The sequence below is a fragment of the Lampetra fluviatilis genome, chromosome 57 (genome assembly GCF_964198595.1).
Source record: "Lampetra fluviatilis chromosome 57, kcLamFluv1.1, whole genome shotgun sequence".
Classification (NCBI taxonomy): Eukaryota; Metazoa; Chordata; class Hyperoartia; order Petromyzontiformes; family Petromyzontidae; genus Lampetra; species Lampetra fluviatilis.
This window is the reverse complement of record NC_136331.1, coordinates 7,499,150-7,634,902: the sequence shown is the minus strand read 5'-3', so window position 1 is coordinate 7,634,902 and position 135,753 is coordinate 7,499,150. Positions and strand designations below refer to the sequence as shown.

The 135,753-nt window shown below is 49.1% G+C and overlaps 2 protein-coding genes and 1 pseudogene across 8 annotated transcripts; 1 reads left to right on the top strand and 2 right to left on the bottom strand.

The window, feature by feature from the left end:
* Positions 1 to 15,077: 15,077 nt before the first annotated feature.
* On the bottom strand, positions 15,078 to 27,325 carry TNFAIP3 (TNF alpha induced protein 3). 4 transcript variants are annotated; one of them, XM_078880397.1, is made up of 10 exons: positions 27,052 to 27,325; positions 25,968 to 26,082; positions 22,916 to 23,263; positions 21,379 to 21,572; positions 20,244 to 20,391; positions 19,771 to 19,941; positions 19,078 to 19,255; positions 17,980 to 18,938; positions 17,097 to 17,311; positions 15,078 to 16,156 (listed from the first exon to the last, which is right to left on the bottom strand). In XM_078880397.1, exons 2-10 carry the CDS (start codon positions 25,993 to 25,995, stop codon positions 15,866 to 15,868), a joined length of 2,532 nt encoding a protein of 843 aa, XP_078736523.1. In that variant the 5' UTR covers positions 25,996 to 26,082; positions 27,052 to 27,325; the 3' UTR covers positions 15,078 to 15,865. The 4 variants fall into 4 exon arrangements, with proteins under 4 accessions (XP_078736523.1, XP_078736524.1, XP_078736525.1 ...); XM_078880398.1 differs by lacking the exon at positions 25,968 to 26,082 and having other exon boundaries at positions 22,916 to 23,260; XM_078880399.1 differs by lacking the exon at positions 25,968 to 26,082 and having other exon boundaries at positions 22,916 to 23,257.
* Positions 27,326 to 36,206: 8,881 nt separating this feature from the next.
* On the bottom strand, positions 36,207 to 122,144 carry LOC144950307 (type 2 lactosamine alpha-2,3-sialyltransferase-like). Of its 4 annotated transcripts, XM_078880402.1 has the most exons (12): positions 121,745 to 122,144; positions 102,692 to 102,748; positions 73,936 to 74,057; positions 60,534 to 60,594; positions 55,453 to 55,536; positions 52,192 to 52,325; positions 47,755 to 47,821; positions 46,859 to 46,954; positions 43,792 to 43,978; positions 41,753 to 41,890; positions 41,118 to 41,267; positions 36,207 to 40,554 (listed from the first exon to the last, which is right to left on the bottom strand). In XM_078880402.1, exons 3-12 carry the CDS (start codon positions 74,039 to 74,041, stop codon positions 40,459 to 40,461), a joined length of 1,119 nt encoding a protein of 372 aa, XP_078736528.1. In that variant the 5' UTR covers positions 74,042 to 74,057; positions 102,692 to 102,748; positions 121,745 to 122,144; the 3' UTR covers positions 36,207 to 40,458. The 4 variants fall into 4 exon arrangements, with proteins under 4 accessions (XP_078736528.1, XP_078736526.1, XP_078736527.1 ...); XM_078880400.1 differs by lacking the exon at positions 102,692 to 102,748; XM_078880401.1 differs by lacking the exon at positions 121,745 to 122,144 and having other exon boundaries at positions 102,692 to 103,040.
* On the top strand, positions 109,713 to 110,202 carry LOC144950408 (DCN1-like protein 5 pseudogene; annotated as a pseudogene).
* Positions 122,145 to 135,753: the final 13,609 nt, after the last annotated feature.

Genomic DNA, 135,753 nt, shown 5'->3' with positions numbered 1-135,753 from the left:
TTCTACAAGTCGTGGGGGGCGGGGGGTGCTCGCTACTCGCCCGATGAACGTTCTTCCGTCGACTTGGGCTCCACGTTTACACGTGAACCTCATGGCGGAACCGTGATGCAGTCATTTTTTTGTCTGTCGATGGTCGGCGATGCGGCAATCGGCTCATCTCGACGAGCTGAACACGATGCACGACTCAGAGTTGAATTTTTCGATAACGGATTTTTCTGTCATGCTGATGTTTGGCGTTTCGACATCGCAGAGTAGCACCACCGATTTCGGATTGATTGGTGCCCCAGTCACGGAGTGAAGTACACCCCTGGAATAAAAAAGAGTCCCAGAAATAAAATATTTAATTGCCTCGGCCATTTAGTGTTATTTAGTACCCCGGGGTACCGCCATAAGGGGCCGTCCATAAATGACGTCACGCACCTAAGGTGGGTGGGGTCAGACATTTGTGACGAGGGGGGGGGGTTGAGAAATGTGACGTCACGTCAAAATGCGCAACTTTAAATTCTGTTTTTTCAGTTTCATTTATTTGGTGTAGCCCTGTGAGCCATTCGGCTCTTGAATCGGGTGCAACCGCAACAAACAAAAAACAAAAACATGAACAAGAAAACATCTTAAAGTGACTATGCGCAAACAGAACAATCCAGGAAAAAACTGCAAAGTCTTCCAGAAAAAAAAGCGGCGTATATCAACGATAAATCTAGACAAGACGTTCTACTTAATTAAATAGACTTTTTAATAAATGTTTTCTCCTGATACAGCAGAGTGCATCGCCACATTAAATACGCACTACGATGACAATCGTTTAAAGCGATTTGAAGCATGTTTTTTATTTGGAGGGGGGCAGAGCTTTGTGACATCATACTTGAGGGGGGGGGGGTCTGACTTTTTGTGACGCCGTGTGACGAAGCGGGGTGGGGGGTAAAAAATCGTCCAAAATTGCGTGACGTCATTTATGGACGGCCCCTAAGGATCAGTTGATGGGAGGGGGGACACAAAGCCCCCACCCCGAGTCACGTGTCATTCGGCAGGGACTTCTCCTGGAATGTGTGGCCGTTAAATTCCTTTCCTTTTCATTGAGATTGAGATTGGCACTTGGGCCCCCGGCAATGCATTTGTTGTGTGGATTGTGCCATGGGCTGACAAGGACGAACTTTCCTTCCCACAAAAGCGATGTGCCGGTAAATAAAACATTCTTGTATTTTTTTTCTTCAGAATTTATGTTTTTTTTATACTGCAAGAATCCGATGAGCTGCGAATCTTTTTTTTTCCAAGATGTCCGGTAGTTTTACAGTGTGAATACTTTACTGTGCATACGAGTTTATACTTCGCTGTGTACTTTACTGTGAATATTAAGATGACAATAACAGGTAATGCTATTTTAGTGCACACAAACGACAGGCGGTATAAGAACAATGGGCTCGCATGATGTGCAGGCATAATGCACGTTGACTACAATATAAACAACCCCACCGGTTATTGATAATCCATTGTTATTCATATGCATTCATTAACCCCCCCCCCACACACACACTTCGCACAAGAAGAACTCACACGTAAAGTCATCACATCTACCCCTCGAAGGAACGAGGATTTCTCCGCAAATCTGGCTGTCGCCTGATGATGCCGGTTGTAATTACTGGCGAAACGTCGTACTCAGACTGTAAATGTTGTGGATTTACCCTCCAACACACACCGATGTTGCTGTACTAGTGACGAATTGGCACGTTCTGTTTACGTGGAAAACCTTACTCATTGGCTGTGTCGGGTGGTGGTGGGTTTAACGACACACATACATTGACGCAATTTAACCCCCCTAAAAAACCTGTATTATGGAGGAAGTTTTTTTGTGTTGTCTCTGGGAGACATCACAGGCATGGAGAAATCTGCGGCTGTTGTCTTCTCGACAGACCTGTTCTTCACCTGAGGACGGCTGCTTGCGTTGTAGCCGAAACGTCGTGAGAATTGTATTTTATTATGTTTTAATTTTATTGTTTCCATTCTACGTGACTTTACCGAAAGAACCAAGAAGATGTTGTTGAAGTGTTAAGGCGCACACACACACACACAGACACTCACACTCCACGTGCACGCTCTACCGATTTGGAGTGTGCGTCCTGCCTTCGCGATGCGAACGCACACGTCAAGCAGAATTCCTCCCACCTGGCGCCGTCCATCAAAGAGGCAGGAAAAAACCTCCCGAGGTGTCACGAACAACCACGAGAGGGGGGGGGGGGGTGGTGACTTGACCTCTCCTAGGGCTTCGTTCACTGCAAAGAAAGAAACACACACACGCAGACACCGTTACAAACGTTTAATTGCCACTTTGCTTTGTTCAAACGGCGACGTCATTCACGAGCGTCATGTCGTCTTCTTCTTGGTCTTCCTCTTCCACGCGGGGGGTGTTCCGCCGTCATTGCCAACCTTCTCCACGCCTGCCCTGTCCTGGGTCTACCGTGTCCGATTACACTACATCGCCCCCCCCCCCCCCCACCACGTCTACCTCTTGATCGCTTTCCTTCCAATCGCATCGATTGCCACCTCCTGAGCCACATCATCTTCGCCTCGTCTCTCAGCATGACCGAACCACACCATGCTTCTCTCTCTCGCCCTCTCTCTCTCTGGATCACCTTCTCCGTGATTTCTGCCACCTCGAGTCTGCCTCTCACGTCTTCATTTCTCACCCTTCGTCCTTCCTTGTTGAACCCCGACACCCGCCGCGACATGATAATCTCACGGGCGTTCCTTATTTCGAAAAGAATTACCGCGATGAGCGTGGTCGGAATTTCATTATTGCTTTAGCTAAAAAGTGCCGTGTTTGTGATGGTGGAGAATGGGGAAGGCGGCGGTATTTGTTTGTTTTGTTCGTAAATAAGGGGCTGTCCATAAATGACGTCACGCGATTTTGGACGATTTTTAACCCCCCCCCTCCCTCGTCACACGGCGTCACAAAAAGTCAGACCCCCCCCTCAAATATTACGTCACAAAGCTCTGCCCCCCCCAAAAAAAAAATATAAAACATGCTTCAAATCGCTTTAAACTATTGTCATTGTAGTGCGAATTTAATGTGGCGCTGCACTCTGATGTTGGAGAAAACATTTATTAAAAAGTCTAATTAAGTATAACGTGTTGTCTATATTTATTTAAAGTTGCGCATTTTGATGTGACGTCACATTTCTCAACCCCCCCCCCCCCTCGTCACACATCGTCACAAATGTCTGACGCCCCCCCCCCACCCTAGCTGCGTGACGTCATTTATGGACGGCCCCCAAGGCATCCATCCACCTCCCCAACGGAGAGTTGATGCAAACGATTTTAAACTCCGACAAAACTTCCCCGTCTGAAAATTCTGATGGCTCCGACGGGAAATGCGCATTGTGTTGTGCAGCAGCAGCAGCAGCAGCGGGAGGGAGGATCGCTTCGTTCACTGATGAGTTGACCCCTTACGCGGAGCCGTGATTTCGCAGTCACCTCTGAGCGCTCTCGCTAATTGTCTCTGTGGGCCCCCTTGGCGAGGCTCGTCGTGGTTTTGCTTAACGGCGGTGAAGTTGAATGTCTGATTCAGTTTGGTTTTTTTTATTGATGGCACCGCGTGTCTATTAGTTATTCCACTTCACACGCTGCAGCTTCGCATTCGGCGATGATATTTTTATAACTCGTCATTTGTCGGCCATCTCTGTCCTCAACAAAGATTAGACAAAGATTAAGGTTCCCCGTATAGCCTTAACAGAATGTAGGGGCAAGTGCTGTTAGCGAGCACCTATGAAGGCCGTCACGGCGTACAAGGGCGGTGTTTGACCAACACCACGCCGCCCGGCCGCCTTTGTTTCCCTCGTGGCGATGTTTTTTACGCACCGCACCGGGTACTCATTTGAGGCTGAGTCGACCTAGGGGAGACCCAGGACCGGTTCAGATCATCGTCACTGGTGTTGGCCGTGAGCGGGAATCGAACTCTGGCCGCCTGGTTCGTAGATCAGAGCGGCGCTAACCGCTGTGCCACCGCTTCCCACCCTATCTGAACACTGCCCCCCCCGGGGGGGGGTGGGGAGGGAATAGGCTACGGCATAAATACCGTGCAGGAGAAAACATTTATTCTGTGAAGATGCATGTCAGCGTCACGCTGCGGCGACAAGACACACCGATACACAACGTGACGCACGCGTACCTTGCACACGCACCTTGCACGTGTACCTTGCACGTGTACCTTGCACACGCACCTTACACACGCACCTTGCACACGCACCGTGCACACGCACCTTGCACACGCACCTTGCACGTGTACCTTGCACACGCACCTTGCACACGCACCTTACACGCACCTTGCACACGCACCTTGCACACGCACCTTACACGCACCTTGCACACGCACCTTGCACGTGTACCTTGCACACGCACCTTGCACGCGTACCTTGCACACGCACCTTGCACACGTACCTTGCACACGCACCTTACACGCTAGGCTTTGGCCAGATGTGTGGACGCGTGTGATCTCTCGTGAGTGGGTGGGGGTGGGGTGCGGCGCGGTGGTCTGTGACCTGAGAGTCACAATCCAGGGCACAACAACCCCACACCAGACCGCGCGTGTGTTCCTACCAACAACTCCACAAGGCAGGTTGGGGGTTGAAGGGAAAAGTGTTACAAGACGGTGGTGGGGCCGGTGCTGTCGGATGGGACCGAGGGCTGCTGGGGCACAAGGCAGAGGGAGGGACAAGCTACGTGAGTCACAGAGATGAGGATGTTGCTGTGGATGTTGGGTTTAACAAATACAGGGTGCGAAATGAAGACGTGAGAGAAAGACTCGAGGTGGTTAAAAATCACAGAGAAGATGAGAGAGAGAGAGAGAAAAGGCTCTGGTGAGGTTCGGTCATGCGGAGAGACTACAGGGAAATGATGCGGGTCAGAAGGTGGCGAGTGATGTAGGTGGAAGGAGAGAGATCAGGAGGAAGCCAGAAGAAGAAGACGTGGGGGGGGGGGGGGGGTGCGATGTGGTACGAGCAGACACCGTGGATCGAGGAGCAGAAAGAGAGACAGGGCAGGGCAGCGTGGAGAAGGTTTCCAAGGACTGGGGGACACCCCCACGTGAGTGGCGTAAACGCGTGGAAGAATTAGAAAGAGGTGGTGGTGGTGGTGGAGGTGGTGGTGGTGGAGAGGTGCGGGACGTCCTGCTGCCCAGCCGTAGTGGCTGCTGGAGTCGAGGAGAGGAACTCATCATCGTCTCCAAGGCCTCACCCACCTCTCTCTCTCTCGGGTCTGACAAAGGCCATCGGAAAGTCAACCCGAAGCTTCGTCACAAACGAACGAACAAAAACAACAACCCACAACACTCGCATTCGCCATGAACGGTGTTGCGTGTGACCTTAAAAAGAAGAGGCGTGTAATAGGCGACGTTTCGGGCAATGGCCCTTTTTCACAGCACACATAGCAGCCAAAGAGGTAGCGTAGACAAAATAACAAGCAGACAGTGCCTCCGATATAAATACAACCCTCCACACAAAAACAAGTCGTTTTTGTTACAGGTCCCATAAGCCAGGTGGCCTTTGGACAGTGCAATATTTCGGCAGCGTTAGTTTCACACTCGATATGTTGAGAATTGCAGAGTTTGGGCAATTTGTTGAGCCATCGATGCCCCGAGCTTTTCAAGACCCCAGCCTCCTTTGCAAACACCCTCGAACCAAATTTTGATTTAAAGCTTTCGTGACTACAGGGATTCATATTATTGGTTCTTTCGGTAAAGTCACGTAGAAGGGAAATAATAAAATAATAAAAATATAAAACAATAAAAATTATCACGACGTTTCGACTGCAACACAAGCAATCAGGTGTGGATTTCACACCTGATGATGATTGTTTGTGTTGCAGTCGAAACGTCGTGAGAATTTTAATTGTTTTATATTTGTATTATTTTATTTTTTCTCTTCTACGTGACTTTACCGAAAAAAAACAAGAATATATACCCTCGAACCAGTTCACACCGCTCAACAATAATAATTATAAACGCTTTCCCAAACAAACACTAAGCATGGATATGATTTTTATTTTGCTCGTACCGTCATAAAAAGTAATTGGACACTTCGTGGTCACCCCGTTTTGAACCTGCAACGTATTACCCGCGTCACTGCAGTTACCTTTGGTCCGGGCCACGTGAAAGCGGCACAGAAGTGACGCGCCAATTAAGGTGAGTGGGGAGGCCACCTTTTGCATTATTTATCTGGGGATTGCCGAACGGCTTTGCTGGAACTGGTGGAGTGGTGGCACGGCGCTGAGCGCGCCACACGCTGTGGACCCAAGTTCGTATTGATTCTGTGTAGGCAGATGAGATCCCACGGGACCAGGGATAAATAGAGAGTCTCATTTGCAAGGGCCACCTTCGGGTCATCAAAAATAACATCGAAACCCGTGGAGAGAGAGAGAGAGATACAAAGAGGAGCCATAGATACACGTGTTGATAGTTTGAATTTGGATTTGCTTAACCAGGTGAGACCTCAAGGGACGATGGGGGGGGGGGGCATTAGTCTGCCAGTAGGGGGGCGGTGATTTCGTTTGTGGTGCGAATTCTCCAATTTGATGACTGCCTTGGGCACGCGATGCCCACGTCTGCCAATGACTTGAGGCTTTGATCGTGAACGTGCCGCTGTAAAGCAGACGGAGGCGCAGAGGTGTGCGGCGAGCACGCCCCGCGCGGTATTAACCAGGGCGGCCGCTGGGAAATCACGAAGGGCCGAACCGCGCCGACAGTCGCCGCGTTCGTTTGTGTGCGCGTCCATCAGCGGTCAGCGGCGTAGCAACTCGTCGGGGGTGCAGGCGGTGCAACTGCACACCCCCCCCTCCCAACGCAGAGACGGGATAATTTGGCTATGTGTTGTCTCAGTGTGGTCTAAGAGTGTTGTTTTTCGTTACTGTTGTTTTTGTACTGCCTTTGCCAAGCTTGGGATTTGATGTACTTTTGCAATTCGAACACATGAGCTTCATTTGTTTATTTTACGGGCGCCACGGTGGTGTGATGCTGCCGCATTAGGGTCAGCTCCATTAGCTACACAGGAGGGGGGTGATACTGCTACGTAGTCCACAGTGGCGAGATGTTAACTACCTCGCCTGGTATACAGGGCGTGGGTTCGATCCCTACTCTCCTGCCTGTATATTTGGAATTTGCACGTCTCTCTCCTCATGGTCCGTGTGGATTTTCTCCTCGTCCACCGGCTCTAACCGCTACGTTCAGTAACATGAGTTTCGATTAGTTGGAGTATTTGGCTGCTACAAATGTCCACATGTTAAGCCACTTCGTTGAGCTATCATCTGTGATGGCCAGGTCGATTCCTGGAGCTTAAATAAAGATTCCGAACAACGGGTAAGGGGCCGTCCATAAATGACGTCACGCAACAAGGGGGGGGGGGGCGTCAAACATTTGTGACGATGTGTGACGAGGGGGGGTGGGGGGTGAGAAATGTGACGTCACATCAAAATGCGCAACTTTAAATAAATATAGACAACACGTTCTACTTAATTAAATATAATTTTTAATAAATGTTTTCTCATACAACATCAGAGTCCAGCAACGTCACATCAAATACGCACTACAATGACAATAGTTTAAAGCATGTTTTGAAGCATGTTTTATTTTCAAAACTGAAAATATGGTTTTGGGGGGGGGGAGGCAGAGCTTTGTGACGTCATATTTGAGGGGGGGGGGTCTGACTTTTTGTGACGCCGTGTAACGAGGGGGGGGGGAGGAAATCGTCCAAAATCGCGTGACGTCATTTATGGACAGTCACCCAACAACTCTGCGCCTCTGCTGTGGGTCATTGTCGCGTCTCGAGCGCCACCCGGTGGCGGAAATAGACGCGGGGAGCACGAAGCTCTCCTCAATGGCATACCGGGCGACGCTTCGAGCAATGGTCATTCTTTATAGGGCCCGTCATTGCCCTTCGTCACTGAAGGGCCATTTGCCCGAAACGTCGCCCATTACATATTATTACAAATATATTGTTCTTGATGAACGCGTTGAGTTTTTTTTATATTTTGGTGTCGTTAACTCGTACTGACGGCGCAAATGTGGGGAGTGGGTGGCGGCAGGGGGGGGCGTGACGGGTGACGTCACCGCGCCGGCGTGCGTGGTGACGTCACCGACGCGCACTTTGCCTGCCCGCTCGAGCCAACAGTCAGCCAGCAAAACTTTGCTTCCAATACACACAGCTTGGCACCACTGCCAGCGGCAGCAGCATCATCACCGAGCAATGCATTTCGCTTTGGACATTTGCCGCGCGAATATAATTATCATCGGAATTCGCGTGGCACAGCGTGGGAATACAATATTTTGTTGCTCGGAAGATTATTTTTTTGTAAGCGCGTTTTTTGGTTTGTTCTCACAACTGATACTTCTGTCATTACTTCCCGTGGCCACCAGTCCCTTCGCACTCACAACTGATGCCCCTGTCATTACCTCCCGTAGCCACCAGTCCCTTCACACTCACAACTGACTCCCCTGTCATTACCTCCCGTAGCCACCAGTCCCTTCGCACTCACAACTGACTCCCCTGTCATTACCTCCCGTAGCCACCAGTCCCTTCGCACTCACAGCTGACTCCCCTGTCATTACCTCCCGTGGCCACCAGTCCCTTCACACTCACAACTGACTCCCCTGTCATTACCTCCCGTGGCCACCAGTCCCTTCGCACTCACAACTGATGCCCCTGTCATTACCTCCCGTAGCCACCAGTCCCTTCACACTCACGACTGACTCCCCTGTCATTACCTCCCGTAGCCACCAGTCCCTTCACACTCACGACTGACTCCCCTGTCATTACCTCCCGTAGCCACCAGTCCCTTCACACTCACAACTGATGCCCCTGTCATTACCTCCCGTAGCCACCAGTCCCTTCACACTCACGACTGACTCCCCTGTCATTACCTCCCGTGGCCACCAGTCCCTTCACACTCATAACTGACTCCCCTGTCATTACCTCCCGTGGCCACCAGTCCCTTCACATTCACAACTGACTCCCCTGTCATTACCTCCCGTGTCAACCCATATGGTGTACTCCGTGTTCTTGTACAGGGAAATTGAGTTTTCAGATCCATACGGCGTACAGCCGTTTCAATACGGGCACATTTTTTTGTCTATTTGTTTGTGTTTCTCCCTTGTGATGGGACTTTGTAGGATGAACGTTGAGATTTATAAGGGGCACGGGGTGACCAATAAGACCAGAATTGGTCTGTACTAAGGTAGGCAGCACTGACAAGGGGTTGTTGACAGGTGTGGAGAGAGAGAGGGGACGACTCTGAGGCGACAGGAGGAGGAACCGAGAAGGCAGCAGCAGCAGCGAGCCAGGGCGGCGATGCGGAGCCGGCGCAACGGACACTTGCCCAAGCTCTGCGGTCCTCTACATATCGAGATGTTATCGGCCAATTAATGACGAGTGTTTATATGTAGGAGGGAGCCGGAGCACCCGGAGAAAACCCACGCGTGCGAGGGTGAAACACTCTATCCCGTACACGGGCGGTACAGGTGGAGTCTACATTTGTATGTGGCAGCACCTCGATGCCCACGGGAAGGGAGTCTCACAGCACGTGTGTGTGATCCATCAACCCTCGCTGCTGCTGCTGCCTCCAACAGTGCTGCGCTATTGGCAACCCACATACAGCAGCGTCGCCACCACCACCAGCACCAGGCTACAGAGTCGGGGTGGTCACACAGAAGTCACGTGATTTACGGCAGGCTTGAGCTGTTCCAGGTAGAAGACGGTACATATTTTGCCGCATCATTATTCAGCCTGGACCAGTGCTTTGGTGGCAAGATCTGAATTACCTCGCCTGGTATCCATGACGCTGTGGGTGCGATCCCGACGCCTGTATATTTGGAGTTTGCATGTTCTTCTCGTGGTCGCGTGGATTTTTCTCCGGGTTTTCCCCTCCACATTTAGAGACGTGCGTTTAGAGATTATTTGGCTGCTATAAATGTCCACACGATAAGCCACTTCGTTGAGCTATCATTTGTGGCCAGGTCGCTTCTGAAAAAGAACTGTATATCTCAGTCGCCCTTACCTGGTTCAACAAAACATTTTTTTTAGAAAGAAACTGAGTCAATCCATGCAGTCTGTGAGCCGTGGTGCAGGTCCACCGCCTGCACACTCGACCACTGACCTGGAGCATTGCTTTCGGGTTGCGTGCTTTGCTTTCTCAAGACAGGCTAGACTGGTTTCGATGTGTTAATGGTCATCTGGAGTCAGGCACTGACATACCATGAAACCGCAATTGTCGAACAGCCATCGTGAGTCAAGAGTCGAAGAATGAACGCAAATCACTCGAGGTATGCCGACGTTGTTTCGCAATGCGTGCGCGACTCACACGTTCTCTTTGCTCGGGCTATCACCGCTGCGGAATTTTCATGGGTCCAGAGGTGGCTTAGCTTGAACATCTCACGGTGACTGTGCCAAGGCCTTGGTGACGAGTGTCACTTGGTAACGCCTCTGAAGTTTACGACCACTCGTCACGCTATATGTGAACGACAGCAAGGACCCATAAATAAGCAGACACTATGCCTCCCCTCCCTGTTATCTGTTCCTCAGCATACACAAAAAACACAAGTACATTACATCCCATCGGCCAACAGACGGCCCTTTTGGGAGATAATTGATTCGGCAGCATTGGTTTTAATGCGAGAAAAAAACACTCTGGGCCGGTTTCGACATCCAATGTCTCATCAGCAGGGTCTGGATTTCCAACAATCCCACGCTAGTGAACTGTCACGTGTTTGCAATGTTACGGAGTTGCTTATATTCTCCACAGCGGTGCTGATGATGATTTTAACAAATCACGTTTCTGCGAACTTGGACCCATTTCGATACGGAGAGGGTTATTTCCAATAAAGGTCTGGCAAAGAAACTGAACGCATTCGTAAATAACAGTGTCGTATTAAAGGGACGATATATAAATGATCGTTTTGGATTTATGTTCGATGAATATTGGCGAACGGTGGCCTAATATATATTTTCATTTCAAGGCATCACTGCCAATGCAGAAGCATTACCACCAAATGATTTGAATATCGGCCAGCGAAAAGTCCACACGACCACTTCCAAATATACAGCAGCAGGCGTCAGGGTGGGGATCGAAACCACGACCTCCTGTGTAGCCAGGCGAGGGAGATAACATCTCCTAGCCACCGGGGCGTCCTCGACGGACATACACACACAACTATAGACACACGCACGCACAAAAAAAGATCCCCCGTGTAGCCTGAACAGATTGTAGGGGCAAGTCCTGTTAGCGAACACCTATGAAGGCCGGAACGGCACACGAGGGGGTGGGTGGGCCAGCACCACGCCCGACCACCTTTGCCTCCTCAGTAGCGATGTTTACACACCGCACCAGGTATTTATTTGAGGCCGAGTCGACCTAGGGGAGGCCCAGGACTGGTTCAAATAATCGTCCTTGGTGTTGAGCGGGAATCGAACCCGGGTCGTCGGGTTCATAGCGCAGCGCGCTAACCGCTACACTACCGCACGCACACGCACGCACACACGCGCACACACGCACAAAAGATCCCCTATATAACCTTAACAGACTGTAGGGGCAAGTGCTGTTAGCGAGCACCTATGAAGGCCGGAACGGCACACGAGGGAGTGGGTGGCCAGCACCACGCCCGACCGCCTTTGTCTCCCTAGTGGCAATGTTTATACACCGCACCAGGTACTCATTTGAGGCTGAGTCGACCTAGGGGAGGCCCGGGACCGGTTTAGATAATCGTCACTGGTGTTGGCCGTGAGCGGGAATCGAACCCGTGTCGCTGGGTTCATAGCGCAGCTACGCTACCGCTCCCCACACACACGCACACGCACGCACACACGCACACAAAAAACACCGTGATATCTCGAGGGGAAGTGGCCGTCATGACACGACGTCAATGTGAACACGACCTCACCACGAGAAGCACATTCTGTTCCTGCTACGAGTGCCGCTGGGGCGGGCGGGGCGGGGGACTGGGTTTGTGAAATAATTTGTCCGATCTGAATTCCGCTTTACGCCCATGAGTCAAGCTGGAGTTTCCAGAACGTCGTTAGGATTGAGAGAGGCGCATTGGGGCGGGAGGGGGAGTGGTTGTTTGGTTGGTGGGTGGAGTTTGTAAATTCCCACCCGAAAAAAAAACCCCCCAGCTGACCAGATTGTGTAAAAATAACTTCCAAGGGGACAATTTCAACTCCCCGGGGTTGGTGACATCCGACTCAGTTCCGTGCGATTTTTTTTTGTTACGAGGGGAATTCAGCGTCGCCATCGTCGTCATTTCTCGCCGCTCGGTAAATCCACTGCGAGGAGAACCCCAAAAGAGCCCCGCGATTCTGCACACGCGATCCGATTTGCATTGAACCTCATCGCCCTGCTAAAACTGCGCATTTTTGCTGATAATGAATAGACCACATGCAGACTGGGAATTTTGACCCGCTGTTTGGTCTGCTTTACATAATTCTCTAAAACGTAAAACTTCGAAAAAATGTTTTGGTGAAATATACAAATAAAAAAACCATGTTAGGTTTCAATCAGATGGGTGGAGGGTCACAAGACATCTGGACCACCCTGTCGAGTCTATGGCCGCGCAACGGAGGCAGCCAAGCGTTGGTGGATCACACGAATGTTGTGAAACTCCCTCCATCCTTGAGCGTCGAGGTTCCATAACCTTGGCTCGCCAGGAGAATGCAGTAACAGCAAGCGTGGATTACATGTGCCACCTGTATGGGATAGAGTGTTTCACCCTCGCACGTGTGGACTTCCTCCCCAAATGTCAAAAAACTAATTGGTCTATAACACCTCTATATGTAGAGGACCGCAGAGCTTGGGAGGAGGGGAATTTGGTGACTGATCATCACGTGACTGCTGCTGCTTCCTCCTCCTCGAGCCTCCCGAGCGGTGCTCTCTCTTCCGCCCTCTTCGATGAGCAAAACTATTTGACGACGCGACGAAGGTGCTCGCGACACCAACCGAAAACTAAACTATTTTTTTGTATTCCACCAGGTAAGGCCCACCGAGCTACATCTCTTTTTCATGATAGCTCAACGAAGTGGCTTATCACGTGTAAATTTACGGCAGCCAAATACGCGAAAATGCGTGACGGTGATTCTAAATGTGAAGGGAAATACCGGAGGACAAGGAGAAAAATCAACGCGACCACGGTGAGAGAGAGACGCAAACTCCAAATATACCGCAGGCATCGGGGTCGGGACCGAACCCACGATCTCCTGCATACCAGGCGAGGCAGTTAACATCTCGCCATCGTCAAGAAATTTCGGCACTGAAACGGACGACAGACGAAGAGTACAAAAATGAATGCACCACGATAACGACTTTCTTGCCAACAGCAATCGTTTAATTCGGATTTACAGTCCCCGTTATAGCTAAGGAATTAAATTACTATGCAAAACAGTTGTACGTAAACAAACTAAATTGACAGAAATTGCAACGCGCGTGTGTATATTACTCAACAGTGTTGCAAACGGTTGTTTAAAAACAAACAAAATATACATACGTATGAACAAATAAAATGTGCAATATTTTGCAATGGTTCGTTGCTGCAATTCAAACCCAGGTGATGAGAACGTATTGTCCTCCCCAAACTCACAAGATACCACTTTGTCTTTGGGACGCGCTGCAGCTGCGGTGTTTAAATCACGGGCATGTAAAGACCCATCCCTCTGCGCTTGGCGTCCCGATGGATGAATCGTCACCTTCGTCAGGGTCAATCGCTACTCAAGGATCCATGTGTTCTCATTTGTATTGCCTCGTTTGTCCTGCCTGCCTGGTCAGCACTGGAAAAGGCGCAGCCCCTGCAACATCGCTCGCTCGCATCGCTGCTGGTGGCAGCGGCCTCCTCCCAAGAGATCAGCTCTGGGCAGCCCCCTCGAACGGGGTAATTGGCCTACTCTTCCACGCCTGCCCAGATGGCGTGGGAGTACCCCACGCTTTAACCCACCGTAAGCGACCTGATTGTGGTGAACCCCGTTTGCGTTGGGTTAGAGTCGGGCAGGGGTTCGATTGAACAAAAACGATAAACTCGCTCTCTCCCGTTGCTCCACACTGCCGCGTCCGGAGATGGGATCGAAGCGGTGACCTCTGCATTGCAAGTCCGCTGTGCCGACCACTCATGCACCAGCATGAGAGTGTCCCTGCTCGTGCTGGGCATTGTTACACCTGCGTTCATTCGCGTCCGCTCAACCGGTCTCACCGGGACAGTTGCACGAGAGCAAAAGTAGTGACGCGAATGAACGTATCAATCAACGCGTCGTATTCTTTGTGTATGTCTGCCAGAGGTGGGACAAAGTCATTGTTATGCAAGTCCAAGTCGAGTCACAAGTCATCAACTTCATGACTCGAGTCTGACTCGAGTCCAAGTCACATGACTCGAGTCCACACCTCTGATGTCTGCTGCACCAGAAATAGCCACTCCGTTTTGTTTGTGTGCTAAGTCTGTGACGCACGCAGCGCGTGCGAATGACGAATCGCCTGCCCAGTCGCAGATGACGAAATCACGGCCGAGAGATGGCAAAACAATTGGGAGGCCAGGTTAAGGTTGGGTCGTGAGGTTTGGGGTGTGACATTTGCTATTAAATGAACACCTCTTTACATTAATTATATTCACACACACACAGTCACAGTGTAATAGAGGCAGAGACGCAGAGAGGAATGAAACCTGAGCAACCTCCCCTCACCCGTAAGTTATGGACAGAGTGGAGATTCCCAGCTGGAGACATTTACAGCAAAAGGCACCAATTTGATGAGTGATCCCACAAAACTGTAACTTCACTTTTCCATATGCATAGTGATTGGGCTCTCCGAATGTATATTCACATATATGTGCACTGAACACCACTGGAACACGACCCCCCTCCCCCGCCATGTATATTATGGTCCCAACTGAAAACAGCACCAAATCAGAAACAAAATCCACCACCCCCTCGCACGCGCGCGCATGTATTCCCAGCACTCCGTTCACTGGGTTGGCCAAACATCCAACTTAAGGACCGCAGAGCTTGGGAATTTATTTGCACAGGTTTAGGCTGCCTTTCCTCCCCCGCCCCCCCCCCCCAAAACATCATCTGTGGTTTCTCTTGCAGAAATCCGACAGTATTTTAAGATGCAATTTGTATGCGTAACCTTGTGTAAAAAAATAAAACTACAACTCAAAGTAGTGTGGGGTGGCACAGCACTAAATATCTCCTCTGCCACGTATGGTTCTTGACCTCCATGGCAACACCACTGCTACACGTGCCACAAACTGGGGCTCATTTGAATGATCCGTGAGCGATGTAGAGTCACGATCCGGATCTGATTCCACGAGGCGGTGCTCTCTGGACCACCGTGCTCACCCCGGCACGAATGGCAGCACAGCCGATTTAATCGCGAGGACTGTCCGGTGAACAGATCGCCACAAATTGTCGCGCCACCTTGAGTGAAGCGTAGACACTTCAATGGCAAACATTCTACCGCGGCGTGGGTGTTCGCGGTCGTGCCGTTCCAGCTCGTGGACGTGGTCGGGTCGTGACCGCGTGTCGTTCAGTTCCCGTCGGGACATCGCACACCCAAAACGGCGCGCGGCACGACCCGAAAACAACAGCTGCTTAATTGATGCGCCCTATTTTTTCTCGTGAAACCAGCCGCTTACACCTAACGCCGTCACTGTGGGCGTTCCTGCCGGATCCATCTCACCACTGCGCCACCGCATCTCGGCTCTGACGCCAGCACCTCGAACGTCTTCCCTCCGGTGTCCTCCGCCCTCCGCCACCACCGCTACGGGGCCAGCCCAATCCGGTAGAGGGACTCGGCACGGTGACCGGGCCGCCGTCAACCACGCTGTGAATCTCAGGGTCGTGCGCCCGCCCGCATATCACCGGCCGTACAGCTGGATCATCGCGTGGCACTCGTTGCAGTAGCCGTTGCAGCCGCCGTTGCCGTAGTGCTCGCAGCCGGGAGCCCGGCACTTGTTCCGGCGCGCGACCACCGGCTCGCGCTCAGCGGGACGATCTGCCGCCCCGGACGTCTGCCTCCGCTGCAGCCGCTGCGGGTGAGTGTACCGCAGCTGTTCGTTCCTGCGCCGGCAGGCGGCGCACAGGGCGCCGCCCGCGGTCGCGTCGTCCGCGCAGGATTCTGTGCGGCACTTGGGGGCGGCTGCCGGAGCCTGCGGGCGAAGACAACAGGATTTTTGGGGGAAAATTTAAGATTTCGCCAAGTTGGTGCCGGCGGAGATTTTGAGGCTATGGGTTTTTGTGCAGGTCTATGTGTCTCTGTGCGAGGCTATGGGTTTCTGTGTGAGTCTATGGGTTTCTGTGTGAGTCTGTGGGTCTTTGTGTGAGGCTATGGGTTTCTGTGTGAGTCTATGGGTCTTTGTGTGAGGCTATGTGTCTCTGTGTGAGTCTATGGGTCTTTGTGTGAGGCTATGTGTCTCTGTGCGAGGCTATGGGTTTCTGTGTGAGTCTATGGGTTTCTGTGTGAGTCTATGGGTTTCTGTGTGTCTATGGGTCTCTGTGTGTGTGTCTATAGTTATGTGTGTGTCCATGGGTATCTACATCTCTGCAGCCCTTATAATTAAACCTTTGTTGACCAATTGTCAACATGTGCCCAATCACAGGGGGCGCCTCGACATTTACTGCACGGGAGGCACACTATGAATAATCAATGAGAATGACGATAAAGATCTCAGTCTAGACTCGAAAATGTTGGTAAATTATTATTACTACAGTGGAACACGTAGGCTTTCACGACCAATGTTATCCATAATAATCGCATAAATATGTTTCGTTAACGCAGGCAATTCATCAGGCTATTATAGCACATCGCCTGATGAAGCTGGTTGAAAAATCACCAGCGAAACGTCACAGTACTCAAATTGTAAATGTTGTGGGTTCACTCTCCAACACATCGGGTGTGCTGAAGTAGTAACTAATTGGCGCGTTTTGTTTACGTGTCAAACCGTGCTAATTTGGCCGTGTATGGTGGTGGCGGGGGTTAAACAACGCATGTATATTCACGCGATCTAACCCAAAACAACAACAAAACCCCGAAACTTTACTGCGGATATTATCACCACGGTATTGCTACTGAAAACAAACAAGACTCACCGCTCTGAGCTCCAGGGCTGGCTCCCACTCTTCGCGTTCGGAAGCCCTGTTCAGGTAGCAATCGGTGCAGCAGCCGTCCAGCCTGGCTTTGCCGAGTTGCCGGCAGGCGAGCGTGACGCACTGAATCCGGCCCCCCTCTTGCCTCGCAGGCCCTGCGGCCGGGGGCCCTCTGGAAGGCTCGGCGTACTGGCCGCCTGGCTGCGTCTCGTCCGCCGCTGTTGAGTCGAGAGAAAAATATATATTTTTAAAGGCCAAGCGACCGTCAGGACGTGCGATGGCTGTGCGTGTGTGGCGCTAAGTAGAGAGCGTGAGTGAGTGGAGTTGGCAGCGGTCATCCGGTCAGTGCCCGATTATCCTCGTAGCACAAGTAGCTACAAATGCTACGGGCCCCGCACTTTCAAGGGCCCCGCGCTAAATGCTTTCAAGCTATCAGTTCCGGTTCAGTGATTCTGCACTTGCTCTATTTCTATAGTACTATACCGCCTTCAACCTTTATGAACGACTGGGTGTTAAAGGTTAGCGATTTGTCATATTATCTGGCTGTATCGCAAATGGAAAAATACAATTACTTTACTATGCAAGTAAAAAAATGTAGGGCCCCTTAATAACATATGCTACAGGCCCCGCAACTAGCTTAATCCGGCACTGCATCTGGCCCGAAAGTCCACTTATTTATTTAGCACCGTACGTGCTAATCGCAGGTGTGGGGGGAAGGGCAACAAACTAAACAAAAGAAGCGGATCTGAAAGCGAGCGATACAGTGTGCGAGTCCATGGGTCTGTGTGTGATGTGTCTGTGGGTTTTCAGTGTGAGGCCAAAGGTCTCTCGAGATGGAACGGTCCTGCGAAAACCAGGACAGGTGGCAACCCAACCCCGGGCTCACCTCTGTTCTCCAAGTACTGCAGGAAGCAGATGGTGCAGTAGAACTCCTTCGTCGCCGTCCCAAAGAAATCGCAGCCGGGAGTCTTGCACTTCTCGCTTCTGGGCGCTTCCATCGTCGCGGCGACCACGGCCGCCGCCGCCGCCCCCCCCGCCGATCCGCGCGCCGGCTCGGCGGCCCCGCAGCCCCCCTCCTCGCGGCGGATCGTCGGCGCCAGCGAAGGCTTGTCGACGCACGCCTGGCACAGCGCGATGCTGCCCAGCGCCGCCCCCTCCCCGCAGCCGCTGCAGCGGTCGTGCGCGTCTTCCTCGCGCCGGCGCTCCGGGGCGTGGCCGCCGACGTTGGCGGCGGTCGGAGGCTCGGCGGCGCCGGCGCCGCTACCGCCGACGTTTTCGCTGGCCGAGCGGCGTCCCTGCCGGAGGTGGAAACAGTTCTGGCACAAGCCCGCGAGGAGCTGATCGCCTGTGAAGGGGCACGTGCGCGAGGAGCACTTCATACCGCTCGGTTCCGCGAGGAGCGCCGGAACTTCCGGCGCCGACGGCAAGACGCCGGTCGGCGACGGCGGCGGCGGCGCCGCGGCACCCCGGCGATCCGCCTCCCGAGCTTCCGTCTCTTCCGGGGCTTCCAAATGCGGAGTCGTCGCGAGCTCCCTCCTTCCCGCCATGTCGCCAATGCCGCCGGTGCCGCCGACAACACCGGCGCTGCCGGCGCGGAGCTTGCTGATGCACTCGTGGCAGAAGGCGCCCGTGTGGACGGAGCGCATGTAGCCGCAGCCCGGCGTGCTGCACGCCTCGTTGGTGGCCGAGTACATCGTGTTGGCGGCGTCGTCCGCGTGCCGGGCCGCCGGAGCTCGGAGGGCAGAGGTTGGCGCCCGGACTGTGCCGGCGCGGAATTTGCGTTCCACCACCTCCCGGTAGTCGCTCACCAGGTCCAGGTCGTCGCCGGTATTCACAGGTGGCAACCTGGGGGATGCCGCGGGGTTAGAATATATTTGCGCGACGTTCTGATATCGTAACGTCAGCTTTTATTCGTGAGCTGGCGTACGGGCGAGCGGCCCCGCGCGTGCAATTCCTCGTGGTTAACAAAGCGCGGTAAAATCACCTTGCCATCAGGATGGGGGGAGAGGCTCTCTGGCCTGGCATCGCCACCTCCTGAGTGTCCATGTACTCCTGCAGCAGCAACGTCTTGTTCTGCTCCTCCTCGGGCAGGAGAAACTGCAGTGGGAGGGTGGCGCGGTGCCTGTCCACCAGCGGGAACGCGTGCTGCTTGCGCTGCTCAGCTGTGACAAAAATAAAAGCAACGCGGGTGAGGATGGGCTAAGGTTGCGTGGGTACAATGTCAAATAGAGCTATGAACCCTCCAGCACCCGACGCAAATGTCACCCGGTAGGAATAAAAACATTTAAACTCAATACATTCATCAATAGCACTGTGGCCTTAAAAAGAACGAGTATATAACCGGTGACGTTTTGGAGCAATTGCCCTGCTCCAGAGCATGTAGAGATGCCAGTTGAGGTAAGAGTGGATTAATCGCCAAATAATTTGTCTGAGTTAATGTAGTTTACGTTAAGTTTGGAATGGAGTCAACAGTCCAATTGACTCCAGATTACGTAGCGCCGAATGCGATTTAATCAACGCCTAGATAGCAGACGCCGAATGCGACTGCGGGTTCAGGCCTCTGAGGTCGGACAATTTAGAAACTATGGGATCAGGCAGAAGCAAGGAAGCAAGGGTTAGTTGTTCGGGCGCATCAACGAGCATGGGGCCGCGATGACCCCTTGAACTTTGGCCTCACCGGCTGGGCCGTCCTGCATGCAGACGAGGGGGGCGAAGTGTCCGTTGTGGAAGCCCAGCACGAGCGGGTAGCGGTAGCATGCGCTCGCGAGCCAGTTGAGTGGCAGGTAGATCCCGGATATGTTGAGCGGTGCCAGGGTGGACCCGCTGGCGAGACTCCTCAGCACAACATCTGTGCGTGCGTGCGTGCGGGAGAACAAGAATCAGGGCGTGGGTTCGCATGGAAACGTGCGACGCGCTGACGACGGTCGAACGGCAGCGGCGCGCGTACACGCTCATAGAAGAGCCAGTGACCAAATCACCCGGATCCTGTCGGATCTCGGCAGCAAAGCAAAGCCGAGCCAGGAGAGTTGCGTGGATAATTTACTTATGAAATAACGGCAGGGCTATGTTGTCAGCAGAGGGCGGTGCAGCAAAATATATTTGTTGTATACTGCACTGCTGCACTTTGATGCTCGGACTGCGTGTGTGTACCTGAGATAATGACGATGGGTCGACGCAGCACATTGGCCAGGATGAAGATGTGGATCTCCTCCAGTGACTGGAAGCGGAAGCCGTCGCGCGACGAGTGTTCCGTGGGCCTAGACATCTCCACCACCTTGCTCCACTCCTCCTCCCAGTCCTGTGGAACGAAAGTTGGTCAACGTTTGCGTCAGTAAGCGCCCGTTTGCGGCAACGCGGTGACTGTACCAAACAGGGTTGTTGGTTCCATCAGGTAACCAAGAATAAGAGTTGTGTCCATGTACTCGAAGCTATACTTATCAAAAGCTAGTTGGCTCAGGTAGAGCGAGCTGCATTTCCTGTTGGATGAACGATATTGCTGACTTGCTGTCGGTGAAGGAACGTGGAATTTAATGCTGGGGCTTATCCAATACTCGCCTAAAATGCACTTCATGTTACAAAAATTAGTTTGCAGCATAGATGGATGGATAACGGGAGGACATGAGTTTAATTGGACGAATTTTGAGACTGGACAAAATAACCACGAGAGAAAGGGTTGCTGTCCTTGGTAATATCAGCGAGTCTTCCCATGAAAAAAAAATCCTACGTAATAATTCACCACTCGAAGCACAAAGCGTTTATGTCCGTGGTCTTCCCGCTCTTTCCGGCATGATGAGATAGTCTAAACCTTCTATCCAGGACATGCCCCCGTTCGTTCGTTTGTTGCACCTCTCGAGGTGGCAACAAACCCCTAGCTACGTCCAAGGTGTTTAAAAATAAGTAATATTTTAAAATACTTTTTTGTTAACACGCTTTCATGAAATGTACCGTACTCGTAATGGCAAAACTCGAGGACTCCAGGAAGTGGCATCAAAGCTTGCCATAACGTAAGGGACCGTGGTGATTTACAGCCAACGTCATTTGAGTGTGGACAATTAGACTCAAGCCGAAACATAACATATAAAAAATATGGTGAAATTTTTTTCTTTTTATGATAGAATATAGTATTGTCATCAGTATGACATAAGTATACAAAGTTTGCAGTCGATACCACATTGGGAAGTGGGTTAAAATGAGTTACAAGATTTGAGGATACGACAACAACAACAACAACAGACAGAGTGAGTTAAATAAAAGCGTGTAAAAAGAAAAACGCTCGGCATCGTACCCGTGTGGAATATCGGAATCCGAGCTCCTCCGCTCCGTCGGCGGAGGCGCGGCTCCTCATCCAGCGGCGGCGGAAGTTCGCGGCGAGCCCCGGGTCGCACAGCGAGGAGTGCATGGCGGATCGCAGCGTGCACTCCGAGTCCGACACGGCCCACATGGCCAGCGACGCCGCATGCACCAAGCAGTTTCCGTCGCCTGTGGGGGCCCGGCGCGCAGGACGGGGAAGCACTCCGTTAAACATCCCGTGCGTAATATTTGGGATAATAATTATTATACAAACATTTAACTAAATTTTTGCAATGTATTATTTAACCAGGTAAAGCTATATAGCTCTTTTTCAGAGGTGACCTGGTTATCACAAACTGACCGTAAAATCTAGAATACGGCGAGGTGCCCTGATCCTGAATAATCCCAGTGTGGAAAGGAAACGATGTGGAATTTCATACAACCTTCAAAAGCAAACGTTTCAAGTCACAATGCTTGGCAATATCTGTGCGTGGATTCCACACTCTGCGAGCTATCGTACCAGTACAGTGGACTCTCGATAAGCCATGTGCGGTTTATCCGATTTGCGAATTAACCGCGCACCTTGAGAATTTGATATAATACCCTTAAGCCAAGATTCATAATCCAAAAACAGTTATACCTTGCTATTCTTGGAAATGTTTATTATAAGTGGGTTAATCCGAAATCCACGCGATCGTCTCTACAGTACAGTAGTTGCATATATTTACAACAGTGGGCGGAGTTTGATTGATTTTGATTGGCGTGGCTCTGCTGTCCACTTATTGGGCAGATTTTTCTGCGTGGGAGCACGCGCGTTAATCGGTCGATCTTTAGTTTTTGGCACAGAGATCCGCGGAAAATGCTTATCTTTTTGGATTATCGGCAATTTTGAAAAATCCGCGGCCGTCTTCCCCGTCATTAGCGCGGATAATTGAGAGTCTACTGTAATTAAAACGTACGTAATCTGATATATCGCCGGCAATATTTTTAATAAAACGTCCCCCTTTAAAATTATTGTAATAATCATCCTCCCGATATAAGTTACAATGTACCATATATGATTTTTTTTTATACAAACATTTAAAAGCGTTGCATGTATGCATATACATTTAGAAACGCACATGCAACTATAGCACTACTTGCCTGACTACAAAAGGTCACGTAATATATTCATAATTAACAATGCTATACATATATTCACAGATTCATGTGTACATACAGATGAACCTACTGATGCATATATATGCGTGCAAGGGATGTGTTCCCGATTGTCAGTTTAAACCCAAAAATAAATCGGGCCTGACAATTCCAGATACTCCGAGAAATAAACGTATTTCGGTTTGATCGGACAATGTGATGCCATTGTAAGTGACTTCGCTTTTTACCGAATTTCTGAAAATACGATTAAGCTCCGGTGTGAAAGCTACAATGTACGGTGAACTTCTTCCGCACCGTACGTAGCCAACCGTGCTAATCGGCGCAAATAAGGTCACCCGACTGAACGTGAAAAGTGAATGTGCTGCAGGACTCACCGGGAGTTTTCAGGGCGTACAGACGCCTCGTCTGCGGGCACCAGTTGAGAAGCCTCCTTCTCTCCAGCTCCACCTGCATCTCCATCTCCAGCAGATGCCTCTCCAGTTGCCTCCTCAAGCTCTCGCTGTACGTTCCCATGCCGAACAGGGCCACCGAGCGGGTGTGCATGCCACCAAAGCACGGCTCGCGACCTCCGCAGAGGTCATCGGCCACGGCGTCTCGGAGCCTGGTGGCCCTCACCAGGTTGCAGCTGCTGAAGCTCTTGGGCAGGGAATTCTTCACGTCGGCCACGACCTCTGACACTGTCGTCGTCATCGCTGCTGCCACCAGGTCGTCTGCTGCTGCTGGACGCAAGATACAACGACGGGGACCTGAATCGAGAACTCCCATCTCTTGAAAGTGTGAATGTGACTTAGGGTTTGGTTGATGCTGCTGCTTTTGCAGTGGCTTTTGTCTGGCTGATAAAGTCCTCTGTTGACAGTCACTGAGATGATTGTTCACTCAGACGTAGCATCAACTCGTGGTCTCACTATAGAAACTAAACGTGCAAACTCTGCGTTGTTGCCTAAGAGGCAGATTGACGTTGCCACAACTACTAATGACCACCCAGGCAGGAGTGTGCTGTATTATTAGTAAGACGCTCCTGCCATCGGCGGTCACAACGCTTATAACCAGAACCCCTCGTTCAAACAACGCCCCCTTCACCACCGAGGCCGACCTTTATATATAGGTCATGGAGCTGTCAAGCAAGCAAAAGTGGAAACTTCCCCACAGCCCGTGAAGGGATGACGCTATATAATTATTTAAGTAAGTTACCGTCGGCGTGAACTGGTAAAAACCAGGGGACTTTTGAGGGAGGGGCTTTGGGAGGTGAGCCAAAGAGAGAAAACCCCCCACACAGATTAACAAAAAAACACACCACGGCACCGACGGGCTTTGAACGGTGGTGGTGGAATTTCCCCGCCCTGTTAGTTCGTGCTCGAGGGAGGGAGGGGAAACGGGGTTGTGGTTGTGGTGGTTGTTGTGGTTGTGGTGGTTGTTGTGGTTGTGGTGGTGCGAGTCAAAGTTGACTCGGCTGGGTTTTTCCCCCAATTCGCTGCCATCAACTCCACGCGCTCTGCAGCAGCAAGACGTGGCCGACAATTACTGCCACCACCACCACCACGATGATTACTATTATTAATCGACCCCCTCGCATTGTGTGTTTTTAATTTGCGTGTCAATGTTTGCTTTTAAATAGACTTTGCAGAATTAAATGTGTGGGGCGGGGTGGGGGGGAGTCACAAGACATGTGGACCAGGATGTTGACTGTATCAGTTGCATGTCTTTGTGTGCCGGCCTTCACAATGTGCTCGCTAAAAACAAAACTACGCAATGGCTACACGGGGGATCTTTGTCTTTGTGTTGTCGGCAGCTGTCTTTGTTAGGTGCTTTGTTCGTGTATTTAAAAAAAAAACCCCACGGGGTTTTTGTTTGCGAAGCAAAGTCCCAACACACGCACGCAGGCAGGCACGCCAAGCTGGTGAACAATAAAACGACGTCAAAGTGAAGAAGATAAGGGGGAGATAAGATGAGAGGGCTTGTCTTTATGTTCTCTGATGGTGCACAGAGGCCTTGCAAAGGCTGCAGAGGTGTTGTTGTTGTTGAAGATCGTGGTTTTGTTTCTTCTCAATCGAGCAGGAGCGGTGCGATGTCGTTGCTCATGTTTCAAGAGCTTCGGCGGCAATCGACGGAGACGCAGTAAGTCCGGAGAAAAGAATAAAACCGGGGGCCAAACAGCTGATTTGGGCCCTTCCTGCTCGCGTGGATAGAACGCGAATGTCGTGGGAGTGCGAGCGAAGAACCAGACAGAGAAGTGGCGTGTGGTGTTGGTGAGTGGGTGAGTGTGTGGGTGAGTTGTGATTGTGACCTGCAGTGTGGTGAGTGGGTGAGTGAGTTGGTGAGTGTTGTGGTTGTGACCTGCAGTGTGGTGAGTGGGTGAGTGTGTTGATGTGACCTGCAGTGTGGTGAGTGGGTGAGAGTGTTGTGACCTGCAGTGTGGTGAGTGGGTGAGAGTGTTGTGACCTGCAGTGTGGTGAGTGGGTGAGAGTGTTGTGACCTGCAGTGTGGTGAGTGGGTGAGAGTGTTGTGATCTGCAGTGTGGTGAGTGGGTGAGAGTGTTGTGACCTGCAGTGTGGTGAGTGGGTGAGAGTGTTGTGATCTGCAGTGTGGTGAGTGGGTGAGAGTGTTGTGATCTGCAGTGTGGTGAGTGTGTTGGTGAGTGTGGTGAGTGAGTGTGTTGTTGAGACCTGCAGTGTGGTGAGTGTGTTGGTGAGTGTGGTGAGTGAGTGTGTTGTTGTGACCTGCAGTGTGGTGAGTGTGTTGGTGAGTGTGGTGAGTGAGTGTGTTGTTGAGACCTGCAGTGTGGTGAGTGGGTGAGTGTGTTGTTGAGACCTGCAGTGTGGTGAGTGGGTGAGTGTGTTGCTGTGACATGCAGTGTGGTGAGTTGTGTTGTGATCTACAGTGTGGTGAGTGTGTGAATGTGTTGAGTGTGGTGAGTGTGTGGTGATCTACAGTGTAGTGAGTGTGTGAGTGAGTGTGTTGAGTGTGTGGGTGAGTGTGTTGCAGTGTTGGTAGTGAACAGTGTACACACAACCGTACACTGTCTGCTAACAAGAGCTTAAGACTTTAACATCCTAGGCTGCCGCTTTGTGTGTGAGAGCACTGCTCTGTTCACAGTGACACATCACTCGTTATATAAGCCGACAATATTCATCATCTTCGTCCCCACAACGTGTTTAAAATGAGTGTTTTTAAACTACACAACCTTCAGTGTTTCTCTGCACTATTATTCAACCAACGCAGCCGATACGTACAGTACAGTACTGTACTCCCAAGCAAGACGTGTGTGGCTGACGGGATGTGTTAAATTAATGTTTTATTTGTCACGGTGATAGCCAACTTAACCACTTACAACATAAATTCCGCGTTCGATAATCATTAATCAGCTGCGTGTGCAGTAACCATCACCATCTCTTGAGTCATGGAGGATAATGAGCAAAGAATTCCGACCCGTGGGAGGACGCTCTTGACCAGCCATAGGAACGTGGAATTTCCACGGTGTGGCTTGCTCAGCAGCGTCGCAAAGAAGGCACCGCCCTCGGAACCACGAAACCGGTTCGATAATCTGACCGCACCACAAAACCGGTTCGATGCTGACCGTCAAACCCTTATCAGTGCCCCTTTAACCTCATGCCCCCTATATAGATATAATCCCAATGCACATCCTATAAAATCCCATCGCTACGGGAGAAAATAATCAACAAATTGACAGAAATGACGTCGCCCCTATTGAAACGACTGTACGCAGTATGGACCTGAGATGTTCCCCGTGCTAGAAGATTACGGGATTAAACCACAGCAATGACCAGATTGGTGAAGTATGGCTCACACCCCCCCCCCCCCCACACATCACCAAGGCGTGTGAAGAGGCATTCCAATCCAGCAGTGGATCTATAATGGCTGTGCTTTGTACCGTGTGTCTATGCGATGTACAGATGTACAGTTCTTGATTCTAAGCTTTCGCGATTGCATGAATCCATACGCGTTTGGTTCTTTCGGTAAAGTCACGTAGAATAAAATAAGAAATATATAAAAGAATGTTTTTTATAAAATAAAAAATATATAAAATAAAACATTTTATTAAATAAAAAAATTATTACATATTTTTTTAAATAAAATAAAACATTTAAAAAATATTTTTTTATAAAATAATTTATTTTTATTTTATTTCTCTACCTACGTGACTTTACCGAAAGAACCAAAGAGTATACAGTGCGTGCTGCAGCACTACACGTGCAGTAGTGTGTGTGTGATAACGCTCGATCCAATGCAGTATGTATTGTTTAGTGTTAAAGCAGCGTTGGGATACAGTCTATATATGCCGTGTGTGCACTTACACACAGACACGCAACGCATTCATTACTGCCGACGTGGAGACAATCGTAACAAGCCCCATCTCACACTCACGACACAGCGCCAGCAAACACCACTTCGTGAGCCCTTTAAATCGCTGTAGTAAACCTCTTCATCTGCACGATGTTCAAACGATTTAAAAAAAACAACAACAACACACACATAATGGTGTACCACTCACCAATCAAGTGCTCTCGGACGAGGAAGAATGAAACCTCACCACTTGCTCACTACGACGCAAGGCGGAATCGTTCAGTCTCTGCTTTTGCGTTTCTCTTCTCGCCACCACGAGGGGCAGTCGTCGGTAACTTTGTTGGTTTTCAAACTGAAAGGAGATAGACCCACACACCCCAAAACCGGCTCAAACGTTCTGCCAAGCCACGAGTGGATTGGGAGGGCTTCGTTCTGTTGTGACACCGTGAGCCCAAGCAACGCAGTCGGCTGTGGCGACTGCTTCCCCGTGAATTTGACTGCCTCTGTCCCCAGACACTCATCAGAATATGTGTTTATTTATACTGGAGGAGGAATCTCATGGGCTAACAAGCTATTTTTCTCCCCACAGATGTCCCGCAGACACCGACTGTGTTCAACCGTCACACTTCAAGTCATCCACTCGCTCACCTATCCACCCATCCACTCGCCCACCCATCCACTCGCTCACCCAACCACTCGCCCACCCATCCACTCAACCACCCAAAGATAAAGAACCCCCGTGTAGCCTTAACAGACTGGGGGCAAGAGCTGTCAGCGAGTAACCTATGAAGGCCAGCGCAGCACACGAAGGGGGTGGGTGGCCAGGACCAAGCCCGGCCTCCTTTGTCTCCCCAGTGGCGATGTTTGTATCACACTGCACCAGATACTCATTTGAGGCCGAGTCGACCTAGAGGTCGAGGCCTAGGACCGGTTCAGATAATCGTCACTGGGTGTTGGTCGTGAGCGGGAATCGAACTCGGATCGCCGGGTTCGTAGCGCAGTGCAGCGCGCTAACCGCTACACGACCGCTCCCCACACCTACTCACCCACTCACTAACTCACCCACTCACAAACTCACTCACCCACTCACCAACTCACTCACCTACTCACCAACTCACCCACTCACTCACCCACTCACCAACTCACTCACCCACTCACCAACTCACTCACCCACTCACCAACTCACTCACCAACTCACCCACCCACTCACCAACTCACCCACCCACTCACCCACTCACCAACTCACCAGCTCACCCACTTCACCACCCTACAGGTCACCTCGCCTTCTGCTTGTTCACTCGCATGACGCCACTCAGGCATTAACTCTTTAACAACTTTTATGGTGCTGTTTGTTACTGGCCGTTTGACGTTTTACCACTTTGTGCCTTTGCTCAGCAATTGTTTAAACAAAAATGCCACGAAACCCCCCGCCCTACACACCCAGTGTCAGTATTTGCAGATGGTGTAAACTTACATTTTCACGAGGTGTTCACATTTTTTTAGACTGTTTTTAAGGTTGTCTGCCTGCCCCGAAACCTGTCAGGTCCACGGGATGGATGTTTCATAAAATGCCACGGGCACCTGCAGTGTGAGGTACGTGGAGGTGTTTCTTTAAACACAAATTCCGGGTTGGTCTGTTCAGTTCTTGGCACATCTCAGTATTTTATTGCCTACAATAACACGCCCTACAGCACGACACACACGCACACGTGTGTTACAAAGGCAAATATGCCTGAGATGTTGCCTCTTAAATATTTTTTTTTTCATTTTAAGGCCACAGTGTTATTGACGAATGTGTTGATTTTGTATTATGATTAAATTATAGTACATCTATACTCTTAGTGAGTCTGTGGTATCACTTCGCACAGCACGGACTGTTCAAAACACACTCACGATACAGCACCCTGAGAACGATTGTTTAAGGGCGATTTATACATTTAAATTATAATTACAAGTACATTCGGTTCAGCAGTTAATTTGGCTAATTTCCAGCTCTGAGAATTTATCATTTTTATTGTTATATTGCTTCTCAGAGAGGGATACACTCACTCACACTACCACTGACTCACACATCATACACTGACTCACTCATCATATGCTTACTCACACATACACTCACTCATACAACCACTGACTCACTCACACATCATACGCTGACTCACTCATCATATGCTTACTCACTCACACATCATACACTCACTCATACAACCACTGACTCACTCACACATCATACGCTGACTCACTCATCATATGCTTACTCACACATCATACACTCACTCATACAACCACTAACTCACTCACACATCATACGCTGACTCACACATAATACACTCACATTCACTGACTCACTCACACTACCACTGACTCACACATCATACACTGACTCACTCATCATACGCTTACTCACACATCATACACTCACTCATACAACCACTGACTCACACACACACGCTGACTCACACATCATACACTCACAATACCACTGACTCACTCACACATCATACACTCACTCACACATCATACACTCACACTACCACTGACTCACTCACACATCATACACTCACTCACACTACCACTGACTCACTCACACATCATACACTCACTCACACTACCACTGACTCACTCACACATCATACACTCACTCACACTACCACTGACTCACTCACACGTCATACACTCACACTACCACTGACTCACTCACACATCATACACTCACGCACACTACCACTGACTCACTCACACATCATACACTCACGCACACTACCACTGACTCACTCACACATCATACACTGGGAGTGTCATGCTGCCAGCTAAGGCTGCAAGTTTGGTCGTACATGCTATCTATATCGTTTATTGTTAAATTTAAATCACAGTTCCTATGATTACTGTTGTTACATTGTTTTTATATCTTTATTTTGGTGATTCGAAAACATATGGTTAATCTAAATTGTCTTATGGTTGTTATTGTTGACTTGCACCACAATGGGATTTTTGCACGCAGCGTTTTAATACGTTTTTTTTATATTTGCTGGTTTATTCCAGGATGTTTCTGTTACGTTTCGTCGCTTTAAGATGTTCTGTGTTCATATTTAGTTTGTTGCGGTTGCACCCGACTTAAGAGCCGCATGGCTCACAGGGCTATACCTAATAAATGAAACTTGAGGTCTTAGTTGTACGTTTATTTATGCCAATTTCACATAAACAAATGGAAAACAAAACACCTATAAAGCAGAATTTCACACGAAGAATGTGCAAAAATTGACTATTTGAAATAACGATTTAATGATTATTCGGCGTTTTTTATAATCCCGCACGCTCTCCTCCACCGAAGCTGCCAGATAATCGATGATCTGCTGCACAAAGAAGAAGAAGACGTCACCTAAAGAGATTAACCCCCCCCCACACCGTTGATAACCACGTGACTACAGCTGCTGCATGTCACAGTCATGTGTGTGTTGCCACACTCGAGATGTGTGACCGTGACACATACAGGGCGGGTGGGGGGGGGGACTAATTTGTTTTGTTATCTGTTCCCTTTGCCCCCGGAATGTCCTTTCTGTCAGCTGACAAAACGTATGACTCATCACATGATACAAGATATTTCTGGCCAGTAAGGGTCAACTTTTGCACAAAATCGAATTTTGTTAAGAGCATTTAACGTACGAAAATATCGTTCCCAATCATGTAACCATGCGGAAGATGCCTTGGAACATTTCCAAATATACGGTAGACTCTTGATTATCGGCGTGGAATAACCACACACCAGAGATTTTGACAATTAATAACTCGTGGATTTTCCTTTAAGCCTAAATGCATAACCTAAAAACCGTTATACTTTGATATTCTCGGAATGTTTATTACAAGTCATGTGCTTAAACCGAACAAATATGTCCGAAATCCACTGGATCGCTCTACAGTACAGTAGTTGCATATCTTTACAACAGTGGGCGGCGGAGTTAGATTGATTTTTGATTGGCGTGGCTCTGCTGTCCACTTACTGGGCCGAGTCTTCTGCGCAGGAGCAGGAAAGCGCTATCACTGAGCACGCGCATCGATCGGTCGGTCGTGATTAGTCGTTATAATTCAGAAAATGGTTATATTTTTCGACTAGCCGCGATTTTGAATTATCTGCAACCGCCCATCCCTGTCATTAGCGTGGATAATCGGGAATCTACTGTGTATAGATTTGAATAAATTTCCTTAATAAATGTAACAAACCCAACGGATGTAAATTCCTGTTTGTTGAGAAATGAATGATGTCACCGGTTGGCAACGCGTGGAATTAAGCATTAAATCTATGATTAATTAATTTAAATGCAATACACTCAGTCTTTATCAGCGGCTTCAGACAGGCTAACTTTATACTGGTAGGAACCTCCTGGTTACACCAGCCCACATGGGATTATTGTGTCCGTCCGTCGTGCAGGGAGGGGCTGGGTGGGGATGGAGGGGCTGGATGGGGAGGGGAGGGTGGGGAGGGGCTGAGTGGGGAGGGTGGGGAGGGGCTGGGTGGGGAGGGTGGGGCTGGGTGGGGGGTGGGGGCTGGGTGGGGAGGGGCTGGTCACCCCGTGGTGCCCTTATAAAACTCAACGTTTAACCTACTCACGCCGGCTTGTGCCGGCCCTCACAGTCGGGCATATTTGCGGAATACACCACGCCGCCGTTGACCCTGGCCATTGACCAAGCAACCCAACGTTCCTACCAGCTCCCTACGCAGGAATGTGTTAATTTTGGAAACAATTTGCAGGAACTATCCTATTCCTCTACTCCATTGTATACGGGTGGCCGTCAAATCCTTTTGTAGACTTATTTTCTTGGAATTCATACGTTTTATTTTCATAAAAATTGCTCCCCAATAGCATCTGCGGCTCATGCTACACAAATAAGTCTGATTTACCGGATGTTATTGCGAAGTGGCCTCCCTCTACAAAATAGGCTCGTCAGCACAAAACGAGCAACACTGCATTTTGTAAATCTGAATAATGGAATGGTTGTGGTATAGAAATTAATCGGATTCTGTTCGATAAGTCCTCTTGAACTGTTATATATTTTTTTGCAGGGCCTTCATCCAGCAGTGGATTGATTATGGCTCACGATTATGGTTTTATTTGCAAATATAATACTCTAGTTGCGTTTTGCAACTTGTCATGGCTATTTGCTTACTTGTAAATGCGGATGTTAATCAATCTATCAATCTTGACTTAAAGCTCTCGTGACTGCAGGAATTCATATTCTTTTGTTCTTTCGGTAAAGTCACGTAGATAGGTTGAACGGAAATTGTGATTATTCGTTATATTTCGTAAAATGGTTATGTGTTTCGATTATCCATAGTTTTTAATTATCCGCGACTGCCCTCCCCGTCATTAGCGTAGATAATCGAGAGTCTACTGTGTATAACAATTTTTATTTTTATTTTCGTTCAACCTATCTACGTGACTTTACCGAAAAACCCAAGGAATAATCGATCAATCCCCCCTCTGAATGGTGCATTGTGAGTTTTTATATATTCATAATTTCGTCTCGTACAATGAGTAATGACATCTCACCTCCAGCTGAGGAGGAAGTCTCAGCCTTTCCTGAGCTGTTACAAAATCCTTCTGGGTAAACATTCGACCGGGATAAATGAATACAATGGCCAGGTGGCTCAGAGCTTGAGTGAGTGGCCCGCCATCAAAAATACTATGAATTCAAATCCTGTTGGGTGTTGACCCATCATCCCTCTGGGGTTGTTAAAATGAGTACTACTTTGTGACAGATGTGCGAAGGGAGGCGTACGGTCTGCCCGGTTACTTTGATACCGCCTCGGTGAACATTTTAGCAGGGAATCATTTCGCCTTTCGTCATAAAATAGGCAAGTTGTGAACCCAAAACATTGGGCGATTGAGCAACCATTTGGGATATATATATTTATATTTTTCTCTCTCTCTCCAAATGTACAACTAAAGGGTAAGACAGTCAGTTCTGCTTCACGGTTTTCCATTCGGCGTTTTCCATTTCGGGTGGTGTGCGGGTGTGTTATTTCAAATTTCCAGACCGTGACCTCATGCAGCAGGCAAAAGAAAGCCCCCCTTGCATCCCACTTGAGCGACGCGGGCAACATACCGCGACGAGCTCGTGAACAAGAGGGCCGTCACGTGAACCCGGGCGTGGGCTCAAGACCGGTCGCGATCTATGGAGCGGGAAGTTCACGACGTTTTCCCCAATGCCACGCGAATGGGTGTGGGGGTAGTGGAAAAACCCTTGACACATCGAATATAGTTTAACACGTAGGCTTTCGCGACCAATATTATTCATAATCAACGTTTTTGGGTTAGAGCGCGTTATTTATAAATGTGTCGTAACCCTCCACCACCCGACACGGCCAATCAGCATTCTGGCGAATTGCCCAATGATGCTGGATGCAATTACCAGCGAAACGTCGTACTCAAAAATTTGTAAATGTTGTGGTTTCACGCTTCAACACACCGGTAGGCTAAAGCAGTGAACTATTTGTCTTTTGTCAACGTGATACTTTTTTGCTGATTGGCCGTGTCGGGTGGTGGAGGGTTACGACACATTTATAAATAACGCGATCTAACGCAAAAACGTTGATTATGGACATCGAATATATTTAAATAATGCTTTGCAGCTAGGCGCTATAATTACGTACAGCGTCCCAGGCTATCCCTAAACCAAAGCCAACGAATGGCTCAACAATAGCCAAACATTCTGTTCAGTCGTACACCATGATGTCTTCAAGGCCGCCTAGTGGCATCTGAAGACGTGCTGCGTCTATGATATGTTATCCCAGTACGGTGCGAGTATATGTTATTTTTTTTGTTACAAGCAACACAATGAATGAGGGTCCTGAGATCGGCGGTACAGACGGCAATCAATTATTCACGCGGGCCTGACTGCTGGTCCACTCACTGCCTGCTCGTCTTGAAGCAAATGCTGCTGAAATTTGCGGACTTCCCCCAAAACGCCGTGCACTCAAAAGAATCAATATTGTGGCCATAGCAGTAGCAGCGGGATAATGAGATGGCAATTTAGGCGTTTCGTCAGCACGGTGTAGCCATCAATGCCGACTTCCACCTTGTAACTCAAGAGCCTCGCGTGGAAAAAAAGCCATCTGATCACCGGGGGATCTAGTTTGGCACTGCCCTCTAACGGTGGCATTAAACCAAGCCGAATACTTCTGTGCATCGTGTTAAACTTACCAGACAGAACAGTGAGCGGCAGTCTGCGTTTAAACGTGGCATGGATGCCACAGTGTTTGTGCGCAGTCTGAAAGTGTTTTTTTTAATAACGAACACAGATGGCGCGGTTAGACATGGGGAAGGGCTTTAACGACACGGGAAAACGAAACAAGGAACTAAAAGTACATGCATCTGTTTCCGCTCGAAATGCAGATACGAGAGCGCTTCAGATCAGTGGCACCACATTTATTGTTGAGATAAAGTAGCTGTGAAAAATGAAACAATGTTATGCATTGATGACGTCACCCTGCTGCTGCTCTATTTAAGACCGGGAGACACAGCAGAGCCTCACCATTCTGGCGAATTGCCCGATGATGCTGGATGCAATTACCAGCGAAACGGCGTACTCAAAAATTGTAAATGTTGTGGTTTCACGCTTCAACACACCGGTGGGCTAAAGTAGTGAACTATTTGTCTTTTGTCAACGTGACACTTTTTTGCTGATTGGCCGTGTCGGGTGGTGGAGGGTAACGACACATTTATGAATAACGCGATCTAACCCAAAAACGTTTATTATGAATAATATTCTTGGTTCTTTCGGTAAAGTCACGTAGAATGGAAATAATAAAATAATTCTACTAAGAAGATGAATCCCTGCAGTCACGAAAGCTTCAAATCGAAATATGAATAATATTGATCGCGAAAGCCTACGTGTTGAAATGTTATGCAATGTTTACACTGAGCAGGCCTGCATGAGGCCTCCATCAGCCATGTGGTCCGAATGAATGACAAGGCAACTCAAGGAAGTCCGCTAGCCGCCACCTACTGGCCAAAATTGATGACCGCCCGTGTACACACGCGCACAATTTTAACCGATAACCAAAACAGCAAGATATAATTACTCTTGCCCCAAAAGTAAACACATTTTGGAGAAGGTGCCCATTTCCACTGTGCCAGGGAACAATAGTTTATATTAATTTACGGTTCGTAATATCGCAACACACTCGCCGATGTCATTGTGTCCAACATTCCACGCGAGGTGTCTCCCACTCCACTTCTCCTGATCTCTCTCCAGATCCCCATGTTACTGGTAGGAACCTCCTGGTTACACCAGCCCACAGGGGATTATTGTGTCCGTCGTGCAGGGAGGGGCTGGGTGAGGAGGGAGGGGCTGCGTGGGGAGGGGAGGGGCTGGGTGGGGAGGGGCTGGGTGGAGAGGGTGGGGAGGGGCTGGGTGGGGAGGGTGGGGCTGGGTGGGGGGTGGGAGGGGTGGGGCTGGGTGGGGAGGGGCTGGTCACCCCGTGGTGCCCTTATAAAACTCAACGTTTAACCTACTCACGCCGGCTTGTGCCCGCCCTCACAGTCGGCCATATTTGCGGAATACACCACGCCGCCGTTGACCCTGCCCATTGACTGAGCAACCCAACGTTCCTACCAGCTCCCTACGCAGGAATGTGTTTATCCAGTGCGTGGGATAGTCCCCGTGTATCAATGTTCATGACAACCCCCTACCCCAACTACATGAAAGAGAGGGAAATGAAAACCAATGAAATCCACAAGCCGATTCCAGGACGCAGTAGTTAGTTTGGAGTGCAGGACCACACTGGGACAGTGAAAACATAAATGAAATAAACATTTCATAATTAAATGAAGTCACAATTGTAATTTAAAATTATTCATGCTGATTGAACAGAAATAAGACTACGCCGAACATTTTGGGACTTTCTGAGGGGATTTTATTGTTTTTATATTTAGTAATGAGGTACGTTATTTGTTTTTTTGTTAAGTGGAAATATTTGAGTAATGTGCTTTCTGCGTAAAAAAAAAAATCTGATAAAAGTATTTTTTTTATTTGAAATGTCATCCTAAGCACACACACACACATCAAGATAAAAAAATGTCCCTGCATAGCCTTCAACTGTTGGGTCGAATATTGTGAGCGACCACCTATGAATGCGAAGAGGGGTGGGTGGCCAGCACCACGCCCGGCCGCCTTTGTCTCCCTAGTGACGCACCAGGTATTCATTTAAGGATCAGCCGGTTCAGATCATGACCGCTGGTGTTAGTTGTGATTTGGACTCGCCGGGTTTGTAGCACAGACAGACATTTGGACGCGGGACATTTGAGCGATTCATGATGCCGTTACAAAATAAATGACGAAAATGTAAGCGGTGTTTTTCAAACGTTTATTAACTTTGCACGTGTCATTAAATGACTGTACGGTCAAGTAAAATATTCACCAATAATTTTCCGATTATCCAATCCCATTGACATATACATTTTTTATCTTTAAACGTACAAATTTCCGTAAAAAATAAAATAATCGATGCACACAAATCGTAACGTTCCGATGTTTAGTGTGATAGGTGAACAAAACACACACACATATTCCAAAAACACCAATTTACATATGTAAAATATAGCGGTTTATTATTAATATTATTCTTATTCTTCAAATCTTTACAAAAAACTACTTTTTGTTTGTACAACAAAATTACAGAGATAGCGTCATAAACACCTCTGGGGGTCAGAAAGGTTAAAGAGGTTGCCCGCGTCTTGCTAAGCTTTTACATTCGACTGAAAAGCAACGAGCGTGGCCACAATCAGCCCACCTGGTTTCAAGTAAATCCAGACAACGCGTCACAGTCTAAAAACCCGACCTGGGATCCCGGATACGACCGCCACGGCCTCTCTCTCTCTATCTCTCTGCCCTCCTCCCTGCCCGGTCCGCGTTGTCGACCGACGACTCCAACCCGACCTCGATGCGCGGGTCGCCAGCGTTTTTTTTTTACTACCAGGTAACTCCCTCTGTGCTCCGTAGCTCATTTTTTCAGAAGCGTCCTGACTGCCGCAAATCGATACGTCCAACGAAGTGGTTTTTCGTCACGTGGGGAATTTATTGCTCGGCAAATGTGGAGGGGGGTGGGGGGGGGATAACCGGAGGACCCGGAGAAAAATCCACATTGGCCACGGGGAGAGAGACACTGCAAATTCAAAATATACAGCAGGCGTCAGGATCGAACCCACGACCTCCTGCATACCAGGCGAGGTAGTTAACATCTCGCCACCGTGGCGGCCTGGGCAGGGACCCTCTATGAGTTAATTGCTCCACCAATTGCTTGTATCCTTACCTGTGTAGTTCACGATAGTTCAATGCTAATGTGCCATTCTTTCGAGAGGCGACTGTGTGGTGTTATTTTGGTGCGGGGATCTTGGAATGTTTCCTTGCCTTTTTTTGCTGCCTTGCCCAATCTTGATAAAATCGTACTTATATAATGAATGTATTTATTTTACATTTTCAAATTTAGTGACTTGCTTACCATTTTCCCTATTCTGCACTCGTATGGTATTTTTTTTTATTGTTTGCTGTTGTAACTTCACGCCCCCCGTGCCCAATGCTGGACATCTGTGAAAAAAGAGCTTCATATCTCATCGGATTCCTTCTCCAGTCGAAAATAAATATTCCAATTCGTATTATCGCTTCGATTCAATCGACAGAAACGCGACAATAGTTGGGGGACGTGGTAATAACAATAAAAAAACATTGTCTCACCTTCTGGTTTCCACGTACGATCCTTATGGCGGAACCCCGGGCTCCCGAAGGAACGGAAGTCAAAATCGAAAATAATTATTTTAATTTTTGGCGACTCCGTTCCACCGCGCACATAAACGCCGCGACCCGCCTGGCACGGATCATTCCGTTGTCATGTCATCCGAACGCAGCAGCGAGGACGAATGCGCAGAAGAGCTGAACAAGCGAATGCACTCCATGCTCGGGTATGGGCAGGATCATAAGTCTTATCCAAAGCTGCTCAAACTGCCTACACGACTTTAAACTTTTATTTGTCATAACGGTATGCATAATACAGTGAAACTCCTCTCTTATCTTCATTATTATTTGTGACCTACCAATGTCTGCAGTCAGGATCAATCGTTGACAATCCTATTACCTGCAGATATTTAACAGATGAGATGCGTCGCACCGTTAATTCCTCCTGTTTGATAATACTTCTCTTGTCCGTATGCATCTGTGCAGATAGGTTTTTCTTTTGCGGTTAAGCCGTAGTGCCCACATATCGCTCGTATCAATGCGGATAAGAGGATTGGCGACCCACTACTCTGTAGAGTAACATTGGCATAAACGCGTGTTAGAATATGAACAGCGCATTGAAAACGCGTACTATTTTATGTACTGATTACAAAGTGTGTTCACAAATCCACACTGAGAAACACGATGATTGACAGTGGGGTGTAAAAAAAAAATCGATAGTGTATTTAAATAGAGGTACTGCAGGTAAGTAGTTTTCAGTTTTAAAGGCATAGCTTAACAAGACAACACTTGCAACCATCCTTCAAACCCATTGGTGAAAAATAGCAAAGTTTTTGTTTACATTATAATATGTTTACGCGAGAGCCGGGGTCTTATGGGTCCCCGGGGTCCCGCCATAAGGTTCATGTGCCGCTGGACGGGAGGTGAAGGGCTTGGCTTAGTGACAGCATCAAGTGCGCTCAAGCTCGGCGTGGCTATGGATGTGCCGGGGTGGGGGAGGCACACTCAGATAGTGCCATGGTTCAAACCATAACCCTAACATGAGTTATAATCGAAGGTATAAATAAAATAAAATAAATCACGACGTTTCGAACGCAACACAAGCGCCCGTCTGCAGGTGAAAATCGCGACAGCTGCGATGTCTGATGAAACGTCGTGATTTATTTTATTTTATTTCTACCCACGTGACTTTACCGAAAGAACCAAAGAGCATAGATTCTTGCAGTCACGAAGGCTTCAAATCAAGAATGAGTTATATTCCTACGTCTTCATATCTCATTGATTCAACATGTTTTGGCAGCCCATATTTAGACACACACACACGTTTTTTTAATCAGCATTAACTCATTTCTAAATGCCTAGGGCCCTGTAGAATGTGTAAAAAAAAATTACCAGTTAATATTAAGCTTCTAGTTTTCCCAGAAAAGTATCACTGGGTCTCAAGACTCTTTTTCATTTTTTTTTTTACAATTTTTAATTCTACAAAATAAGGCCCAGTCTCAGATAGTGCCATGGATTAAACCATAACCCTAACATGAGTTATGATCCTACGTCCTGACATCTCATTGATTCAACATCTTTTGGCTGCCCATATTTAAAAACACGTCTTTTAATAAGCATCAACTCATTTCTAAATGCCTATGGCCCTGCAGAATGGGCATGTTTTAACTTGTTATTATTAAGCATCTAGCTTACCCAGCAAAGCATCACTGGGTCTCAAGACTCAGTTTTTATTTACTATTTCTTGTTCTAGTAGGCCCACTGAGCTATGTAGTAGCTTTTTTTAAGAAGCGACCTCGCCACAAATGATAGCTCAACGAAGTGGCTCATCATGTAGACATTTATAGCAGCCAAATCATAAAAAACGCGCATCGATTCTAAATGTGTAGGGGAAAACCGGAGGACCCCAGAGAAAAACCCACACGACCCCAGGGAGAACATCACGCAAACTCCAAATATACAGCAGACGTCAGGGTCGGGATCGCACCCACGACCTCCTTCTCGCCACCACTTGGCCCTCAGCAGGGTCCTGCCAGGTGTTTGCAGTCAGGGGCGATGTACCTATGTGTAATCCCAATTGAGTGATTTACAGGTCATTTTCTGACACTGGGATGTATTGACCAGCACGGGTTAGATTGTGATTTTCTTTGTAGCTATGGAAAGGGGGAAACCCTAGGCCCCGAAGGGAACCCATGCAGAACAGGGGAAGAGAGAACCATCGAACCCAGGCGGTTCTTGCTGTGAGACACGAGCGTTAAACACTGCGCCACCCTGCCGCGCTAAATATATATATAAAATCTCTTTTAAATATAAAACAGTAAAAACTCATCTTAAGACGGGTAAAATTTTAGTTGTCAAAAACACAGCAGGCGAAGAAATCGTGGGCGAGCGCGCGAGTGCAGCGTGTTCCCTGATTGCAGTGTCGTCGGTTTTCGGAATCCTTCGCGGCGGGAGGGCACGGCGAGAGCAACCGCGACGGGCGACGCTGACTCGGAGCACCCCCCCCCCCCAAACTCTGCTCGGTGAGGTGGGGGGGGGAGCACACAGCCCCACACTGCCTTGCCGGGAGCGGATCCACGCAGCGGCGGTTGCCGCCACTGCCACCGCCACCTTGCTGGTAGAGAAACACTTTGCGCGTCTCGGGGTGGAGGCGCTAAGCAGCCGCGTGGTGTCGGCGTCGACGCGTCGCCCCCCTCTTTCCCTTGAGAGCGACGAGTGGAACCGCCGCTGTCAAGGTGGGGCGGCCGGCCGTGAGTTTTTTTTTTGCCGCGCGGGGCCTCGCATCTGGCCGAACTTGTACAACTTCTGCCGGACTTCGGCAGGAGTTGCCGTCAGTCCGCCCGGCCAATCGTCGCCTGTCCACCTCGCGCGAGCGAGCGGACGAGCGTCATGTGCCGGCCAGGTGCGTCAGGTCCACAATGGCTTCTCCCTCCTTCAGCTTCCTGAGGAATGTCCGCTCGATAGTGATGTTGTGGTAGGTAGACTTTGGGAAGCAGAATCGCACAAGGGAGGGGGGGGGGGTGGGGGAGACGGGACAGGTTGCGGAGAGGGAGCAGGAGGAGGATGTGTGAATAAATGATGGTTCTCAGGGTGAGATTCCAATTTCTAACGTCACTGAAGGTCACCGATGTGCAGGTGCATGAATGTACGTTGAGCTTTTTTCGCACCGTACATGGCCAACCGTGCTAATCGGAGGTCCAGAGGTGACCACGTGTTAACGCTTTACAATTAGGGTTGAGAGCGTTCGTGCAGAAGTTTAGTTCGTCCGTCTGGCTCTTCGCCCGACGGGTCTCGCATGCAAAGCAAAAATCCAGTGTGTGTGCACGCTCAGACGCGAGCACGTGGACATCACTCCCAACAACAATGATGCAAGAAAACGATAACCTTCACAACCGGTGCATTTGACACAACTGTGTAAATGCTCGAGGGCTCCGACTTATCAAAGGCAGTGGGAGAATCTTCCCGAGCTGTGCACGCAGGCTGCCTTGTGTCCCTACCGCTCGGCTATCCGAATATCCCTACGTCTGCTGCGTGGACGCGTGGTACCTTGATGATGGAGGACATGGTGTCCTGGCCGTAGTAGTGCACGGGGCTGCCGGGGGAGTTGACGTTGTACCCGAACCCGGCGAGGTGCACCTCGTCACAGAGGTGCAGCGCCAGCGTGATGGCGATCACGCCCGTCGTGGGGTTCTTCGCCTGTGACCAAGCATTCGCGCAGCCGCGCGCCAGTGAGAGCGAGCAGATGTCAACACCGGGGGAAGAAATAGAACCAGGGGAACGCGCGCGTCGATTCCGTAACGACTTCGCCTTCAACAAAAGCGCCGTGATTTTCAGTTTGTTGGGAGAACGCGCGCGAGCGAGGTTGGGACGTCACTCAAGCCCGTCGGGAAAAAAAGTTAGCGGGGCCTGGGCTGAGACACGCCATGGCCTGGAAAGGATGAAGGGACGCAAGTAAGTACGTACGTGGGGTTTCTTTCGCACCGTACGTAGCCGATTGTGCTAATCGGAGGTGATGAACGACTTAAAGGGTCGCTGCCAAGGAGCGGAACTTCTCGCACGGCGGTACCGAAGAACCGCCGTGGGAGATGGAGTGTAGAAATCAGCTCGCGGAGCTGGCGCTTGGCGGACTGTGCAGGGCAGCGCAGCCGCATTCCCGGGACCGTAACGCTTCGGCTACAAACCTTGCCCGACTTGGTGTCCGACGAGATGTTGAGGAAGTCCGTGGCGGCCTCCCTCACGAAGGCCGGGTTGAGGATCCGGATCCGGCTCGCAGGGAATTGCAGCTCCGTAGGCACCCTCTTCCAGAAGCCTCGCGGGCCCTGGGGTACAGGGGAGGGGGGCGGTGGTGATGGAAAACGACAAAGGTCCCCCATGTAGCCTTTGGCGAGCAGTCGGGGCGAGGGACTGTTCGCGAGCGCTTTAGCGAGGTCGGCACGGCACACGTGGAGGTCCGGTGGGTGGCCGGACGGCCGGGCGCCACTTTTTAGATGGGGCGTGCAACGGCATCTCATTCGGCGGTCTTTATAAACGGCTACAATAGCTGGGCGGCCAGGCGGCCGGGGAAAATAGTCCCAGCCACCACCACCACCACCTTCGAACCACAATACCTCGCTGATCTCGTCGAGGGGCATAGACCATAATACCAACTCCAGTCATCCTCACAGTAGCGACTTTTGGCTCAGCCATCGAACAAAGACGGTCACCGCATCGCGTGGCGCTTTCAGACGCGCTTCTGCGGCTGTCTGGGAGGCTCTTCCGATATTAGGAAGCCACTGGAGCCATGCACTTTTAAATCATCTAAATTGAAAACTAAATTCTGTTTGTCTTTAGTTTGTTGTCTGTTCTGCCTCACGACAGGTGTGGGGGTGAGTGTACCCGGGAATTTCCTGTTTTGATGTTGAGTTTGGTCACGTGACCCGGAAGTTACGATTTAAGATTCTCTCAGCCACGCGGCAGGGTGTCAGCCATTACACAGAGTACAAAATGGCGGCACAAACAGTGTCTCAGTTAAGACAGGTGCATCTGTTCATTGTGGGACTTTAAGAAGCATTGTCTGTAAGTTCGTTTATGTTCTTATAATACTGGGAATGCTGTTATAATGTTAGAATGGCCGTTATAATGCTGTAAATGCCTTTATAATGCTGTTAAATTGTTATGATAAATATGAGGCCGAGTAACAATGAAGCCTGCCACTTGCTTATTGTGAATGTTACGGGTAATTGAATAAGTCGAGTCAGACTTATACCCATGTAACCTTATTGCGATTTTGAGAGCAAGGATGACGAAATATCTCATCCACAGTTCAGTGTTGTGTGTAGTGCTGTACATTTAGGCTGCAGTGTGATGATTACACGATGTGCCCTTATTTAACACAGTAGCTTATTCTCTTGTATAACTATTCAGTACTAATGTAGGTGCCTGGTCCATCCAGGATCTATTGTTGAGTTTCATGTTATCTAAGGCAATGTTATGATGCTGTAGTGTTCATTCATTGCATTGATATTTCCAAGTATTAACAGATGCTGTATTTGTGCTGTCTTTTTCCATCAGTTTTACCTCGTTCAATTCATTAAATACGTTTGGAGTCGGATGTTCACCCTGGCTCTGAAGGTATAGTGAATGCGAGGTTATCTACTCGGATAGTGGCGCAACGCAGCGCACAGCGAGGCCGAGACATTGTCCTTAAATACATAAATACATCGCCACGATCACCACGATTACCACCATCCTATACCATCACCATCATGATTACTGGACATTTGTGAAAAGAGAACTTCATAGCTAATCGGATTCCAGTATAAATTAGTATTCTGATTACCACCATCATCTACCGTTACCACCACCACAGTAACCACGACCAGCGTCACGACCATCACCACCAACACCATCACCACCAACACCACCACCGTCACCAACACCACCATCAACACCACCACCACCACCATCATCATCACCATCACCATCACCACCATCACCACTGTCACCATCATCACCAACACCACCACCGTCACCACCAACACCACCATCACCACCACCACTGTCACCACCATTACCGTCACCACCACCATCGCCACCACGGTCACCACCACTACCGTCACCATCACCACCGTCACCATCATCACCAACACCACCGCCACCACCAACACCACCATCGCCACCACCACCGTCATCACCACCACCACCACCACCGCCACCACCGAGCGCCGCAACAACTCCGCACCACGCGGTGGTGGTTGAGCACCCCGAGCAGCCACTGGAGGTCGCGCGTCTTGAAGGGCACGAAGACGAGCAGCGTGCTGGCGTCAAAGTCCTCGCGCCGCACGTGCGCCGACTCCGGGTAGCAGAGGCGCATCGTCGTCCGGCTGCCCACGTCCCCCACGTGGCCGCGCAGAGGAGCGTCGTTCATGCTGCCGCGTCCCGACAGAGGGGGCACATTTCGCGCTCGTTACAATGGATTGTCGCGACGGTGTTTGTTGTTGGTGTTTGTTGGTTGTTGTTGTTGTTGTTTCGGGGGGTTGCCCGCCTTCGGGAGATGGGATGTTCGGAGGGGGGTGGGTGGCAACGTTTTAAAAGGGGATAGAAAAAAATCGGCCGCGGGAAAAGGAGGCGATTGGGATACTCGGGGCGATTATTTACGTAATCGGCAAATCAGCTCGAGTTGCACCGATAGCCTGAGATGTCTTCACATTGTTTAACTTGTCCAGACGAGGTCCCGCCAAACTTCCCACCGGAGATACCAAACCCAGACACACTTCTCCCGATGCGTTCCATTCGTTGGCTACCACATTCTGATGAGCTCCCCCCCCCTCTCCTCCCCCCTCCAACTTGCTTATAAGGGATTACATCTTGAATCATTGCCTCACTTGATGCAGCTAATCTGGCTGTGACGGTCCCACCTGATGACGGAGATTTGTGTTGCCTCCGAAACGTCGTGATTTTTGTTTTATTTTATTTTATTTTCATTGGTTTTGATGTTTTACCTACGTGACTTTACCGAGGGAACCTAAGAGTATGATTCCTTGCAGTCACGAAAGCTTCAAATCTAGAACCAGACACACTTCTCAGTCAGCACTGTGCGGTGAGTTGTTGTAAATAGATGAAGTTCAACACCAGATCTCGTTTACAAACCAATTCCAGCTACCGCTCGAACAGAGGTGGCACCGATTCCCCGGATTGTACCGGGTGCCAACCCTCGTATGCGAGTAAATGAGTAGGTGGGAGAATGAGTGCGTGGGTGGGTGAATGAATAAGTGAGTTTATGAGTGAATGGGTGGCTGGATGTGCGGTTGAGCAAGCAAGTGAGTGAGTGGTAGGATTGCCACCTTTCCACAGTACGCCGAACCAACAATAGGGTCTATTATCATCAAAGTTATGCAGCAGCAACCCACAATGAAGTTCAACACAATAATAGAATAGTGAGCTGGAGGAGGAGCGGTGGGAATTTCCAGGACAGTCACGGAAGGAAAGTTGACAATGGCCTAAAGGGGCAATTGTCAACTTGTAACAGTGGCAATTGTTAATCTCTCAGCTCTGTCCCTCCCCAGACCCCACCTATGGCAATACGAGGGCGGGGGGGGGGAGTGAGGTCGGGTGGGGGGTGAGGTCGGGGGGGATGAGGTAGGGGAGGTGAGGTAGGGGGGTGAGGTAGGGGGGTGAGGTGGGGGGGGGGGGCTTTTTGGGGGAGGGTGGCGTAGCTTGTCGAGAGAGCAGGTGGGGCGACTGTATAGGGCGCCACGGTGGCTAGGAGATGTTAACTAATTCTAGATTTGAAGCTTTCGTGACTGCAATGATTCATATTCTCAGGGTTTTTCGGTAAAGTCACGTAGGTAAAAACATTAAAATTAATGAAAGTAAAATAAAACAAAACAAAAATAAAATTCACGACGTTTCGGAGGCAACACAAGTCTCCGTCATCAGGTGGGACCGTCACAGCCGAATTAGCTGCATCAAGTGAAGCAATGATTCAAGATGTAATCCCTTATAAGCAAGTTGAAGGGAGGTGGAGAGGGGGGGAGCTTATCAGGCTGTGGTAGCCAATGAATGGAAACGTATCGGGAGGGAGGAGGAGCGGTGATCAAAGACTGCACGCAGTGCTCAACACAATGAATGGAGACGTGTCGGGACGGAGGGCGAGCGGCGATCAAAGACTGCACGCAGTGCTCAACACAATGAATGGAGACGCGCCGGGACGGAGGGCGAGCGGTGATCAAAGACATCACGTTTCCATTCATTGGCTACCACAGCCTGATAAGCTCTCCCCCCCTCTCCACCTCCCTTCAACTTGCTTATAAGGGATTACATCTTGAATCATTGCTTCACTTGATGCAGCTAATTCGGCTGTGACGGTCCCACCTGATGACGGAGACTTGTGTTGCCTCCGAAACGTCGTGAATTTTATTTTTGTTTTGTTTTATTTTACTTTCATTAATTTTAATGTTTTTACCTACGTGACTTTACCGAAAAACCCTGAGAATAAGATGTTAACTACCTCGCCTGGTATGCAGGAGGTCGTGGTTTCGATTCTTAATCCTGACGCCTGCTGTTTATTTGAAGTTTGCGTGTTCTCCCTGTGGTCGCGTGGATTTTTCTCCGGGGCCTCCGGTTTTTCCCTCTACAACACGCGTTTTGCTGCTATAAATGTCCACGCGATAAGCCACTTCGTTGAGCTATCATTTGTGATAGCCAGGTCGTTTCTGAAACAAAGAGCTATGTAGCTCAATGGACATTGCCTGGTAAATAGTTTTTTGTTAAATATGAATAGTTTAGCTCGGGACACTTCCTGCAAACGATGAGCATCTCACAGGCAGAGAGCTCTAGACGGCAATTAGCTTGCAATCGTCACCAAATGAATCGGCGCTTCCTGTATCCCTTGCTCGTCAAGCAACAATCACCGAACGAGGTACGGTTAGGGTTGCCAACTCTCACCGAAGATAGGGGCTGGGTGGGGAGTGGCTGGTCACCCCGTGGTGCCCTTATAAAACTCAACGTTTAACCTACTCACGCCGGCTTGTGCCCGCCCTCACAGTCGGCCATATTTGCAGAATACACCATGCCGCCGTTGACCCTGGCCATTGACCGAGCAACCCGACGTTCCTACCAGCTCCCTCCGCAGGAGGAATGTGTTCTTTATACGAGCTCTATTTTTCAACAGCCCCTACAGCTCAGCAGCCCTTACCTGGCAAAACAAAAAAATATATAAATATAGTTTAGTTTAAAAGGGGGCCTTCGCGGTAGGCACTGTGACGGATGGGTGGCGGGAGCGGTGGCGCAACGGTTAGCGTGCTCACCGCAGGACGACATCGTACGAGTCGATCCTCTCGCCCAGGCCGCTGCCCTTGAGGACTCGTCCGTTGCCCACGACGACGCAGCGCTTGCACGCCAAGCTGCGGCGCACAAGGCAAAGATTTCACTCTCCCCTCCTCCTCCTTCACCACCACCCGTACGGGGCCGTCCATAAATGACGTCACGAGATTTTGGACGATTTTTTAATCCCCACCACCCCACCCTCGTCGCACGGCGTCACAAAAAGGCAGACCCTCCCCCCCCCTCTCAAATATGACGTCACAAAGCTCTGCCCCCCCCCCCCAAAAACATGTTTCAAATCGCTTTGAACTATTGTCATTGTAGTGCGTATTTAATGTGGCGCTGCACTCTGATGTTGTAGGAGAAAACATGTATTAAAAAGTATATTTAATTAAGTAGAACGTGTTGTCTATATTTATTTAAAGTTGCGCATTTTGATGTGACGTCACATTTCTCAACCCCCCGCCCCCTCGTCACACATCGTCACAAATGTCTGACCCCCCTCCACCCCTAGGTCTGTAACGTCATTTATGGACGGCCCCTAATCACACCCGGCCGCCTTTGTCTTCCCAGTGCTGATGTTTTTTTAATTTTTAAAATTTTTATATATTTTTTACCACCGGACCAGGTACTCATTTGAGGCTGAGTCGACCTAGGCCCGGTGCAAGTAACCGTGCTGGTGGCACGCGAACGGCGGACGAACTTGTTGAGCCTCCCAGAAATGTGGCGGTTAGATTTAGCCGTAAACAAGCGCGCTTGATAAACTCTTAACCCCCAGGGCTCGAGATAGCAGCCGAGCTCTCACAGATCTGCTCCGGTAAGAACCGAAAAAAGAAAATAGAAACCACTCGAATTCCGTGACGCGTGCCACGTGACTCACTTGGATAGTTCCCGCGGCGTCGTTACGTTGACCATCAACTTTAAAATCCACCGGATGGTCAGAGCATCTGGAATAAACAACAACCACGCAGAAGGAAACGAAAAAATGTACGCACACGCCATGGATTCTACGTCGCTTCACACGCGCACGTGGATTCCGCGACGCTTCACATGCGCACGTGGATTCCGCGACGCTTCACACGCGCACGTGGATTCTGCGTCGCTTCACACACGCACGTGCATTCCGCGACGCTTCACATGCGCACGTGGATTCCGCGACGCTTCACACACGCACGTGGATTCTGCGACACTTCACATGCGCACGTGGATTCTGCGACACTTCACATGCGCACGTGGATTCTGCGACGCTTCACGCGCACGTGGATTCCGCGACGCTTCACACGCGCACGTGGATTTTGTGACGCTTTACACGCGCACGTGGATTCTGTGACGCTTCACACGCGCACGTGGATTCTGTGACGCTTTACACGCGCACGTGGATTCCGCGGCGCTTCACACACGCACGTGGATTCCGCGGCGCTATACACGCGCACGTGGATTCTGCAACGCTTCACATGCGTGCCACTTGCGCTAGGAAGGGTTTCGGTCATCGTCGTAACGAGATGATGCCGCACGTTAACGATTTCTCCACCGTGGCCGGTAAAAGGGGAGAAGCTTTTTGGCACCGGTTCTATCACCGAGTTTTAAGCTAGGTTTTGATCAATTTGGCAGGTTTTTCAACATGGCAAGCCCCTACTAATGCACACATTTAAATGTGATAAATACTTATTTACAAGAGGAACACAAACACCGAGTCTAAAGACTATCCTTGAGGAGGCTCCTACTGCATCAGCATATTTGGTCATATTGTATGGTTTATACATATATCTTTATCTATGGGAGGAAAACTGAGAACACGGATCAAAGCCCATGCAGAACAGTGGGAGAACATACCAAACCCCACAGAGAAAGGCACTCCGAATCGAGACTCGAACCCAGGCCCGATTTGTCGCGATGCGCGGACGCGTCAACCACTGCGCTGCCACACTGCATCGCTCCACACGCCTACCACAATCTGTGTCACGCACGGTGTGTGCACGTATGCCTAACTTCTTTCGCACCTTACGTAGTTAACCGTGCTAATTGGAGGTGGTCACCCATCCAAGCCAGCACCGTCCGGGCTTGTCACCCGCCGAGCTTAGAGATCAGGTGGAGTCCCGGCTCATTAAGTCACAGGCACGACGGTAATTTCCCCAACTTCGTAATCGGATTCCAATCTGGTGCAACACGGGAACCCATGGGGAGGCCACGGGATGAACGGTGATGTCATCGCGAGTTTCTAATCCCAGGACCCACGGAAGGTCTGGCTGCTTGCCTGCAGGAACCCATGTAAATCGGTACGGGGTGGTGTTCGGTTTATGACGATCAGCATCTACGAACGCGCATGTCAAACAAAATATGCCACCGCGGGATCGTTTTACGGCGACGCAGAAGCTTTTTGTGTGGATGTTAACCCAAGATGAGCTACATCGGCAAATGTTGATTTGTTCTCGACTGTGGGAGAATAGGGCGCGTACTCTTAGTTCTTTCGGTAAAGTCACGTAGGTAAAAAATGAAATTTAAATTAATAAAAATAAAACAATAAAAATCACGACGTTTCGGAGGCAACACAAGCTTCCGTCTTCACTTTACCGAAAGAACTAAGAGTATGAATCCTTGCAGTCACGAAAGCTTTAAATCTAGAAAGAATAGGCCGCGGTTTGCGTCGATTCAATTTACCGTGGGGGGTTTCCAGGAATGCACATTGTGTGTGCCTGGTTAAAAAACAAAACACGCAGGTTAGTTTAGTTCTCATCTGGTTACACGACACAAACTAGAAACTGTGAACGTCCGTCGGTATTTTGGGCCAACGTTGAAGTGGTGGCTTTCACAACAACTTACGAGTCTGCAAACGAAGTTTCAAAACTCTAAGAAGGGGACTCCCACCCCCACCAACCCAGTCGGACATGATGCAGCACCCTTTTGGCGACACGGGACCAAACGTCCACTTTGTGAGACTTGCCAAAGGACATGAAGGCAGATTTTATAAACGAGTGTTTCGGCCGTCCATGGCATATATATGCCTACACACACCCTACATGCAATAGAGTTAGTAGTATCTACTGACTCTATGTGTGCCTACACACACCCTACATGCAATAGAGTTAGTAGTAGCTACTGACTCTATGTGTGCCTACACACACCCTACATACAATAGAGTTAGTAGTATCTACTGACTCTATATTTGCCTGCACACACTAAATTGGCCTCGGAGGGAACACGTGTGTGTCACGTCGAGCCAATTACGAATCTAAACATTTGAACACAACGCATTTAATCGGACATTCATGACATGAAGCGTCTCTCTCTCTTCTGCTCCCCAGCCAATAGTCAAACAATAATGATGTCCGATCGACAGCAAGGGCAGAAGTTGTGCGATGACTCATGCTGGTGGAGGGAGGTTGGAGCGGTGTGAACGCTTTTTTTATTACAAGCTTTCTTTTAACTCACTCTGTCTGTTGTTGTCGTTGTTGTATCGTCAAATATTGTAACTCAATTTTAACCCACTTCCCAATGTGGTATCGACGGCAAACTTGGTATACGTATGTCATACTGATCACAATACCATATTATATCATAAAAATATATATTTTTAAACATTCTTTTTTGTATGTTATGTTTCGGCTTGGGTCTAATTGTCCACGGTCAACTGACGTTGGCTGTAATTGGCCACGGTCCCTTACGGTATGGAAATCTTCGGGGCCACTTCCTGGAGTCGTGGAGTTCTGCCATTACTAGTACATTTCATAAAAGCGTGTTTTTTTAAAAGTAAAAAAAAATATTACTTATTTGCTTTGCAAAGCGCGACGGGAAATCCCAGAGGCATCTTAAGGACGGCACGGATTGCGCGAGCCTCGTTACAAGTCACCAGCCTGGTTCGCGTGGACGGCAGTGCCATTTCCTTGATGTGTTTGATTTAGTGTGCTGATCTTAAAGGTGCATTGAAAAATGTTGATTCTCGGACTGATGCCCCTGCTGTTGTGGAGTGACTCATGCAGCCAGCTATGGCTGCAGAGTTTGGTAGTACATGTTGTTCACGTCGTTTATTGTGAAAATTCGGTCACATTTCCTATGATCACTGTTTTATTGCTTTTATGGCTTTATTTTGGTGATTTTCGAAAAGTTTTTTGGTTTTGCCATGTTTGTTTGTTGTAGTACATAGTTAGACTGATGGCCTTAATCTAAGTTGTCTTGTGGTTGTTGTTGTTTGACTTGCATCCCACTGGGATTTTTGCACACAGCGTTGGTGTACGGTGCTTTTTCTGCAATATTTTGCTGTCTTTTCTTGGATTTTCAGTTTGCACTCAGTCACATAGTCACTTTAAGATGTTTTCTTGTTCATGTTTTTGTTTTCTGTTTGTTGCGGTTGCGGTTGCACCCGATTCAAGAGCCGAATGGCTCACAGGGCTATACCTAATAAATGAACTTTATCTTGATGCCCTGACCTTTTGTACTGCCTACAGCGGCATTGCAAAGAAAAACCCGTCTTTAAGTTACCCAAAAAATTACAAAACCCTCGACACATTCTTCGATAATGCTGTGACCTTAAAGGTGTATGACGCTTCAGGCAAATGTCCCTTTTCACGTGACGATTGTGCGGAGGGTTTTTCTTGTATTATTTGTCACTGTGCACTACATCAAACGTGCATCACCAGATCTTATATTTAGACGTAAATACAAAGTCAAAACATTGCCTGGCTAAATATAACCACCACTGTGGCTGCACCTTTCGTGTGGTAGAAATTCCACATTCCTTTGACAGGTGCGGGTAGGGTGAGCAGTTCTCTAAGTGACCCAACGCACACACAATCGGCCCCATCGTTGTGTGTGTGTGTTCGTGAGATGTTAACTACCTCGCCTGGTATGCAGGAAGTCGTGGGTTCGGTCCCGACTCTGACGCCTGCTGCTGTATATTTGGAGTTTGCGTGCCTCTCTCTCTCATCATCATCACGGTGGCTAGGAGATGTTAACTACCTCGCCTGGTATGCAGGAGGTTGTGGGTTCGATCCTGACCTCAACGCCTGCTGCTGTATATTTGGAGTTTGCGTGTCTCTCTCCCTCTCCCCGTGGTTGCGTGGATTTTCCTCCGGGTCCTCCGGTTCTTTCCCTCCACATTAAGAATCAACGTCACGCGTTCAGAGTATTTCGCTGCTGTAAATCCCCACTCGACAAGCCGCTTCGTTGAGGAGGCGGGCGGCGCGCGCGTTCGTACGACACACGTGGATCATGCGACACACACGGAGCATGCGACGCGCGATCGTACAACACGCGCGAATCACGTGCTACGGCGACGTGCGGTCGGGTTCCGCCGCACCGGCACTAACCAGCGGGCGCTCACCGCTGGGGCGCATGCGGTACGGCAGCTGCTCAAGGGCGAAGGCGCCGTAGTTGCGTCGGTGAGACCGCGTCGCCTCCGCCTCCACGTCTTGCAGGCCCAGGAAGGGGCTCCCACCCAGCGCGCTCATGTTCAGGCTGCGGGGGGCGGTGGGGGCAGGGAGGGAGGCAGTGAAGGAATGTTGTCTCTCTCGCCCAGTATGCCTGCTGTATAATTGGAGTTTGCGTGTCTCTCTCTCTCTCATCATAATCACGGTGGCTAGGAGATGTTGTCTCCCTCGCCCGGTATGCAGGAGGTCGTGGGTTCGATCCCGACCCTGACGATGCCTGCTGTATAATTAGAGTTTGCGTGTCTTTCTCTCTTTCTCTCATCATAATCACGGTGGCTAGGAGATGTTATCTCCCTTGCCTGGTATGCAGGAGGTCGTGGGTTCGATCCTGACCCTGACGATGCCTGCTGTATAATATAATTGGAAATTGCGTGTCTCTCTCTTTCTATATCTCCCCGTGGTCGCGTGGATTTTTCTCCGGGTCCTCCGGTTTTCCCCTCCACGTTTAGAATCAACGTCACCACGCGTGTTCGAGTATTTGGTTGTTGATATAAATGATCGCACACGATGAGCCACTTCGTTGGGTTTTCATTTATAGCATCTGACAACAACTCAGTTGGCCTTACCTAGTAAAATAAAAAAAGTGTTTATCTTTTTAAAAATAAAAATACATAAATAATAAACACACTCCTTCGCTAACTCATGGATAAAATCAAGCAGTACAATTATTAAATACGAGCAGGAAGTACCCGGCTTTTACCCGGGGGAAAAATATATTTATTTTAAACCTTATCTTCTCTTAAAAACATAACATATACAGACACATATACTAAGCTAGAATTGAAGCTTTCGTGACTGCAGGAATTACTCTACTCATTGGTTATTTCGGTAAAGTCACGTATGTAGAAATAAAATAAATTAAAATAATAATAAATCACAAATAAAATAAAAATAAATCACAATAAATGACAAATAAATAAAATAAAAATAACTATTTAAATTTTATTTTATTTGTGAATTATTGTGATTTATTTTATTTTATTTGTGATTCATTTAAATTGTATTTTATATATACATACGAGACTTTACCGAAAGAACCAATGAGTAGAAACTAAGCTATTATAAAAGCCCGGCGTTCCGTTTGTCTGACCATTTGTCTGTCAACAAAATAATTAGAGCCTAACAGAAGGCCTGAATCAAGAAGTTATTGAAAGTGGTGGGTAAATAGTTGATCTAAAAGGTTTCCAAAAATTGTCGACCACCACCCCCCCTTCAATAATGTTTTACCCCCCGCCCACCCAATATTGATTTTGTATGCATACATATCTACACACCCTGCATACAATAGAGTAATATTTTGTTTAGGTGCCTAACCTTACTAATTTGCCGTGTGGGAGGTGGCGGGTTTAACGACACGTTTATATTTACACCCCCAAAAAAAGCTTCTATTATGGATAATATTTGGTCGCGAAAGCCTGCTGCTGCTACGTGTTAGCCGGTCAGGTTTATCCTTCGATGGGCGGCCACATTTGCTGTGGAGGCTTCCTGTAGAGGTCACTCCGGGCAAGAGGGCTGCTTTGCACGGCGGTTGTAGTTTCTGGATTTCGGCTGCGACGTGCCACTTCAGGATTATTTTTTCATTTTTCTCCCAAAAGTATTTTATTATTAACAAGAAGATTCGGGTAGACAACACCGCAGAGGATGTGAAAAGGGGGTGGGGGGGGGTGACCACCAGCACAAACACACACATTGAGGATTATATTGCAATGAAGACCTGCTGTCTGAAACCGCATGTTTCAATAAACAGTTTCAATAAACTCGACAAGCTCGTGTTGTCTTCCTAAGCTCTGATGCCACTGTAGGGAAACAATGGAGGTGGGGGGGGCAGTGCCTAAATGCCCTCATGAATGTTCTTAAGAATCAATGTCCACTAGAGGGGAGGGAGTGAAGGGGTTAAATGTTTGCTGGTCAGCTTCCTCCATGCCCATTAGTTTGCCATTTTAGTGCTCTAGATTTGTTTTTCTATCATTTGCAGTAAATGATTTGCTGCCCTCTCCTGGCTGACAAGTGGCGGTGACTTGTGGGCAAGACTTTGTTTTTCGAGTGTTGGGTTTATCTGAAATATTTAACTGTTAAAGTATTTGAATTTTATTTTACCGGGTAAGGCCCGCCGAGCTGTATAGCTCCTTTTTTCAGAAGCGACCTGCCCACCGCACATGACAGCTGCACGAAGTGACGGCTCATCATCACGTGGGAATGCATAGCAGCCAAACCACTCTCAACTCGTGATGTTGATTCTAAAATGTGGCGGGAGAAAACCGGAAGACCCGGAGAAAAATCCACGATGAGAGAGAGAGAGACGCGCAAACTCCAAATTTACAACAGGCGTCAGGGTTGAAATCGAACCCACGGCCTCCTGTGTACCAGGCGAGGTAGTTAACATCTCGTCGCCGCGACGCCCTTTATCTGAATTGTTACACGGATGATGATGATGGTCCCGTGTAGCCAGTTGCCCGGCTATTTTACACGGGAGATCCGTGGTGGTGCGTGAGACACAGCAGCGACAACAACAATAGCGAAAAAAAAACTCATCTTACAAACTCAGCGTAAGAAAAGAGAGAGGGTGAAACTGGACTGTGGTGTACTATGTGGGCAGTGGAGCAAAAGCACAATGAACAAAACACTCAACACATTGGTCAGTGACACTGCCGTTAAACAGGATGACAGCTGTACGATAGGCAACGTTCCAGGCAATGGCCCTCATTCATCGCTCCTCATATGAAGTTCTAATGTTTTGACGGTCACGAGGTGGCTCATGGTTCTAATGTCATGCGCACGAGTATCACAGGGCCCGGTATTAGGAATCCACTGGAGCTATGCACCTCCAATTAGCACGGTTGGCTACGTACGGTACAAAACAAGTTCAACATACACATACATTAGCATGTTTGGCTACGTATTGTGCTAAAGAAGTTCAACATACATTAGCATGTTTGGCTACGGACGGTGCGAAAAAAGTTCAACGTACGTACATACATGAGCACGGTAGACTAGGTACGGCGCTAAAGCAGTTCAACACACATTAACCGGGGCGACCTCTAGGCTCGAACCGCAGACTCCCAAGCACCAACGAACGGGGGGGGGGGGGGGGGGTCACCGCTCCAGGCAAGGGGTGAGCGCGACGTCACGAGCGGGCGCGTCGCCGGAAGACTCACTGTGGGTAGAGTCCCTGGAGCCTGCGGCGCACGTGTGAGGGACGACACGTCCTGGGGCTGACCGTGGGGGCCTCCGTTGTGCGCCTGTGGGCAGGGGAAAGCCGTGGGACGTCATCGGACAGGCATCGAACCCCGGGGTCCCCGCTCAGGCCCAACACCGGGGACGGTGATTTGAACCGGCCCTTGGCTCCTCCCCTAGGTCGACTCAGCCTCAAATGAGTACATGGCGCGGGTGCGTGGTTGCTGGACACCCGCTCGCTCGTGTGCCGTGCCGGCCTTCATAGGTGCTCGCTAACAGCACTTGGCACAACAGTCTGTTACAGGCTACATGGGGGATCTTTGTCTTACATCCTGTAACGAAATCACCTTTGGAACGAATCCATCCGATCTCACCAGATCTCGGAACCTAAGCAGGGATTTAATTTTTTGTTAATTATTATTGAGCTCCTATAGTCAGGAGGGTCCTGCCAAATATTTTATTGCAGTAGGCGGTGGGTCAATGTTTGCTTTGTAAATTTACCAATTTGAGTCATTTTTTTCTAGGTATTATATGAAACTTGCCAAAAAAATGTATACTCTCCGGCACGCAGTGTCCTACTCTTGCGAATGACGCCAAAGGGATCTTTAACGTCCACTCGCGCTTTGTTCGCACCGCGGTATTCATCAGGGCGGCCGCTGGTATCGAACCGCAAAGCTCAGCTCACTGCAACGGCGTCATCGCTGGGCCGCGTAGCGCACTGAGCCTGGATGGATGGACGATCACCAGCAGAGGGCAGTGCAACATTGTCCAGCGCGGTCCAGATGTCATGTGACCTCCCCCCTCACCGCCCTTATTAATTGACCCAGAACATGTTTTAGTTTGTCCCGTTAGTATATTCATTTCTGTTTTGAATAAACTTTAATTAAAAATTATATATTACATTTTAGAGAATTAAATGGAGGTCACAAGATATCTGGACAGGGTAGTGGTGTAGTAACTACTTTATCAGTGGTGTAGTGACTACATTATCAGTTGCGTAGTAACTACATTATCAGTGGTGTAGTGACTACATTATCAGTAACGTAGTAACTACATTATCAGTGGTGTAGTAACTACATTATCAGTAACGTAGTAACTACATTATCAGTGGTGTAGTAACTACATTATCAGTAACGTAGTAACTACATTATCAGTGGTGTAGTAACTACATTATCAGTGGTGTAGTAACTACATTATCAGTAACGTAGTAACTACATTATCAGTGGTGTAGTAACTACATTATCAGTAACGTAGTAACTACATTATCAGTGGTGTAGTAACTACATTATCAGTAACGTAGTAACTACATTATCAGTGGTGTAGTAACTACATTATCAGTAACGTAGTAACTACATTATCAGTGGTGTAGTAACTACATTATCAGTGGTGTAGTAACTACATTATCAGTAACGTAGTAACTACATTATCAGTGGTGTAGTGACTACATTATCAGTAACGTAGTAACTACATTATCAGTGGTGTAGTAACTACATTATCAGTGGCGTAGTAACTACATTATCAGTGGCGTAGTAACTACATTATCAGTGGTGTAGTAACTACATTATCAGTGGTGTAGTAACTACATTATCAGTAGCGTAGTAACTACACTATCAGTGGTGTAGTAACTACATTATCAGTGGCGTAGTAACTACATTATCAGTGGTGTAGTAACTACATTATCAGTGGCGTAGTAACTACATTATCAGTGGTGTAGTGACTACATTATCAGTGGCGTAGTAACTACATTATCAGTGGTGTAGTGACTACATTATCAGTGGTGTAGTAACTACATTATCAGTGGCGTAGTGACTACATTATCAGTGGCGTAGTAACTACACTATCAGGAACGTAGTAACTACATTATCAGTGGCGTAGTAACTACATTATCAGTGGCGTAGTGACTACATTATCAGTGGCGTAGTAACTACACTATCAGGAACGTAGTAACTACATTATCAGTGGTGTAGTGACTACATTATCAGTGGCGTAGTAACTACACTATCAGTGGTGTAGTAACTACATTATCAGTGGCGTAGTAACTACACTATCAGTAACGTAGTAACTACATTATCAGTGGCGTAGTAACTACACTATCAGTGGCGTTGTAACTATATTATCAGTGGCGTAGTAACTACACTATCAGTGGCGTAGTAACTACATTATCAGTGGTGTAGTAACTACACTATCAGTAACGTAGTAACTACATTATCAGTGGCGTAGTAACTACATTATCAGTGGTGTAGTAACTACACTATCAGTGGTGTAGTAACTACACTATCAGTAACGTAGTAACTACTTTATCAGTAACGTAGTAACTACACTATCAGTGGCGTAGTAACTACATTATCAGTGGTGTAGTAACTACACTATCAGTAACGTAGTAACTACATTATCAGTGGCGTAGTAACTACATTATCAGTGGCGTAGTAACTACATTATCAGTAACGTAGTAACTACACTATCAGTAACGTAGTAACTACATTATCAGTGGTGTAGTAACTACACTATCAGTAACGTAGTAACTACACTATCAGTAACGTAGTAACTACATTATCAGTGGTGTAGTAACTACACTATCAGTAACGTAGTAACTACATTATCAGTGGCGTAGTAACTACATTATCAGTGGTGTAGTAACTACACTATCAGTGGTGTAGTAACTACACTATCAGTAACGTAGTAACTACATTATCAGTAACGTAGTAACTACACTATCAGTGGCGTAGTAACTACATTATCAGTGGTGTAGTAACTACACTATCAGTAACGTAGTAACTACATTATCAGTGGCGTAGTAACTACATTATCAGTGGCGTAGTAACTACATTATCAGTAACGTAGTAACTACACTATCAGTAACGTAGTAACTACATTATCAGTGGTGTAGTAACTACACTATCAGTAACGTAGTAACTACACTATCAGTAACGTAGTAACTACATTATCAGTGGTGTAGTAACTACATTATCAGTAACGTAGTAACTACATTATCATCTCAGAAATGTCTTAAAGGGTCAATTAATTGGGAGTCACAAGACATCTGGACCACCATGTACAAAATCGTTGTGCTGTATTTCTATGCTCCCATGTCTTTGGCTCCCCCTTCTCCACTGAACCGCACTGACCAGCGATGGTGAATCACGGCCAACTAAACCCTCTCCCCACGACGCTCACTGCGTGTGGAGGCCGTCATGCAGCAGTGGATAAAGGTCCGTGTGTGTGCGCGCATCTGGAGGCATGCGCACGTCTGTATGGATGTTGAACTTCTTTCGCACCGTACGTAGCCAACCGTGCTACGTTCCTAAACGACCACAAATTCCATCAACGGCGGGGTTTGGGGTAAGGGGTCGTCCATAAATGACGTCACGCACCTGGGGGGTGGGTTTGAGAAATGTGACGTCACATCAAAATGCGCAAATTTAAATCAATATAGACAACACGTTCTATTTAATTAAATAGACGTTTTAATAAATGTTTTCTCCTACAACATCAGAGTGCAGCGCCACATTAAATACGCACTACAATGACAATAGTTTAAAGCGACTTGAAGCATGTTTTATTTTTTTGGGGGGGAGGGGGGCAGAGCTTCGTGACGTCATATTTAAGGGGGGGGGGTCTGACTTTTTGTGACGCCGTGTGAAGAAGAGGGGGGGGGGTCAAAAAACGTCCAAAATCGCGTGACGTCATTTATGGACGGTCCCTAAGCGGGTAGGCACTGTGCTATAAATGGTTCTTTAAAATGTCCAAATGATGAGCCACTTTGTTCGGCTATCATTTGTGTTAGCCATGTCGCTTCTGAGAAATAAGTTAAATACCTCAGTGGTATGATGGGGGATAGTTTAGTTTTTATTTTAGTAATTGTTTCGGTGATGTGTTCACCTTTCTTGTACTTTGCACGGCGATCGTGTTTCTGTACTGTTAATTGTCGTAACGTTCTTACTCCGTGCCCCTACTGGGCATCTGTGAACAAACAGCTTCATAGCTCATCGGATTCCTCCAGTAGAACTAAATATGCTCATTCCGATTCTGCTCGGCAACACGGAAGCCGTTTAAGCTTTTTTCGTTTAGTTTTTTTTTGCCGATAAGCGGATCTGCGTTTGGCTGAGCGGCCGTGTGTTTAGACTGCCCGCTCGCTCGTTTGACCGCGATCGACAAAAATCTCGTCCGGAGTGGAACCAGGACGACAATCCGCCCACGCTACATCCTCCTCCTCCTGGGAGCACGCTCATTTAGAGGCATCCGGCGCATGTGTGTGTCTGTGTGTGCTTTCTAGCGAAGGACGCTACTGGGCAGTTGGAGGCAGTCGCCCTCCAACAACAACGGAGGGCGGAGGAGCGACGCTCACAACAACGAGCGGAGCGCCGGGTGGCTAAAGCACAGCAAGTTGGCACAGTAAAGGGCACAAGTGGTGCATCGGCTAGTCGTCTCAGTCAGTCGACCCGTGGCACCTGGGTCTGCCCCGTGACCTCCTGTCAGGGGGCGTTCGACACTTCACGTGGCCTCAAGGTGCACATGGCCTGGCACAAGCGTCGTGGTGACGTCACCGCCACTTAGTGGCGAATGGTGGTTGTTGTTATTGGTTTCTCGTGGGGAGAGGTGGTGTAGCGGTGAGCGCTACGCCGCGCTACGAACCCCGACAACCCGAGTTCGATTCACGCTCACGGCCACCAATGCCAGTGACGATTATTTGAACCGGTCCTGGGCGTCCCCTAGGTCGACTCAGCCTCAAACGGCCGGGCGTGGTGTTGGCCACCCACCCCCTCGCTAACAGCACTTGCCCCAACAGTCTGCTACAGGCTATACGGGGGATCTTTGTCTTTGTGTGCGTAGGCACAGTAGGCGGTACAGCTGGTGGTACATCTACCGGTCATCTCAGTCAGCCGACCCATGGCACCTGCCGGGTCTGTCCCGTGACCTCCTGTCAGCAAGCCGTCGACACTTCACGTGGTAGCCTCAAAGTGCACCTAGCATGGCACAGGTGCCGTGGTTGACGTGACCGTCACTTCGTGGCCAATTGCGGTTGTGTTGGTGTTGGTGTGTTGCGCGATTCTAAAATACTCACGTCTTCTGCGAGAACTGAAATCTTTCCCACAAACCCTTGTTCGTGTGTTGGTTCGCGGTGCCTGCAAAGGGAAGGAAAGAAGACGTCAGCAACCTGCAATCCTAGGGACTAGACTGGCCCTTGCCATGGCAATGTGGAATTTCCACCGGCGGTTCAGCGCCGCCCATTATGGAGAGATGAGCGCTGCCACCATCACGTTCCCGAGAAGAAGCGCAGTTTGAAGTTACGGGAGCTTCTCAAGGTTGGCAACGACGCTCACAGCAAGAAGTGCCTGGGTTCGATTCCCAAACTCGGGCAACTTTTCTACGCGGAGTTTGTAAATCCTCCACCATTGTTCTGTACGGATTTCCTCCGGATTCTTCGTTTTTTTCCCATAGCAAGCAAAAAAAACCATACAACGCAACTTTCGTTGAACAAAACACTCCCCATTGATAAACAAAAAACACATCACATCCCATTGATAAAAAAAACATCCCATTGGCCACATTCCATTGATATAACAAAAACACTACTATACTTGGAAATCGTTTGGGTTGTAATTACGCACCCGACATTAGCACCACCCCCACCTGTGACAACTTTGGCAGGACCCTCCTTAAAAAAAAGAGTCGGAGAATGAGGTCTTTTTCACGCGCAAAGCGTAATAACCATAAGAACCCAAAATAAATAAATCAGCATAACAAACACAAATATATATAAACCGAAAGAAAAACTTTTGGCCGGAACACACCGCGGATTTATTCTGCACGCTATTCAAGCCGTGCTCGGTACACAAGGCGGGCGTGTGTTAGTGTCCTCGAAGTTCTGCAGCTACTTACGCGAGTGCTAAATAAATAAGCGGACGGTAAAATCATCGTAATAATAATTTCATTTGGTATAGCGTCATTCATGCGAATGGCATCCCGTAGGGTCGTACGTTCATTATATACGAGGACGAAATCCCATATACAGTCACGACTATCAAACGCATGTAAACCCTTGTACTAGCAAGGAAAAAACTAATGCATAAACAAATTAATAAATAGCACCAAAACAAAAAAAGCACAAACAACAGCAAGTAATCACAACAACATGTCTCCTCCCCGTATAATTTTCCCTCCGCATGAAAATAAAACAAATAATAATGCACATTGCCACTGCCTTCCGAGAGAGTAGAATTTCAGAAGTATTAGTTAAACCCAGGCAAGCGATTTTGTTTTAATGTGGTGGGATAGATACGCGAAAGATGCCCATTGTCTGCTAATGGCATTGCCCCGAAACGTCGCCTCTTGTATATATATTTTTTCCATTAAGGCCACGGTGTTGTTGACTGTTGATAACGAGAGTTTTTTTTTCTACCTACGTGACTTTACCAAAAGAACAAAAGAGTATAAACGAGAGTTGACTTGTCTATGGTGCAGGTCGCACCCACCACTTTCCTACCACATCCAACACTCGCCGCTCCTTACGAATTTCAACGGTGTGAAAACGAACCCAACGCAAGATACGAGCGGTCGAATGTCTCACTGAATATTCTCCCGGCCTCGCGGATAGACAAAATCGTAGCCGCAGGCCCAGAGCAAGAGGTGTACGACCACATCCTGGACGTGGTGTGCCGGGTTGCAGAAATATATTTTTTTTGGTCTGGAACACCTACCCCGTACACACCCGGCTGAAATTGAGTCCTGTCTGAGACTCTGGTACGTGACGAATCGTAGCCGCAGGCCACAGAAAGGAGGCGCACTAACACATTGTGGATGTGGTGTGCGGGGTTGCAGAAATGTTGTTTTCTGTCTGCGACACACCCGGCTGAAATCGTAGCCCTGTCTGAGAACCCTGGCCACATAAAAACAGCGTCGATTGCCGCAGCGCATTACGAGATGCGGTTTTAGGGCATTCGGTGTTTATGAGTTAAGTGCCAACACGCGTGTTGCGGGACGCGATACAGATGTTACAAATAAAACATTCCAAATAAAAAAGACAGCTTAATGTTGTCATACGGCGTTTGTGCCAGCCCCTGCGGCAAATGCTGTCGGAAATTTCGACGCATTTGTGTCGTCAGCCGCGTCGTTCGTGCCGCGTGCCCATCCCGTGAAATGTTTACGTCACATCGATCGCGGAACGAACCGATTGCCATCGTTGACCTCGTCGTCCGTCGCCATCCGCGGAATCGGTCCGCGGCCGAAGGACCCCGAACCGATTCGGGGCGATGACTGCCCGCCCGCCCGCCCCCGCTTGCGATATGTTCGCACTCGCCCCCTGTCACGTGTGTTTTTTTTGGTAGGAACGTCGGCGAATTTAAATGTCCTCTTGCCTCAACAGAGAATAGAGCTTGAAATTACAGGAATGCCCCCTCGCCCCCCTCCTCCCCCCACCATTGAGAAATGTATATTTAATATACCTCTCAAGAGAGCACAAGGCCGTCTATAAAATTAAGATGCATCTCAAATTTGTTTTTCGATGAATGTTTAGGTTTTATGTGGCGTCGTCGTTCATGCAAATCGCATCTTCTAATCGCCGAGGGAGTCGGTGCTTCCAACGATTGCCCGGGGCTTTGTAGTCCTGCGTTGCATTCTGGTCAGTGCCAGACTAAGCTAGTGCGGGGCCTGTAGCATATGTTATAGAGGGGTCCTAAACAAATAAATAAATAAAACACAGGTAAATATAAAAACACAGTTGTTTTACTTATTCTTTGGGACTTTCGGTAAAGTCGCGTAGATAGTTTCAAAGAAAATAACAAAAAACTACGACGTTTCGATCGCAACACAAGCGTTCGGCTTTTATTTGTTATTTTCTTTGAACCTATCTACGTGACTTTACCGAAAGACCCAAAGAATATGAATTCCTACAGTCAGGAAAGCTTTAAGTCAAGATTTAAATGTTTTACTTGCAAAGTAATTGTATGTTTTATTTGCTACACAGCCAGATAATACGACAAATCGCTAACCTTAAACACCCAGTCGTTCATAAAAGTTGAAGGCAGTATAGTACTACAGTAATAGATCAAGTGCAGAATCACTGAACTGGAATTGATAGCTTGAAAGCATTTAGCGCGGGGCCTTTGAAAGTGCGGGGCCCGTAGCATCATATGTAGCTACTACATATGCAGCTACTACAAATGTAGCTACTTGTACAACTAGGATAATCCGGCACTGCATTCGAGCGGTTTTTTCAGACAATGAATGAGCGCCGCATCCATGTGCGAGGAAATCGGAGCAGCCGGTGAAGACCACGCTTGTGTGAGGGAGAAACGATCGATGCCCCACGCAGAATGGAGAGATATGAGTCCACACCTCTGCGTGCCGCCTTCTCCTGGCAAAGCCAGGGTATGTATGGCACATCCTGGGCGCTCACGGCAAGGGAGTTTCGCAACATTCGTGCGGTGATCCACCAAACCCCCCCCCGCCCCCCGTTGCAGCCTCCATAGTGCTGCGTTACAGACAGGCAGCTACGTGCAGCGGTGCCACCACTGCCAATGGGCTAAACATGTCGTTCAATTGGCACGGGGGAAAAAAACACGTAATTTGTTTTTGTGTAAATATTTCATCCATCAGTCCAGCCAAGGAATTGTCAAAAGAGCATCAGAGGAGCAGATGTAGAGTCTAGCCCAGCTATAAATTAAGGCTTTTATTCATTTGTTGCTTAATTTATTCATTTGTCAAAGTGCAGTGTGCATGAATGTATTAATGAGCCTTCACAAATGAGATGTGCAACAAAAAAAACGGCTTCTCAAAATGAATTTAATTACCGCAACGTATTAATGAATTATCAGGGTCGGCAGCGTGGGCGCACAGAGACTAACAGACTCACACAGAGACCCATAGACTCACGCAGAGACCCATATAATCACACAGAGACCCATAGACTCACACAGAGACCCATATACTCACGCAGATACCCATATAATCACACAGAGACCCATAGACTCACGCAGAGACCCATAGACTCACACAGAGACCCATAGACTTACACAGAGACCCATAGACTCACACAGAGACCCATAAACTCACACAGAGACCCATAGACTCACGCAGAGACCCATAGACTCACACAGAGACCCATAGACTCACACAGAGACCCATAGACTCACGCAGAGATCCATAGACTCACACAGAGACCCATAGAATCACACAGAGACCCATAGACTCACACAGAGACCCATAGACTCACGCAGAGACCCATAGACTCATGCAGAGAGCCAAATACTCATGCAGAGAGCCATAGACTCACACAGAGACCCACAGACTCACGCAGAGAGCCATAGACTCATGCAGAGACCCATAGACTCATGCAGAGAGCCATAGACTCATGCATAGACCCATAGACTCACGCAGAGACCCATATAATCACACAGAGACCCATAGACTCACACAGAGACCCATAGACTCACGCAGAGACCCATAGACTCACACAGAGACCCATAGACTCACACAGAGACCCATAGACTTACACAGAGACCCATAGACTCACACAGAGACCCATAAACTCACACAGAGACCCATAAACCCCCACAGAGACCCATAGACTCACACAGAGACCCATAGGTTCACACAGAGACCTATAAACTCACACAGAGACCCATAAACTCACACAGAGGCCCATAGACTCACACAGAGACCCATAGACTCACACAGAAACCCATAAACTCACACAGAGACCCATAGACTCACACAGAAACCCATAGACTCACACAGAGACCCATAGACTCACACAAAGACCCATAAACTCACACGTAGACCCATAGACTCACACAGAGACCCATAAACTCACACGTAGACCCACAGACTCACACAGAGACCCATAAACTCACACAGAGACCCATAGACTCACACAGAGACCCATAGACTCGCACAGAGACCCATAGGCCCACACAGAGACCCATAGCCTCACACAGAGACCCATAGACTCACACAGAGACCCATAGCCCCACACAGAGACCCATATACTCGCACAGAAACCCATAGACTCACACAGAGATCCATAGACTCACACAGAGACCCATAGACTCACACAGAGACCCATAGACTCGCACAGAAACCCATAGACTCACACAGAGACCCATAGACTCACACAGAGACCCATAGACTTACACAGAGACCCATAAACTCACACAGAGACCCTAGTTTGTTGTGCTTCCTCCCGCACCTCCGATGGGCACGGTTGGCTACATACGGTGCAAAGTAAGTTCAACATTCATTCGTACATTATGATTCATAATTTTTGTTTGAGGTCAGATCCCGTGAACAAATTGTGCCGTAAACCCTCCTCCACCCGACGCAGCCAATAAAAATAAATTGCCACGTGACGAACAAAAGTGGCCAAATGCTTTCCCGCTTCAGCAGCACCGCCGGGGAATTGGTTGCAGGGCGATCCGCACAACGTTGAACACCTGGGTAGTCCGACGTTTCGGGAGAGCTACAACCAGCAGCAGCAGCATCAGGGCAGTAGCCTGTAGAATTTTGGGACCTAATCAATGTTCAATCTGACCCCCCCCCTCCCTAACAAAAATCTATTACGAATCAACATCTCGGTGGTGAAAGCCGATGTGTTACTCACTATGATAACCAGGGGCTCCTGCATAAGGCTCCATCCCACTGGGTACGAACCGTTAGACAAAGACAAAGATCTCCCCCCCCGCCCGTATAGCCTCAAAATACTGTTGGGGCAAGTGCTGTTAGCGAGCACCTATGAAGGCCGGCACGGCACACGAGGTGGTGGGTGGCCAACACCACGCCCGGCCGCCTTTGTCTCCCCAGTGGCGATGTTTACACAATGCACCAGGTACTCATTTGAGGGCTGAGTCGACCTAGGGGAGGCCCAGGACCGGTTCAGATAATCGTCGTCGGTGTTGGTGGCCGTGAGCTGGAGTCGAACTCGGGTCGCCGGGTTCGTAGCGCGGCGCACTAACCGCTGCACCACCACTCCCCACAACACACACACATACAAAGACAAAGATCGCCCGTATAGCCTGTAACAGACTGTTGGGGCAAGTGCTGTTAGCGAGCACCTATGAATGCCGGCACGGCACACGAGCGTTGGGTGGCCAGCACCACGCCCGGCCGCCTTTGTATCCCCAGTGGCGATGCTCACGACACACCGGCTGAGTCGAGCTAGGTTGACTAACAACACAGACACACACACCAAGCGTCATCCAATGTTGGACCGACATTCAACTGGGAATAACTACATTGTTTATTTATTTGTTGTCACTTTCCAGCCACTGCGTAATGGAACGTTCGCGACCAAATTGAAGTCGCCCAAAACGTTAGGAATGTTGAGTGCACTGAACCACATCGTTACTTAATTAGCTTAATTTTTAGGAATGCCAAGTTCCATTCGGTAACGGAACGTCCGTCTAAATGTATGAGCGGCGTTGAAACGAAACGTGTCTTCGGAGTCGATGACGACGCTGCTGCTGCTGCGTTTGGCAGTGGTGCACAATTAATACAACATGTATACAACACACACACAGCAACACTCTGTGTGTGTGTGTGTGGTGCGCGCGCGGCCTTAAAAGGAAAAAAAAATAGAAAACAGACGACGTTTCGGGCAATGCCCCCTTTTTCACGGCACATTTTACGCACTGCCGGAGGGCCGATTGCCCCTGCAACGTCGCCGAGTATTCAGGTGCCCCTTTAAAGGCCACACACACAACCAGAGTGCGTGCGCTGTTATTGACAAAACGTGTCGAGCTTGCGTGACTGCAGGAATTCATATTCTTGTGTCTTTCGGTAAAGTCACGTAGATAGGTTCAAAGAAAATAAAAAAATATATAACTATATCGCTCAGTGTGGCATTACCTGGTAAAAGAATAAATGCAAAAATAAATTACTTGTAGTTACATGCACTCCTTCATGCCTTTACCAGCAAATTGGTGAACATTCTAAATCGGAACGGCGTTGTTTTCTTCAGAATCGTTTACGACTGCAAAAGTCACAGACTCAACCACGAGCCAAAACAACAATAAACAACAAACAACACTAAATCTTGTCTCAGACTACAGCGGCGATTTTTGTTTTCTATCTGGGAATTTGAAATGCGCACTGCGCCAGGTCCTTTAACTTTAGTTAATTGGAAACCCGAGTTGGTGTGACTGACGGAGAATTCGAAAAGACGCGAGGAATGTCGTCGATTCTACAACAGCCGGGGAACCGATGATTGTCCTACCCGGCGTCACTGTGCGATGGTGATGATGTTGTTGATGATGTTCCTGATGTTGGTGATGATGTTGATGATGGTGATGATGTTGATGATGATGTTGATGATGATATTGATGGTGATGATGTTGGTGATATTGATGATGGTGATGATGTTGTTGACGATGGTGATGATGTTGATGATGATGGTGATCATGTTGATGATGATGTTGGTGATATTGATGATGGTGATGATGTTGTTGATGTTGGTGATGATGTAGCTGATGTTGGTGATGATGTTGATGATGATGTTGGTGATGTTGGTGATGTTGTTGATGGTGATGATGTTGATCATGTTGGTGATTTTGTTGACGATGGTGATGACGTTGATGATGTTGCTGACGATGTTGATGATGATGTTGATGATGATGTTGGTGATGATGGTGATGATGTTGATGATGATGTTGATGATGATGTTGATGATGGTGATCATGTTGATGATGATGTTGGTGATGAGGTTGATGTTGGTGAGGATGTTGATGTTGGTGATGATAATGTTGGTACGAGCACGAACTCTGGTGAACCGCTCAGTTTGGAGCCAAGAGATATTTATATTCTAAACCGCATTAACTGGCGTCGTTATACCGCAGCTGCTTGTATGCCCCTTTCTCATTCCCCATCCTCATTCCCCAATCCTCATGCCCCCCCTCTTCCCCCCATAGCACTCCCCCCTCCTTTCCCTAGGGTTCCCCTCGTCTGTTAAACTCAGAAAGACACCAACACAATGCCTGCAGCCAGTGCCGTCCATAGGGGAGGGGGGGGGGGCGGTGCAGGGCCCGGGGCAAATCACTCCGTGTGACCCCCCCCCCAAAGTGCGGGGCCCGAGGCAGTCGCCCCAGGTGGACTGCTCTGCCTGCAGTCATCTGCGGGCCCCCCCTGCCCCCCACCATCCACCCCCTGCCCGCATGCCGTCCACAACCGCCCCCCCCCCCCAACATTTTCGCTGGCCAATCGGATGCAACTGCCATGCGGTGATAGAGGGGGGACGTCCTCGGGCCCGGTTGGCTACGTACGGTGCAAAAGAAGTCCAACATACAGTACACACACGTGCTTCTTCCATCCCACTAGGTGGCTCTGCGGTGGAGCGAGTTGGGGGAGCGATGGAAGGTCGTGAATTCCACGCCTGGCTTTGTGTGCGGCGTGTGAACGTTCCCCTGCTCTGCGTGGTTTCTTCCCTCTGGGTTTTGCGATATCCTCCCGGAGCTTTAAACAAAAATGTAACTGGCATGGACAGCACTGCTGGGAAATTAACCGCGAAACTTCTCATTGGAATCAAGCAAAGACAAATATCCCCCGTATAGCCTTTAAACGACTGTTGGGGCAAGTGCTGTTAGCTAGTAGCACCTATGAGGGCTGGCACGGCACACCACGCCCGGTCGCCTTTGTATCCCCCAGTGGCGATGTTTACACACCGTACCATGAACTCACTCTGAGTCGACCACTACTACTACGCATCACCGTTTTAAATTAGGAATCAGACCCAGCAGCAGCATCCCCGTCGACTGCGAACAATTGGCAGGACCCTCTTGAAAATTAGTCTTGAGATCCAGTGAGGCTTTCCTAGCTAAATAATTGGCGTGACAGTAATACTAACAATATAAATAATAAAATAGTTACCCTGTGAAAAAAATGGCTATCCAATTCGCTTGAGATAATTGTCATGTCCAGTCCAGTTGCCTTCATGTCAGGATATTAAAACGCATGTATATATGTATATCATTTTGTCAGTGTCCCTTTGCTCTAAGGCCCCATATGAATTACCACGTTATCTCACGAATGTTCAATACCCAGCTTGTTTATTACATTTACAGGTCAAAGGAACAATCTGACAGGCCCATCCATCTATTTAACTATTTAATGGGATTGGACCACCAAATGACCGCTTTTGATTGGCTGCCGTCCAGCCAATCCGAACGCTGCCGTCCAGCGCGAGACGAGGGGAGGGGGTGTATCGAGGGAGGAGGGGGGGGGGCACGAGGGGCGGGGCGAGGGGGTGCTGGGGGGGGGGTATTGAGGGTGGGGGTCGTTCAACAGAACGCCAGCGATAGCGGTAATCTGAACCGGTCCTGGGGTGCTCCCCTAGGTCGACTCAGCCGCAAACGTGTACCTGGTGCGGTGTGTAGCAAACATCGCCACTGGGGAGACAAAGGCGGCCGGGTTTGGTGCTGGCCACCCACCCCCCTCGTGTGCCGTGGCGGCCTTCATAGGTGCTACTCGCTAACAGTACTTGCCCCTACAGCCTCCTAAGGCTACACGGGTGATCTTTGTGTTCAACGAAGGATGCTTCAAGATCGTTATTGACGTTTTTGCGTCTTCCCTCGGCGGTGCCGGATTATCCTCGTAGCACAAGTAGCTACATATGATGCTACGGGCCCCGCATTTTCAAGGGCCACGCGCTAAATGATTTCAAGCTATCAATTCCGGTTCAGTGATTCTGCACTTGCTCTATTACTATAGTACTATACCGCCTTCAACCTTCATGAACGACTGGGTGTTTCAGGTTAGCGATTTGTCGTATTTTCTGGTTGTATTGTAAATGAAATAATACAATTACTTCACTATGCAAGTTAAAAAATCGTGTTCTAATATTTATGTTTTTTATTTATTTAGTGCCCCTTGAAAACAAATGCTACAGGCCCCACACTAGCTTAATCCGGCAACAATGCTTGGTACACAAATTTTGCTTCTCATTTAACTGTACGTCCATCGAATACGGAAAAGCATCGTTTTCGTTACCATCAGTGTCTCCCTCCACCAACTCCACCCCCCACTCTCCCGCTCCCCCGGACCCTCCCCACCTACCACGTGTATTTATTTTTTGGTCGTCAATCCAAACCGAGCTTGAAGTCATCTCTGGTGGTTTTTACAGCTTTGCCAAATTGGCAAAGTTGCGGCTGAAACGAATCCGCGTGAGCATTGGATAAAGTATGAACTTCTCAGCGGGTGGGGGGGGGAATTGTATGCAGATGCTTGGACCACCCCTATCCCTTTCCCCCACCGCCACCTCCCGTGCAAGAGACCCTGGAACAACATGACTGGCGGGGGGGGGAGGCCGCGATTCCAGTTTTGATCTAAAAACAAATTTCTCCGTTTTTTTCTCAACACATCTGAGCAACGCAACTCTCCGTTAAGTGTCGTTCTTACCGGATCGTATTTACGAGGGTTATCTAGAACCCCACCTCCCCCCGTCCCATCTCTCCATTGGGACGCCTCGGTGGCGAGATGTTAACTTCCTCGCCTGGTATACAGGAGGTCGTGCGTTCGATTCCGATTCCGATTCCGACCCCTGACGCCTGCTCTATATATTTGGATTTTCTATCTTTTTTTCGCTCTCTCCCCGTGGTCTCGTGGATTTTTCTCCGGGTCCTCCGGTTTTTCCCTCCACGTTTAGAATCAACATTCGTTAAGAGTATTTGGCTACAATACATTTCCCCACGATAAAGCCACTTCGTTGAGCTATCATTTGTGGCCAGGTCACTTCTGAAAAGGAGCTGTACAGCTCAGTGGGCCTTACCTCGTAAAATAAAAAAACGTAGTTTAGTTTGTTCATGTATTTATAGTGATTTGATTACCCTTCCTATTCTTTGCACTCCTATCAGTTTTTTGGGGATTGTTTGTTGTCGTAACCGTCTGACCCACTCCTAATGGTCATCGATGGGGAAATATTAACTACCTCGCCTGGTGTACAAAAGGTCGTGCGTTCGATCTCCACCCTGACTCCTGATTAATTTAGGAGTTTTCGTGCCTCTCTCTCTCAACCTCATCATCATCACGGTGGCTAGGATATGTTAACTACCTCGCCTGGTATACAGGAGGTCGTGAGATCAATCCCGACCCTGACGCCTGCTGTATATTTGGATTTTCCTTGTTTTTCTCTCTCTCTCCCCGTGGTCGCGTGGATTTTTCTCCGGGGCCTCCGATTTTCCCCTTGGCGTTTAGAATCAACGCGTTTGACAGCAGCCAGTATTTGGCTGCTGTCAATATCCACACGACGATAAGCCACTTCGCCGAGCTATCATTCGTGATAGCCAGGTCGCTTCTGACAGAGCCAATAGCTCATTGGGCCTTACCTGGCAAAATAATAAACAGTTGCGTTTTAGTTGTAAGCATGAGAGCGTCTGTGTCTCAATGCTCGCACGAGGAGAGCGCTGGAGATCATTAGCCACCCGTAGCCCTGAGCCCGTGGTGCAAATTCAAAATTCCTGTGGCGGTGAGCCAATGGTCTTTATTTGATCATCACCGCCGGCTTTCCCGTCGCAGGGATTTTCGTACAATTTGCGAGTGCTCTGAGCGTGGAGCCTGGGGGTGGCGGTGGTGGTCTGTTGTCATTCGTGGAGCCTTGCGGGGTGAGGGGTGCTGGGTGGGTGATAGCAGTCCGGTGTCGTTCGCACGAAGATGAGCGCAGAGTTTTTTGTTTTTTTCTCGTGGGGCTGTACAAGATAAAAAACACTCGGGCATAACGCCAGCGAGTGGTGCCGTCCTCACGGAATGTTCCCCCTGCGTGGAAACTCGTTCACGATCTCAACACCGTGCCAGCGCTGAGCCACGTTCGATGCAGCTGCGGCTTCTGCATCCACGGCCTCCGTCCATCCCAGAGTCATCTTTCCTCGCCGTGCCACCCGCATCCCCATGAAACTAAAAACCACTTTTTATTTTATTTATTTTATTTTTTATTTCTTATTTTACCAGGCAAGGCCCCCCTACTGAGCTGCAGCTGCGTAGCTGCTCTTTTTTCGTAGCGACCTGGCTGTCACAAATTATAGGTCGACGAAGCATTTTATCGTCACGTGGAAATCTATTGCAGCCAAATGCCCTGAACGTGTGACGTTGACTCTAAACTATGGAGGGGAAAGACTGGGGTATCCAGAGAAAAGTCCACGGGACCACGGAGAAAGAGAGAGATATAATATGCAAACTCCAAATATAGAGCAGCATCAGGATCGGAATCGAACCCACGAGTTGATGTATAACAGGCGAGGTAGTTAACATCTCACCACCGTAGCACTCCATCATCGTACACACCCGGCCTCTCCAGATTTTGTAGTCCCCCCCATCTCCCTCTATCTCCCTCTCCGGCTGGAGTACGCATACCACACACATGTCGGTGATGTGCACGTCTTCTTCGAACGCTAGAGAGCCGGAAAAGCCCTCTGTAGCAGCGTGGACGGCACCATCATGTTCATCTTCTGAAGCGCTCGCTCGTCACTGTGGCGTGCGCGATGACCACCACAACCACGTGACCTTTATTTCGTGTTGTGCGCGGTGCTTTTAGCGCCACAGCGTGTGGATTTGTAGCGTTTGTTTATTTGTTTGCTGGTGACTTTGTGTATTTCATATCGAAATCGCCTCCAGTGCTTTTGCTGCTGGCGGCAATAAAAGTTGTTTAAAAGTCAAAAGTCTCCCTCTCTCTCGTGACCAGATATCTTGTTTAAATGCTACAGTCCCTCCGTGCCTCTTTCCCACTGTACAACCGAGCCGTGCCAGGGCCCCATCGAGCCAGCCACTCCAGAAGCCGAGCAGTGCCACAGTTGTTCACGTGACACGTGTCCTCACAGCGTCACGGCTGACCGGGGTCATACGGTAACAAATGGCTCAAGTCGCACTTGGTGTATCGCCCGCATTATTTATTGATTTTGTTCGGCTGATGTAGATGCAGAGTCAAATCTGCAGTTTCACATTAAGGTGACCAGACCCAGATAACCGCGTCAGGGGTAAGCGGAGTGTTATCGCTGTGGCGATTTCTCCTTCGTCGCACGCTGCACGGACTTGTTCTGGATGATCACAGTCGCACCACTACTGGAAAGTTTCAAATTTTCCCCATTTGTGCATCAGCGATCCGCATCGGCCATGGTTTGTGCAGTGGATTCGGTTTAGCGTGGACCCATGAGCTTCGTGGAAGATCAAAGCCCCAGGGATCTTCTGCGACATTCGATGAAAATTATGAATGAACCCTGCTCCATGGCCCAGCTTGGCCCCGAGCCACATGCAGAGATGTCTCGTTGGTGCCAGCATATATCACGGCTCGGTTCCGGCCCGGCTCTTCGAATTGCGAAATGAAAATCCACGGCGTACCGCTAGTGCCTCGCGGCGGCACGGCTCGGATGTGCCAGTGGAAAAAGAAAAAAGAACGGTCCTCTCGTTTGTGAATTCCGTGCTCATGCGGAGGAATGTGGGGGGGGGGGGAAGGGCAGCGGGTAGAGTTGGGGGTAGGGGGGGGGGTGTCGTACCGATTGCGAAGCTGCGGAGGAGCGTGTTGAACTGGAAGACGCCGTAGAGGCAGAAGAGGACTGCTGCCGCGGCCATGATTTTGAGCAAATGCCATCGCGACTGCATCTTCCTGCGTGGAACTCTGCCAAACGAGACAGCACGGTGTCGTCAACAACAACAACAACAACGACAGCAGCGACAACAGCAACGACACAAATACGCGGCGATGATAATGACGACGCAGAATTCGCGACTCGAGCAGTTTTTCGTTCACTCTCTCAGGGGGAGAGAGAAGGTGAGCGAGGAGGGAGAACGATTCGGAGGCACGCGAATCAGCAGGCAAGCGGCGAGGCAGACAGATCCGGTGCCAACAATTGCCCAAGCTCTGGTTGTCGTCGATTAGGATGTAATAATAACGACAATCGCAACAACAACAGCAACAATAGCATCCGTAACAAGAGTCCCCCTATTTAACACGGAGGCTTTCGCGACCAATATTATCCACGATAGAGGTTTTTTTGGGGAGTTGGATTGCGTAACCATGTCAATGTGTCGTTAAACTCGCCACCGCCCGACACAGCCAATTAGTAAGGGTTGTCACGCAATCAAAACATGGCCATTCGTTACTGGTACAGCAACATCGGTTGTGTGTTGGAGAGCGAACCCACGACATTCACCACAACAAAGAGTCTCCCTGATCAAGTCTGCATTGGCTTGTACCCCTCCCCATGAGTAAGGCCTAAGCTGGCACTGGAAATTCCACATTCACACGGCGGGGGACCATCGGAATACCACCGCTAATTTCCCACTTTCCCACCAAGTGGCACGTGCTCGTGACGTGGTACTCATTTTATCGATGCCGAAGAGATGGTGATGATGATGATGGTTATGATGATGACGATGTTGGTGGTGGTGATGAAGGTTATGATGGTGATGATGATGGTGATGATGATGATGTTTATGGCGATGATGATGATGTTGATGGTGGTGATGACGATGGTGGTGGTGATGATGATGGTTATGATGGTGATGATGATGTTGGTGGTGATGATGATGATGATGTTGGTGGTGGTGGTGATGATGTTGATGGTGGTGATGACGATGGTGGTGGTGGTGATGATGATGGTGGTGGTGATGATGATGATGGTGGTGGTGATGATGATGGTTATGATGGTGATGATGATGATGTTGATGGTGGTGATGACGATGGGATTTAAAATGACCTTGCTGAGATTCAGGTTTCGAACCTTGACGAAACGCGATCTCCGCCGCTCTCGACGAGCCGAGATGAACGCCTTGCGCAGCACCGCAGGCCGCTCCGGGTGTGATTATTTTTTTTATTTTATGAAACGCGCGCATTGTGCTTGGGATGCACACGCTATCGAATCGGGCGGTCGTCCAACGTAATTTATTAGCCAGCCACATCATCAATAAGGCGGGCAATGCGATCCGTGCAAAGGGTGAGGGGCTGAGTGAATTGAGTGAGGTTTGGGGACTGGCCTCCTCATTACATTAATGCACAGCGATACAGTTCGGGTTGCACACGCGCACACACACAAAGTCCAGAGCAAATGCACACACGGACGTATGTTGAACCTCTTTTGCACCGTTACGTAGCCAACCGTGGGGAAAGACAACAAACTAAACACTAAACGCAGTTCTAAAGAGGTGAGTTTTCAATCGAGATGATGATGATGATTTAAAAGTGCATAGCTCACAGCGGCTTCCTGCTATCGGATGGAAGAGCGTTCCAGACGGCCGCAGAAGCGCATCTGAAAGCGGGCTATGATGCGGTGACCACCGCCTTTGTTCGATGGCTCAGCCAAAATTGATGGCAAGGAGCAAAACGATCTCACAACACGGCAAGTGCACGCTTCGTTCCGTGCAAAGGGGCCTTCTTCTTAAATGAGCACTGCAGTGCTGGGACACCGTTAGGTCAACTCAGACTTAAATTAGTACAGCTCCTGTCTGTTTCGGTGTGCAAGCATCGGCACCGGGCAGACAAAATGTGGCGTGGTCCTGGCCACGTCACCCCGTCTTGTGCGCCGTGCCGGCCTTCACACGTGCTCGCTAACAGCACTTGCCCCAGCGGCCCGTGTGGGCTGCACGGTTAATCTTTAGCTTTGTGTGCGTGTAAGCGCGCACACACAGACAGTGTGTGTGTATGTGCTTTGAGATGCTGCTCTATTTAGATGTTATGTAAATGCACGTGGAGTTGTATTGTATCTTGCGGAGCATTCATGAATAAATGCTTCAGGCTGTGAACCCAATAACATTGGTTTACATTTCTGCCCATGCACAATCTTGTTAATTGGAATAAAGTATTAATCTAATCCTTGCCCTATTCCTCTAGGTCAGCTCAACCCACAATCATTGCCTGGTTGTAGCACGGATCACATTAGCCCTTGCTCCAATAATCGATAAAGCCCGACTCACAGGGCCACGCACATGCTGCTGTTTATCTTCATACATTAATTGTCGATTGCTGCTGCTACGTTGACAGTTGTGTATAAGCACAATTAACAACAAGAACAACAAAAACAATTAAACACATCCGTCACTAATTAGATTGTGGCCTTAAAAAGGAAGAAAAATATTGAATAGGTGACGTTTCGGCCAATGAACCTATCTGGCAATCCCCCTTCTTCATAATACACTTCTTCACAGCACGCTATGAATAATTTCCATTGCCATGTTGTTTCACTTCAAGGCCACAAAGTTGTTGATGAATGTGCGCTTGTTGTCTTTGATAATTGTGCTTTGTCCTTGAAGTCACGCCAAGTCCCTTTTGGGCCCGTGCCCTTAACCCTTCAACAATTGCGAGTTCAACTCCACCCCGATGGAGTTTGACGAGCTGCGTAGAGTTCAAAAGAACTCGCAAGCAAACACCGCCTCGTTGTGAAAGACCCAACGCTTTGATCTCCCACGAAGCTGTTCATGGTCAACCCATAAACCGCATCCACCGCACACACCATGGCAGTAGACGCGGGCAGTGGTGCGACTGTGGTCATCAAGAGCAGACCGTATGCAACGCGTAACGACGCAATGCCGTGGTCCACGGGCACGAAGGAGACATCACGGCGTTTGCACGCGGTTCTCTGAGCTTGACAACCTCAACGTGAGAAGTTGTCACCGTGCGTCTACTTTAGTCGTACGAAAGCAGAAGAAGAAGGCAACTGCTACAGCAGCAGCAGCAACAGCAATCACCGATTACTTTGTGAGGCTAAACAGCAGCGTCTGGGTTCGTTATCCTCTTTGGGCAGATAGAGGGGGGGCTAAACGGATACGCCATGGGTTCGTAGAAGAGATAACAGACGTGGCACGGGAGGATGTGGAGCCGAGTGTACTTGCCGATGACTGGTATCAGCAGTGTCACAATCAACCCACGTGGCGGGGTCTCGTGAAGGCTACACAGGGAGATCTTTTGTCTATGCGACAAAGAAGAAGAGAGAGTCTCTTCTCGACGTCAGACATTTCGCAAAACACGAGGACAGTGTTTTAATATACCCCCGCAGTATCGGACGCCTCCGTGCCAACGCAAGTGACGGGCACGTGTGGGTCTGCCTGCCGGTCTGGCTTTCTCTGTTCGCAGGCAAAATAAACCCATCCGGCTCGCAGGGGAGATGCGTTTGTGTCCGTGAAAGTTGAAGGCTTTGCAAAAAAACACGTATCATTTGCTTATTCTCTCGCCGGAATTCCATCTTTGCATCCTTACCCCTCTGCGCGCAGTAATGTTTGTTTGACTTTATATGCACGGCAAACATGGGACGCCGCGATAACGTTGGTCCAACAGTTCCAACCACATACCAACGAGTGTCACGTGTTGAGCAAGGTTATTATCAGAACTTGTCCATAACAAAGGGGGGTTTTGTTTGGGTAAAATCGCGTAAAAATAAATGCGTCGTTAACCCACCACGACCACCCAACACAGCTAATTATCTACGAGGTTTTCAAAGAAACAAAACGTAACAATGAGTTACTAAATTTCGATTTAAAGCTTTCCTGACTGCAGGGATTCATATTCTTGGTTCTTTCGGTAAAGTAACTTAGAAGGGAAACAATAAAATAATAAAAATAAAACAATACAATTCTCACGACGTTTCGATTGCAACACAAGTAACCACAGCAAATGTTCTTGCTGTAGTTTTATACCTGATGACGATTGCTTGTGTTGCAATCGAAACGTCGTGAGAATTGTATTGTTTTATTTTTATTACTTTATTATTGCCCTTCTACGTGACTTTACCGAAAGAACCAAGAATAATTAGTTACTATTTCAGCACACCGGTGCGTTGGAGAGTAAGCCCACAACATTTACAATTTGAGCACTTTGACATTTAGCTGGTGATTACAACAGGCAGATTCATCAGAAGATTTACCAGAATTGTGAAGACGTCTCCCTGATTCGGTCTTAAATAGAGTAAAGATGATGTCATCACTGAAAGCCGATCACGTGCGATGACCAGAGGGGGGTTCTTGTAGTCATATAAATTAGTCTTATAAATTAGCCACATTAATTAGTCATGTAAATTAGTCATATAATCTTGATGTGAAGCTTTCGTGACTGCAGGAATCCATACTCTTTGGTTCTTTCGGTAAAGTCACGTAGGTAGAAAAATTAAATAAAAGTTAAAATAAGATATCACGACGTTTCGATCACAACACAAGCGGTCGTCGTCAGGCAGAAATAATTATCCAAGAGTAGAACTGCTGAACCAGCGAGAGAGCTATTACAACAACGAGGTTATATATGTGGCGATGGGCAAGCAGGCGGGGTCTGAGCTGGAAAGGAATTCCATCCCCGGACGCAAGCACGTCAGTTGTGTTCATGGGGGAGATTAGGGAGAGAGAGATTAGGGAGAGAGATTAGCATGAAATGAGCTTCCGACACATGACGTGCTTGCGTCCGGGGATGGAATTCCTTTCCAGCTCAGACCCCGCTTGCTTGCCCATCGCCACATATATAACCTCGTTGTTGTAATAGCTCTCTCGCTGGATCAACAGTTCTACTGCTGGATTATTATTATTTTTTTCTGCCTGAGGACGACCGCTTGTGTCGCGATCGAAACGTCGTGATATCTGATTTTTTTTTATTTTATGTTTCTACCTACGTGACTTTACCGAAAGAATCAAAGAGTATGTTAGTCATGTCATTTACTCGTATAAATGAGTCATATAAATTAGTCATGTAATTTAGTCATGTAAATTAGTCGTATAAATCAGTCATGCAAATTAGTCGTATAATGAGTCATGTAAAATTGTCCTGTTTATTAGTCATATCAATTAGTCATATGAATTACAACGGATTATATACGATTTGGCACGTGTTGTTTACGTGACAAACCTTACTAATTGGCTGTGTCGGGTGGTGGTGGGTTTAACGACACATTTATATTCATGCAATCTAACGCGACAAAAAAAAAACCTTTATGATCGATGTTGGTCGCCGAACCTGTGTTTGCTGGAGTATTGGCTCGTAGTAAACGCACTGCAGCATGTGCGATTGCACACGCAGCATTTCCCGGCACAGGATGCAGGCCACGTGTCATGCACATGCAGTGTGACTCAAACCAACACGGCAACGCTTCTCGATCCCAGTACAATTTCACTGGGCAGCCACGTTTCGTTGCAAGTTAGTGGAGATAAGTGTGTCCGTGTCGCGGATTGATGACCCGATTTAAAAGCATGCTCGAAAAAAAGCGTGTGAATTCGAGTCTTTATAGAATTTACCCTTGCCATGAGCGATGCGAATCAAACCGGGGCAGGTGGCAACCCCAAACCTGATTGATCCAAATGCAGCATTCGCGTCGTGAGCGCACGCAGATTATCGAAAGCGCAATCAGCGTTTGGAAATTTCTGGGAATTTCACAAAGTTGCAACAACGTTGGCCGCGCGTGCCGTGAAGATCACCAGGCCGCTCGGGCCAAGACCAAGGGAAAGATCCCCCGTGTAGCCTTAGCAGACTGTTGGGGCAAGTGCTGTTAGCGAGCAGCACCTGTGAAGGCCGGAACGGCACACGAAAGGGGGTGGGTGGCCAGCACCACGCCCGGCTGCCTTTGTCTCCCCAGTGGCGATGTTTACAAACCGCACCAGGTACTCATTTGAGGGCTGAGCCGACCTAGGGGAGGCCCAGGACGGGTTCAGACGCTCGTCACTGGGTGTTGTCCGCGAGCCAGGAATCGAACTCGGGTCACGGGGGTTCGTGGCGCAGTGCGCTGACCGCTGCGCCACCGCTCCCCGCCCGCGTGCCTCCTCCCACCCTGACGACGTCGAGTTGAGTGACCACCCCCCATGGTTTGGCCTGACGTGCATCAGCTGCACGAGGGGAGGGGGTTGGGTGGGTGGGGCTCTGGGGGGGGGGGGGTGGGGCATAGGTCGTTGAGGCCCCTTCAATCCCACACACATTCAGAATGTTTATTTATCCTGGAGAAATCCGATGAGCTATGAAGCTCTTTCACTCCCCTCCCCCCCCCACATGTCCAGTAGGCGCGGGTCACAAAGTTACAACGAGCAATGCAGCAACAAAAACAACAACAGAACCCATCGGAGTGAAACATATAGTGAAGGAAAGCAATTCACTTACAAATGAATACATAAATTATATTAAGTATATGAGTTCATATTGCATGAGTCTACCAATTCCCAAGCTTTGGCAGCAAAACAACAGCAAGAACGGTGCCAGAGCACTCCAAGACAACCACCCAAACACACGGGCACACACAAAGACAAAGATCCCCCATATAGCCTTAACAGACTGTTGGGGCAAGTGCTGTTAGCGAGCACCTCTGCAGGATGGCGCGGCGCACGAGGGGGTGGGGTGGCCAGCACCAGGCCCGGCCGCCTTTGTCTCCCCAGTGGCGATGTTTACACACCGCGCTAGGTACTCATTTGAGGCTGAGTCGACCTAGGGGAGGCCCAGGACAGGATCAGATGATCTTCACTTGGTGTTGGCCGTGAACGGGAATCGAACTTTGATCGCCGGGATCATAGCGTAGCGTGCTAATCGCTACACTACCGCTCTCCCACACACACACGCACACACACCCGCACACACATGCGCGCACACACACGCACACACGCACGCACACACACGCTCACACGCACGCACGCACACACGCGCACATATACACGCACACACACGCGCACACACACACACGCGCACATATACACGCACACATACACGCGCACGCACGCACACGCGCACACACACACACATAGGCACACACACACAGGCACACACACACAGGCACGCACACACACGCGCGCACACACAGGCACACACACACGCCCACACACACAGGCACACACACACGCACACACACATGCGCACACAAAACACGCGCACGCACACACACAGGCACACACAGGCACACACAGGCACACACACAGAGGTACACACACGCCAGCGCACACACATAGGCACACACACACAGGCAAACACACACACACACGCGCACACACAGGCAACAACAACAACAACCGCCATTCGCCACTAAGTGGCGGTGACGTCACCACGACGCTTGTGCCAGGCCATGTGCACCTTGAGGCCACGTGAAGTGTCGAACGCCCGCTGGCAGTAGGTCACGGGGCAGACCCAGCAGGTGCCACGGGTCGACTGACCGAGATGACCGAGATGACTGGCTGATGCACCACCTGTGCCCCCTACTGTACCAACTTGCTGTGCTTTAGCCACCCGGCGCTCCGCTCGTTGTTGTGAGCGTCGCTCCTCCGCCCTCCGTTGTTGTTGGAGGGCGACTGCCTCCAACTGCCCAGTAGCGTCCTTTACGAGCCTCCTCCACTGAGGCCGATCTTGACACCGCTGGTACCAGTCATCGGCAAGTCCACTCAGCTCCACATCCTCCTGTACCACATCACTCCATCTCTTCTCTAGCCCGTGCCGCGCCCGTTTAGCCCCCTCGATCCGGCCGAACAAAAGCTGTTTAGGCATGCGGTGGCTGGGCATGCGGGCTACATGACCCAGCCAACATAGGCACACACACACACACACAGGCACACACACAGGCACACACACACAGGCACACACACACGCACACACACACACGCGCACACACACAGGCACACACACACAAGCACACAAATACACAGGCACACACACACACAGGCACACACACACAGGCACACACACACACGCGCGCACACACAGGCACACACACACACGCGCACACTCACAGGCACACACACACAGGCACACACACGCGCGCACGTGCGTGAGCGTGGAACCACGGAACAACAGCAACAACAACAGCAGCAGCAACAGCAACAACAGCAACGGGCAGCAAGAAGAAGAAGATTAAGAATAACATACATGACTAGAGACGAACCAGAACGCGCAGTAGTTGACGACAACAGCAAATGAAACCCCGCAATTATATTTTGGGGAAATCGTTTTAAGTGCAAGTGTGTCTACTCTATATCCAGATTGAAAATATTTTCTTTAGAACTGCTTTTACCGTTAAGCTTCTCCCCGCACCTCCGATTAGCAACGGTTGGCTACGTACGGTGCGAAAGAAGCTCAGGGTGGAGTGGTGGTGGAGTGGTGAGCATCGCACAAAGTAAATAGAGCTGCATGTGGCATCCTTGTGTCTGGCCAGGCTGTGGACGAATAGGCCAAGAATACCCTTGTAGAGAGGGGGGGGGGGGTGCTCTTTAGAGATCCCCTTTAAGTGGTGGCACCTTCCACTCGGGGCCAGATTCAGATTGTGTCGGCCCCCTGGGATGGAGGTACTGTGAGGCCCCCAGGAATATTCTCAAAAGGAAAACAAAGTTAAAACAACATTTATTTTTACAAGGCTAACAACAAATACAATTCAGCATTGACAAGTGAAATAACTTTTCACTTAATCTCTGGACAAAGTTAATGAAAAATTAAATTATTTTGACAAGGCTAACGACAAATACAATTCAGCATTGACAAGCGAAATCACTTTTCACTTCATCTCTGGAGGCCCTCCAGCTGACGGAGGCCCCTAAAGCCCCCACGCCTTCATCCGGCCTTGCTTCTACCGGCAGCGGCGTGGACTGAGAAATTTCAGGGCTGCGCCTTTACCCAATTCCAACTTTGTTGAAAGTTCACGTTGTTGTTGTTGTTGTCCGAGGGATAGATGTGTCCCCCGACATTCGCTTTCGCAGGTTCCACCCATTGGCTTTGCACCGTGATCAGAATTTAAGCAAAGCCAGACGCTAATTTGAATTGTTTGGCTACTCGGCCGGCGCCTATCAAACTAAAACTATATATATATATAATATATATGTTGCGAGGTAAGGTAGGCTTCGGCAAGGTAAGGTAATTACCCTTGCCAAGGGGTAAGGTAAAGGGTAGGGTAGCGCGGAAGAATTACCCGGTAAACACCTTGTGTTTACCGCTCGCTAAAAGCTCCATGGCGCAGTCCGTGGCCTCCATTTAAAATTGGAATCATCGAGAGTATTCTATATGAATATAACGCTCTACCTTGTAGCATTTACCGTTATAAACCTTGTTCATGTGTAGTAGTACCCCAGTAATTACCCTGTAATCGGGTAATTTGTATGGGGTAAGGGTATAAGGTAGGGTAAAGGTCGGCTCGTTGCTTTTGACCTCATACCTTTTACCTTACCTTGCTAAAGGGTAAAAGGTTAGGGTAGAGTGATTGTATTCTGGTAAGGAAAAAGGTATGGCAAAGGTAGGCTTGTTGTTTTTACCTTTTACCTTACCTAGTCGAGGCCTAAGATAAGGCCCCACTGAGTTGCTATGTAGCTTTTTTCAGAAGCTGCGAAGTGGCTTATCATCATGTGCGGATGTATAGGGGGCCAAATATTTTAAACGCGTGACGTTGATTCTAAATGTGGAGGGGAAAACCGAAAAAAATTCACGCAACCACGGTGAGAGAGAGACACGCAAACTCCAAATATAGAGCAGGTGACAGGGTCCGGATCGAACCCACGACCTGCTGCATACCAGGCGAGGTAGTTAACATCTCCGAGCTACCGCGACGCCCTAGCCAGACATCTATCAAGATAGATACTCGCTCGTAGTCAGAGGACAACTGACGCGGAGATGGAGCAACGAGATTGCATTGGCTCGTGTCACGGGCTGACTCCGTGTCCTACACTGGACATCTGTTGTAAAAGAGCCTCATAGCTCATCGGATTCCTCCCGCAGTCGAAATAAAGATTCTGATTCCGACAGTGGCATGACAAGACCACGAAGGCATTGCCTTCATCCGGAAATGGTGTGACAGTGAATAACGACGATGATGATCGTGATGATGATGATGATGAGAAGGAGGAGACAGCATTGACATTGCGTGGTTGGCGTGGTCCCTTGGTGCAAGGAAGGCCATGATGGGGTGGGGAGGGGCGGACGGTGGGGGGGATGCCCTCGCTATCAATTCCCCCGCTCCTCCTAGCCCGGAGCTAGCACCCCCAGAGGGCTCCATTTGGGACTCGATGCTGGGGCACGGCCGACACACAATTGTCTAGCCACGCCACTGAGATGTCTCCTGGGACATCCGTTGACAAAAAGAGCGTCACAGCACATCGGCTTCCTCCGGTATGAATAAATATCCCGACTCCGATTGATGCAGAGGTCGTCGGTATGATGACTGCTCTCAGTGAGAGAAGAGGTGGTGGTGGGTGGGGGTGGAGGGCGGAGACGTTTTTTTTGTCGTTGCAAAAATATGAACGCAATCGGCGAGAAGAATTGCGAGGCCTTGTAATGGGAAGCTCGTGACCGTGGAGGCGTGCGACTCGCGGTCACAGCAATAACGAAGTTTCGCAAGAATGTGGGGGAGCGATTGGATGGGCGGGGCGGGTGGGTGTTTGGTGGAGATATTGGTCAAGTTTGCGTTGTTGTTGTTGTTGCAGCAGTGCCCTGCCACAGTCTAACGGCGAGCCACACTGGCATCGTAATCTGGAGGTCGCCGGTTCAATAAAAATAAATGTTTATTTATTTATTGTACCACGTAAGGTCGCATTATGAGTTGCTATATATTTACTTCAGAAGCGACCTGGCCATCACAAATGATAGCAGAACGAAGTGGCGTATCATCATCATCAACACGTCGAAATATATTGCAGCTAAAGACTCTAAACGCGTGTTTCTGCAAACTTATATAGATCCACAGAGACCCACAGATACCCTTACTCATAGAAACCCACATAGATCTCGAGAACCGTGTAGAACCATAGAAATCCATAGAGACTTGCAGAATTCTACAGAGACCCATGCTAAAGTTAGACCCATACTAACACTAAAGTAGTTTTACTTTTACCAGGTAAGATCCCGCTTGAGCTACAATGTAGCTCTTTTTCAGAATCGACCTGGTTATCACAAATGATAGCTCAACCACGTGTCTTATCATCATCATGTGTACATTTACAGCAGCAGCCAACTACTCTAAACGCGTGACGTTGATTCTAAATGTGGATGGACAAAAATCCAAACGACGACTGGGAGAGAGACATGCAAACGCCAAATATCAAGGCATCAGGAGTTGGGTTCGAACCCATGCCCTCATGTATACCGGGCAGGGCAGTTGATTTCACAATAGTGCTTTGTGCTGTTGTTTTAATGCCACCCACCCACCCAGACACAGCCGCTGTCCATCCAGCAGTAGACAAATGGCTTACACCGTAGTTAGTCGACCGGACCGGCAGGTCGCGGCATGCGGTGAGGGTAAAGTGTGGGTTAAGCCGACAGCTTCGATACGAACCGCTGACCCCTTCTGACAGCGGTGGCGCGAGTAAAGCAGTTGCAGGGGGCAGCGCCTTTACCTGCCACGGCAAAGGTGCAGTTGAGATGTTGTTAATCAGGAGCTGCGGCCGTGATCTTGGTTGAAACGTGTGTTGTGTGTGTGGGCCCAGGAAAGTAAATCAAATTGTGACGCATGCACGAATGAAGCATGCTTGTGGCGATATTGACAGTGGCGCAGGGGCGGTTTCTTCATTAGGGCGATTGGGCGACGCACCACCAATGTGTGAAAGGGACTTTTTCAATCACATTAACAATCTCATTCAACCACAGAGCTATGCTAGCCGTTACTGTGCCTCTGGATATAGTCCAATCAGCGTCATGTCACGTTCTGTGGCGTACCGCCTCTATTTGGGCGATTTCACTCCGGCTGAGAATCGCCCCGAGTGGTCCCATAGACTTACATTCAAAGATGTTTTTTTTCGAAGGGCGGGCGCTGCAATGCAGTCTCTATGGCTTCCAGGAGGGCTCGCACTAACGTGCTTACGTCATCATACGTAAGCACGTTTCATCCAACAAAATTATTTGTCGCCACCTAGTGAAATCTTTAATAAAAGAAACTTGAGTGGATTGTATTAATAGTGAGTATAGAAACAAACAAGATGTATTGTAAGAGTCACTTTATTTTTCATTAATATTAAAGAAGTGAAGTTGCCTTTACATGCTTGAGCTGTTAATTTATCCTTTGCATGGGTGGACCTTATCCTTATAAATCATCCAGACATTTGCCCCCCCTGAGAGATTTTGCAGGAGCCGCCACTGCAGTGGCGGATCAGTTTAACACGTCGTAGGAGGCTTTCGCGACCAATATTAACCATAATAGAGGTTTTTGGGTTCGATCATGTTAATATTAACGTGTCGTTAAACCTGCTGCCACCACCACCCGACACAGCCAATTAGCAAGCGTTTGTCACGTAAAACAAAATGTGCCAATTCGTTACTAGTACAGCACTCACCGGTTGTGGGTTGGATAGTAAACCCACAACATTTACGATTCGACTACGACGTTTCGCCAGGAATTACAACCAGCCTCCTCAGGCGATCGCCATAGTCGTAAATGTTGTGGGTTTACTCTCCAACATGCAACCGGTGAGTGCTGTTTTAGTGTAGTGGTTCAACTCGGAGGCAGAAATTCTTGGAGGCACTTATTTTATTACACTCACAATCTCCCTTCACACACCCTACAGTCGCCTAGGCTACACACATCTTAGCCTATACACAACACCAGCCGTTTAACACCGATGGCGCTGACCGATACAGCCAACAACCGAATAACAGCGCAATATCAAGCGACGACGACTGTGGCGACGAAGAGAAGAATGGCGACGACGATGGACTTGAGCAGCACGACAGGGATCCCACTTACAGTCGACAGCCCCAAGGTCCCCTACAGGGGCCCTTCTTATACTGTCACGTGGCCTGGCTCCGCCCCCGGCCACGCCCCCTTTCTAGAACCTACCAGTGGGTTCTTGATGTGCCCCTTCTGTGACCTTTCCCCTAGACCTCCCTCTGGTGTGTCACGTGGCCTGCTGACGTCAGGGCTGCTGTTAGCCACAGATCCACTTCCCTGCCAGCAGCCAGCGTTATGCTGCTACATTACTAATCTATGCCACTACACTAGTAATGAATTGAACATGTTTTGTTCACGTGACAAACCCTACTAATTGACCTTGTCAGGTGGTGGCGGCGGGTTTAACGACACATTTATATTTACGTGATCTAACCCCAAAAAGACTTATGTTGTGGATAATGGCGGATCTTTTTCAGACCACAACAAAAATCCGAAAGGAAAATAAACTAAAGCCCCGTTAAGCTTTTTGAACATCCAAGCGGACGGCCATGTTTTCAAGATGGCTGCAAAACGATGTCTATTTTGCTCTCCTGAAACTGACCGAATGGCCCAGTTTGGACGATTTAAGTGTTTGTCTCTATGTTTACGAGCATGCAGTAACTGTTATATATATAATATCCCCAAACTTTATTCTGATGGTATTACTATCATTAATGTTAGTATTGTTAATATTAGTGCCAGTGATTGAGCAACAGGTTAATGCTGTAATGCACTCATCAACTTTATTTCAAGAGGCAGCTCAGGATCTATCGGGAACCTTACCCGAGCTGTACATCTCCTTTAAGATTTTATGATTTCGATGACAAACTTTAAACGCGGGAAAAAAACACGCAAACGTGTGAAACAAATCAACCACGTTCTGACCTCCCTCCATTGAGCCTTGGGCGTCACACTGAGGGTTTGTATGCAATGACCAGTCTCTGTAATCGACCATCTCTCACGATCCTGCACACACCTCCCGCCCAAGGTTCGCTGTTTTTTTTGCAGAATCATATCTCAAATACTAATTGTTTGATGCTGGAATCGTTCGTCCAGAAGTGGAGTAACAAACATCTGTACATTTATTTCAATGTAAAATTCGTTCTTTTAACTTGCTCATCTATACCAGAACATATATGGAGATACGTGTATTTTTTAAAAGGGGGGTAGACATGTGAACATGTTTATAAAAGAAAGATTATAATGAATAATAATAATAATATAAAAATGTAATCAAACGTTCTTTTCAGCCCTTGTGAAACGTTTCAACGTACGGGAAAAATATAATCCACGAATAAAATGTGTTAAAAATAAACAATTAAAATATTGCCCACTGATTCCACTGACCGTTGCCGTGATATACCCAGTGTCCATATCTGTAGAACGCTGCCCGTTTGATGCTAAAAACAATCCATTGATTTTTTTTCAAATACATTTTTTTCAAAAGCTCTCAAACGCCCCCCCCCTCCCCGCCACCATGCTGCACGAGTTATTTCCACACAATTACATTCTTTTTTTCCCGCAGCGTGCCTTGAAATCCCATCCTGTAATTGCTTTTCCATTGTGTCCGTTCGTATGTCTGCAAATCGGTTTCTTGCGGGTTTTTTTTTTGCGCAGCAAAAAAAGTATCGAATGAGTAACCTCGAAGGCCTGGGGGGCCTGGGGGGGGGGTGCACTCACCCCCCTGGGAGTGCGAGATGCCCTCTCATGTGGTGCGAGACATGGCCAGGTGTTTTGTTCGAAGGTAAATCCTCGAAAGCGCAATTGAAGCACGGGGCACGTGAGTCCGACTTACTTTGTTTCATCAAACGCGAATGCGTTGATTAACTTCGTACATTTGAACTTGATAAGAAGCTTTCGTGACCGCAGGAATTATTCTTTGGTTCTTTCGGTAAATTCTAGATTTGAAGCTTTCGTGACTGCAATGATTCATATTCTCAGGTTTTTTCGGTAAAGTCACGTAGGTTAAACATTAAAAGTAATGAAAGTAAAATAAAACAAAACAAAAATAAAAATAAAATTCACGACGTTTCGGAGGCAACACAAGTCTCCGTCATCAGGTGGGACCGTCACAGCCAGATTAGCTGCATCAAGTGAAGCAATGATTCAAAATGTAATCCCTTATAAGCAAGTTGAAGGGGGGAGGAGAGGGGGGGGGAGTTCATCAGAATGTGGTAGCCAATGAATGGAACGTATCGGGAGGGAGGGGGGTGGGAGGGGGAGGGAGCCAACAAAACATTTGGCGACGGCTTGGACGCGGCTGCTGCGCACGCCAACACAATGGGCAGAAAGGGGGGAGGGGAGGTCTGATACACATGATAGAACAAAGGAACGAAAATGCCCATGTTTATACCAATGCAGGCTGAAAAAATACATTAAATAATTTAATTAAAAATTGTATTTTAATTTATTGTCTCTCTCTCATATTTAGCAATCTTTGGAAGAACGTAATCAATCAGGTACAATGTTTACTGTTGTGTTAGCCGACTCTCTGTGTTGCATTGCATTACATTTCTAAGTTTACGAGCTTTGTTTTCTCATTCATTCACACCTGATGACGGTTACTTGTGTTGCAATCGAAAGTCGTATTCTATTATTTATTTTAATTAATTTCTACGTGACTTTTACCGAAAGAAACAAAGAGTACTTCGTGCATTTGTTTTGGTAGACGATTAAGAATCAAAAGGTGTGCAAGGCTGCAGTCAAGGCTAAGAACCACTGCGCTAAGCGGCCGTGTGAACAACAATCTCGTTGCAGAGGATCCCGGTTCGAATCGAAATTTCCGACAGGCCGTCCTGGTTAATACCGCCCGTTTGCTTCACCAAGTGGGGACGTTAAACGTTCACGTGACGGCATTCGCAAGAGGAGGCCGCCGACGCCGCTGTTGTGTTGCCGAAGTCGTGGTCCAAATAATAATAAAAATAATAATTACACCGCAAATTAGCTGATTGGAATGTACGTAACACATAATAATAATAATAATACAATTTTATACAGCGTCATCCATGGTAATTGCATCCCAATAACGCTGTACACTAATTATATATATACGGGCCAAATCCTATGTATAGCGACTACCAAGCCAATGAAAGCTCTCGTTAAAACAAAAAACTGATGGGACGAAAACAACTAAAAGACACGAAATAATAAAAAAACGTGATCACAACGGAGAAATCAGTCCGTCTCACGACGACGACGACAACTTGACAGGGGATCCTCCTGCGAAGGCGAGCCACGGGGACTCTGGCGAAACACGCAACCCGGAGCGAAACAAGCAAAGGTGCAGCCCTGCAGTGACTCGCGCACGCCACTGCAGTCACTAGCGAGGGGATGGGGGTGGGGGAAACTCTGGGAGGGCTCCCTCCAGAGCTGTGATTCTCAAACTTTTATTTGGCCCCCATCTCAACCGAGAAACCTCCGCTCTCACCCTCCCCCCTTGCAAACCAACATTGTTTACTGCCAATGGGTTTGGAAATGTCTTTGATGTCATTCTAGGTTACCATAGGAACTTACATTTAACCGGAGTTATTGTATATTGGCAGACTCGTACGACACGATTAATCACCAATGACTCTCACGTACCATAATATTTCACGCGTTTATTTCTCACTTCACGTGCCCCCAGGGGGGGTGGGGGTCTACGCAACGGCCCTGGAGGGTCGGTGGCCTCCTCTTCTTCCACACTAGCGCAGACGTCGCGGAAGAGGTGGGATCCATCTCCTTGGTTCTTTCGGTAAAGTCACGTAACTTTACCGAAAGAACCAAGAAGATGAATCCCTGCAGTCACGAAAGCTTCAAGTAAGATCCACTCACGCTTTACTCCCCGTCACACACTGCCAGCTGATCCAATGCCTGTGGTTGGTGTACTCATTGAGGACACTCCTCTGTACTGCTGCGTGGCCACACGTGGGATTCTCTCTTAGAGGGATTCATCCCACATCATATCAAACTATATTAGAGGGGGGGGGGGCCGGTGGAAGATTTTCTTGCTGGATTCCTGCCTGGGATGGACTCCTGGCGCTCGGTCAAATGCGATGACGTCGCCCGCTACCGTACCATCATATCATCGTGCTCACACCATCATACTCATACGATCATGTTGCACGGTGTTAGAAAAAAGAGTTTGTTCCCTGGCTAGCTGGCTGGCTGGAGGAACGGAGGCACGGGGCGGTCACGTGGAACAGAACAACATAAATAAATAAATTGGTAGACCTATAGTTGATAACAAAAATTACATCAGAGGCTTTGCCATCAAGCTAATGATGAGCAGTACGACTGTGGTGGTTGTGCTGCTCCATACACGTGGACACCTGAGTTTGATTCCCGGCCACGACCCGACAAGACCGGCGCATTGTGCGAAAGGCCTTCATCCAGCAGTGGATTTTCAAAAGCACCGTACACGTTTTAGTTTGCTTCCGGTGCGTGTACATGAATGAGCATCTACAAAACAACGAAACCTACACGGTACAAAGCAAACAGAGAATATCAGAAGGCTCATAGCAACAACAAAACACAATAATTTAATAGGCATCCAATTTGCATGTTAAGCGAGGCTCTGCGATTCATTTCACACGTGCCCATGCCATGCATCTGCTTGACAGATCACGATGGGGGGGGGGGGCGGGTTATAATACATATATATTTTTAATAGCAAGATACTCTATAAAGGTCACGACAACCCAGCGCTTAGGCTTAATTGAAACTTGACATTACATATTAATCACATCGCACAATGGAATAAGTGGATTGGGCTGGAGGGGGTTGACGGGTTGAAGCGCCGCTAAATTATCCCATCCCCTCCGCCCCGCAACCGCCTCTGATTATTATTTTATCCACAACCCACGTTCGAACTTTGCTTCGTGCTCAAGAATGACGACCAAACACACGGACGGAACAAACATGTAAAACCACGCTTCACCCTTTGCCGACGACGACGCATGGGTTGTGCGCGTTGTGCGCGTTCGACTTCTTTCACACCGCACGTCGACAACGGCGCTCGGCACGCATCACCCCCGTGGCAATGCGTGCACGCGAGCGAGTAAGCGCGCCTGCGTTCATAGTGCATGCACGCATTATACTGGTAGGAACCACCTGGTTCCACCAGCTCGCAGGGGATTATTGTGTCCGTCCGTCCGTCGTGAATGCAAACATGGGAGGGGTGGGGCTGGGTGGAGAGGGGAGGGTGGGGAGGGGCTGGGTGAGGAGGATGGGGAGGGGCTGGGTGGGGAGGGTGGGGAGGGGTTGGGTGGGGAGGATGGGGCTGGGTGGGGGGTGGGAGGGGTGGGGCTGGGTGGGGAGGGGCTGGTCACCCCGTGGTGCCCTTATAAAACTCAACGTTTAACCTACTCACGCCGGCTTGTGCCCGCCCTCACAGTCGGCCATATTTGCGGAATACACCACGCCGCCGTTGACCCTGGCCATTGACCGAGCAACCCAACGTTCCTACCAGCTCCCTACGAGGGAATTTGTTTATATCTACTAGATTCATTCCACTTTTGTTGAAGCGGGTAAACAAAAAACTTGATCTTCTTAGGTTTTTTCGGTAAAGTCACGTAGAAAGTAAAATAAAATAAAAACAAAAATCACGACGTTTCGGAGGCAACACAAGTCTCCGTCATCAGGTGGGACCGTCACAGCCAGATTAGCTGTATCAAAAAAAACCTAAGAAGATGATTCCTTGCAGTCACGAAAGCTTCAAATCTAGAAAAAACTTGATGTTAAAGAAAAAAAAAATCTCTTTTTCGAGGGGAGGGCCTGGTAAGAAGTCAGCAAAAATAAATCACCACGCACATACATAGACACACAATACGAAATAGTACAATACAAAACATTAAAAACAATTCCAATGGTCAATGACATTTTCTTCTATCAAGAGCTTTGACAGCAGACAGCGATACCAGTTTAAAAAATATTTCGTAATTCATTCCAGGACCAAGGACATGATAGGAAAATGAATTCTTTCCCCGTGTTAGCCCTTGCCCTATGAACTGTTAGAGAGAGCACTGGCTCAGAACGAAGGCTGTATGGTTGTGATGGTTTTCTTAGCTGTGGACAAAGATACGTAAGTACTGCCGTATACACAAATAGCAGTGTTTGAGCCTTCTGACCATGTTATATAATTCGCAATGTTGAGTGAGTAACCTTGCATTAGTAATGAAACAAAGTGCTCCATGGTATACTGTGTCCAGCACATTAACGGTACTACTGGCAGCTGCTCGCATATAAATAATGTCACCATAATCCAATACAGATTAAAAAATGTTTTTACCTTGCACAAGATCCTTCTTAATTGACTTAGAGAAGCGAGATCTGTCCCGAAAATAGAACCCCAATTTCAACTTCAATTCCTTTGCCAATTTTTTAAAAATGCTGTTTCTTGTCCTCCAAACGGATTGGGCTACGCCTGAGCGACCTCCTTCGTGGCCGCGTCGCTCACCACCAGTGAGTTGCTGGGGCAGTGAACGAAGGGCGAACGAACACAAAGGGAAATGGAACAATGGTGGCATTGATAAGCGTAATGATGCTGGGAGGGGAAATAACAAAAAGTCCCGTAGATATGAGTTAGAGAAGTTAATCTGGTAATGCTGCTGCTGCTGCTGCGTTGGCGGTGGTGTACATTCACAATTGATAACAATAACTGCGGCCGTCACCTGATTATGCTGGCTGTGATTACTACTGGCGAAACGTCGTACTCGAATTGTCAATGTTGTGGGTTTACTCTCCAACACACCAGTGTGCTGAATTGGTAATTTATTGGGTACGTTTTGTTGACGTGACAAACCTTACTAATTGGCCGTGGTGGTGGTGGGTTTAACGACGCAATTATATTTACGCGATCTAACCCGAGACATAAACCCCTTTAAAATGGACAATGAATGATAATAATACAAAAAAACACACTCGTCAACAGAACCTCGTGGCCTTCAAAGTGAAAAAAATTCGGCAACGTTTTTGGTAAAAGTCCTCCGCCACGTAGCACATCAACAGGGACCAGAGAGAGAGATAATTTATACGAGTTAGGAAATTGCACTAAACACCACGTGGGCCTGATGCAAGTCATATACATTTACAACATGTTTTCCGATTGACAAGTTTTCTTTTCTTTTAAATTGGCATGAGCATAGTTGCTGGATTAGTAGCATCCGTTGAGTAACAGACATACTCTGTAACGGGCGTAGTATAAGTACCGTGCGTGTTACGCAATTAATGTGATCATACCGCTAGTGTAACTCAACGCGCTGCGTGACCTTAAAATAAAATAAAACATATAGTCGCCGACGTTTTGGGCAATGCCCCTTCTTGTGCTATGAAGAAGGGGCATTGCCATGAAAAGGTGGTCCCTTCTTTTGCAAAAGGTGAATTGTTAAATAAACTCTTTGGTTATTTCGGTAAAGTCATGTCGAAAGAAAATAAATGAAACAAACCCCTGACTTTTTATATATTTACCCGAAGGGAGGGATATCTGTGAAGGGTCTCTTCCGTACTATCCGCCAAGTTTATAACGAGAAAACTGCGGGCTCGGCACTGGGCCAAACCTCTTGAGCCGCCTGGGCATTTTGCAACAAGTTCGTTGCTTGAGAAAGAAAAAAAACACTTCAAGGGCGCAAATTGCGCCGCGCGCAACGCCCCCCTGGTTACGCAAGCAACGCTTTCGTGCCAGCGAGGACGCGCACTCTTCGTCGATGTTTGTCGCGCGACCACACGCCAACGCGAGCTATTTATTCGAGCAACAAACGAAACAAAACAAAAAAAATAAAAACACATGAATAAAAAAACGCCTTTCGCAACATCGTTTCGGCTTAAAAGTTCCAATGACCGTGTCGCGCCAGAGAGCGCGCGCGACCACGTCGGAACACGTGTGCATCTTTACGAAGCAAATATTGAACACGCGACCTTGAACTATTTCCCTCGCTCACTCGTCACCTTTGCAGGTAATTGGACGTACACGTGGGAGGAGGGAGAGGGGAAGGGACGGGGATTGGCCAGTGGTGAGCACGGCGTCGGAGGCAACGCACCGATGGGGTTTTTTTCCATTGGCACTCGCTGCGGTGATTTGCAAACGCCGGTGGTGACAATCGCCTATGCGGCCCTCCCTTGAGTTCGGTCACGATTGTCAACGGCGCATTGGAATGCTCCCTTTGAGGGCCCACTCAGCGTTGAAGTGTCGGAGAAGGGTGGTGGGGAGGGGAGGGGAGAGGCAACGGCCCTCACACGCACTCAAGGAGGAGGCTGATTTTACACAGCCGCACAGGTTTTATCGCGATTGAGGTGCACCGCCTCGCACCCCCACACCGCACCTCCGATTAGCACGGCTGGCTAGGTACGGTGCGAAAGAAGTTCAACATACAACGACGTGCTGTCGGGCTGCACCGCGCGCTGCACCTAAGGAAGGTCATTGCACGTGGGAGCGAAACGTCAGACATCGTTCCGAACGACACGCATCGGAGACAGACCCTGCGTTGCTGCCCACGTGTGTGTGTTAGAGAAAAGCGGACGAAATGGAATTCACTTTGACATATCTTCCTGTTGTGAAAAGAAAACTAAAAATACTTTACATTTTTCATGATTAAAATTGAAATGGGGAAGTACAGTGCACGCGTGTGCCCCATGAGTCCGATGACCGGAGTTCAATTGCTGCTCACGGCCACCGGTGACGATAATCTGAACCGGTCCTGGACCTCCCCTAGGTCGACTCAGCCACAAATGAGTACCTGGTTTGGTGCGTAAATCATCGCAACATGAGAGGCAAAGGCGACCGGGCGTGGTGCTTGCCACTCACCCCCTCGCGCGCCATGCCGGCCTTCATAGCTTGCTACTCGCAAACGGCATTTGCCCCAAAAGTCTTTTACAAGCTTTACGGGAGGAGGAGGGGGGGGTCTTTGTCTTTGTATGAATCACCCACACGGGCCTCGAGCGGGTTGCCCTCGACGCACGAGCGACGAGGCTGGCTCAAGGCATATTTGGGAATATGGTCCAAACTCTTTGGTTCTTTCGGTAAAGTCACGTAGGTAGAGAAAGAATAGTTCACGACGTTTCGATCGCAACACAAGCAATCGTCATCAGGTGAGACGAGATTAAAACGGCCCTTTTTTAACTTCTCGCTCGGGGTGCCGTGTCCGCGCTTGCAATGTGCTTTTCGCAACAATCGTGGTACTACCAGCAGGGACCACTTTTCACACGATGCGAAACATGCGCTGCTGTTATAACGTGGTGAATGTGCTGCCGTTATAACGCGCTGCTGTTATAACGAGGAACACGCGCCGTTATAAGGCGAAATGTGCGCCGTTATAATGCGGGAACACGTTCCTGATTTTTCAGGAACGCATCTACCGCGTTAAGCGAGGACTCACCGTAGGCGGGACCCCCATGGGAAGCTACGTGGTGCTGAACCCTCAACGGGAAAAACAACCACATATCTCCTCTTCCTCCCTCCCTGCCGTTTATCTCGTGCATGTGTATGTATGTTGAACTTCTTTCGCACCGTATATAGCCAACCGTGCTAATTGGAGGTGCGGGGGAAGGGCAATAAACTGAACACAACCGTAAATCCCAGCAGAAACCACCTTTTTTTCTATCACAAAATACAATTTCACTATGTTTCACTGATGGTTATCAGTCGTTGGTGGCTTGTTTTCTTTTTTAAAAGTTACAATAGCAGGAAGCACCCGGTTCTGCCCGCGGAAAAATATATGTATATTTCTAAACTTGCCTTTTCTTAAGAAATACTAAGATTTTATGAAAGCCTGGCTTTCCGTTTGTCTGACCATTTGTCCGTCAACAAAAATATAAGAGCCTTTCCGAAGTCCTGAATCAAAAAGTTATAGAGAGTAAGGGGTAAAAAGTTGATCTAAAAGGTTTAAAAAAATTGTCAACCCCCCCTACAAAAATGTTTTAACCCCCCCCCACCCAATTTATTTGTATTTTGTAGGCATATATACCTACACACTATGCAGTACATACAATAGAGGCAACAGTATCTACTGACTCTACAGTAGTATCTACTAACTCTATAGTAGGATCTACTGACTATAGTAGTATCTACTGACTCTACAGTAGTATCTACCGACTCTATAGTAGTATCTACTGACTCTACAGTAGTATCTACTGACTCTATAATAGTATCCACTGACTCTATGATAGTATCTACTAACTCTATAGTCGTATCTACTGACTATAGTAGTATCTACTGACTCTATAGTAGTATCTCCTGACACTACAGTAGTATCTACTGACTCTACAGTAGGATCTACTGACTATAGTAGTATCTACTGACTCTATAGTAGTATCTACTGACTCTACAGTAGTATCTACTAACTCTATAGTAGGATCTACTGACTATAGTAGTATCTACTGACTCTATAGTAGTATCTCCTGACACTACAGTAGTATCTACTGACTCTACAGTAGGATCTACTGACTATAGTAGTATCTTCTTCTTCTTTAGTGCTGCCTAACGGCGTGTGCGACTTCACGATGATATTGGTCCCGGTCTAGCACGGCGTGTAGAGTTTGTGCTGTTGTTAATTGTAGCCATGTTTTGATGTTACTGAGCCATGTCGTTTTTGGCCGTCCTGGTCGTTTTTTCCCTTCGATTTTTCCTTCCAGGATTAGCTTTAATAGCTGGTATTTGTGGTCGTTTCGGGCAATGTGGCCTAGGTAGTAACACTTCCTGCTAATGACGGTCTTCAGCAGTTGCCTGTCAGTGCCCATATCTTGCAGAACTTGTGTATTGGTGGTTTTGGCTGTCCATGGGATTTTCAGCATTCTTCGATACAGCCACATCTCGAAAGCTTCGAGCCTTTTTGTTGCTGTTATTGTCAGTGTCCACGTCTCTGACTCTATAGTAGTATCTACTGACTCTAGAGTAGTATCTACTAACTCTATAGTAGGATCTACTGACTATAGTAGTATCTACTGACTCTATAGTAGTAACTGCACACATTGGGGTGGAGGAGGAAGAGGACTTTACACTGTTCAGGATTTCCCTCAGCCTGTTCTTCTGCAGCAGTAACTGTCCAGTCTCTGGTTTGTTTCAATGATGTCTGCTCTGTAGTTTCCTCAGCCCGTGCTGCCTTCATTGATTGTTTGCCATTGAGACAGCCGCTACTCCTCGACTTTTATTTTCCTTGACACAGTTCAATTATCTTTGTGTTTGTGATTGTCCTGGAGAGGCTTGATTATTTTTTCCTTTTTGGCCTTGTTTTTTTTTTGCAAACATAATGACCAAGTCTTTAACGCAAGAGGACCTCCCTCCCGTCCTAGTCGCTCATCAACTTTGTTTGCGTTGCTAGGGGCATCCGCAAGCGAGCGTCCCACGCATGCGCAGATGCGCTCAATGGTGATCATTACGATCAGCCTACATTGTTAGAAAGTGTGATTTTCTTAGATTAGATTGGGCCAAGGGCAAAAACAAATACCAAGTGTTCATCCGGGACCTTATTTTGTTGTGTCTGTGTACTTTATTAAGACATTAACAAAATAGTTTGTCAGACAAAAGCGTTACAAGGAAGGCACATGCACATACACGCACGCACAGACAGAAAAACATGGCGTTTATAGGTAGGATATGAAAGAGTGCTCTTTATGAGTTAATCCAGCCATACCCGCAGGTCACCACGGGGCTTCGTACAGCTTTATGCCTGCCTACATTTGAAGGTTTTTGCTGGTTTTGCCAAATGTGATCTCTAGATGCCCTGCATGCCAACGGCCTTGGGGTTTTTCTCTTTCTTTTATTGGTCCGTTTATTTAGTTTAGTTTTTCTCTGACGCCTGGGAAAAAAACACATTGCCAACACTGGAATGCCCCCCCCCTACACACAAACTGAATAGGCCTGTGCTTCTCGAGAGACAATTATTTTGCGCCTTACGAAGTCAGCTGTGGGCTTTGCTGCGCCTAGAATGACTTAGTAGGCGAATCCGTGAATGGCAATCCTTGCCACAGCAATCGCAAGTGAATGCGGTGGCAGCTACAGCGGGCTTTGTTTCTTTTTCTTGACGTAGCAGGACTGGGCGACCGGTCGATCGTGTGCCTGATGCCAGCTCGCTGTACAAGACATCCTTGGGTATTTTGATATTTTGCATGCGGAACACATGTCCAGGCCATCTTAGGTGCCTTTGACTGAATAGAGAGTGCATGCTGGGAATATTGGCCATGTTGAGGACTGAGGTGTTGAAGATGCGATCTTCCCAGGGCGCATGCCCAGTACCCCAGTACTTTGGTGATGAGCGTTAGGGATGTCTTCTCCCACACTCTTTTGGCCAATCTGAACATAGCTGTAGACGCCTTCCCAATGCACTTGCCAATCTCTGTGACAAGAGACAAATTGCAGGTGATGATGGAACCCAAGTAGGTGAACTTCTGAACAGCTGCCAATGTTTATGGAAAGGGTGTCTCTGACATCCTGGCCCATGACATTGGTCTTTTTCAGACTGATTGTCAGGCCAAAGTTGTTGCAAGCATTGGCAAGGTGGTCGATGAGTGTCTGCAGACCTTGTTCTGTGTGAGGTGTCAGCGTGGCAACATCAGCGAATATAAGTTATTTGATGAGGACTTTTGTTTTGAATCTGAGGCGTGTGTGAGCATAAGTGATAAAAATATGGCAAAGAGTGTTGGGGCAAGCACGCTGCCCCTGCTTTACACCGCTGATTATAGGAAATCACTCTGAGGTGGAGCCGCTGTGCTGTATTGTTCCTTGCATGTTGTCATGGAAAGAGGAGATGATTGCCAGCAGCTTGGGTGGGCAGCCGATTACTTTCAGGAGTTTGAAGAGGCCTTCCCTGCTGACGAGGTCAAAGGCCTTTGTTACATGAATAACTCGAAGTACAGGGGCATTCTCTGTTCGCAACATTTTTTTTGTAGCTGATGCAAAGAGAACAGCATGTTAATGGTGGACCTTCCTGCTATGAAGCCACACTGAGCCTCAGGATACGTCCTCTCAGCTAGTATATGCGACCTGCTGAGGACCACACGGGCAAAGGTTTCCCCACGATGCTCAGCAGGGAGATGTAGTCATTGCAGTCCCCATGGTCACCCTTGTTTTTGTATAGGGTGATGATGTTGGAGCCTCTCATGTCTTTAGGCACTGCTCCTTCTTCCCAGCACTGGCAGATAAGTTCGTGGAGTTTCATTAGGATGGTGTGTTTCGCACAATTCAGTACCTCAGGTGTGATGTCGTCTTGTCCCAGGGACTTGCCGCTGGCTAGTGAGTTGATTGCGTTGTCAAGTTCCTTCAAGGTTGAAACATTGTCCAGTTCGTGTATGGTTGGTAAGGGCTTTACAGCAGCAAGGGCAGCTTCTGACACACCGTTGTCTCCCGAGTAGACCTCTGAGTACTGCTCTACCCACCTGGCCATTTGCTCTTGCTTATCAGTGATGGTCGCCCCTGTGCTGGATTTCATGGGGGCAGTCCTTCTGATGTTTGGACCAAAGGCTCTCTTGATGCCTTCATACACGGCACGGTTATTGCCAGTGTCAGAGGCGAGTTGGATCCGACTTCCGAGGTTCAGCTGGTATTTGTTGGCAGAGCGTCTGGTGGTCGTTTGAGTTGCACTGTGGGCAGCTTTCAGAGTCCTTAATGATCCTGTACTTGGGGCTTACTTGTTCTTAAGGAGCACCGTGCGCTTGGTCTGGAGGATCGGTTCCAATACAGCCAGGTGTTCCTCAAACCAGCCCGTGTTCTGCCTTGTCTACTTGCCGAAGGTATTGATGGCTGCATTGAAGATGGCATCTCTGATGTATGTCCACTTTGTCTCCACGCTTCCATCCAGTGTGTCGTGTAGGGGCTGCTCAAGGCTTGAATGAGCTCTGGGAGGGAGGTCTTGGCACAGTTGATGCGTGGGTCGTGCTTTTGTTTGAGGTGGTGTATCTTTATGAGGCTCAGTCTGACCTTGCTGAATATCAGTGAGTGATCGATGTCACAGACTGCACTGTGAGAGCTGCGTGTGATAAAGACTGAGTTGTTGTCCACCCCCCCCCCCCACTTGCGATTATCAACGGTTGGCTATGTACGGTGTGAAAGAAGTTCAACATACATATGTCACACGCCATGCGCGTAGCCACAAAACCGGAGCATTTCCAACCCTTAAACGTGATCGCCGAGCGCAATAAGTGGCGTGAATACGAAAAGTAACTAAAGTCCGTTCTCATTTTACCGTATTCTCCACCTAATAAGGGACATTTTCGTTCGCTGAATTATAAATACGACAGCCGGAAAATGGGTCGTATCGTCCAAAATGAGACATTCGTCTTCCAGAAGACGAATGTCTTTAATCGAGTTTCTTTCGAAGGAACCTGTAGAAGTCACCTGCTCTCACCAGTGTCAAGCGGCGCATACATAATCATGCAATCTCCAGATCTCACCACACACTTTCTTTCCCCATCGTCCGCTGTATGTTACGTAACTTATTATTTTACACCCTCATTTCCCATTCTGCCAGCACGTGGCATTTTACAGTAACTTCGATTTTTCTTGTTCCGCCCCCCCCCTTCCTTCCTTCCTCTCTCTGCTATCCCAACTTCAACAACTCATAATTACCAGCGACGGTGGCGTAAATTAAGTAAACACTTCGGGCAACACATTTCAATGCGGATGAGCTGTGCTAACAGTGGATTGATTGATAGGTTAGCTGTGGATATACAACACGTTGCATAAGCGATGGCCGTGTGTACGTATGTTGAACGCACGTAGGCCAACCGTGCTAATCGTAGATTAGCGTTGGCATTTTGTGGTAGCAAAGCACCACGGATAAAATGTATATAACAGGTGGCGTGTTCCTTTGTCCACGGCTCATGATTAAGCAGGCGTACGGGGGCATTGACATTTCTCATACTGAGTTCGAACCGCATCTCAAATGTGTCCAATGACGTGCGTGGAAGGGGGGAGGAGGCGCTATTTTTCTTTTACGATTCGCTGCTAACACCGAACGCCGTTTTTGCGGCGCTCAGAGTCCGAATCGGCGTCTGCAATCGGTTCGGAGGCGGAATAACCCCGTCGATGACCTGGAGCCGCCCTGAATCTGACCTTGCGACTGCGGCCCTGTTGCCCTGCAGCCCTCTGCTGCGGTTTTAAACACACGCACGTTGGCCATGTTACTGCTACTGCCGCGTTTGGCAGCGGTGCACAAATCACGATTAACCACGACAAAATGATTCTAGATTTGAAGCTTTCGTGACTGCAAGGATTCATACTCTTAGGTTTTTTCGGTAAAGTCACGTAGGTGAAAATAAATAATAATAATAGAAATAACAATAGAAATACAAGTTTTATTTCTATTATTTTTATTATTTATTTTCACCTACGTAACTTTACCGAAAAATCTAAGAGAAACGACAAAATACATTGGTCAATAATGACGCTGTGGGTGTGACATTAAAGGGGAACAAAACGTATATAACGGGCGACGTTTCGGGCACCAGCCCTTCTTCACAGCACATGTCACGCTGTGCTCCTGAGAAGAAAAAAAGAGCCTTGCGACTCCAACTATGTTAGATGCATGTGTGTTGAATTTCTTTCGCACCGTACGTAGCCAATCGTGCTAATCGGAGTTGCGGGGGAAGGACAAAAAAGGGTTATTGCCCGAAACGTCGCCGGATTATGTACGTTTCCTTGTAAGGTCATGCAAGCGGTTTTCACCGAAGATGACCATCGCGTCAAGTTACGCTGCAGTATGGACACTCGCAAACAACTCTGCATACTTACAAAGACCGCAGCGTGGCTTGAAGCACTGCAAACACCGGCGTAGATAGGACTCGGTACCTGCGGAATGAGGGTGGGGTGGTCACGCGGGCGTCAAAGGTCTGAGCGGTCGAAGGGCTTCGAGACGAAACGGACAATCTCGGTCAACGCGTCGAGAGCTTTGTCAGCCAGGCAGCCTTGAACCCTCTGCGTTGTCGCCCAAGCGTCAAGCCTACGAGGATGCGATAACTTAGTGGCAGCAAGCGAGAGAGAGAGAGGGCGGGAGAGAGCGAGCAAGAGACCTGCCAGCCACTCCACTCGACGCATCGGTCTGCCTAGCCACAGTTGCGCCACGCGATAAACCCAAGTGGGGGTAGGGGGGTGATGGGGGGGGTCCTTGTTCGTTCGCGGTTCCAGGGACTTGCAACAGACGGCGTTGCCGCCTACTCCGAGTAGCGGGCCCACCCGTGCAATCATCTCGCTGGGGTGTGGTTTTGTTTAATAAGGCGGGAACTGGATAAATATTGATAAATCATCGCGAAACAGAACAAATAGTTACAATTCGACGAAAGAATGCGTGAGACCGCACGGGTTTATTTTGCGCGGTGGAAACTTGCTGGAGAGAGAATTTAGTGGCGTTCTTGCGACTGTTTTAGTATCCATACTCTTTGGTTCTTTCGGAAACAAATAAAATAAAGCGCATTACTACCTGACGATGGACGCTTGTGTTGCGCCCGAAACGTCGTGATTTATTTAATTTTATTTATACTTACGTGACTTTACCGCTTCAAGATTGTTTTGTATCATTGTCCAACGTCCCCAGATGAGCTGTTAATGTCTTCGCTTGCGTTCATCGATCGATCATTACGAAACAAAGGCAAAGGTTTCCCGTGTAGCCTTGACAGACTGTTGGGGCAAGTGCTGTTAACGAGTAGCACCTATGCAGGCCGGCACGGCACACGAGGGGGTGGGTGGTCACGACCACGCCCGGCCGCCTTTGTCTCCCCAGTGGCGATGCTTACACACCGCACCAGGTACTCGTTTGATGCTGAGTCGACCTAGAAGAGGCCCAGGACCGGTTCATAGCGCAGTGCCGCTACACCACCACTGATCTTTGCCCCCCCAAGCACTCCGTCGCTCCCCCCAAACACTCCCCCGCCCCCCCCCAAACACTCCCCCGCCACCCCCCCAAACACTCCCCCGCCCCCCCCCCCAAACACTCCCCCGCCACCCCCCCCCAAACACTCCCCCGCCACCCCCCCAAACACTCCCCCCCCCCCCCCAAACACTCCCCCGCCACCCCCCCAACCACTCCCCCGCCCCTCGAAGCACTCCCTTGCGCAGTTACAATCTTTTTGCCCTTGGTCTGCAGTCGCGTGTGCGCGTGTGTGGAGTTTGCATCCTCTTTAGGAGGCTCGTGAAAGACGCTGCTGGGCAGTTGGAGGCAGTCGCCCTCCAACAACAACGGAGGGCGGAGGAGCGACGCTCACAATAACGAGCGGAGCGCCGGGTGGCTAAAGCACAGCAAGTTGGCACAGTAGGCTAAAACATCCAAATGCTGACAAATTGCATCGCAAACAACTCGATTAGGATTACACAGAGGGGCAGTAACATCACCTCCTATTGCGGAAACCTGGCAGGACCCTCCTGAAAAGAAAGTATTAAGACTCAATAAGAAGTTGCTGGTAAAAAAGAGGGTACTACTTATTATTACAATAATAATAATAATAAAATCGAGCACGTGTTTGTGTTGCAATGGCAACCGCTCGCACAAACCGTGCCCAGTGTGACGTGGCTCAGTGTGACATCACCAAGCCCCGCCCATCACGTGCCGTCGAGAGGCGCACGTGGGAAAATGTGGGTGATACTTTCCTCCAATTCTCTCGGTGTTATCCGCGGGTAGTCGAGAAATCGAACCGATACCAGGCAGAGCAATTGCCTGCGTAGAAGAATCGAGTAGCCCAGCTGTCGACTGAATGAAGAAACCTCATCAGATTAAAAAAAATACAAATTTCATTTAAGCTCATTCCAGGCGAGAGAAATAAGCATCTCCGTTTATTCGACGTCCGACCAACACTTTTTTTGTTGGCAGGGCGTCTAAAAGCAGGGTGCGCTTCGTGTGGCTAAAGAGACGTTGGGTTGAAAGTGACCTCAGCTGTAGTTCTGCGGCGTCCTTCTTCAAGGGACCACCCTCCGACACAGCGTGGTGCACTGCTCGCTGCGGCGAGTTCCGGACGAAATTGTCGAGGCCATCTCCCCCTTGCCCCCCCCCCCCCTTGCCCCCCCCCCTCCTCCTCCTCCGGGAGCTGATTTGGAGTGCGCAGCAAAAACCTCTACAAGCCGGGCTCGAGTAAAATCGGGATTGCGGTGAGTCGGGAAAGCTCCCCCCCCCCTTAATAAACAACGATATGCAGAGTATAAGTTATTAATCTTTATATTCTTGGTTCTTTCGGTAAAGTCACGTAGAAGGGAAATAATCAAATAATATATTTTTATTCTTTTATTATTTCCCTTCTACGTGACTTTACCGAAAGAACCAAGTATATGAATCCCTGCAGGCACGAAAGCTTTAAATCAAAATATATGAATCTTTGTTAATCTTTGTAGCTCTACACGGCCACTTGAGCACAGGCGCAACAGTCGTCGACAATGCCGAGCGGCCGGCAACAAACGGCGCCGTCAAACATTGCAATATACTAGAGTGCAACTCGTTTCTCGCATTGAGCGAGGTGGGGAGGGGTGACGAACGATTGGAGTGGAATTGCGAAGTGGAGCGGTGCGAGGGAAGAAGCAGACAGAGGAGTGGTGTGACCTGCAGAGTGGTGAGTGGGTGATTGAGTGCGTGAGTGATGTGGTGGGTGGGTGAGTGAGTAAGTGCGTGAGTGATGTGGTAGGTGAGTGGGTGGGCGAGTGTGTGGGCGAGTGTGTGAGCGAGCGATTTGGTGGGGCGAGTGGGTGGCCGAGTGAGTCGAGGAGTGGGTCTATAAGTGGACGGATGAGCGGGCAGGTGAGAGTGGGTAAGGGCGTTGTTGTGGCCTGCGGTGTTGTTCGTCGTGATGTATGAACACAGGGTGGTGGATGGGACGAAACAGTCGGTGGCTGCTAGAGACCGAGTCCTCTTCACCCGTGAAGGAATCAAGGAGCGAAGTTGACAGGAACCACATCCATGGTTGGCGCAGCGTGGGAGACGTGGTCTAAATAATAAACGATGATTTTGATGCTGCTGCTGCTGCTGTCGAAGGAACATCACATTTCTCCCCAGGCCAAGAAATGCCGCGCCTGGTGTGCAAAAGGTCCGTCGGTTCGATCCCGACCCTGACGCCTATAGATTTGGAGTTTGAGTGTCTCTTTCTCTCCCTGGTCGCATGGATTTTTTTTCTTGATCTCCAGTCCCCCCCCGCACCGCAACGTTTAGAATCAACGGCACGCGTTTAGATCTCTTTGCTGGTATACATTTCCACACACGATGAGCCTCTTCGTGGGGCTATCATTTGTAATAACCAGGGCCGCTTCTATAGAGGAGCTGTATCGCTCAGTGGTGAGGCCTTACTTGGTAAAACAAAATAAAATAATTTAGTGTCGGTCTGGGCCCCTCGTTCACTTGTGGAGTTTGATCAGCAGCAGCCTCATTCCGTTTGCCGGTTGAACCCATCGTAAACACGGCTGACCCCTAACCACCGAATATCAATCAGCGTTGATTTCCCGTGGATTTATCACGCGGGGAATTGGGATCTCTCCCGACTCATTACCCCCCTGCCCCTCCAAAACTACGACTTATCTCACGCTTAACCAACGGTTAAGGGGTTTTATTTTATTTCATCATGATTAGTTTGATATGGATTTGTGTTTTACCAGACGAACAACATTAAGCACCGTCATCATCGCCAGCAGCAGCAACCATGGTCAATCCACTGCTGGAATTAACACCTCCCGAAGCCACCACCAGTGGTGCCTCGTGCACGTGCCTGCCTGTAATCCAGCACTGTGGAAGCAGCGGCAGCAAGGGTTGATGGATCACACACAGATGCGCCGTGGAACTCCCTTCCCGTGGCACGACGAGGAGGAGCCGTACTCGCGAGGAGAATGAGGTACGTAAAATGTGGACTCCATCAGTTCCATCTGTGTGGGATAGAGCGTTGTCCCCTCGCACGCGTGGGTTTTTTTCCCGGTGCTCCGGGTTCCTTCCGCAAGTAAACACTCATTGATTGGCTGAAACGTCATCATCATCATCTATAGAGGACTGCAGAGCTTGGGAAATAGTTGGCGCTGGCTCACTGCCTCGCTCCTGCTGCTGCCGCCTTCCCGATCGTCCGTGGTTCATCTACGCGTGTCTAAAGTCGGCCCCTCTCTCTCTCCGAGTCGTATTCTCTCTCTCTCTCTCTCTGAGTCGTCCTCTCTCTCTCTGAGTCGTCCTCTCTCTCTGAGTCGTCCCGTCTCTATCTCTCTCTCTGAGTCGTTCCCTCTCTCTCTGAGTCGCCCTCCCTCTCTCTATGAGTCGTTCCCTCTCTCTCTCTGAGTCGTCCTCTCTCTCTCTCTGAGTCGTCCCCTCTCTCTGAGTCGTCCCCTCTCTCTCTCTCTCTGAGTCGTCCTCTCTCCCCTCTCTGTACGAGAGAGAGGAGCGAGCGCTGTGCAGTGGCGACACATCCGTTACAATTCGACAGCATCATGATTACTACGACTGTCTACAACGACCCCCTGCGATGTAATGATCCGCCTAGCACCACCTGCACACGAGCTGATTTCATCGCTCCATCTCCCCCGAGGGGAGCGTCCTCTGGGCGCTCGTTCCATTCTCCCGTGGCTGCTCCAACGTTGACCCTCCTAGCCACGTGTCAGCCCCAGCCCCACGTCGCTTTACTTGGCCGGGAGAAACTGTGCGTCGTTAGCCTGCGCGCGTTCATCCTAATTCGACGTCTTCCTCTCGCAGACTCTCAGTGCGATACCAGAGGCGTTGTATCTCTCTCCCAGTGACCCCCTTTAGATGGAGGCGCACCTTGATAATGGCTTACATTAATTGCCTTACCCTCTCTCTCTCTATATATATATCTATTACCCGGTGTAAACCCCTTGGGGATGACGAGTTGTCTGTGCGTACTGCAAGGGTAATACACAGACACACAAACAGGCACACACACACACCTAGGCACGCGCGCGCGGGCGATCGATGGCCAAATAAGAGATTACTCGAGTCCAAGGCGGACGCGGGGATTGAGATGGATTCTCGGGTCACTTAAAATTCTCTCCACCTTCGGCGTCCGACGATGACTCGCGGTGGGCTTCAAGAGCCGCGCTCCGACTCCAAGAAGTCACGACGCGCACGGAGAGCTGGCGCGGTGTCCTCGTGTCGAGGAGTTCACCAGGACGAACACTTCCCCCCCTTTCCCTCCCTAGCGCCTGAACTCCTCTAGACCCCTCTTCTTGGTTCTTTCGGTAAAGTCACGTAGAATGGAAATAAAAAAATAATAAAAAAATAAAACATGATAAAATAATTCTCACGACGTTTCGGCCACAACGCAAGCAGCCGTCCTCAGGTGAAGAACAGGTCTGTCGAGAAGACAGTGTCTTCTAGACCCGTGTAGTAGACGGGGCTATCATAAGGGGGTTTGGGGGTGCGGGACCCCCGGGAAAATCCCACTGCGTGTGAGCCCCCCCGCCCGCCCGCCCGCCCCCACCACTCCAACGCCTTCAAACTAAATGGGAAGTACGACATCTGACACCGTTGCGTACAAGTGCATGTCGCACCCCACCCACCCCCAAAGCGCGGGGCCCGGGGCGATCGCCGCGATTCGCTGTATCCGAGGGGGGGAGGGGGGAGGTCGCCTCTGCGTGTAGGCTCCGGCGCAGTTGCACCGCCTGCACCCTCGATAGCCCCACGCCCACCGCTTTGTGGCGTCTCGTTTTTGGAAACGTTCAGACGTTAATTTGTTTGTTTCGTCTCCTCTCTGTCCCGTTCGCACGACGTCGTTAGCTCGCGCCGAGCGCCGTGCGACGTTCGATCGATCCTCGTTAGCGGCACCGTGCGTGCGCGCATACACGGCGAATATTGAATTTGTTTACGCGCGCGACTTTAACGAAGGCGAAGATAGAAGAGAGGCTTCAAAGGGTGGAGATGAGAATACACCGAGACGGATATTGGGAATCATCTAACCCGGAGAGGAGCTGGGAGGATTGGAGGGGAAGAAGCCGCGGCCGCCATCGCCGAAGAGGAAAAAAAGGCCTCCCTCCCTCCCCCCCACCACCACCTTCGTTTGAAACATCGCGTTGCAACAATCGCAGCAGCAGCAGCAACAACAACAAACGAAACGATTGTCACCGTCGTTATATCGCAAAGGGCCCGCGTCCTTCCCGAGTAGTTTTTTTTTTTGAGCCACCGGTGAGGTTCTTGCCTTGGTCATTCTGGAGAATATCCATAGACGATACAGGACCTTCAATCGACTGAATTTACGTGAAGACCTTGATGGGCAAAGCGATAGTTCCATAATTGCGGAGGTGTCATGCGGCTGTTGCGTCCTTCCGCTGTACTCACAGCATGCCCGTCAAGAAGAACAGGAGGTCCAGATTTGAAGCTTTCGTGACTGCAATGATTCATACTCTTAGTTCTTTCGGTAAAGTCACGTAGGTAAAAAATGAAATTAAAATTAATACAAATAAAATAATAAAAATCACGACGTTTCGGAGGCAACACAAGTCTCCGTCATCAGGTGGGACCGTCACAGCCAGATTTGCTGCATGTAAGCTCTTAAGGGCTTACATCTTGAATCCCTCCCTCACTTGATGCAGCAAATTTGGCTGTGACGGTCCCACCTGATGACAGAGACTTGTGTGGCCTCCGAAACGTCGTGATTTTTATTATTTTATTTGTATTAATTTTAATTTCATTTTTTACGTACATGGTGACTTTACCGAAAGAACTAAGAGTATAACAGGAGGTCTCTTTGCTCTGAGCAGGTCGCAATCAAGCGCTCTAAGAGAGACGGCTCTGTGAGGGTACAGCCTCGCAGTACTATCGAAAACGAAGACTCCTTCACCAACAAAAGGTGTTTAACCTGGTGTAGTGAATACACAGGAAATGATGATGGTATTGGTCCAGAAGGAATGGAGAAGTTCTGTGAAGACATTGGCGTTGAACCTGAAAATATAATCACGCTTGTGTTGCCATCGAAGCTGGAGGCGCAGAAAAGTTGCAGGGAAAGTTTGGGTACTTGCGCTCGCTTCTCAATGATCCCGTGTCCTTTAAGCAGATCTACAGATATTGCTTCGACTCGGCTAGGGACAAAGGTCAGTGAAGTTTGGACATTGACACAGCCACGTCCATGTTGCCCCGGCTGCTGGGCAGAATTTGGCCTCTCTTCTCCTCTTACCATCACTTCCTGGAGCAATGCAAATACGAAGTGGTCAACAAGGATCAATGGTGCAATGTCCTGGGGTTCAGCCGGACTATGAACGCAGACCTCGGCAACGATGATGAAGACGGCGCATGGCCAGTTCTCCTGGACGAGTTTGTAGACTGGCAGAAGCGAAAGCAGCCTTCGTAGGCAGCGTGAAGTCATATTCTTTGGTTCTTTCGGTAAAGTCACGTAGGTGAAAATAATAATAAAATTAAATTGTGAAGTGAAAAACAACTAAATTAAATCACGACGTTTCGGGCGCAACACAAGCGTCCTTCATCAGGTGGGACAACCACAGTGAAAACAGTTGCTGAGGTATGCCAAAAAGATGGCTTTGTCAAGGGTTTATATAGCTGAGGAGGGTGGTGGGGAGAGAAACGATGAAACTGTTTTCGCTGTGGTGGTCCCCACCTGATGAAGGACGCTTGTGTTGCGCCCGAAACGTCGTCATTGAATTTAGTTGTTTTTCACCTTTTTGATTTCATTATTATTTTCACCTACGTGACTTTACCGAAAGAACCAAAGAGTATGGATCCTTGCAGTCACGACAACTTCAAATCGAGCGTGAAGTCAATCGCTAAGCCTCGTCTTTAGCCTCCTATCCCAACATCGGCGTCCCTCACCTCCAGGAGCCAAACGCGCCACTTAAATGGAAATACTTCAGCCGTACACATTTCAGCAGTTGTTTAACGGCACGCGGTGCACACACACGTTATACAGAGCTCAGAGACTTGAAATTTAAACGTGAGCTATCGCTAATCTCGTCCATACATCAGCTTCTCCCTAACTCACCCAACTCGCGTATGCACACAGCGTGGTGATCGCCTTGTGCAGTACACATTGTATTGTATTTCAGCATTGTATGCATTTAAACAGACCCTGAGCATTGCTTGTATATATGATCGGTTTGTATTGTACTGGAGTCTTGGCAAATGTTTTATCGTTTGAAAGCAAACTCACAAAACGGCTGTCGACCTGTGACAAAAGAAAACATTTTTGAAATTATTATAAAACAGTAGTAATTTTAAAAAAAAGAAAAAAAGGAAGGGAGGGAGGGAGGGGAGGGATGGAGGGGTGGTAGATGTTGGAACCTTCGCTGGGGTTGCTCGTATTCCTGAGGTCACGGAGGTCGCGACTCCATGTGGTTTTGGGTTCTTGTTGAAAGGAGACAACTGAGATACAATTAGACGAGCCATGGAAATGAGATAACCTTAGACACACACGGAGAACCCATGTGCGTCTATGGGTCTTTGTGTAAGTTTATAGAGCTCTATGTGAGTCTATGGGTCTCTGTGTAAGTTTATAGAGCTCTATGTGCGTCTATGGGTCTCTGTGTAAGTCTGCGGGTCTCTGTGAGAGTCTGTTGGTCTCTAAAGATCGTGTAAGTGTGGGTCTACGTGTCTCTACGTAAGTCTATGGATCACGTGAGAGTATTGGAGTCTATGGGTCTCTTTGTAAGTCTTGGTTCATCAACGTAAGTCTATGGGTCAGGTGAAAGTGAGTCTATGGGTCTCTATGCAAGGGCAGTGGATGTGAGTAGAGACGAGGCAAGGGACAGAAGCTCATGGAGGGAGAAGTTCTGAGCAGCCCCTGCGACAACGGGTTACTGTTTCGACGAACGAATCGTGAGCGCTCCGATTGATTTGATTCAATAACGGCCAAAGTAGTTTACAGCTGCACAACGTTGGTGAACGGATGACAAAGACGTCGCCGCCACATCATTGACATCGAGACGTCTGTAGGACGTGATGTCATCCACTGCGCTTGAGATGATGTTGCTGATGACAATAATAATTACAACAATTTACACTTCTAAAGTGCCTGTCGCCGCGAGGTAACAAGGCCGCTGTAGAACAGGCACGAAGCACGTAGGCTTGCACGAATACAAATCCAATTCCAAACAAAGCATTCAATAATTTGTTTTTTTTAGGGAACCTTAAAAATAATTACAGAAACTGATCTGGAAACAGGAATTAAATAATGAAAACTTCTGTTTTTCTTATCTGTATTGAGTCTGTGTTTAGTCTATAGGGAGTGTTGAGTCTATGGGGCAGTGTTGAGTCTATGGACAGTGTTGAGTCTATGGACAGTGTTGAGTCTATGGACAGTGTTGAGTCTATGGGCAGTGCTGAGTCTATGGACAGTGTTGAGTCTATGGGCAGTGTTGAGTCTATGGTGCAGTGTTGAGTCTATGGGTAGTGTTGAGTCTATGGACATTTTTGAGTCTATGGACAGTGTTGAGTCTATGGGCAGTGTTGAGTCTATGGACAGTGTTGAGTCTATGGTGCAGTGTTGAGTCTATGGGCAGTGTTGAGTCTATGGGTAGTGTTGAGCCTGTGGACAGTGTTGAGCCTGTGGACAGTGTTAAGTCTATGGGCAGTGTTGCGTCTATGGGCAGTGATGAGCCTATGGGCAGTGTTGAGTCTATGGGCAGTGTTGAGTTTATGGGCAGTGATGAGCCTATGGGCAGTGTTGAGTCTATGGGCAGTGTTGAGTCTATGGGTAGTATTGAGTCTATGGGCAGTGATGAGTCTATGGGCAGTGTTGAGTATATGGGCAGTGTTGAGTCTATGGGCAGTGTTGAGTCTATGAGCAGTGTTGAGTCTATGGGCAGTGTTGAGTCTATGGACAGTGTTGAGTCAATGGGCAGTGTTGAGTCTATGGGCAGTGTTGAGTCTATGGGCAGTGTTGAGAATATGGGCAGTGTTGAGTCTATGGGCAGTGTTGAGTCTATGGGCAGTGTTGAGTCTATGGGCAGTGTTGAGTCTATGTGCAGTGTTGAGTCTATGGGCAGTGTTGAGTCTATGGACAGTGTTGAGTCTATGGGCAGTGTTGAGTCTATGGGCAGTGTTGAGTCTATGGGTAGTGTTGAGTCTATGGGCAGTGTTAGTCTATGGGCAGTGTTGAGTCTATGGGCAGTGTTGCGTCTATGGGCAGTGTTGAGTCTATGGGCAGTGTTGAGTCTATGGGTAGTGTTGAGTCTATGGGCAGTGTTGAGTCTATGGGCAGTGTTAGTCTATGGGCAGTGTTGAGGCTATGGGCAGTGTTAGTCTATGGGCAGTGTTGAGTCTATGGGCAGTGTTGAGTCTATGGGCAGTGTTGAGTCTATGGGCAGTGTTAGTCTATGAGCAGTGTTGAGTCTATGGGCAGTGTTAGTCTATGGGCAGTGTTGAGTCTATGGGCAGTGTTAGTCTATGGGCAGTGTTGAGTCTATGGGCAGTGTTGAGTCTATGGGCAGTGTTAGTCTATGGGCAGTGTTGAGTCTATGGGCAGTGTTAGTCTATGGGCAGTGTTGAGTCTATGGGCAGTGTTAGTCTATGGGCAGTGTTAGTCTATGAGCAGTGTTGAGTCTATGGGCAGTGTTAGTCTATGGGCAGTGTTGAGTCTATGGGCAGTGTTAGTCTATGGGCAGTGTTAGTCTATGGGCAGTGTACGTGTGAATGTTGAACTGTGGTCGCACCGTACGTAGCCAACAGCACTAATCTGAGGTGCCGGGGGAAAGGAAAACAAAACTAAACGCAACACAAGAAGCAGTTCTAAAAATCTATAAGTTTTCCATCTTAGAACCAATCTAGCAAACACCGGTTCGCAAAATCTCGACCACAAAAACCAATTCCTGCTGCTGCCAACAACCGAACACGGGAGATGCCAATTCCCGGACTGATGGCGATTCCTTGCTGGGAAGTAATCCTGATCCTCAAGTATGTTCACGAACACAAACACGTGCATTCGTGTTAATGGAAACCAGTTTGAACACAATTGAAATAATACGTCGTGATTTGTTAAAACAGATGTAATCAACCCATTTGTGCTGACTTTGAGCCATCCTGTCCATCTCAACCGGTTCCGGGTTCATCTGAACCTAGGTCGACTCAGCCTTAAACGAGGAGCTGGTTGCGGCGTGTTAACATCGCCACTGGGAAGACAAAGGCGGTCGGGCTCGTGTGCAGTGCCGGCCTGCATAGGTGCTGCTACTCGCTAACAGCACTTGCCCCAACAGTCTGTTAAGGCCGTACGGGGGATCTTTGTCTTACATCCTGTAACCAAATCACCTCTGGAATGAATGCACTCGATCTCACCAGATCTCGGAAGCTAAGCAGAGTTTTAATATTGTGTATTATTGATTGTTGTTGTTGAGCTCGTATAGCCACGAGGGTGCACGCACAAATCTTTGTTCCTGCAGCACGCGGTGGGGCGATGCTTGCGCGGGGCGCCAATTGGATCGTCAAAAGCGCGGGTGTCGTGAGAGATGGCGACGGTTTTGGGAGGGGCCTCATCCAGCAGTGGGTAGATCACGGCCGCTGCTTCGTTCTTGAGATTGTAAATGTTCTGGATTTACTCTTACACACACTATCGGTGTTGCTGGACTCGTAACGAATTGGCACGTTTTGCTCAAGTGACAAAGTTTACTGTTTGGCTGTGTCGGGTGGTGGCGGGTTTAACGACGCATTTTTATTTACGAGATCTATCCAAACAAAACCTGTGTTGTGGACTTTGTTAAGCCTCTGGCTTTTTGGTTTGTATTGTATTGCGCTCCTTGCTATGAACTCAGGTGTCCTTCGTAAAATACACTTTGTATGCTCGCGGTTTATCGATGCGCTTGCTTGTGATGGACCGAGATGACAATGCGTTGGCACCTGCAAGCTGAAACAGAATGCGTGTGTGCGCACACGTGACCCACTGCTATCCACTGCTCGATTAAAGGGTCCCCCCTCCCACAACCCCATTCTACCCCCCATCCATCCATCCATCACAAACGCGCGATGCCACGATCAATCCATCTCGTTGTTCGATCGCTTCCATTCACGTCGCCTCCCTTGGCTGCGATTTCACCGTCAGCTTCCTCCTCCACTGACCACGATCCTTTCTGGCCTATCTATGGTGCTATGGAGAAGGTCATTGCCTGAAACGTTGCTTGTTACATAGTTGTTTTTTTACTTTGAAAGCCACAAAAACAAAGATCCCCCGTGTAGCCTTCACCGCAGAGGCGTAGCTAGGGGGGGGCAGGGGGATACATATGTCCCTGGGCGCCAAGGTAAAGGGGCGCCAAAATGAGGCTTACAATGTTACATTATAACTTATTGCGGCGGGCGCGGCAGCCTGAAACTACTGCACAAATCTACACCTCAACCTAAAAGTTTATATATCCCGCCACACACAGCCTACATGTCATGTAATTCAATTTTGGTATCTGATTAAACGGGGGGGGGGGGGGGCGCCAATTTTATAGTTCGTCCCCGGGCGCAAATGATCCTAGCTACGCCACTGCTTCAACGACTGTTGGGGCAAGTGCTGTTAGCGAGCACCTTTGAAGGCCGGCACGGCACACGAGGGGGTGTGTGGCCAGCACCACGCCCGGCCGCCTTTGTCTCCCTAGTGGCGATGCTCACACATCACACCACGTAGTAATTTGAGGCTGAGTCGACCTAGGGGAGGCCCAGGACCGGTTCAGACAATCGTCACTGGGTGTTGTCCACACACACGCGCACACGTGGTGTTTTTGCGGGACGTGTTCAGCTTCCGGCCGTTGTGTGTCCTGCCGAGGCCGCATTCACTTGGTCGACGGTTTGACATCTGCGGGTTTTGTCGCTTCCCCTGCGCCGTTTCCGCGTGCTCCCTGGTCAATTTCTGAGTGCTGTAGTGTAAACACGGTGCAAATTCCGAGAAGAAACAGACAAAGGCGGGGGGGCACGGTGCTGGCCACCCACCCCCTCGTGTACAGTTCCGGCCTTCATAGGTGGTACTCGCTAACAGCACTTGCCCTAAAAGTATTCAAAGGCTATACGGGGGATCTTTGTCTTTGTGAGCATTTGCTCTCTCGCGTCGTCTCTCTCTCTCTTCATTAATCCTCTTCATGAACGAAAGCAAATGAACACCCCATCCTCAGCCAATCAGATGCTCGCACGGCGCGTCGCTGCTGAGACCCATTCCGCGTTGGTGTGTGGAAGCGGTGTGTGTGTGTCTGCTCGATTCACGTGAAACTGATATGGAACAATTGATTTGGTGATGCTGCTGCTGCTGCTGCGTTGGCTGTGTTGCCGAAGCACAATTACACAAAACGAATCAACACGTTCGTCAACAACAAGAACGCTGCGTTGCCTTAACAGGCGACGTTTCGGGTAATGGCCCTTCTTCATAGCACGTGGGTGATATACAACAAAACAGTTGTCAGGAAGGACATTTGCTCCCTTGAAAAACACAACTTCCCTGAGAATGAATGTTCCTTTAAAATAATAGATGCGCGTGATTTGAGAGCATGAAACAAATAACGTATCATGGGACTTTTTTTGTCAGTATCAAAGTATGAGAAAGCTGTCCCATGACTTAGCTGCTTATCCCCGAGCTACGAATGCCCTGGTGGCACGTGTGGCATTGCGCTGGTGCTGCTCGCCCTGCGGCGTCGTTCTCTGGTGTGACACCGGCGGTGAGACGAGGCCGTGAAGAAGGCTGCCGTCTTTGCCGTAGGCCAATCGGTTTTCAAATACAATGCATCATATATTAATTACCAGAGCGTGTTTGTTTGCATGTTCACCACAAAGTGATGTGTGTCGTTAATGAAGACTTGCAAAAGGTTTCTTACTTGGTGTTTGAACATCATAACGCCTCCTGTTTTGTTGTATTGCCCCGCCAGAAAGGGTACAACCTGGCTCTCGTTTCTCAAGGTTGAACCTTGAAATAATAGCCAGAGGCGACGATGACTGAAGGCTACCAGGTGAGGTCAAGTTCAGGACACACGCAATATCTGGGACACGTGGCCAGGATGGAGGATGAACTGTCACTGGCCGTGAAGGATGGCGTTGGAGGTAACACTGTGGGGTGTTCCGGGGGGGGGGGGGGTGATGGCGGGTAAGACGAAGACCATGATCTTCAGCGGACATTAAACATTCAACACCGGCCGGGAAGGTGGATGTTGTCTCGGTTTGGAAGACGCAGAGAAACAGGGAGAACGCGGAGACGCTTCAAGGAGACGTTCGTGGTGGTGGCAACGGCCCAAACAGCCCCGCAAAGGCCAAGATACTAGAGCACGGCACGTGTACCGATGTCCTGCAGCGTGTGCGCATTCTAGGTACCGTGTAAAGATTCGTGCAACATTGTCTAGGCACATGGCAGAATAATGTACGTATGTCAATATATATGATGCGTGGGGAGCGGTGGTGTAGCAGTTAGCGCGCTGCACTTCGAACTGGGCGACCCGGGCTCGATTCACGCTCACGGCCAACACCCAGTGACGATTATCTGAACCGGTTCTGGGCCTCTCCTAGGTCGACTCAGCGTCAAATGAGTAGCTGGGGCAACGTGTAAACATCGCCACTAAGGAGACAAAGGCGGCCGGGCGTGGTGTTTACCACCCACCCCCTCGTGTGCTGTGCCGGCCTTATAGGTGCTCGCTAATAGCACTTGCCCCTACAGTCTGTTAAGGCTATAGGGGGATCTTTTTGTGAACACTCACACGTGTGCGCATACCAGCAATAGTCCACGTGTGGTGTATGTGTGTTGTGTGTGTCCCGCGATACGGTGCACATTGACACGTGTATCGATGTTGAACTTCTTTCGCGCAGTATACGTAGCCGTGCTATCAACGTACAGACAAATGAACGCTACGCTGCACTGATGATTCATAGCAAGGGTGAAACCGGAAAACACTTTTACCATCGTGCAGCTGCTGCTGCCTCTGAATAATAACACGGCCATCATTTCTACTCTCTTGAGTTGGTGGTTTCGACAAGGCTGTGTGGTGACGTCGCGTGACGTGCAAGGCACGATGGGAGGACCCAACGGACGCATCCCACGGCCACAATCGCGCCGATTGCCGTCGAGAAACCTCCGTCTGTGAGCGATTAAATTATTACGGTTGCGTTCTTTGAGTTACCGGTAACCACTAATGATAAACGGTTACCGGTGTTACAGCCGGCAATGAAAACGGGAGGTGTTCAGATGTCCAAACACCAAATAAGATTCTAGATTTGAAGCTTTCGTGACTGCAATGATTCATACTCTTAGTTCTTTCGGTAAAGTCACGTAGGTAAAAAATTAAATTAAAATTAATAAAAATAAAACAATAAAATCACGACGTTTCGGAGGCAACACAAGTCTCCGTCATCAGGTGGATTTACTCCCTCACTTGATGCAGCAAATCTGGCTGTGACGGTCCCACCTGATGACGGAGACTTGTGTTGCCTCCGAAACGTCGTGATTTTATTGTTTTATTTTTATTAATTTTAATTTCATTTTTTACCTACATGGTGACTTTACCGAAAGAACCAAATAAGATGCTGCTTGCAAGGATTCAAGTACCGTATGAACCACGCGTGAACATGCAAACAAAACAGACACGCAGGGCGCTGCTACGCCGGCTGTCACGGTCAGCGGTAACCACAGGGCTCGCGATCCAAGAGGGCATCGGTTCGATTCCCATCTCCTGGCGCATCGGTGGAAACGACGGTGGGTGAGATTCTTAGTCCACCAACAGCCGCAAGCACCCCCTACCCTCGCCTCTTGTCCACCCGGAGCAGTTTGGTCGGTAGGGTTGGTCGCGTGTTTTTGGGGGTGGTTGGGGGTAAAGTGTGGCTACTCTCACCAATTCCAACACGTCTGGTCGGCGTGGAAGAGTCGGCCAAATTTGATATGGGGGAGGGGGTGGGGGGGTGCCAAAGGTCAGGACAATAATAATAGTTCAATTTGTAACGCGCGCAAATTTGCAGACGTAGTGGCCGCAACTCAGAGGCGCGGAGCCAAGCTCAGAGTCGCTCTAAAGCGTGATTGTAGAGGTGAGTGTTTAAGTCTCTCTTGAAGGAGGCGATTGAGGTGATACTGCGAATGTGCAGAGGGATATCGTTACAGACTGTTGGGGCTGCCACCGAGAAGCGGCGCATAGACATGACCATCCTGGATCTGGGGTTATTATTTTAATTTTAATAAATCACAAAGAGTTATTTCATTTATCTTACCAAATGTTCAAGGTGACTTCCGTGACTACCAATGCATGCACGAATTTTCTTTCGAAATGGATTTAGGATCATTACTATTATTTTAATATGACAATTTGTAACACTTTGAAACATCCATCCACTACGTTTTGTCTCAAATCATTTGGCGTTAGGTGATCACGTTTTGTAAACAACTGATGTGACGTGAAGGATACATCGATCAACATGTAATTATAAAAATAGATAACACATTCACTTAAATAATACTGGTAGGAACCTCGTGGTTACACCAGCCCACAGGGGATTATTGTGTCCGTCGTGCAGGGAGGGGCTGGGTGGGGAGGGTGGAGAGGGGCTGGGTGGGGAGGGTGGGTTTGGGTGGGGGGTGGGGCTGGGTGGGGAGGGGCTGGTCACCCCGTGGTGCCCTTATGCAACTCAACGTTTAACCTACTCACGCCGGCTTGTGCCCGGCCTCACAGTCGGGCATATTTGCGGAATACACCACGCCGCCATTGACCCTGGCCATTGACCGAGCAACCCAACGTTCCTACCAGCTCCCTCCGCAGGAATGTGTTACACAATCATAATTTTTTGAATGCCAGTGTTCATAGAAATAAAATAAGCCCACGTGTACTGGCTTTTGGGCCCCCGCTTTATTTATTTACCCATTCATTTACTTGTTTCAATTATTGCTTCGGGAGCAGTGATTCAAATCGGCCAGCAAAACAGATATCGCACGAATCACGATCACGTTTAAAATAGTTGATTTGCTGTTACCCGGCTGAGAACCCTGCCGTGCTGGGATGAGTCTCACGCGCTCCGTGTGACTCCCTCGGGGTGGAGTTATTCGTCTGCCGCCAGCAAGGATGCAATGCAATCAGTTTCGCGGCGAACGTCAGTGGCGAGCGATACGGTGTAGGGACAGGACTAGCCCCTCCACGATCTTCCCCACGAACCACCGTCACCTTCACTGAACCCGCACAGACGAGCGCGGTGAAGTATGGTCAAAGAAACCCCCATGACCGGACACGGTGTGGGGAGGCGTTCATCCAGCCGTGGATTGACAAAGGGTCGTGAATGAATAACCTAGGTGGAGTGTGTTTGTGTGTGTTGACCGACAGTGTGGAGAGCGGTGGTGCAGCGGTTAGCGCTACGCTACGCTTCGAAACCCGGCGACCCGAGTTCGATTCCCGCTCAACGGCCAACACCCAGTGAGGATTATCTGAACCGGTCCTGGGCCTCCCCTAGGTCGACTCAGCCTCAAATTAGTACCTGGTTCGGTGTGTAAAACATCGCCACTGGGGAGACAAAGGCGACCTGGCGTGGTGTTGGTCACCCACCCGCTAGTGTGCCGTGCCGGCCTTCATAGGTGCGCGCTAACAGCACTTGCCCCAACAGTATATATCAGGTTATACGGAGGATCTTTGTCTTTGTTTGTTGTAACCGATAGTACTTGTGAAACTAGCACAAAGGTGTATACTAAATGCACGTGCGTCAATATATGATGTGTACACTGTCACGTGTATGCGTCCCAGTAATAGCACACAGATGTAGTAGAGTGTATGCGTGGTGTGTATGTGGTGTATGTGTGGTGTATGTGTAGCCATGATACAGTGTACACTGGCACGTCCATGTATGTTGAACTTCTTTCGCACCGTACGTAGCCAACCCTGCTAACCGGAGGTGCAGGGGAAGGACAACAAACTGAACACAAACAAAAAAAAACAGTTCTAAAGAAATGAGTGTCGCTTGGCTTCCTAATACTGCATCGGTAACACATGATCATGCTTAACTCCAATCTCTACTGATGCACACAGCCCATGTAACGTGTTTGTACGTAACACAATACATGTAACCCACACGGATACATGCACACACACACGTATTCACACACACACGTATTCACACACACACACGTATTCACACACACACACAAAGACAAAGATCCACCCGGATAACCTTCACGTGCTTTGGGAGGCAAGTGCTTGTTGGCGAACATCGATTAGGGCTGGCGCGGCACACGAACGAGTGGGGTGGGCAGCACCGTCTTAGGCCGCCTTTGTCTCCCTAGGGGCGATGCTCATACACCGCGCCTGGCACTCATTAGAGGCCGAGTCGACGTAGAGGAGGCTCAGAACAGCTTCAGATAATCATCGCTCGCAGCACAACAGCGCCCTGACCGCTGCACTATCGCTCCCCACACGCATGTTCTCACGCACACACAGACAAAGAACTCACACCCCCCCCCCCGTCAAGTCTTTAACAGTCTGGCAGGGCAAGTGTTGTTGATGAACAGCGAAAAAAACTGGCAGGGCGCACGCAGACGCGTGTACAACACGAACAACAACCGCCATTCGCCACCAAGTGGCGGTGATGGCACCACGGCGCCCTGTGCCAGGCTACGTGCACTTGAGGCCACGTGAAGTGTCGAAGGCTCAGTGGAGGGAGGTCACGGCACGGCCATGGGTTGACCGACCGAGATGACTGGCAGATGCCCCCACCTGTGCTCCAAAACTGTGCCAGCTATCTGCGTTTTATCCACCCGACGCTCCCACTCGCTGTTGTGAGCGTCGCTCCTCTCGCCTCTCCGCTGTTGCTGGAGGTCGACTGCCCAGAGGGAGCGAACGTCCACCCCCCCCACCCTCCTGTACCCACATCCGTCCATCGCTTCTCGAGCCCGTGCCGCGCCCGTACACACACACACGTACGCGTGTACTCACACACACAGAGAGAGGGGGGGGGGTGCTGTACACGTCACTTACTTGTTGAGACGCTGGCTTTTATATTAAAATCTTGCTGCTGTTGCTGCTGCTGCATGCGCTGCTGTTGCCCTTGTGTCCCGTTAGCAGGCCATCTCAATTACTTGGGGGATGGGGGGAGACGTGATGCATGTCTGCTCCTGTCTCGCGGGGATGAGGTGCAGTGGGCACAACGTGGACAAGTTGGTGGGCCCTCTCTGTCTCGGCTCAAGCTGGCCGGCTCGCTTGGCTTGCCCCGGCACGGCCTCTGGACCTATTCAGATGATTTACACAAAGCCGAGGAGGCTGAGCAGTTGTCTGTGCCTCCTTCCTCTCGCTCGCTCGCCTCGGCCTCTCTGCGCCAGAGGCTGACGCTTTGCTTCTTTGCAGCAGCGCAATCGCTGGGAATTTAAATTATGTCCTGCCTCCCTCCTCCTCCTCTCCCTCCCTTCCCTCCACCACCACCACCCCCACCACCAACCACCCCTGCTGCTGTTGCTGCAGCCCGATGCGTTGTATCCCCGCCTCTGCACACACAGAGAGACAGGACCCCGCTCGCCTCGTGCGCACAACGCCTCTCCACAGCGCGCAAGCACTCGCTGTCTCGAGCGAGCACCACCACACGTAGCATCACACACTGACTCCATCCAACACAACCACAACCACTCTCATCAGTAGCATCACACACTGACTCCATCCAACACAACCACAACCACTCTCATCAGCAGCATCACACGCTGTCTCCATCCAACACAACCACAACCACTCTCGTCAGCAGCATCACACGCTGTCTCCATCCAACACAACCACAACCACTCTCATCAGCAGCATCACACGCTGACTCCATCCAGCACAACCACAAACACTCTCATCAGCAGCATCACACGCTGTCTCCATCCAACACAACCACAACCACTCTCATCAGCAGCATCACACGCTGTCTCCATCCAGCACAACCACAAACACTCTCATCAGCAGCATCACACGCTGTCTCCATCCAGCACAACTACAACCACTCTCATCAGCAGCATCACACGCTGACTCCATCCAGCACAACCACAAACACTCTCATCAGCAGCATCACACGCTGTCTCCATCCAGCACAACTACAACCACTCTCATCAGCAGCATCACACGCTGTCTCCATCCAACACAACCACAAACACTCTCATCAGCAGCATCACACGCTGACTCCATCCAGCACAACCACAAACACTCTCATCAGCAGCATCACACGCTGTCTCCATCCAACACAACCACAACCACTCTCGTCAGCAGCATCACACGCTGTCTCCATCCAACACAACCACAACCACTCTCATCAGCAGCATCACACGCTGACTCCATCCAGCACAACCACAAACACTCTCATCAGCAGCATCACACGCTGTCTCCATCCAGCACAACCACAACCACTCTCGTCAGCAGCATCACACGCTGTCTCCATCCAACACAACCACAACCACTCTCGTCAGCAGCATCACACGCTGTCTCCATCCAACACAACCACAAACACTCTCATCAGCAGCATCACACGCTGTCTCCATCCAACACAACCACAACCACTCTCGTCAGCAGCATCACACGCTGACTCCATCCAGCACAACCACAAACACTCTCATCAGCAGCATCACACGCTGTCTCCATCCAGCACAACCACAACCACTCTCATCAGCAGCATCACACGCTGACTCCATCCAGCACAACCACAAACACTCTCATCAGCAGCATCACACGCTGTCTCTATCCAGCACAACCACACTCATCAGCAGCATAACACGCTGACTCCATCCAGCACAACCACAACCACACTCATCAGCAGCATCACACGCTGACTCCATCCAACACAACCACAACCACTCTGATCAGCAGCAAATACAACACGCATGATGCAAGCATCACGACAACCACAGTCAGGATCACACGCGTTTTCCACCCAGCACAACCACAACCGCTCTCGGCACCACCACCAGGAATACCACGAGCCTCCTGAATCACCACCACCACCACCAACAACAACAGCGACTCGCCAGCATTAGCAGCAACACCACCAGCACGAGCAGCAAGCGGCACCAGCGCAAGCACCAACTCAGCCAACGCCACGAGCAACCATCTTCACCACCACAAAGTCAAAGATCCCCCGTGTAACCTGAACGCACTGTTGGGGCAAGTGCTGTGAGCGAGCAGCGCCTATGAAGGGCGGGCAGGGTACACCACCGCCACTACCACCACCACTACCATCACCGCCAACAACAACACAAGGATCACCACCCCAACCAGCAAGCACCACCAACAACAACAACAGGAGGATTGCCATCGACCCCACGCGGCTGCTGGCTCCCTGCCTGCCTCCATCTCTCCCCTCCTCCCTCTCGCTTCTCTGCCGCTCCGTCCTCCATTCTTCTTCCTCCACTCCCCTCACCCCTCCCCCGGCTCGCCCCGACCTCAGCACCCACGCCACCCACCCCGCTCACTCCCTAGCACTTGGAGGAAGGGAGCGGGGGGGGGGTAGACACTGGGGAGGAGGGTGGGGGGGCTAAGGGGGGTGTATGAAGGGAGCAGTTAAATTGTTGGGGGGGGGGAGGCGTGGAAAGTAAAAGAATGACGCGTTGGGCCCTCTGTGTCGTCAGCCGCAATCCGCACGGAGAGTAACGCGACTCAGATGAGAGACGTGCGTTTTCAATTTGACCGAACCGCTTGCCGATGTCTGTGAGCTGCCGCCGAGCGTTCGTGCGGGTCACGGAGTGACTGGCGTCATTCGTGACGCAGACCCCCGCCGTTACTCGCATCCACCACGTGGCATTGTGGCTCTTGAAATATTGAGTGGAGGAGGAGGAGGGGGTGGGGTGGGTATTTTAGCCGAGTTTTGAAATGAATTAGTTATTCGTGTTACTTTCATCGCCGGCTCCCGGTGGAGGGGAATTAACGGAGTAACGAATGCCACCACCAACACCACCACCGTCATCTTCATCGTGGTGAAACGTAAACAAAAATACTATCTTACATTGAGCTTTTTTTTTTAAATATATAATTTCTCGCATACACTGGCTCGTTTATAGATGGGTTTCTTTTTCACCATGGAAAATGACGAAATAATATTGACATTTTGAGAAGGGTTGGTCAACAGTTGTTTAGACGCTCATTTGAAATTGGCGGAAAATATCGTAATATGCAGAGGACTGTAGAGCTTGGGAAATTGCTAGTAGTGTCGGCTCACTACTTTTTATGAAGCTGATGGATCTCTCTGCAACTCTATGGATCTCTATGTAACTCTACGAGTCTCTTTGCAACTCTGTGGATCTCTACGTAACTCTATGGGTCCCTATGTGATTCTATGGAGTCTCCGTGTAACTCTATGAGTCTCCATGCAACTCTCTGTATCTCTATGTAGCTTCATGCAACTGCAATGTCCTGCCACTGCCACCACTGCCAGCGATTGTGGCCTAGTGGTCAGCCTTGTTGACTTTTCTTGTTCGCCATTCCTACACTTTGCCCTCCGATCTGTTTGTTGTTGTGACTTTCTCACCCGCCCCTACTGGACGTATGTTGGGGGGGGGGGGCGGGGGGAAAGAGCTTCATAGCTCATCGGATTTCTCCAAAGATAAATAAACTTTATGATTCCCTGCAGCATGAGCCGCGTGGCCTCAGTGGGGGCCTCGCCAGCTGAAATAATGAAACCTGAGTTTCTTGGCCAAATAATATTTTGATTCAACAAAACAAAAACACATCGAAAAGTGCCTAGCCAAGAACGGAGAGTCGTGCGTTCGTATTTGCACCGGGAGGCAGGCGGATTGAGCGCATAGGTTAGAGAACGTCCGAATCTCTATTTGTACCGCAGGACGTCAACCAAGGAGATGGAACGATGCCACGAGGCGTCCGGTAGATTGTTGCATCCCAAAGGACCCGTGAAGGATTGCAATGACTTTGGGGTGAGCCTTCGTCCATCAGTGGGTTGATGATGGCTGATGATGATTGCGATTACTGTATTCGTGTTATGATAATGGTTGCATCGGGAAGCCCCGCTGAGTCTCATTTTCGAGATCGGCCTGCCAAGTTTTCGCAGCAGGGTGGCGACTACAATTTCACATTCGGATGGGTCCAAGCCCAGATGAACTGATTGCGGATCGGGGCATTGAGTCGTTGCACGGTGTCACGTGTCTCCTCTTCGTGGATGACCACGGTCGCACCGCTACTCCTGAGGTATCCGCATCTGCTGCTGCTGCCATGGTCTGTGCACTGGATTCGATTTCGGGTGGACCGTGAGCAGCTTCGTGGAGGATCAAACCCCAGGGGATCTTCTGCGTTGGGTCTTTCACCACAACGTGCTTGCGTGTGAGTTACGTTGCCGCTGCCGCTGCTGCTGCGTAGCCCTGATTACGCAATTTGCCGGTACATTTTCAGCAGTGCATGGGCTGTTGTAGGTCAATACCGGTTATATTGTTATGATTCCCTTTTGGATTGCTATGAGAAGAAACCGGAGAACCGGGGGGGGGGGGAACCCATCACAGAACGGGAGAGAGGCGTGGGGCGGGCGGGGTGAGAACAAGCTCCATGCACAGAAAGATGACCGCGACTGGAATCGAACCCGGGTTCTTCTTGTTGTAAGGCACGAATTGTGTCCACTGCTCCACCCTGTAACCTCTATAGCCCAGTACTTTACACGCAGAAAGTTGCCCGAGTCTGGAATCGAACCCGGGTGCGTCTTGCTGCGAGGTGCAAGCGTTATCACGACGCTAGCCTGTAGCCTCCTCTACACGGGCAAAGGTCGCCCGAGTCGGGAGTCGAACCGTGGCTGCCTCTTTGCCGTGCGGCACAAATGTCACCACTTGACGCCACTCATGCCGCTCATGACATGGTGCTTAATTGAAATGGACCAACTCCATCCTCCTCCTCGTCCTCCGCATATTGGCTGGCTGACCCCCGCTCCCCCCACCTTCGTTGCACACGTACACAAGACGTGAGTGACTGCATACATTACCCCGTTGTTATTATTATTTCTGCTGCTGCTGCCGGTTGTAAGTCATCATCGAGCGGAACAATGGTGATTAACAACAACAACAAGAAGAAGAAGAAGACTCCACCACTATGGTGTGGGGGGGGGGCGCGTTAACCGTCAGCTCCGTCATTGTCGGGAAAAATCAAAAACCCACGTCGCCTTGCTGCTCTTTGTTCAAGCTTATGGAACGGAAATATAGAACAGGAAGATGCGGGTGGCACTTTCTGTTTTATTCTCTCTCGCTCTCTCCGTGAATTTCTAGGGACGCGGCGGTAGAAAAAAATCCAAGAAAGAACAATCATGCAGACGACGCACAAATGATTTACGTGACATCTTGTGTTTGTTTGTTTCGCGGTGCACTGCGGATTACAGAAGCGGCGACTTCACTGGCTTTAGGTCTTCATCTCTCTGCCCCATGGATGCTCGTTTCGGTGATCAGCCTTCCTCCTCCTCCGCATACATCCTGCACACGTGTCCCGCCCACCCCAACCTCCTCATCTTCCCGATTACCAATATCTCCTGCCACGTAACATTCCCAACCTCCAAATACATTGCCCTATCCTCCACATACACCCAGCTCAACTGTCCCACCCATCACGGCCTCCGCTGCTGATCTGCCACATTCTAATCCAACCCTCCAAGTTGCTTAGCCGATCCTCCTCCACCCTGCACACGTATGGCACTCATCACAAGCCACCTCATTTTCCTGATCACACAACGCTTTCATGCCACGTTCTCTTACAAGCGGTTAAATTGCTTCACGTGACATTTCCAGCATCGTCTTATATTCTTGTTTTGTTAAAATCTATCTCTCCGACATGCACACCGACACCGTTACTAATCCCGCTTCAACATTATCGTTTATCATTTTTCGTGGAATTGTATAAGTCATGGTTGATTTAGATATACCACACTCCATCATGTGTACTGTATAAATACCACATATTAATTTTTGTCTTTTTTACAATTCCGACTGCGCTCATCGGTGTCAAGTCCTGAAACAAAGCTACGGACCTCCGCCAGCGTGACAGCCCGCGACAGTGGACGTCTCAGAATTACTTCTGAGACATGCCTTTTCAGCGACTTCTTATTCACACTAGGGAGGGCGTACTGCAATTTGCCAATGTGTTCTGCTGTCGAGATATTAGTCGCGCGGTAGTGATGAACATTTTTTTTTAAATATATAAACTCAATTAAGAATATTTTGTATTCAATAATTTTCTACGACTGGTCTGAAACCCATCGTGGTGGTCACATCGCAGTTAAACTGAACTGTTTCAATCGTCAGAGCTGGAATCCACCGCACTGAGTGTAAAAACAACAACATAATTTTTACATAACGAGTGGATTTTTTATTTTGTTTACCCAGTGATCGGTTTGAGAACACGGTCTAATAATATAACAACGGTCATAATTAACGTCTCTATAACACCTCTCATTGAAAATATCACAAAGTGCTGCTCACGCGAGAATGTCAACACTCCGTAAATAAATCTGATAAAGGGTCCCCGTTACAAGACAATAAAAAACATTCGCGTAACAAATCACTGCTCGAGGGCTCCGCAAGGGACGGTTTGTGGCCGTGAGTTTTTCATTCTTTGACATTGAAGGTGCCCTGGTCAGGCATAACGCGGGAGGGCAATGGGGGGGGGGGGGGGGGGTTCCACACAGATCGAGGGGATCCACGCGAAATGGGACCCCCCCCCCATCGGACCCCCTTGAAGCGAACCCCCTCCCCGCCCCGTCCCCCTATCCCCAGGGAACACGCGGATACAAAGACACCACCAAACGCCCCGCCGAAGAGCCTGTAACAGACTTGAGGGTCACGTGCTGTTCGCGAGTAGCAGCACCTCTGACTTGCCGGCACTGTGGCACACACGAACGGGTGTTGGGTGACCAGCAGCACGCCCCAGCCGCCTTTGTCTCCCTGAGCGGTGATGTTTACACACCGAACCACGTACACATTTGCGGCTGAGTCGACCTAGGGGAGGCCCAGTACCGGTTAAAACTCCACACAGAGTCAGGAATCGAACCCAGGGCCTTCATGCTGTTAGGTGCGTCACCAGTGCGCCGCTGCCTTGCCCTCCCTCGACGTTCTTACCATTCCTGATCGAGTCCTGATCGTTTTACAAAAACGATCAGGATTGTGCTCAACGTTTTAAAAAACGATCATGACTCTCAGGATTTGCTTTTAATGGGGTTTATATTTAACGCCGGGTTTTTTTTGCGCGCGCATTTTGCCAAAAAAAAAAACCTTTGGCAGGTGGCGCGCCAAGTGGGGCTGTTTAAAAATAAAACAGGAACACACACACACATATATTTATATATTAAGAAGAAAAAAAATCCATTTCTCTCGGAGATGAAGGCGACTCTTCGCCCCGCACCCCGCACCGCCCCCGCATCCCAAGGAAACGAAGACAGGCCCGGAGAACATCAATGTTTTATTCATGGACCCCGCTTCCCCGCGAGCCAGCGTGAGGAGGGAGGAGGGGAGGGAGGGAGACAGCCTCGCGTAGCTGCGCGCAGAGAAAAGGAGATGCAAGGCCGATGGGGAACGCCAAGGAATTTCATCAAAGTTGCCTCCCCCTCCCCTCCCCGTACCTTGCCCCCCCCTCCCAGCAAATGCCACTAAATATTCACATTCACGCAGAGAACGAAACAGGGCATATTCGTGTCAATGTATGTATGTATGATGCTGAACTTCTTTCGCGCCGTACGTAGCCGACCGGTATTGTGTTGACACCAACGTCCCCCATTGGCTGAGAAGCAGCTGGCGAAAAATTCCTCGATTGGGAATTGCACCACGGGACAGCAACGCGGTGAAGGAAGCGGAGTGGCGGGGTCAGGGGTCAGCCGCCGTCACTCACAGACCGGGGAACGTTACGGACGTTGGAAGGAAGCGGTTTGGAATCTAGGAAAGTGGAAAGAATGAGTACCAAAATAAACACCCCCGCTGTGGTTCGGGTGATTTTTGATATGTTGCGAGATAGGTTTGGTGAAACTAAACTCAGAAATACAAAATCGCAGAAATCACTTTTTTTGCAATTTGAAGGAAAAACGTAATTTGCGCAGAGACAATCGACACATCCACCTCTGTAGACCTGGCTATGAATACAAAATATAAAAAAGTAAACCATGCCCATCCTACTAGACAAAGCCCACTGATGTATTAACTTATTTTTCATAGGCGACCTGGCTATCACAAATGACAGCTCAACAACGTGGAACTGTATAGCAGTCAAGGACTCTAAACAGCGTGACGTTGATTCTAAATGTGGTGGGAAAACCTGGAGGATCCGGAGAAAAATCCACGCGACCACGGGGAGAAAGACGCCGCAAACTCCAAATTTACAGCAGCAGGCGTCGTCAGGGTGGGGGTCGAACCCACGACCTCCCGTAAACCAGGCGAGGTAGTTAACATTTCGCCACCGTGTCGCCTGACTAACGTTACTAGGCTCGGATAGGGCACAGGAGTGGATTGCATTAAGCGGGAAAGCTGCTGTACTCTACTGATTAAATGACATCAAAGGGAAGGGGGGAGAGTGAGTGACGTTGGAACACAATGGTTCAGTTTCTTTTGGCGAGATTTAGGCCAAACTCAACGCACTTGATATAACTCAACGTGCCGCAGAGAGGGCGATTGATGATCCAGCGCTCACAGATTCACTCACCGTCGGTCAGTCGCATAATTGTGGCTTTTCTATCTCTTAACAGCAAAGGTTGTCCTTGGACTTACAAACTTTCGTGACTGCAGGAATTCATATTCATTGGTTCTTTCGGTAAAGTCACTTAGATATAAATAATAATAATAAAAGTCTTCCTCCTGAAGACGATCGCTTGTGTTGTGATCGAAACGTCGTAGTTTAATTTTATTTACTTTAATTATTATTATTTTATCTACCTACGTGACTTTACCGAAAGAGCCAAATAATAAAGCAAAGGTTGTATTCGTGTTGTTCCTGGGAACTTCACTCGTCGATTCCTCAATGGGGATTATGAGATAGCAATCGAACCAATGCCTCAAATAAGGCTAATCGTGGTGTCTTGAAGTTCTACCTCATTATTATTAAGGAACTGCTTGTTATCTTGACGTGGTCCGAGACTGCATTTGCTCTTATTTTACTGCCTTTACAAAGCTTGGGAATTGATGATGCAATTTGTAATTCGTATACTTTATTTATTTCAAGGGGAGCGACGGTGGTGAGATGTTATCTTCCTTGCCTGGTGTGCAGGAAGTCTAGGATTCGATCCAGACCCTGACGCCTGCGGTATATTTTGAGTTTTCATGTTCTCCCCGTGGTCACGTGGTTTGTTTTCTCCGAGTCCTACGGGTTTCCCCTCCACGTTTAGAAATATGCGTTTAGACTATTTAGATGATTTTGCCGCAATGCATGTCCAAACGATGGGTCGCTCTGTTGAGCTGTCATTTGTGGCAAGGTCGCTTTTGGAAAGTAAGGTGATGCCTCAGTGGGCTTTGTCTGGTAGGATGGGGGATGGTTGAGTTTTATTTGTAAGTGTTTGGGTGATTTGTTTACCTTTCTTGTACTTTGCTCTCCGATCGTGTTTTTTTTGTATTGTTTGTTGTTGTAACGATCTTACCCGCCCCTATTAAAAAAACTGAACTAAACTATTTTTTTTTATTTTACTAGGTTAAGGCCCCAACGAGCTATGCAGTTTTTTTTTTACAGAAGCGACCTGGCCACAAATGATAGCCCAACTAAGTGGCTTATCATGTGCATGCCCATCATGTGTTTGTACTGTTTGTTGTTGTAACTGGACAGCTGTGAAAAAGAGCTTCATAGCTCATCGGATTCCTCCGCTATGAATGTTGAGATTCTGAAATGAAATCAACTTGATGGTGAACTCGGTATACCTGACTCTCTGTTTCGTCTCATCCACACCGTGGGCAACCACCGCTACCACCAACACACCGAAGGTCACAATTACGAACACAAACAACCCCCTATAGCCTTAACAGACTGTTGGGGCAAGTGCTGTTAGCGAGCACCTGTGACGGCCGGCATTGTGGCACACGATGGCGTGGGTGGGTAGCATCACGCCCGGTTGAGTTTGTCTTCTTCAAGTTTACACACCGCGCCACGTACTCATTTGAGGCTGAGTCAGCCTAGGGTAGGCCCAGGTCCGGTTCAGGTAACACTATGTAACACATTTTTTGTTCCTGGGTAGTAAGTGTTTTTTCCTAATTGCTTATGCCTCAAAAGTACAGAAAATGTCTATTATTCCCCACAAACTTTGCTTTTGTGACCAGGACTTTATGTGAACAAAAGACACAAACGCACACGTTTTCTCATTGAAAATAGGTACATTTCAAAATATCACTGTCTTGGTCACAAAAGCAAAGTTTGTGGGGGAATAATAGCCATTTTCTGTACTTTTGAGGCATAAGCAATAAGGAAAAAACACTTACTACCCAGGGACAAAAACATTATTTTGTTACACTGTATAATCATCGCCTGGGTTGGTCTGTGAGCGGCAATCTAACTCGTGTGGCCGGTCTCGCAGCGTGGTGCGCTAACCACCGCGCCACCGCTCCCCATCATCACGCATCAGTGCATCTCCGGACAACAATGCATCATCACACGTCCATGCAGCCCGAAAGCTGTCACAGTTGGTGAGCGTAGGTTGGCAATTATTCATTCGCCGTGCCGCAATTATTTGTAGTCGATATGGAAGAAAAAAAAATTCCCTTCGATTTACACGCCTGTGATTCCTGTCATTAATCCACAAACTTATTGATCTGCTTGCTGTCAATGCGGTGGCGCCGGTATTCTTGGTAATGTGATTCCGGCGAAAATTGATATTGCCGCACGTGGGTGCACGTGTTTATTTAAAAAACAAAATCCCACGGTAAATCGTTGGTCCACATTGTCTCTCCTCCGTTTGCTTAAAGGCTCGTCACGTGGCTCGGGTTGCCACCTACCCTGAATTGAACCCTGACCGTCCATGATATGGCCTCTCATCTGTGATCGGTTGCCATCCGCAGCAGCAGCAGCAGCAGAAGCAGCAGGAATTGATTTGCGACCGTGATCTGGATACCGGCATTGCTCTGTTGAACTTCATCGCAGTCTACTTCGCATTGGTGATACACTTCGACTGATGAATACAGCGGTGCTTCGAAAAATGTTAACACTTATATGAGATCGTTTGTAATGGACGAAAGAACGGATAATACTGGTAGGAACCTCCTGGTTCCACCAGCCCACAGGAAATTATTGTGTCCGTCCGTCCGTCCGTCGTGCATTCAAAAATGGGTGGGGTGGGGCTGGGTGGGGAGGGAGGGGCTGGGTGGGGAGGGGAGGGTGAGGAGGGGCTGGGTGGGGAGGGTGGGGCTGGGTGGGGAGGGGTTGGGTGGGGAGGGTGGGGCTGGGTGGGGAGGGGAGGGTGGGGAGGGGCTGGGTGGGGATGGTGGGGCTGGGTGGGGGGTGGGAGTGGTGGGGCTGGGTGGGGAGGGGCTGGTCACCCCGTGGTGCCCTTATAAAACTCGACGTTTAACTTACTCACGCCGGCTTGTCCCCGCCCTCACAGTCGGGCATATTTGCGGAATACACCACGCCGCCGTTGACCCTGGCCATTGACCGAGCAACCCAACGTTCATACCAGCTCCCTCCGCAGGAATGTGTTACACTGTAACCTTATAACAAATTTAAATTTAATAACATAAAAAATTCAAAGAGTATCCTCTTGTTCGCCATCATTGTCAACGCGTGCCTAGAATCTTCTCCAGGTGGTCTCCAGAGCCTGGAGGCACATGTCTTGTCGTATTGTTGCAAATTCTCGGAAGTGTTAACATTGTTTTGAAGCAACCTGCATATAAAAGCAGCCCCCCTCCTTAACCCATTTAGCCTCCTTTCGTTCCTCTCTTGAAGCCTCCTCACCTCTTCTCCATTATGCGTTTCTCTTCCGTCCCCTCGCCCCTCCATTCCTCACCTGTCCCTCTCATAACCCGCTCGTGCTCCCCAAAGTAGCACCCCTTCTTAAAGCTGTCACTCATTCCTCAATCCTTCTGCGCCCCCCCCACCGTGAATTGCATCGTTCCATCGCGTCACCGTTTAGTAAGCCGTATACAGCGCCTCTAGTGAACGAAGTTGCGCTCGCTCTATCTATATATATAAATACACAATTAGATTCGAATTAAATATTTATCTTCTGGCTTTGGTCTACAGTGGGAAAAGGTCGCAAAATTGAACAATGTGGGGCAAGAGTGGCCGACCCAGCGGGCGTTAATGGGTGAGTCACGGCCAGTCGATCGGCAAGGGTCGAGCGTGGTGGGGGTAAAATGTGGGCACGGCCACCCCTTCTGAGCCGTCTTGGCTGGCTTCGAACAGTCAGTTACAGAGAGGTCATCTGCGGCTGCCTTAAAAAAATTATGAAACCCGTTCCGCCAGTGGTGGCGTGAGCGAGGAATTGCAGGGCTGCTCCTTTACCTGCATTGGATGCCGGCTATCAGCCACACCGTATCCTACTCTTAGTTCTTTCGGTAAAGTCACGTAGGTAAAAAATTAAATTAAAATTTATAAAAATAAAAACAATAAAATCACACCGTATCCTGGCCACCCCGCGCTCTGTCCACCCCGTGCCCTGTCCACCCCGTGCCCTGTCCACCCCGTGCCCTGTCCACCCTGTACCCTGTCCACCCCGCGCCACGGAGGCGACGGGTGGCACGCGAACGAGCGAGTGAGCGGGCGGGAGCGAGCGAGCGCGTGATGGCAGCGTGGGATGGCGGTGGTGAGGAGGGTGCAGGGGCCACGGGTAATTGGATTTCACGCGCATCTTCAACGTGCGAATGGTCTCCTGCTGAAGCGTTCACTTGAGGGTAAGAAGTCAGTGCAGATGAGGGATCCGACACGCCACCCCTCAACCCCACAGGCCGTGAGATTCTGAAATAATTATGTTTTTTGTTGCCTCGATGCTATTTTTGAGGTTTTTAAATTAATTGCCTCCGGAGTGATTCGTTTCGGGTTGTTTTGTTGTTGTTGTTGTTGTTATTGCTCGCGACGTTCTCGTCTTGAAGTGAAAGCCCACGGCAGAAGACGCGAGATCTTTCACTGTCTCTCTCTCTCTCACTTCTTTAAATTGTTTTGCTGAAATAACTCTGCAAATGATAAGCCACTTTGTTGTTGAGCTATACATTTGAGGCAAAAAAAAACAAGACGTTAAAACCTCAGTGTGTTTTGCCTGGTTCGGATGGGGATGGTTTGGGATTATTCAAATGTTTTTGAGTGATGTGTTCACCTTCCTTGTACTTTGCTCTCCTATCGGCTTTTTTGCGTTGTTTGTTGTTGTAACGATTTTACCCGCCCCTTTAAACAAATTAAACTGAACTAAGAATTTTTTTAATTTTTACCAGGTCATGTCCACTTGAGCGATATGGCTCTTTTTCAGAAGCGACGTGAAAGCAAATGATAGCTCAACGAAGTGGCTTATCGCGTGGAAATTTGCAGCAGCCGAATACTCTTCACAATTGTACCTAAACGTGGAGGGAAAAGCCGGAGGACCTGGAGAAAAATCCACGCGACCACGGAGTGAGAGAGAACATGCACACTCCAAATATACAGCAGCAAGCGTCAAGGTTAAGATCGAACCCACGACCTCCTGTATACCAGGCGAGGTAGTTAACATCTCCGAGCCACTGTGATTATGATGCAAGAGAGAGACACGCAAACTTCAAATATACAGCAAGCGTCAGGTTCTGGATCGAACCCACGACCTCCTATATACCATGCAAGGTAGTTAACATCTCCAAGCCATCGCGATGATGATGAGAGAGATAGACACGCACATTCCAAATATACAGCAGCGGGCGTCAGGGTCTGGATCGAACTCACGACCTCCTGTATACCAGGCGAGGTCGCCAACACATTTAGCAGTCACACCTTGGGGAAGGGAGTTCCAGAACAGGGCTGATAGGTGAGGGGGGGTGGGGTGCCATGGCTAAACGAAGGGCGGCCCGCGGTGGTGAAGAAGCGGATTTTGTGGAGCACGGCGGAAGCCGGGGTAGAGAATCTGTGGGAGCGGC

Bases quoted from the DNA above. Each gene is read 5' to 3' on its own strand.
- TNFAIP3 (XM_078880396.1), bottom strand. From the start codon at position 23,306: ATGGGAGTTCTCGATTCAGGTCCCCGTCGTTGTATCTTGCGTCCAGCA. The intron at 19,256-19,770 runs GTGAGGCCAAAG...TTTTTGTCACAG, and splicing joins CATGCAGGACGGCCCAGCCG to CTGAGCAGCGCAAGCAGCAC. The intron at 18,939-19,077 runs GTGATTTTACCG...GGCATCCCCCAG, and splicing joins CCCCCCATCCTGATGGCAAG to GTTGCCACCTGTGAATACCG.
- LOC144950307 (XM_078880402.1), bottom strand. From the start codon at position 74,041: ATGCAGTCGCGATGGCATTTGCTCAAAATCATGGCCGCGGCAGCAGTC. The intron at 55,537-60,533 runs GTGAGTATTTTA...CCCTGCCCACAG, and splicing joins TTTCAGTTCTCGCAGAAGAC to GCGCACAACGGAGGCCCCCA. The intron at 47,822-52,191 runs GTGAGCGCCCGC...TGTTTATTCCAG, and splicing joins GTACCGCATGCGCCCCAGCG to ATGCTCTGACCATCCGGTGG.